We start from the raw sequence: 130298 nt of genomic DNA on the forward strand, positions 1-130298 counted from the left end.
CCCAACAGCACAATGTGAGGCGTGTGCCAGGAAGTGGAGTAATTTCTGGTGTGGCCATTGAGGAACTCGATATGGCTCCTGTGTGTGTGTGTGTGTGTGTGTGTGTGTGTGTGTGTGTGTGTGGCGGGGAATACAATCTTGTGAACCCACCAAAAGGGTCTAGGAAAGGAGTCTGAACTTAGCCAGAGTCCACTCCAGGGGGCAGCAAGAGCAGAGAGCTGTGTGTCACTGTGTGACACTGGACGGGTCACTTCACCTCACTGAGCTTTTTTCCCCACTTGGAAATCAGTTATGTCTCATCTTAATCCCGGGAGCCCAGCCCTGCACTAGGCCCCATGAGCAGGGCGAATGGGCCCCAGGCGTGGGGAGAGGCTGAGGGGAGCTGGGGCTGGAGGAACCAGCATGGAGGCTGTGAAGGCAGGTGGCACTGACGGGCGCAGGGAGAGGGACGGGACCTGGTGCACACATTCTAGTGGATGCAGCGTTACAAGTTTTCTTCTCTTTACTTGCGGTGCCCAGGACGGCGTCAGCCCTGGAGCCTCGCAGTTCTAGGCAGATCTCTGCCACGGAGCTTTAGCCCCAGCCCATTTTCTTTTCTGGTTGCCAGAGTAATGTGTGTTCAGTGTAGAAACAATTTCAGAAAATACTGGCATGGTAATGGAAATGATCTAAATAGATCCCTTGCAGGAGCATTTAATTCTCTCAATGAATTTTTTTTACTTATTTACTTTGCCAGCTTGTTCCTGGCACTTGGAAGCTTCAGAAGAGGAGCAAGTGGTCACCTTGCTGCTGTCCCGTAGGGTGCAGAGCCAGCCTAGCCTGCCTGTCCTTGGAGGGACCCCTGCCTGCTCTGTGCCTCTGCCGACAAAGTCACCTCCCAGAGCCTCACCTCCTGGGCACCCCTCAACCTGTTCCTGGGAGGTGTCCCTGAGACCAGGGTGTCACTCAGGAGACCCCAGCCTCAGCTCCCTTCTCTCTGTCACAGTGAGACTCAGGGTCTGGAGGATGGATGCTCCTTTAGTGGGGATGAGGAGGAGTCCTGAGGCCCACACTGCCTATCTTCTCTTCAATCGTTTAGGAAATATGACAAAGAAACAAATTTAGTGTAGATGTAATTCCGCAGAGATGCATTTTTTACCCACATTTTTGAACCATGGTTGATTGAATCCACAGATGTGGAACCTGGGGATCCAGAAAACCAACTGTATATAAACAAGGCGGAGCTGAAGGGCAATCTGAACCCGGAAGGAAATCAAACAGGGAACTGGGTTGGTCTGAGTGACACGGTGGGGAGCTTACTCTCTGTGGGAAGGGCAGAGACACTGAGAAATGACATTTGAGCTGAGATCCCAAAGAGCCGAAGCCAGGCCCACAGCAATCCAGAGGAAGAACATCCTAGGTAGGAGGTATAGCATGTACAAAGGCCCTGAGGTGGGCAGGAACTGGGTGTGTTTGAAGAACAACGAGGGTGATGGGACTGGAGCAGGGGAATGAGGGGGGCCTCAGGGCTGCAAGAGGATGGGGGCAGATTCCCTTACAGGATGATGGGAGCCACAGGCACATTTTGAACTTAGTTGGAATTCTTCAGTTCTGGAATGCTCCCCGTGGCTGCCACAGGGAGAAGGCACTATGGGATAGTAGTATCAGGGAGGCCAAGAATGACCAGGGACAGCCTCCAGGGAAAGATGGCCTGTCTGGGCTGTGGTTGAGCCCTGAGAAGTTGGTCAAGTGAGAAAATGTTCTGGAGGCTCAGGGAGGAGTCTAGGGAGATTCCTGAATTTTCTGGGTGCATAAAGCCTCTCCCTGATTAGGGAGATTTGAGTTAACTGGGCAAGTTTGTGAGTGGCTGAGGGGCTGACCACACCGTGCAGTCGTCCCTTGGTGGCAGGCAGGGATTGCAGCCTGGACCTCACGTTGGGGCAATCCTGCTTGGAACGACTCCAGTTGTCAAGGCGCTGGCCTTGAGCATGAGCTTGGACTTCCTCTTAGTGGAGATGTTCTGCAAGGGCAATGTTTGCATGGCTTTCTGGGAAGAGGGCAGGAAAAGGAAAAAATATAGCAAGGTGAGGTCAGGGTGGGCAGCAGGCAGAAGGGGCACTTCACTGTCCCTGCAGGAAGGAAGCTGGCCTGTATCTCTCCACCCTGCTTCCCTTGGCAAATGCTTGTGACCTTGAAAAATACTCTGTTTGGCTAACAGGGCAAAGCTTGCTTAACTGACCCTGAGGACAGACCCACTGAAGACCTGGAGAATGTTCCTGATTGGGTCAGATGGACAAGAGTTGGAATCCCTGCTCTGTCTCTGGTTACCTGCACAAGGTTTAGCAAGGATGGGCTCTTTCAGTTCTGAAACAACTGGATGTCTGCATAGGATAAAATGAATTTGATCCTTACCTCACACCATATACAAAAATCCAATCTGGGGGAGAATGTCTGTTCTTACTCTGAGCCTTAATCCTCAGAGCTATGTGGGATTCAGTTCCAGAAGACTTGCCCAATACCTGGAAAACAACTTTCATTGTTGTTGTTGTGATTTTCATTAGTCCATTTTTCATTACTGTAATGAAATACCTGAAGCAGTCTAATGTTATAAAGAAGAAATTTGTTTGACTCCTAGCTCTAGAGATTCAATGGCATGGTTCTGGCATCAGCTTAACTCCAGTGAGGACCACACAGCAGGTGGTAGGAGTGTACAAGAGGGAGGAAGGGATGGAGAGAGAGAAAAAAGAGAGGGGCATGGGAGAGAGAGAGAGAGAGAGAGAGAGAGAGAGAGAGAGAGAGAGAGAGAGAGAGAGAGAGGAATTACATTACCAAGCAAGAAGTCAGAGAGTCATTCAGGGGTTGAGTTTTTTCTTGTAACAACTCTGAAGAGAACTTGGGGTCTCATGAGAACTACCTTAATACCTTACTTCCTTCCAAGGGCAGAGTCCTCAATGACCTAAATACCTCTCATGAGGCTCCACCTCTTAAAGGTCCCACTACCACATGAAAGACCAAGCTTCCAACACATGAATCTTTGGGGGACAAACCACATCTAAACTGTAGTGTTGTTTCTTTAAAATCCTGTAGCATGAACATGAGTGCATGTATAACTGGAGAAATCTGAACAAAGGCTGTAGGTTGTATTGATGCTAATTTCCTGGTGGTGATGATATACTATAACCATGTAAGATGTTCCCATTGGGGAAGACAAGGTGAGGATACTTGGGATATCTCTCTATCATTTCTTACAACTGCATGTGAATCTGTATTTCAAAATAAGCCAGGTTAATACAAGGGCAAGCATGACTTGCTAAGCTGAGGGATTAAATTGCATGTTGAAGCCAGGTACGGTGGTGCACACCTGTAATCCCAGCAACTCAGGAGATGGAGGCAAAACGATTGTTTGAGTCCGGGAGTTTGGGGCCAGCCTGTGCAACACAGCATGACCTTGTTTGACAAGTAAATAAATAATAAGACAAAATAGCAAAAGGAAAAAAGTTTTAACAAGTATTAGCTTCTTTCCTAATAACCTGACACCTTCGTTCATGTTGAGGTTTAAGTCTGGACACTGGAGTGGTCACCTCTCCCTTTCTGTGCCTCAGTGTCTTCTTGTGTGAAACTAGAGAATAGTAGACCCTGTGAGGGTTGACTTGGATATGTGGCTGTCCACTGGCATCTGAAGAGCATTCCAGGACCCCTCAGGGATACCAGAATCCACAGACGCTCAGTCCTTCTACAACACAGTGCAGTGTTTGCATGGAATCTAGGCACATCCTCCCATAGACTTTGGATCATCTCTAAATACTTAAAACTCCTAATGCAACATGAATGCGAGGCACATAGTTGTTATATAGTTTAGGCAATAAGGAAAAGAAAAAAGTCTATGTGTTCTTTTCAAATATTTTCAGAGTTTCATCGAATCCACGGACGTAGACCCGCGGCTATGGAGGGCTGGTCGTACTACCCAGTCCCCACCTGTTCATGCTCCAGGGCTCCAGGCTGAGGTTGGGCTTTGCCTCCTGTCCTAACCTGCCTCAGGAAGGGCTCTGCTGGAGCGACTGGCAGCCCTTCCCTTCCTGCATTCGCAGTTGCTCTGTGTGATGTGTGAGCAGAGGACAGAAGTGTAAACGTTAAGTTGCCGGCTGGGACTGGGGCTGTGGCTCAGTGGTGGAGCCCTTGCCTGGCATGTGTGAGGCACTGGGTTCGATCCTCAGCACCGCATAAAAATAAATAAAATAAAGGTATCATGTCCATCTACAACAAAAAATATATATATATATATATTTTGGGTGCTGGGGATCGAACCCAGGGCTTTGTGCTTACAAGGTAAGCACTCTACCGACTGAGCTATCTCCCCAACCCCCCAAAATATTTAAAAAAAAACCCAAACACTAGGTTTTCTGTTTGTACGTGTTGTTTTAAGACCGGGTCTCACTCCGTTGCCCAGGCTGGTCTTGACCTGCTTGGTCAAAGTGAACCTCTTGCCTCAGCCCCCGGAATAGCTGGAACTCCAGGCGTGCTCCACCACTCCTGCCTCAACATCACATTTCTAAAAAATATTGTAGTTGTAGGTGGACACAATACCTTTATTTTATTTTATTTATTTTTATGTGGTGCTGAGGATCAAATCCAGTGCCTCACACATGCCAGGCAAGCGCTCTGCCACTGAGCCACAACCCCAGCCCTCAACATTACGTTTTTTAAAAAATGTCCTGGGTGCAGTAAGTGCATTACAGTAGTCCTCAGTTACCTGAGGTTTCATTCTCCATAGTCAACTATGGACTGAAAATATTAAATGGTAAATTCCAGGAAAAAAATACAATTTGTAAGTTTCAGATAGTCACTCTGAGTAGTGTGACAAAATCTCAGGCCATCCTACTCTATCCTGAATGGGACAGGAATCATCCCTCTATCCAGTGTATTCATACTGTATATGCTGCTCTCCCGTCAGTCTTTTAGTTGCTGTCTCAGTTATTGGTACACTCAAAGAATTGCAGTGCTTATATTCAAGTAGCCCTTATTTCACTAAATAACAGTTCCAAATGCAAGGGTAGCAATGCTGACACTTTGGTTTTGCCAAAGAGAAGCTGTAAAAAGGCAGAAGTTTATCATACTTTTGTAAACAGAAGAAAGAAATATAAACATTAAATTGTGCGTTCTTTTGTTTTGTTTTGTTTTAGATGAGGTTTCACTGTGTTGTCCAGGTTGACCCAAGACTCCTGTGCTCCAGAAATCCTCCTGTCTCAGCTTTCCAAATAGCTGGGATAACAAGCATGTACCGCCACACTTGGCTCGACATTGTTTTTAAAAACACCTGTCACTGCAAAAAATACCGGAAATAATCAACTGCTAAAAAGAAAAGGTTTATTTTGGCTCATAGTCTTGGAAGCTTCAGTCCATTACGAATTAGCCCCCTTGCTTTGGGCCTGTGTCAACATAGAACATCGTGGCAGGAAGTATGTGATAGACATGGCTGTTTACCTCGTGGTGCCAGGAAGCAAAGAGAAAGAGAACGGGAGTCAGGGTCCCAATGTGCCCTTCAAGGGCAGGCCCCCAGTGACCTAACTTCCTCCCATTAGGCTCCGCCTCTAAAAGAGTCTCCTACCTCCCAACAGTGCCACAGGTTAGGAATCAAACATTTATCATTTGAAACTTTGGGGGACCATAGCTTATATAGGGTTCGGTACTGTCCACAGTTTTGGGTATCCACTGGGTCTTGGAAGATATCTCCCTGGAGAGAATATTACTGTACCTCAGCCCTCATAATATACTTGGAAATCCCCACAATTATCATCCTGTTGTACAGACCAGGAAATAGGCTGAGAGAGGCAAAGCAACTTGTTTAAGGTCATACAGACAGCAAGCGGTGAAGTTGAAATTTGGCCTTGGGTCTCTGGGTCCAGAGTCACTTGCTATTCATCTTGTGAATATTCATAGTCTGGAAATCTATAGGCCTAGAGGTTAATAGACTCAAATCTGGGTGGAGGAACGAGAAGAAAATACAGTCATCTCTTGGTATTCATGGGGGATTGGTTCTGACCTGTTGCAGGATGCTCAAGTCTATATAAAACAGCACAGTATTTGCAGAGAACCTAAGCAAACCTTTAGATGACTTATAGGGAATAATATCAAGGAAAAAAGTCTGTGCATGTTCAGTACAGATGCAATTTTCCCCCAAATAGTTTCAATCTGGTTGAACCCACGATGTGGGATCCATGAATTTGGAGGCCCACAGTACTCTGGCCCTTTATCTTCATTTTCTCAATTGTCTACATGAAGCAGTTGATACCAAGAAAAAGAATTTGTTCTGAAAGATCAGCAGTTCATGTGTTGGGAGTGACAGGTAATTTTTTTCCTGCTTATTTTGTTGACTGTTTTTTTCTCCGATAGAGTCAGATTACTGAGCTAACAAGAAAAATAAAAGAATTTTTTTTAAAGAAATGCAGGCAAAGAAATGGTGGTGGGCTATAGTTGAAGCTGCCTGTGGGATTGAGTGCAGAGTGACGGCGGGAGGGGTTGTGGTTTCCGTGTTTTCTTTTCTGCTTTTTCAATTCTTCATCAGGAAATTGCCCAATAGTTTTATAATTAGGGGAAAATGATAATGTGAAACCTGGGTGGGGCAGTTACCCTGGGTTCACCCACAGGTTGGGGCTCAGGTCTCGGCCTAGTCCGAGCTCCAGGGGACAGTTTCTCAGGCCATCTGCAGAGGCCCTGGGCCCCAGGGGCAGGCGGAGAAGCCACACGCTCTGCTCTCCTCTCCTCCCGAGGATCCCACACTGAACCCTTGAGCCAGGTTCCGCTCTCCCAGAAGCTCAAGTCTGGAGTTCAAGCTCAAGTTCAAGTTCAAACCGCCCTTCCCCTAGGAAGCCATCACAGAGGGGCAGGTCCACCTGCCCAGAAGCAAGAAAGAGCCGTCCCCATCTTCAGGTGAAGGTTCAAATCCCAAATCCTGAACCTGCCTGAGTTGCCGTTTCTCTGCTGCTGGCTTGGGGCTGGTATGCAGTAGGTGCTAAGTTACTGCTCCCAGAAGCACCCAGGCCTTCCCATTGCACCATCAGGATCCCATAAAAGACAGTTTCTCCCGAGTCTTCAGCCCTGGACGTTTCCCTGCAGGGTGTTGAAGTGGAGGCTGGTCTGGGGATGGGGCAGCTGTGACTGGCCTTAAGGAAGGACCTCCATCGCCTTTGCTGCAGCTACTGCCCCCAAAGGTCAGTGACAGCTGAGGTGCCTGGGCAGTGTCCCTGGCTGCCTCTGTGTGCCCACCTTGCTCCACACCCTTCGACGCTTGCCCTCGCCTACCTATTTTGACCGAGGTTCCTTTTGCACAGAGGACTGCAGCGTTGCCGCCTGCAGCACCGAGACCGCGGGAAAGAATCGGAGGCGGACTGGGAATGAACAACTTCTTTATTTTTCTTTAGTGATGCTTCCTTGCTTCTTCCTTGCTTGCCTCTCTTTGCCTTGTAGACGTCTTGGTGCCAACACCAGCTCTGCCTTCCAGGATGGTTAAGGCCTCTCTTTGCCTTGTGGGACAAGATACTGGTGACGCCACCCGGTCCAAGTGCAGGTCTTGCGGGTTAAAGCGCGGGCTGAAGTGCGGGTCTTGTGTAGAGCGGCGCCCCCGGAGCCCGTCATTCCCGCGTGCTCCGAAGTGCTCCGAGGCCTAGCGGGAGGTTGCTGGGGCTGCAACGCAAGCGCAGCCCAGCCAGATCGCTTGCGCTTAAGGGCCGGGGAGGAGGTGTCGCGCGCCAGCAGGTGGGCGTGTCCTCCCCAAACAGCTGCAAGCATGTCTCTACACTGCAGGACTCAGGACTGCCCCACTGAGGTCACCACAGCACCCAGGCTGGGACCCTGCTCTCCGGACTCCTCCTCCTGGCCTCACCCACCTGAGGGGCACCATGAGGTGGCCTGAATGCCCCCAACTCTTTCTGCAGAAGGCAGCTGTGAGGCCATCAGCATGGTGCCTGGGTACTTCTTAGGGCAAGATCCTCTGTCATGGGTGCTCTAGGCTTCCCTGACGCCAGTCTTCCCGCAGAACAACTGAGGTCCAAAAGAGTGTCCCCAGGAGGGGGTGGGTCCCCACGACTCCTCAGCATCCCCATTCACTCAGGCAGGCCTGTTAAGCTTTGTCACATGACCTGGGGGGAGAGTGCCAAATCCCAGCCAACCAGAGAAGCACACGTCCTAGAAGAATTTGGAGACTCCTTCAGAGGGTGTGGTTCGAAAGTCAATTCAAAATGACAGAGACATGCCCAGGACTGCAGTAGTTGTGGTAGACAGACTCTGGGTCCGTGACTCTAGCATGCAGGAGGCCCTGGGTTCCAGTCCCAGCACCACAAAATAACCAAAGCAGTGACAAGAACAATAGCAACAAACTCAGAAAAACATGAACATGGCTAGACATTTCTTTCTTCTCATTATTCCATAAACGATGCAAGATCACAACTATTCACACGGCATTTCCATTGTATCAGGTATTATTTGTCATCTCTAGAAGGTTGAAGTCCCCTGGAGGATCAATTTCTATGCTATTTTCTAAAGGAGACTAGAACTTCTGCAGATGTTGGTATTGGCAACATCTGGAACCAGTGTCCTGCGGATCCCAAGGGATGGTAGACATGCTCAAGTATGGGTAGAAGTGTCACATGGGAAGAGACCACCATACTGCAGGGCAGGGTGGAAGGGGCACCGGCCCCAGCTCCTGTGGCCTAGCCGGCCTGACGCATGTCCACACGGTTGACAATCTGAAACACCCGACATGGAAACATCAGACCGTGCAATCGCCAGCACTGGTGATAAGATATGTACTGGTCTTTTTGTTAAATAAATGATAAGAACATGGTCATCTCTTCTCAGGAAAGGCCAGGAACCCCAGTAACCCCAGCCATAGGTGACAAAACTGGATAAAAACACCGCAGAGGGGCGTGGGAGCTCTCTCTGAGGGAGAGGAAGGACTAGCTGAGGGAAGGGGCCATTGGAGTGGGGTTTTGAAGGACAAATAGGAATTCATCAAAGAGGGGCAAGAGGCCCCTCCAGGCAATGGAGGAACTTACAGCTGACAAAGGGTGAGACGGCCAGGCCCCCGGACCTGGGGGAAGGAAGGCCTGAAATGGTCTCCAAAGGGCAGGTGAGAGCCATAGAGTTTGGGAGCAGGAAGGCCTGTGGCCAGAATCCGGGGCTTAAAAAACACCTCCGAGGCTGTTATGGGGGCTGCAGGGTGATGGTCCAGGTGACCACTTGGAGGACAAAGAAGGCAACAGAACCAGTGTCTCCACAGTGGCATGGACACTCCAGGTGAGGAGGAGGAATCCACACAGCCAGGCTCGTGGCTTCAAGGTGACGGGAGGGGACAGCAAGGCAGTCCCCCATTCACAAACTCAGCACTTCCCCAGAGGCAAGGAGAATCCCACTGTCCAGACCCCACACTTCAGCGGGAGAAGCACAGAAGAAAGAAAGTCATTTCACATCACAGTGGGTGAAGCAGGAACTGCACACAGACCCAGGAAGGTGGAGAGAGCCGGGTGGAGGAAGCCGTGGTCACGCCGAGCAGGGAGTCAGGAGCCAGGAAGCCGGGAAGAGCATTCCAGGCAGAGGGAACCACAGAGCAAGGGCCTTGGGGAGTGGGACTTGGCACGTTTGGCAAATGGAAAGATGGCGCCCTGCAGGGTCCTGCTGGATTGTCCGCCAGGACAGGGTGGCATGTCGCCTCAGCAGCTCCCAGGGGTTGCATGGGGAAGCAGGGACATTGGCCTCAGATGCATAGGGTCAGCTCACAGACCCTGGGCAGCCCACACAGGCAGTTCTGGGCAGTGCCTGGGAGAGATGGGAGTCCTGCGCATGGGCTGGCATCTCCTGGATGCAGGGCTCCATGCCTGGGTAGGAACTGCCACACAGCCCAAGCTGACCCACTCTGCTCCTAGAACCTTCCAAATCTTCCTCACCTTCCTACACTTAGTCCAGGCCTTGCCATCTCCTGCTTGGACTGTGGCCCTGACCCCCTCTACCCTACATCTGCATGAGCAGAAGGACTCGTAACTCCCAGTTAGAAGTCTCACAGTGGTTTGTGAGCTTAACCATTGTCCTCTCCTATCCTGACACCTACTGTCACTCCTCATCGCTCTAGTGCATAGGTGAGCTCTGTTGCTGGTGTTGTGTCTTTCATCCCTGCTGCTATCCTCCCGGGTGCCCCACAGGTACCTCGCCCCCGTCTGTCCTGATGCTCCTCATCTGGCACCAGGGCCTTTGCACATGCCGTTTTCTCTGCCCAGAAGCAGCTAGTCAACACACCTCTGTTCTCTCACTTGGGATAGGGCACATCATGGAAGGCTTCTCAGAGGAGGTGACATTCTAGCAGGTATGATTATAAGGGGAAGGGAACAGGGGATGACACTGATGGTTAAAATTAGTTGGGTGGTGGGCTGGGGAGATAGCTCAGTTGGTAAAGTGCTTGCCTCACAAGCACAAGGCCCTGGGTTCAATCCCCAGCACCGCAAAAAAAAAAAAAAAAAAAAATTGGATGGTAAGAGGAGCTGAGTGGTTGAGTGCTTACCTAGTAGATATGAGGTACTGGGTTCCATCTTCAGCACTGAAAGAAATGTGTCCTCTTAACCAGGCTACATTGTCCAATTATTTGGTCAAATAAACACACACACACACACACACACACTCCTTTCCCTCAGATCAGTTGGCCAAATACTAGCCTAGATGATGTGCAAGTACTTTGTGTCTTGTAGATGTGGTTAACATTTCTAGTCAGTCGACCTGAAGTAAAGGAATTTATCCTGGATACCCCAGGTGGTCCTGATCTAATCAGTTGAAGACTTTTGGGACCAAAACAGAGCTTCTTGGGGAAGAAGGAATGCCCAAGGCTACAACACAGAAATCCTCTTTCAGTGTCCAGCCTGCCAGAGTGCCCTATGGATTTTAGTATTATTAGCCCCACAATTGCATAAGTCAATTGCTTAAAATGAACCCATTATACATATATAATTAACATCCATATATCCTATCTGTTCTGTTTCTCTGGTGAACTGTGAGGCCTGGAGGTAGATGGGAGGCAGGGAGATCTTCGCTTTCCAGAAGGAATTTCTGACATAAAATGAGGGCTTCCAGCTGCCAGGCCTCAGCCACTTACCTTGGCTTTTGACAGCTGGACAGAGGCCAGGTTCCCAGCCCCGGATGTGTCCCAGGACACCTGCAGGCCAAGGACACGAGTTTTAGAGGCCCCTGGTTTCACAGTCCTGGGCAGAGGCAGGTCAGAGGTGCTGACCAAGCCGGCTACTCTCAACCAAAATAAACCCAGGGCAGGGAGCTGCCAGTCCTGCCGCTCCCAGAGCCCTGTGGCCTGATCTCGGTCACACATCTGGGTGTGGCCTGGAAGGCCTGAGAGGTGGACACATGGATTTGAAGAGCAAAAGTTTCAGTTTGGAGTGGGAGCAGTGGCCTGTGATCCTAGCCACTCAGGAGGCTGAGGCAGGAGGATCGCAGGTTCAAGATCCAGGCCTGGGGAGTGATCATAGCAACTCTCAGAAAGACCGCACGTCCCACTTACAGAATGCTCGTGTCCTTCAAGGGAGTCTGGCCATCTCTGAGAGGAGCGAGGGGAGGCTGATTTCGAAGGCTGCAGGAACTGATCTTTAGCCTGCACAAGCCAGGTGACTTGGGCTACAGGGTAGAGGGTCCAAAATCACCACTAAAAATTTACTGGCACTCCTCGGTATGAACCAAAGAGAAAAAGAAAACAAAACCAACTATGTCTCTACCAACACGTGTCCATTAAGTTCACAGTGGCTTGATTCACAACAGCCAAAAGGTGGCAATGACACAACGCCCATCAGCGGATGAGGGGTAAGTGATCTGCCCATCAGGTGACCGTAAGGAATGAGGCATGGACAGGCTACGAGCTGGGGACCCAGAAAACATGATGCCAAGCCAAGGTCAGACACAAGCGGCCACGTGCGCGTGATTGCACCGCAGGGGAATCCACAGGACAAGGAGGTGGACTCGCGGCTGCCAGGCTGGGGGAGGGGTGCAGGGGTGACTGCTGGTGCGGGCAGGGTCTCTTTTCAGGGGGATGGAAATGTTGGAAACCTGGCTGTAGTGACGTCCACACGGCTGTGAAGCTGTGGGGTCAAGACCATCAGGAGTCTGGGGTGGTGGCTCAGTGGCAGGTACCACATAGAAACAAATAAATAAAGGTATGGTGTCCATTAAAAACCAAGCCACTAGGGGCCGGGGTGGAGCTCAGGGGTGGAGGCCGAGGCCCTGGGTTTCATCCGGGCTCCGTACCCCTTTTTGTCCCCTTGGGTCCTGGAAATGGAGCCCAGGGCCTCACAGGTTAGGCAAGCGCCCTACTCCCCAGTCCTTGAAGTAAACTTCGAAAGCATGAATTGAATACCATGCAAATTATATTTTAATGTAATCTGCATACTATTTTATACTTTCTAAAATTTCTTTTAAATTAAAAAGAAAATATATTTACCAAGTGTCCACTGTGGTGCTAATATGGGTGCTAGAACAGAGCCCAGGGCAGGAGAAGCAGTCATAATCAGGTGACCTCAGTGCCAGGGGATTCCTCTTATGGCCCAGAGAGGGGAATGACCTGGCAGTGGCGTGGATAGATGAAGGATGGAGGAGAGCATATGGGTGTTGGGTTTTGAAGGATGAATAGAAGTTTGCTGAGCTGAGGGTGGGGGAGGGGCCGACCATGAACTCAGCTTTCTATGATCTCATCAACTGAATAAAATAAATCTGATTTTGAAACTGAAACTGAAAACAAAAGCAAGGACATCCTCCTTTGGGTGAAATGAAGAAGTGTTCATGCTTGAACACGTCAAGCCAGTCTGAACCATGCCCAGCTCATGCGTTGGCATCCACGGCAAAGCCAGCTCTGCACACAGCCTATCAGTCTCTTCCATTCATTAGAAGACTGAAAAAATTGGAGCATTCAGGCTGTTGGGACTGTTGGTGGCCATTTATAAGGATAAAGAGAGTTAAACCCCAGGCCTAAGTGAGACCCTGCCCCAGGACCCCGCTTCTCAAAACCAGGGTGAATTATTCTAACTTTCCTTCCTTCTCTCCATGTGGCGGGTCCATGGCTCTGGCCGGTGGCCACAGACAGTGAGGAGGACAGACATTCTCATCCGAAAATAAATTGTGGCCCTGAATGGGTAAACAGAAAACTGGGGCAGAGGAGGGGCCGGGAGGGGGTGGAGGGGACAGCAAGAATGATGGCTTTTCTGGGAAGATGAATGGGGCTGTCAGAGGCTGGCTTCCGGGGCTGGTGCCCACGGCCACGTGCTCCACTTCCACTGTGCTCCCGGCTGCTCCCAGGCGCCTGGTACCCTGTGCCCCCATCCTGCTGAGTACTTACTGCAATACGTCCCACCATGAGCCCCAAAGTCAGTCAGAAAAATCTTTCCTTGCTCTTTAAATCTAGATCTCACTTTCTGTAAACCCTGAACCTTATCACCAAGTGGAAGATGCTCCTGATGACCCATTTTACAGATGAAGAAATTGAAGCTTGGACAGAGCAGGGACTGGGACTTAGGGGTGGCGAGTTCCCAGGGGTCATCTCCAGGGCTGACGGATCGTGATTTTTGCAGTGGTAGGTGCCAGAAAGGACAAAAGTACCCAGCCTAAAACATCAGTATAGCTCAGGGATGAAAACCAGGCCCGCCCACCCAGACTCTGCCAATCAATGTATTGTGACCCTTTGGCCTGTGTGATTGGCTCAGAAATGGACATATGCCCCGGGCCAAGTCAATACCACACGACTCTGGTGCATCTGCTGTAGTTATCAGACAACAGAACTCTTTTCATGTTACTTAAGTGGATAAAGGTCAGCTCAGAGTTGCTGGCTGCCATCTCACCTGTCTGAGAACAAAGGACAACATAGCCAAGAAAAGGACAGAAATGGTAGCCTGAAGTGGTAGAACTCTTGCCTAACATCTGTGAGGCTCAGGGTTTGATTTCCACCACTGAAAAAGATAGATAAATAAGATTGCTCCCTTGTGATGTTGCCTGCCCCTGAGTCCAGCTGAGCCTGAAGCCATAATGTTCGATTCCTAAGTAATTAATTCCCTTTTTGGCTTCATGCAGCCTAGAGTTCTCATGGATATAGCCCTTATTAGTGATGTCGTCGGTGTTGTTAACCCCCATCTCTGGGTCTCAGTTTCCTCACCTATAAAATAGGTCGTTGTTGTCTAAGAGGAAGAGAGCCCAGGCACCAAGTGCCCTGTGCCATCCCTATGATACAGAATGTCCAGTGTTGTGTAAGGACACCCTCCCTTCTGGGTGCCTGTATTGGGTCCTGCTTCCTTGGACACAGGACTGTTTTCTGAGGGACACAGTTGAGCCCAGGCACCTCTGCCCATTTCAACAATCTACCAAGAGTGCTAAAGGCCAGAGGGAAGGAGGGAGTGGACATCTCAGGAATAAAGCAGGGAAACTGTCAGAGGCTTCAGGGTGAGCGCTGGAAGAGATGAGCCATTTCTAGGAAGGGCTGACTGGGTCCAGATTCTTTGGAAGTGACCTCACTCACGCTTGGGATCAGCTGGAGCCTGCAACATTGTCTGAGACTGCATTTCAGACAATGGCCCAAGGGCGATGTAAGGGCTGATGTGACAGAGCCTCAGTGAGACAGGAGAATAGATATATGCGTGTTATTGTTGAGGGGAAGACACCCAATAGCTGTCTAGTGCGTGGGGTCTGCTTCCCTGTCTCTTGGCTAGGGTGTTTTCACCCCATCCTGTCAGTCATTGGTCAGGGTTGCCTGGGGAATGGCAATTCCAGGTAATTCTGGCCCTCCAGCAGCCCAGAGCAGCTGACAGTCAACACAGGTGCCTGGTGTAAAAGTGGGAGGAGTCGGGGGCCTGCTACAGTTCCCATCCTGCCAGGGTGCTCTGTTAAAGGTAGAAAGCAGGGGGCTGGGTGTGTCATTCAGTGGTAGGGTGCTCACCTACCAAATGTGAGGCCCTCAGTTCCATCCTAGCATGAAGAAGGAGGAGGAGGAGGAGGAGAAAGAGGGGAGGGGAGGAGGAAAAGAAGTTGTAAATCAGAGAGGCCAGAAGCAAAAGGCCACATATTGATAGGAAATGTTTAGAAGCGGCAAATCCATAGAGACAGAAAGTAGACTGGTGTCTGCCAGGGGCTGGGAATGATGGTGGGCAATGGGGAGTGACTGCTAATGGATGTGAGGTTTCCTTTGGGGGTGATGGGAATGTTCTGGAACTATAAAAAGATGATGGTTGTATAATATTGTGAGTGTACAAAATGCACACTATAAAAGGGACATTTTATGTTATATAAATTTTACCACACACAAAAAGAAGTGTACACAGGTCTATGAGCCTCTAGTATGCTCTGGAGCTTCCCGTGGCTCCCATTGCCTCAGGACAAAATGTACACTCCACCTGCTGCCCAGGAGCCCTTTGGGGCCACACTACTGGAATTCCCCATCCCTGTAGCCCTGTCTCCTCTCCCACATTATCCCAACTGCACTGGCCTCTGGAAGCAGATGCTCCTCAGACAGCCAAGATCATTCTTGCCCCAGGGTCTTTACACATGCCATTTCTGTTACTTGGCATGCTCTGATTCACCTTCAAGTTCCCAGGGAAACATCAGTCACCCCTCTAGACTGGTCCCCAGTGTTGCCCTTCCCTTTCTTTTCCCTCTTTTCAGAACCGGGGATGGAACCCAGGGCTTCACACATGCTAAGCAAGTGCTCTAACATTGGAGTTACCCCCCAAACCCTTTTTTTTTTTTTTTTTTTTTGAGACAAGATCTCGATAAATTATCCAAGCTGGCCTCAAATTTGCAATCCTCCTGCCTCAGTTTCTCGAGTAACTGGAATTAAGGTGTGCATCACCACACCAGGCTCAGGGTTGCCTTCGCTTTGGACTTTGGATGTTTCCTTCTAGTACTGACCGCAGTTTATAATTTAACTGTCATTTTAGATGTTGGGTAGAAAGGTCTTCCAGGAAGAAACTGTTAAGTGCTCCTCAAATGTGTAGTGAATGAAGGAATAAGTGAGTGAGTGAAGAGACAGATGGAGAAACTGCCAGTGAACTGCCAGAGGGAATTTCACGCAGCCTTTGGACAATGGCCCTGGGCGGAAGCAATGCTTACTCATCATTTGACACAGGAAGAGACTGTCTTGGCTCAGATCTGATGCTTATTCTCCTAAGACCACAGCTGCCTCTGAAAACAAAGAGCAACAATTGCTGCCAGCACGTGCTTCGTCATTTTTACTTCCTTTTAAACATTCTTCAATGGATTTTCCTTTCAAACTGCATAGGCGTGCATTCTTTGTTCCGCTGAGGCACACGGCTGGGGAGGAGGGTGGATCAGGAAAAGTCCCCTCCCGGACACCACCCACTTCCCCACAATGTGGACAGTTTGGAGCAGACCCATCTTCTTTGTGCTCAAACACAGCCAAACATGCCTGTATACAGGGGGGTTGCCAGTATTTTAAACATTTTTTACAAAACGACACCATGTTTTCCAACTGGATTTTCTTCTTTTGCAATACCGGGGAGGGAACCCAAGGCTACGTGCATGCTGGCCAAGCATCCTATAATTGAGTCGCACCCACCTCCAGCCCATAACCTCACTGTAAATCGAAGTCCATCTGTGTTCACTGTCTACCCCGTGGCTTTGCGTCTCATCTGACCCACCGGGGAGGAGGAGCCTTACTCGAACACCAACACATTAAGGGGTGAAGTGACCCTGGCACAGTGGCACATGTGTGTGTATGAGGAGCTTCAAAACCAGATGAGGGAGCCAGGAACATGCTCCGTGGCAGGGCACTTGCCCAGCATGCATGGGGCCCTCGCTTCTATCCCCAGCTCTGCAAAACCAAATGAGACCTCCTGGACATCCTGGTGTTTAGAGTGAGATGCTGCTAGGTCTCAGTTTCTGCTTTGGGAAATGGGCTGGCCTCCGCTGGATGTGAGAGTTAGAGAGTCCAGAAAAGCCACCTCCTATCAGAAAATTGGTCATGGTTGGTTGGCCTGGGGACCATGTTTTGTGATCCTTTTTAATTTTCAAAATGAATCCAAGGTTGAGGTTTTCATCCTGGTTTGCAGAGAACTCAATTAACTTTTTGTTACTAAAGTCATGTCAGCAAAGATTTCAAACCATGTGGAAATGTATGAGATAAATTAAAAATTCCATCCTGTAACCTAGTCCACTTTGTAATAGGTAATGGTGGAATTTTCCAGAATTTGTTACGGGTGTTTGTATATTTGACTGACTTAATTTTCTTCCCTCTCTCCCTGCCTCCCTCCTTCCTTCCTTTACCTGACAGTGTCTTACTGTTGCCCAGGCTGAGATCAAACTCCTGAGCTCAAGTGATCTTCCTGCCTTGATCTCCTGATGTACTTCTATATCTACACAGCATAATAAAATACATTAAAACAGCACTGTATGGGCTGGGGCTGGGGCTCAGTGGCAGAGTTCTTGCCCAGCACGTGTGAGGCACTGAGTTCGATCCTCAGCACCACATAAAAATAAACAAGTAAAAATAAAGGCTTTGTGTCCATTTACAACTAAAATAAATATTTAAAAAACAGTAATGTAAACACTATAGGAAAGTGACTTTTTTTAAAGTAACTTTTCAGTTGCAATACTATAAATTATAGGAAGACACTGATTAGGACTGACTACTAGGCTCCAATAAACCAAACCAAAATGGAGTTACTCGTGCCAACATTCTACTTCACCATAAATGGAAACTGAGGTGTTTATCTGACCTTCTAAAAAATCAGGAGAGATAATAGCCAAATTCCCACACAGGCAGTTTTAGTTGTCATGATAAAGAAGTTTCCTTTGGTTTAACCCTCGCAAAGAAAAGTAACCTGAATTAACTCAATATCAACCAAAACAATCTGCTTTCTTTTCCTTTTTTGTGGTATTTGGAATTGAACCCAGGGCCTCACACATAATAGGCAGGTGCTCTACCACTGGGGTACATCCCCAGCCTTTTTCTTGAGACAAGTCTCATTAAGTTGTTGAGGCTGACCTTGAGCTTGCAATCCTCCTGCCTCAGGCTCCCATGTCACTGAGATTACAGGAGTGCATCACCTCATCAAACTGAAGTAATTTAATTCTTGCTGAGAGGGCATTTCAAGTTTGTGTCTTTCATGGTGTCACTGTCTCAACCTGTCCAGATTCTCCACTAGACCAGTGAGCTGTGTTCTTTGTATTGACAAAGCTGTTAGAGGCGGAAGGACTTTGAATCTGGTCATCAGCAGTAAAAAAGGATACATGTGGGGGGAACCTTGGGCTGCATCAAACTGGCCAATGAGGTGGGACAAATGAACAGTTAGGGAACTACAGGGCAGAGGGTCTTACTTCCAAGAACTCCGCCCACCAGGGCTTGAGCATGCCAGGCAAATGCTGTGCAGGAGCCACATCCTCATTTCTTCCCCATATGTATGTATGCACTGGGGGCTGAACCCAGGGGTGCTTTACCATTGAGCTATATCCCCAGACTTTTCTATTATTTTGAGATGGGGTCTTGTGAAAATACTCAGGCTGGCTTTGAACTTGTGATCCTCCTGTTTCTGCCTTATTTTTAAAATACATTTTTTGAGAAGTTGATAGACCTTTATTTTACTCATTCGTTTATATGTGGTGCTGAGGATTGAACTCACTGCCTCACACATGCTAGGCAAGCGCTCTATCACTGAACCACAACCCCATCCTCTGTTCTGCTTTTCAAGTTGCTGAGACTGCAGGTGTGTGCCACCATACCCAGCGCCTTCCTGTTTTTAAATGAGATACTACTTGATCCAGTCACAAATAAAAGCCTGTAAGATCATTTAACTCCATTTGTTGAAATTGTCTTATATATATATAGTTGTAGATGGACACAATACTTTATTTTTATGTGGTGCTGAGGATCGAACTCAGTGTCTCCCATTTGAGAGGCAAGTGCTCTACCGCTGAGCTATGATCCCAGCCTGAAATGTTATCTTTTGACAATAAACTGTGGATTTCTCCTTCTAGGCCCACATTGTCCTTTATCAGCTGATGTTATAGATGAAGGAAACCAAATCCTGGGATGGAGCAGTGACTTGCCAGAGTCCATCTGAGTTTGCTGGTTCCATTAGGATGGGACTTCAGACACTGTGGAGTATATCGGCTCACTATCTTTTCATCAAACATGAACTTAGTACTGGGGAATCTGAAGAGAAGATTCAGGCCCCAGAAGAGGAGCCTCTAGCCTGGGTATGGCAGTGGGATGTTGACAGCCCCAGCTCAGGATGGCCAAGAACAGGACTGGAGAAGCCAGAAGGGCAGTTGGGAATTTCTGGCTTCCTGGAAGAAGGGGTTGTGGAAGAAGAGGCTTAAGATTGGATGAAGGTCCACAAGCACAAAAAAGGGGGTAAGGGGCAGGGTGGGGTGCAGCTCCCTTAATGAGCTGGCAGCACAGGGGCCTCCTCCACCCTTGACTTTCAGGAGTAGAAACTGGTTCTTGACACCTGGACTCAATTTTAAGTCCCACTGTTGAGCTCAAGGTGTTGCTCCCTGCTGTGACAAGGGGCCAACCCATACTTAGATGGGAGACTGAGGCATTGCCTTCAAAAGAGGGCTTTGAAGGATCAAGAGGCCCCGACTGTGCAGCCTGGGACCCAGCTCCTCCTCTTTCTGGGCCTGCTTCCCCATTTGTACCATGGGAATGCACAACTGGCAGAATAGCAGTTGGGCAAGACTGTGGCTCCAGCCCCAGTAGGGGCTTGTCATCCCCAGATCCCCACATTAGCCCTTAATACCCATACTCCTAAACACATGAGGGAGGACAACTTATCCTTCTTTGCCTGGACCCGACCTCTGCTCCTCTCTTGAATGGGAGTTTGAGCTGACTGGGGAGGGTAAAATAGGGCAGGAGTGCCTGGAAGGGGCTTGCTCATACACCATGCCCATCTCACTGCTGGTCTTGCATGTCCTATATGATACAAAGGGAGAAGTGAGGCTCCATGTCCTGCACCAGCTCCCTACAGCCCAATTTGGTCCTCTATCCTGCTGGCAGGGACCTGTCTAAATGCATCAGCACCGGCCTCTTCCCCACAGCCTGGACCCTTACCATCACACTGCGGTCAGGTGGGGGTCCCTGCCACCCAGGCTCGCTCTCCTGCTATGCCTATTGCCTTTGTTCCTGACCTAAAGGGTCAAGGGCTGTTAGTGGAGAAATCACAGAGGTCAGGTGGCACAGGGAACAAGGGGTAGCTTTGATTATGCCCTAGATGTCACTCCTTTGGGAGGCCCAAGTGGACCTCTTGCAGTTGAAACCCCAGGCCAGGATTGGGTGAGGCTGGTGAATCATGGGCTGCCACTTCTTGACCCCCTCAACAGAAGGTCTGTACTCTCTGCAATTAACTCCCCATGCAGACCAGGAGCTCCCTTCCCACAGCCTGGCCATAGCCACTACCAATTCTCTGGCATCTCTCTGCTTCCCTGGTGATGCAAGGACCCCTCACTGGGGCAAGCCTGAGGGAAGAGTCCCGGGGCCAGCAGAGGACAGGTCCTGGGCAGCAGCATGCCTTCGGGTAACCCATTTGCATTACCACCTTCTGACAGGTCTGAGTGAAAACACATCAATGGAGATCACGGGAAACTGGGTTTCCTCTACATTTATTGCAACTGCTAAATGATTGACAACGTTCACAACTTCTTAGGTTCTTAAAAAACAAAACTTTCATTTGGTAACATCACAAACATCTTCTAGGTTTTACCAAGGACCAAAATCACTAACATTGTCTATGGGATTTCCAGTGATGGAAACAAGTCAGAGACGGTAAGCACCCAAAGTGGCAGGTTAGCACTTTCCGGATGCCTGTCGTCCTCGTGGAAGAGACCCTGGAACTAGAATGACAGAAAAAACAGTGACTTTGACAAGGTCACACACTTGCACATCCCACTTGCACGCAATGCTCCCTCCCTGTAGAATGGCCTTGGTCTGAGAGCAAGGGTAGCCTGGGAGGAGAGAGGAAGGGATACAGAGGTCTGGTGGCATTAGCGCTGTACCAGCACTAGGACACACTGCCACATTTCCCAGGTTCCCTGGGATCCTTTCACAGCTTTGATGCTGAAATAGGAAAAGCATCCTCCCAGCATTTATGGGATTTTTTAGGTTCAAGAAGTAGCTGTTCCTTTGACATTAGTCAAAGGCTTACTGAAACCACCTCAGGTCAAACAGATGTGTCCAGGAGTGGGCAGGAGGTTTGGGACCAGGGCCCACACACCAGCAATTCCTCAATATTTTGCTTTTTAATAAATTAAAACAAACAGGAGAAAGTGCACACAATAGTCAGAGCTAAGCTGGAAAGAAAGAGCTAGATCCATGCTGGGGTGGGGGAATGTGCCCTGCTAAGGGACAAAGGGCACTTCTCAAGAGGCCTCCATGGACTGGTGCTTGTTCGGAATTCCATCTGTTCACCTGACCCATGACTAACATGGAAGTTTCTAGAAAGGTGAGGAAAGTAAAGAAGGTGAACCTGGGGTTCCCCAAATTGTTTCACCTCCCACCCCTGCAGGCTGGCTTATTTGAGGGTTGGATTGAGGCCCATCCTCAGTGCTGGCACCTCCACAGCCATAAAGATCTGCCAGTTGCCAAAGTAACAGAAGTGACCAGAAGCAAGCAGGCCCCAGGGACTGCACCTGCTATGAAGAGAAGCAGCATGGAGTGGGGACAGTGGGCCAGATAGAACCCAGAGGTAGGAGCACAGCCTGGGAGGGCTGTAGCTTTCAGAAAGTAAGGATTCCTCACAGTCCTGAGTCTCACTCAGCTCTGTGGCTGACACCCTAATTGTTGCTGTGTACCCCAATCTCTGGGTGTCAACAGGATTCCAAATTTTCCAGATTTTAGCACACACGTAAAAGTTCAACATTGCTGCTTTATGAAGAAGGGTTGAGATGCCCCCAGTCTGAGCATTCCATATGGAGTTACAAGTAGGAGAGTGCTGAGGAATCTGGAAGGTTCTGTAATTACCTTCTTGAAACAGCAAACAACTGCAGAGCCAATCTTCTGAGAGCAGTCTTTCTGTTCTTTACAAAGGCTCTAAGGGAACAATTCTTTACATTGCTGAACATGCAACAGATGAAGTCTTGGAGAATTTACAGCCCCTTGGCCTTTTGTAGGGAAGACTCCATATGTACTCAAAAAAAAAAAAAATCCAGTGGCTAGGTGCAGTGGTGCACATCTGGAACCTCAGCTACTTGGGAGGCTGAGGCAGGAGGATCACAAATTCAAGATCAATGTGGGCAACTCAGTGAGACCCTGTCTCAATATAAAAAAATTAAGACTGGGAGATGTAGCTTGATGGTAGTACACTTGCCTAGCATGTGCAAAGCCCTGGGCTCCATTCTCAGCATGGGGGAGAAAACCAAAATCCAACAATACCAAATACAGCCTGTTTTCTTTGTGGATTTTAGACACACATACACTTAGGAAAAATTTCATATCTGTTTAATGATTACTCCCCACTGAATAGAGTTATATTAGACTGCTGCTAAAAACTGATGATGTCTCAGGATTTTTAAAGAGATGAAATGTCACTGATAATATAATATGTTCAATAAAGCAAGTATCTGAACTGTTCAGAGATCTCCATTCAGCTTTAGTAGCAGAGTGTAGGCCTGGAGATTACCAATCTATATTCCTAGATAAATTCTGGAGGACAGGAAAGTACAATCTGTACTTGTGTCTGCATGGCCTTTGGTGCTCCAGGACAGCAATGACCCCTCTTGCCAGAAACTTAACCATGGAGCTGGGTCCTTCGCACTTAACAGGCCAAGGTACTTGTGGGCAGTGCCACCTTTTGGAGAGGAACCAAGACAGATTTGGAGAGGACATGATGCTGAAAGCATTTGGAAGAGAAAAGGAAAGGCAAAAAGCATATTGAGAATGGTGCATCTGTTTTTCTTTAAGAGAAAGGCAGGCTGGCGTTGGAAACCTCCTCCCCAGAGACTGTAGATGTTGGTTTTCACGTACACACCACACCGCACTTGGCTCCAGGCAGATCCAGGGCAGGATGATGGTTTAAGAGTAATTGCAGCTTCAAGGTTTATCTTTTCTCATCAGTGGTTCTGATCTAGTCAGGAAGAGAACGATTTTGTTCAAAACTGAGAGTTGGGAAGTCATGGGTGAGGATAACTAAAGAAAGAATATGAGATTTAAAGGCCCAAGGCCCTTCGGAAGAGAAAGGATTTGAAGACCCTCAAAAAGGACGTGGCCAACTGCTGCTCCTTGTGGTTTCGGCTTCCATGTTCATCCTTATGCTTCCGGATAGCAAGGCCACTCCTGACTAGGGAACAGTCTGTGTCCTGGCTGCATTATGTGGCAGGTGGCTGTCATCTGTGAGAGAAAAGTGGAGCAAGAGAGGGGCCAGAAGTGGCCTGGTCCCATGTGAATTGGCAAGAACAGCCTGCATGCACGTCCTCAGAGCCCAGCACAGAAGCTACTGCCAGGGTGGTCAGGCCATGAGGCACAGCCCGTCGGGCAGGCTGGCTGTACCTTAGCTAGTGTGAAGCTCGTTGCTCCAGTAAACCTGGAAGGGAAGAAGTGGGACACATCCACATCCAAAGACCCTTTTATTTCCCTTACAGAATTTTGTGATTGTTTGCTTTTGAGGAAGTGGGGAGCATCGGCCTTTCTGGGGGGCACACACCAGGATGTCGGCATGGGCAGAAGTCCTCACACACCAGTTCTCACACATACCTATTTGTTGGCCCGTTTGTGTCTGTACATCTGCATCATTCTCTGACGGAACACGTCAAATGTGTCTTCTTTGTGCTCCTGCCCTTCGGCACCCAAGCCCTCCCCTTCTGAGGCAGTTCCCCTAAGAAATAAAATGGAGGGTTAGTTGTGCACCTGAGCCCACAGCTTGGGACATACAGACTGGGACATGGGCTAGAGTGATCAATAAGACATAGAAATGAAGGACACATACAGAGACATCAAAAGGAAGGGAAAAATCAAGATAAAAAATGGGAAAACCAGGAGCACTCACTTGTCCTCAAGAACACTAGTCACCTCAGGGTGCCCGGAAACCCTGGTCCCAGCAAAACACCTAACCCAGCAGGAGCTATCTCAGCAATAAATGAGATGCCCTCTGGATGTTGTAGGTAGGGTCTCATCAACTCTGGGTCTACATTTTCCCATCCTGGTGAGCCTGCTTCCCGGGGAAGGGAGCATGATCTGAGGCTTATGTACCCCAAAACACCACTCAGCTTTTATGACCATAATAAACAGGGCTGAAATGACTAGGGCCAAGAAGCAGCTGAACAGTCTGCACAGATGCAGGAAGGAGCCATGTGAAGGTGTGTATATAAATAATCGGTTCTCATCTGAAGACTCCTTTTGTTTCAAAAAAACAAAAAACAAAACCAAAAACAACCAACCAAACATAACCCCCCCACCAAACCAAAAAAACCTAACTGCCAACTTTAAGCCATTTTCAACATCAGAGGGACCAAGACTCAGGCTGCAGGTCAAAGGTTTTAGGGCTTGACCCTGTTTACTTGTGGGGGCTGTGAACCTGTGCCACGTACATGCTGACGGGCTCCCGGATGCCCTTCCCACAGGAGCCCAGGCCATGGCCCTCCTTCCAGCCCATCTTTTGTAGCATCTGAAAGCCCAGATTCTTGTCGGTCAGCTTCTGCTGGGCGAAGTCCAAGTCTTTGGGTTTCTGAGGAAAGAGAAAGAGCTGGGCATGTGGGTTGCAGGGAAGTCCCTGGAGCCAGAGTCCATTCTGAGCTGCACCTGACACTCCCAGTGTCCTCCCTATTCCCCAGTCACCTCCTGACTTCCTGCAACATCCACAACACATGGGATTTCTAAAGGGCAGGGGCCTGAGGGGATGTCCCTTCATGGGCCAGAACTGGCCATCTGGCTCTGGGGCCTGGTCACTGCTAAGACTGAGGAAAACCACAGAAGCAGATGGTGGGTCCTGGGGTCAAGAGATCAGAAAGGGTGCTTAACGGAAAAGGAAGGGGGCTCTGTGATGATCAGAGAGCATACTCCAGAGCCGGGGCCCTGACAAAGGAGGGGTCCAGAGAGGCAGTGGGGAAATCAGCTCTTCTGCCCCTCGCCATCTCCCACCCATGGCTTCATTTACTTGCTACTCCGCCTCCCCTGTTTTTGTCTTTCCCAGGGTGGTTCTACTTGGGTGCCAAGGTCCATATCTGGCATCAAACAGAACTTGCCAAGAGCTGGTACTGTGGAGAACAGGGCCTAGGAAGGGCGCAATGGGTGATGGGAAGACTGAGTACCCTCAAGTCATAGGGCAGAGGCCTTGGGAAATTAAAAGTGCCCAGCCCAGCCCCTGCCTCTGGAGGAGGAGCAAGCGAGGCTGAAGAAGGAACTTCCATCCACTCTTAAAAATTCATGAGCAACTCATGAAGTGACCTAGATGGGTAGCCCAGGATTTTACCCTATGTGTACTGTTCCCTCTTCTAAGACATTTACTGAATTACCTGAACAGACTGCTCTGGAGAGGGAGGGAAGGAAGGAAGAGAAGAGAAGGAAGCAGGAAGTGGCAAACTAAATGGAGTAGTCCCCTCAATGGTCCTGAGGAAGACTGAGGCAGCTGGCATTGGGGATACAGGGATCATCTGATTTGTGAACAAGTATGGGAGCAACTGGGAGAGGGCTGGATGTCCTGGGTGACAGGCTGAGTGCTATGAGCTTAGGGCCCTGTGGGTGGATAGCCCTCGGTAGCTTACCCACCTGGAACACAGGCCTCGGAGGCACGATTCAGTCACCACTAGTTATGTGCATTGAAGTGCCCAGGAATATCAGCTTCCCTGGGGTTGGGAGTGTGGGGTTCCGGAGAGGCCCTCTAGGTTATCCCTGGAATACAGCTAGGGGCAAGAGCCGAGGCAGAAAAGACTGGGGCCAGGGGTCCGGACATCCTGCCAAAGGAAGGCAGGCACAGGACCTCAGGTCAGGAAAAGAGGGAGAGGAGAGTCAGGCAAGGTGCATAGTCTTGCATCCTATAGGGGACAAAACAACCTGGAGAGGTGTTGAGTTCACAGACACCGAGGTATATCCCTAAGGTATCGAGCAGCAGTGTTAGTATGTGTGTGTGTGATATGCAAGCTGCACCTCCACACTGCAGGGAAGTCTCTGCAGGGTGTCAAGGAGGGGAGGCAGGAGAGATAAGCTGGGACATGAAGAGAGGGACAGATAGTATTGCAAAGACACCAGGTGGAAGCTGCCAGCACTGGGAGGCCTCTTACCACCAGGATGTGACTGTAGAATGGAGGAGATGCTGGAGGGAATGCTGAGCTGAGAAATGGGGTCTGTCTGTTCCTGCCTACACCCCTTCAGGAAAGCTGCTGAAGGGCAGAGGGTTTGGTGGGAGGAACAGGGTGGGCTTGGTCTGGATGGATCTTTGTGAACATTCAATTTGTGCTGAACAATCACACTGCCCAGTTTTCTGCAGAGCTGGAGGAAAACTGTGCTCCGGGGCTAGGCTAAGGTGCCACGGAGAAGAGCTGCAGGGGTGGCTTTTTGGCCACCTGCCATCACCAGTGGTTGTAGGACACCCAGCAGGCACAGGGTCTGTTTAATGTTCTGGGTACCTCCAACCTACAGGGCAGGTGTGGCTATCCCATTTTACAGATGTAAGCCTGAAGCTCAGGAGTTACATGCTAAGGTTACCAATGGACAGGTGGTGACGCTGAGCTTGAATCCAGCTGTGCCTGCCTCCAAGGCTTGGCTGTGCCTACACTGGGCTGGTACCCTTGATCCAGGCAACACAAACAGGCACCAGGTGTCCACTCAACTCAGTTCAAACCCCTGGATGTTAGTCAGGATGATGAACTCCTTGCCTGCCTCCCTGACTGCTAAAGACCTACAAAGTTGCTCCACTGTGTCCCACATGACCTGCCTGGCCCACATGCAATGTAGTCTGTCTCCTCTCCACCTGGAGGACACATCCCTTTCCCAAGCTCTGCCCCAGGGCATCAGCAAATGGCAGCTTCACCCTCCTAATTGCCCAGGTCAATTTCTCTGGGGACACCTAGTCTATGACTTTTGCTCTTCCATACTTAGTTACCAGTGAGTCCCACCAACTCCACTGTCACCTTTTCATCACTCTCCCATACCCTGGTCCCACTGTCTTAAGTCTGAGCCTCCTTCTGGGGCCTCTGCTCTGCCTGGATCCATTCCACAGGTACTCTACACAGAGTGACATGTCTCTACCCAAACCCCTCTCTCAAGTCCCCAAAGGCCTCCCTCAGAGAAGGGCCACAGTGTTGACATCTGTTTGTGATCCTATTTACGTGACCTGGGTCCCCCCATCCTGTCACTCCCCTCCTGCTACATTAGCCTCTTTCTGGCCTGGGACTGGCCTGGGCCTCTGTCCAGACTATGCTTTCTTTTTTATTTAAATTTTTTTGTAGTTGTAGATAAACAGAATGCCTTTATTTATTTCTATGCGGTGCTAAGGATTGAACCCAGTGCCTCACGTGTGCTAGCAAGCACTCTGCCACTGAGCTACAGCCCTAGCCGCAGACTGTGCCTTCGTAACATCTCTATAGACTCCTCCTCACCTCCTCCAGGTTTGGGCCAGTGACACTTGCCAGGGAGACTTTCCCTGGCTTCTCTGATTCAGTGACATACTCCCAACCCCACTTTATTCCCCATCTTCCCTGTTTCTATTTATAGTACCCCCTCAACTGAGTCACGCCCATGCCTGGCACTTCTGACCTCCCTGCTGCAGCCTCTGATAGACAGAAGGGACCTGGTGCATGGAAGTTGTTACTGAATACACGCCCACACTTTCTTACCAGCAGATCCACAGAAACCCTTAATCACAGCCACATTCTATAAAGCTTTAACTTCTCAGTGGCCAAGACATTACCTTGCTTATCTCTCAAGTCTTACTCTACCCATCACACCTCTTTGTTAAATGGACTAAGAACCACCCTCCTGTATCTCGAGTGGTTTTAAAAAGTCCCTTAAGAGCAGTCTCTGTTGTATTTTGTCTAATAACATCTCAGAGTGAAATATGGCTATCCATTACTTTTTTTTTATTCAGTACTTGGGATTGGACCCAGGGGCGTGTTACCACTGAGCTACATCCCCAGGCCTTTTTTTTTTTCTTTTCAAGGCAGGGTCTTGCCAAGTTGCAGAGGCTGGCCTTGAACTTGGGATCCTCCTGCCTCAGTCTCCTGAGTCACTGGGATTATAGACATGTGCCCCTGTGCCTGGCTTGCTTTTTTTTTTTTTTTTGAGATGGGGTCTCACTATATTGCGCAGGTTGGTATTCCTGGACTCAAGGAATCCTCCTGCCTCGGCTTCCTGAGTATCTGGGCCTGTCAGTTTATCACTGTTCCTGGCTTTGCCTGAGTGAAGACTTGTTAATAAAAAGCTCACCTTCTTTTTGGACATGGGACGACCTCGAGGCCTATCATAGGCAATTCGAACTGGTTCATGGACTGGAAGACAAAAGAAAAATATATGTACACAGACATCACTTTCCCCAATTTCCTTATGAGGAGACAATTTGTTATGAGTTTTGGCTCCCAACCTCTCTGATAATAGAAAGTGCCCTACATTCTGCCCCCATAGTGGCTGCTGGGTCCTGGCTCCTCTCAGTAATGGCCATGACCCATAGAGCAAATGTAGAGGCTGGGCATGTCCAGAGTCAGCACCTTGGCCCATAGCAAAAAGGCTCACCTAAGAGGTGCATTACTTTTAAAAAGTCTACTCAAACCTAAAATCTTCCACATTTCTAACAAAGGACCTGCTGTGTAGATTATTTTCCATGACCACAGAAATTTATTTTTATTTTGGCAGCGCTAGGATGGAACCCAGTGCCTCATGCATGCTAGGCTAGTGCTCTACCACTGAGCCCCACTCCCAAACCTCAGAGGAATGCTTTCCTTTAGCAAATAAATTATGTACAACATTGCCCTCTCAATTTCTCTGCAAGTATTCCACTGGTAACAAATTAAAGTCTACCTGACACTTCTAATAAAAAACAATCATGCAGGGTTGGGGTCATAGCTCAGTGGTAGAACACTTGCCTAGGATGTGTGAGGCAGTGGGTTCGATTCTCAGCACTGCATGTAAATAAAATAATAAAGGTTCAATGACAACTTAAAACTATATGTATTAAAAAAAATCAACAATTATTAAAAAAAATCATGCTTTTCATATGAACTATTAAATCACTCTATTACTATTTTTGATGAAGGGGAGATCAGCAAACCAGTATTATTTCATTGACTGCTCCCCCCAAAGAACAGAGAGCATCCAAATAAAAATAAAGAATATCTGACAAGCATTCTGATGCTGGGTTGCCATCTATAGAAGTTCTGCAGGATGGAGGGTTATGGTGAAGAGGTTAGCAATTCACTGCAATGCCAAAGTTTCCCAATACAAACACAAGAACTGTTTCTAAAGGACACTGCTGCTTATGAATGCAATAGCCTCACACAGAGGTACCCTTGATGGATGCCTATGAACAGTGTTCTCTGTCCTTCCACCGCACCGTCATGTCAGGGAGCAGATATCACTACCCCAAGACTTCTGGGAACTCAGAAGGCAGGCTATTCCCCCCAAGGGAGTTCCTATGGCAGATGACCCAGGCCCACAGTCGGGGTGCCTCCCCTTGGACTCAGGTCATTAACAGATAGCTAGCAGTTCATGGAGTGCTGGAAGCCACAGCCTAACAAAGAAGCAACTTCGGGCCAACTGGAAACATGGGTTTTGCATTGGCATTATGGAATAGTATTCAAAACTGATGAAAATATTTTTAGATTAAAATCACAAGACTAGGGCTGGGGCTGTGGTTCAGTAGCAGAGTGTACACTTAGCATTCATGACACCCTGGGCTCGATTCCCAGCATTGGAAAAAAACAAAATGTAAGAAAAACACAAGATCAGAGAACACCATGCTGTGTTGGCCACTTAGGAGCCTGCATACAGGCCCCTAGGGGTAGATACTTGGGGGGTAGTGTCTTACCGAAGCACTGAGGTCACCATGAAGGTGGGTAACTATGGGTCAATCTTGCAGCTGAGCGACAGCTGAGGGCAGTAGATTCTTCAGAAATGGTCAGGCAATATCTCATGGCCTCCAAAGCAAGAACCGTGCTGTCAAGGGGAGGAGCTCACCTTGTGGCTCCTGGATGAGACACACCCTCTTGGGAGCTGGAATCATGCCAACTTTCAGTGATTTGCTGCTGATCCTCTTCCGGGGGAAGCATGTGCTAGAGGCAGCCTGTGATAAGCCTGGAGTTCCTGCTGGATCATCCTCAGCACCTTCGCCAGGGAGGCCATCAGCAGGAGGGCTGCCCTCAGAGCCTTCAGATTTGTCAGCTCTTGCTCCTGGTCTGGAGGCTCTGTGAGCAAGGGCCTCCTCTCCCCCTTCATCCTCCTCGTCCTCTTCGTCCTCCTCCTCCTCCTCTTCCTCCTCCTCGGGCATCACCTCTGGGCTCTCCAGCTCAGCCTCCTGCTGAGGGTGCTCATCCTCTAACTCTCCCTCCCTTTCCGCATGGTCTAAGGGGCTCTCCTGAGAGTCTGCACTCTCACCGCCCATGCTGGTCTGAAGATTGAGGGATGATGATGTGAAGCAAATAGATGGGCACAGTTCAAACACTTTCTTCCGGTAGAATTTGAAAGCAGAACTATTTTGGTCATGTAGAAACCTGTGACACAGATGAAATATGCTATTAACCAGAGAATACCTCTAAACATTTTTATTTGCCAGAACTGCCTAGGATAAATCTAATGAAGCTGAGGTGGAAAAACAGAATGAACCACTAGGACTCTTCTGTCACAGCTATGGTTTGATGGTGCAGGTTCTCAATGAGATAAAGTGATAAGAACTAGTAATTTAACAAAGGAACCCGAACCTAAGAGGCCTAACTGCTTTTCAGGGGAAGGAGATGAAGGAACAAGGAATTTGTAGACAACCATGGACTGTGTTGAACCAGCTTTGATGCTGCAGCCAGGAGATCTGACATGGGCAACACCTCACCCTTTCTGGTTACTTCACTGGTCTCTCTGGGCCTTCACATATGCATTTTGATTCTCTGGTTCTTCTCACACTGAGCTCTGAGACACATAGACAAGAGACACTGCAGACACCCAAGTACCAAAGAGCTGTGAGGCAGGCCTCAGAGGAGGGCTTATCACCTGCAGAAGCTCCTCTACTGAGTCCTGCAGCACAGCATGTGGACATGGTCAGGAAGCTTCTCAGTGCCACAGAAGTCTAGTGGTCACCTCTGCCCTTAACCACAGTTGTGGGGCTGTGTGGCTGGTATGAAGATGTAACACTCCCAAAGGCATAAAAATGCACGTGGATCAAAGGAAAGACAGCTCCTTTTTCCTGAATAGGACAACTCAACTTTAAAGAAAGATGCCAGTTCTCCCCTAATTAATGTATAAACATCCCAATAAAAACAATTTTCCCTGGATTAGGACAAGATGACTCTAATACTCATTAAAAAGTAAACATACAAGAGTATCTGGGAAAATACAAGACCAATAGGGGTTCCAGTCTCATCAAATACTGCAGATTTCATAATTAACTGCCTTTGTGGGATAAAAGAGTCAAGTGGTCCATATGGCAGACCAATAGAATATACTAGAAAAACCCGAAACATCTGATGACCATGGCCTCTAAAATTGCTGTAATAAAGGTAGTGTTTTCAGTGAATGGTGTGGAACAACCAGACAGTTTTCTAGAAAAATATTTAGGGCTGGGTACATGCCTATAATGCCAGTGACTGAGGAGGCAGGAGGATCACAAATTTGAGGTCAGCCTAGGCAACTTAGTGAGACTCCATCTCAAAATAAAAGGGGGGCAAGAATGGAGGAAGGAAGGACTGTATAGAGGGAAAAGAGGGGTGGGAGGGGTGGGGGGGAAGGGAAAAATAACAGAATGAATCAAACAACATTACCCTATGTAAATTTATGATTACACAAATGGTATACCTTTATGCCATGTACAAACAGAGAAACAACATGTATCCCATTTGTTTACAATAAAAAAAAATAAAAAATAAAAAATAAAAAAATAAAAGGGCTAGGAATGTAGCTCAGTGGTAATACATGCTTAACCTGTGCTAAGCCCTCGGTTCAATCCCCCAGTGCTGTGGGTGTGTGATGAGGTCGGGGGTACATACCACAGGTCAGGGTTATCGGTGCTGTTTTCTATGCTGAATTGCTCAATCTCTGGTCCCACCTGAGCAACAAATCTGGCCAGTTTCTCTGCAGTCTCCATGGTCTTCATGTCAACTACAAAACATAAGGCGCCTGTCATGGCTTCTGGGCTGCTGCTACTTCCTACATAAACATTGTGGGGCAGTGAAAACTGACCGCAAAGATGGCCCCACATGTCCCTTCCAGTATTTGCTCTTTGCCAAGTGACTATGTTCAGCAAGAGATGGACTCTATTTTTCGCCCTTTTAGAAATGGCTGACAAGATATGACAGAAGTGTCACCTACCAGTTACAAATCTGTGCCTTGGAGGCCTCAAGTATCCACTGTCTCTTGTGGAACCCCGCCCTGTTAAACAGGTGAGCACACTTGGTCTGGCTGCTGGGGGCATGTGGCCCAGTTACCTGCTTTCCCTCAGTTCACAGCCCCAGACAACCCTAACACTGAGCACAGACACACACGCAGGCCCAGTTTAGCAGATACTAAGGAATACTAGACGCCTCGTGTGTATAGCTATAGTATAGCTGTCACAGGCAGAGAATGCAAGAGTTGAGAGTATTCCCACCCATGACTGAGCCTGGTTGTACAGAGAAAACGTAAGGCTTAAAGTGACTAACAGAAACAGAAGGGTTGTTGGTCAACTCAGAAGCCAGGGAGGTCAACTAGCCCTCAGCAGAGTACTACAGAGGTCTTGGTGAGGATGAGGCAGAATGAGAGACAAAGGCAGTCCATGGAGTATGGAGGGAGTCAAGGATATATAGATGGTTGCTGCTGGTTCTGCATCTAAGGAATTAACCAAATGCTGATTGAAGATACTCCAGCCAGACATGCTGACATATATCTGTAATCCCGGCTGCTTAGGAGTATGAAGCAGGAGAATTGCAAGTTCAAGACCAGCCCAGGCAAGTGAACAAGACCCTGTCTCAATATAAAAAAATTAAAAGAGCCAGATGTGGTGGTGCATGCCCGTAATCCAAGTGGCTTGGGAGGCTGAGGCAGGAGGATCATAAGTTCAAAGCCTCAGCAACTTAGCAAGGCCAAAAGCAACTTAGTGAGACCCTATCTCAAAATTTTAAAAAAGGGCCAGGGATGTGGCTCAGTGGTTAAGTGCCCTTAGTTCAATCCCTGGCAATAACTAAATAAATAAAGCTTGGGGTGTAGCTCAGTGGTAGAAAGCCCCTGGATTCAATTACCAGTACTATGGTGGAAAAAAATCAACAGAAATACTCAGAAGAAAGCTACTTATGTACTGAACATGTATTGATTTTTTTCTTGTTCATATTCCCTAAATAATGTAACAACTATTTATGTAGCATTTATGTTGCATTAAGTACCACAAGTAATCCAGAGATGATTTCAAGTCTGTGAGAGTATGTGTACAGATTCTATGCAAATACTATACTGTTTTATATAAGAGACTTAAACACCAGTGGATTTTGGTTTCTTTAGGAAGTCCTGGAACCAATTCCCCCAGAGAACTGATGGAAGACTATAGTAAGAAATAGAGGGCTGGGGTTGTGGCTCAGTGGTAGAGTACTTGCCTAGTATGTGTACTGGGTTCGATTTTCACCAAGTGCATATAAGTAAGTAAAATAAAGGTCCATTGACAATTATAAAAAGAAAAAAAAGAAACGAAATCATAGGCAAAGGGCCTAGTATCAGGACCCTGCTGGGGAGCACCAAAGTTCCACTCTCAGGAAAGGAAGAGGGGATGATGACAGGACTTACTCTGGGCCCTCTAGAGAAGCAAGGAAGAAAGTACTCCCACATGTGCATGTCCTTCTCAGGTCTCTGTAGCTACTGCCTCCCACCTTGCCCAGGCCACTGAGCAACTAAACCTACCAGAACTGTTCTCAGTTCTGGTAAGACCTCTGAAGATGAGAATACACTGGGGTTCACAGGAGGGGGTCAGGAGGGGACACCTACCGTCAGTAGATGGGCTGGGAGAGGAGGTGTGAGGGGTTTCAGAGACATCCATTTCTGCTGGCCTAGGGGATGGGCCTGAGGCTTCTGGGCTGGGATCCTGAGGAGAGGGTCTGGTTGGGTCTGGTGGGCAGTCCTTGGCAGCATTGTTTCCATCTGGGAGGGATGACTTTGCCTGTGAGGAACCTGCAGCATGCCGACCATGGTGTTTTAACCTGGTGCCTGATGACAGAAGGGTCTGGGTCCCAGTGGTTGCTCTCCTTGCCTTCCAGCCCCGCAGTCCCTGAGCACGAAGGAGTCGCCGACGCTGCCAGGGAAGCAGTCTCTTTTTGAGGTTCCGGACTGCCTGGGCATACAGCATGGCCCGCACTGCACACTCCGCAGATGTTGGCTTCCGGTCAATTCCTTGCAAGGTCTGGCTCATCCGCTGGGTCTCTGCCAACTTCAGCTTGTAATACTTATATTCCAGACTGTTTTCATCAGACAAAAACCTATGCAACAAGACAGACATAGCAAGACATCTTGTGAAAACACCACACATTTCTGCAAAGCCTTTCTTTTCTTTCTTTTTTTTTTTTTATGGTACTGGGGATCGAACTCAGGGCCTTGTGCTTGCAAGGCAAGCACTCTACCAGCTGAGCTATCTCCCCAGCCCACTCTGCAAAGCCTTTCTAAGTGGCAGCCTACCTGCTGTCCTCTGCTGTTTGAGGATCTCCTTCTGGCTTCACTGAGAACCCAGAGAAGGACCTGGGACCCCAGCCCTGCCCAGAGTGACCAAAGAACAGTCAGGAGTCTTGACTGGTTGAGTTCTTCTCAATTTCTGTCATCTGTCACAGCTTATGGGGTTTTGCAACACAAACCAGTCACCCTGGAGCCATAAAAGCTGTGGGGCTGCCACTACACTATGCTACCAGCACTGTGGCAGCAGAAGTGATGCTCTTCAAATGGTCCAGCCAGGCTGAGTGCTTGGTGGGCTTTCAACTATACCTGTGAGGCAGTAATGACAAGACCTATGAGACAACTAATGGGGAGCATGTGCCCTAGCTAAGGAATCATGGCGGGGTCATAATGCTGAGAATAGTACAGGAAACAGAAGGTTGTGGCCACAGGTGTAGCTCAGGGATAGAGTACTTGCCTAACATGTGTGAGGCCCTGAGTTCCACTCACAGCACTGGAAAAAAAAAAGGTGGGGGGAAGGAGGGAGGGAGGAGAAGGAAGTGGGGAGGGAGAGGGAGGAAGGGAGGGAGGGAGGGAGGGAGGGAGGAAGAGAGTGCGTATGTGACTGTGAGAGCGAAGGCCTAGCTAGGTGAACTGACAGAAAGATACCCATAATATGGTCAATGAGAATGGAAAGCTAAAGAACAGTTTTGTCATCTGAAACTGCTATGTGTACATTCCTGTGCCTATATATATTTGCTTTTGTCATATAGTTTGAAAGAATATAAAGCAAATTTAATAATGAGCTCTGGAGAATAGGACAGAAAACGATATTGAGAGGAATTTTCATATTATTTATATATCCATAGGAGATTGGCTTCTGAACCTCTACAGATCCTAAAACCTATGAATGTTCAAGTCCTTTCTATAAAATGACAGAATTAGCATAGAGCCTACACACAATTTTCCTGTAGACTTTAAATCCTATCTGGATGACCTAGACTACTTAATGCAAAGTAAATGCTGTGCAAATTGTTATTACACTCTATTACTTATGGAACAGTGACAAGAAAACAAAGTCTGTACATGTTCTAGACAGACCCAATGTTTTTTTCTGAATATGGCTGATCAGCAATTAGTTGCATTTGTGAATGTGGAACCCACAGATTCCACATTTGTTTTTTGTTTTTATTTTTAGTGCTGGGGAACCCAGGATCTTGTGCATGCTAGGCAAGTACTCTATCAGTTAACTACCTTCCTGTCACTTCTTTTTATTTTGAGACAGGGTCTTGCTAAATTGCCCAGGTAGGTCTCAAACTTTCAGTCCTCCTGCCTCAGCCTCCTAAATAGCTGGATTACAGATGTGAGCCAGCATTCAGCCTGGAGATAGACAGATGTACATATATATATATTTTACAGCATTATATACTGTTTTTTATTCCCATTAATCCTTCCCCTTTACTATCCCAACTTGTTTCATCATTTTCCTTCTAGCTCCATTAGCTGAATGCTTTTTACCTCCACTCCTTATTTCTTATAAACACCTGAAGTCAGTTTCTGCTAAGTGTTGTGGCCACACGTCGTATAGTGTGCTTTCCCTGCTGCTTCCTCCTAAACTGTCTCTCATTTCAGTTCTGAATATCCCATCACTCAGTTACTTTGAAGCCAGATGGTAGTGCACACCTGTAATCCCAATGACCCAGGAGGCTGAGGCAGGAGGATTGCAAGCAGTTTAGTGAAGCCCTCAGCAACTCAGTGAGACCATTTAAAAAAAAATGAAAAGGGCTGGGGATGTAGTTCAGGGGTAAAGTATCCCTGAGTTCAATCCACAGTACCCCCCAAAAACCCCAGAAGTTACTTAGATGCATGTTTTATTTTGGTTGCTGCTGATCTTTAAGTTTCTGCACTGTATAATGTAGACTGTGTAAGTTCTATTTCTTGGCATGTGGTATGATTTTCTCTGTGATTGTATATATTAACACTTCTGTGCATGTTCAATTTGGTTTGTGTTAAAGGTTGTGGCTCAGTGGTAGAGCACTCGCCTGGCATGTGTGAGGCACTGGGTTCGAGTCTCAGCATCACATATAAATAAATAAAAAATAAAGGTCCATTGACAACTAAAAACATATTAAAACAAACAAACAACCAACATGAATAAAGATGCTCCCAGAGACTTACATGGGAGTTACACTCTGATAAACCCACTGTCAGTTGAGAAAATATCATAAGATGAGAATGCATTTAATACCTTTCCCCACCTACTAAACATCAGAGCTTGGCATTACTGACCTTAAAAGTGCACAGAACACTTCTACTAACATTAAGTTGGGCAAAATCATCTAACACAAAGCCTACTTTTTAATCAAGTGTCTCAGCAGGACACAGTGGCACATGTCTGTAATCCCTAGCTACCCAGGAGGCTGAGGCAGGAAGATCCCAGATTTGAAGGCAGCATGAGAAACTCAGCCAGACCCTGTCTCAAAATAAAAAGGGCTATGGATGTGGCTCAGTGGTACAGTACTTGCCTAACATGCAAGGTCTTGGGATTCCATCCCTACCACCACAAAAGAATAAAAGAAAAAAATAATAAAAGAACGCAATACTTGCAAGCTGGCACTAGGTTCAAACCTCAGCACAATTAGTTATGAGCCTTTCTGTGCTTTAGTTTCTCCATCCATAAGGTGGGGAGGATAAAATTAAGAGATAAGAACTACTTCATTATGTTGCTGATACTTGAATCACACACCTTTTGATATGAGGCAACGCTGTGAATAGTGCCAGCAGTCATTAATTGCTCAACAAATATTAGCAGACTATCTTCTGTTTATGCTTGTTTACTATGTTAGTAAATCCTCTATATCCTTATTTGGATTACATCATCTACCCTTTTCAGAGAAATAGACTTGCATCTCCTGTCAAGGTTTTAAATTATCTATTCCTCTTATCATGGTTTTGGGTTTAAATAATTTCTCAATATTGTTTATTCACATGGTTCAAAGCTATGTAGTTTGTGCATCCAGACTCACAATTAGGGCTGGAGGCTATAACTGTGTGTAGAGTGCCTCGCATGTGTGAGGCCCGGGGTTACAGCCCCAATACTGCAAAAACCAAAACAAAATAAAAGAACAATAACACCAAAACCTAACTCTATTCTTATTCTGAATGAGAAAAAGGACTGGGCACACATTCCCTCTCCTTCCCTGCACTGCCTAATTTGTTGAGATATCTGAGATTCATTCCCACCCCTGGTATCAATTATTTAGATTTTAACTTTGAGGACCTTAGACAATGCTGCAGAAGCTAGCCAAGAGGAGCTCTTAGTCATACGCTTTATCCTGAACATGTAAATATGCAGACCTAGGGCTGGGTTTGTAGCTCAGTGGTAGAGGGTTCGCCTCACACCTGTGAGGCACTGGGTTCGATCCTCATCACCACATAAAAAAATAAAATAAAGGTACTGTGTCTTGTCTATCTACAACTAAAAAAAAATATTAAAAATAAATAAATAAATATGTAGACCTAGTGGGCTGCCTCTTGAGAACACAATGAGGACTGCCCCCCTCTCAGGGGACAATTTAGAAGATGTGAGAAAACCATCTGAGATGTGTGCCTTCATCTCTTCCTCTTGCACTTTGGGATCATTTTCCTGGCTTATGGTTTTGCAGTTTCTCTCATAAGAGAAGGAAGTCTGCTACTTGCTATTCCAAATGAAGAAGCAAAGATGCAGTGAGTATCTGCACTTTAGTGCACCAGATTGGGGTGGGGTACCTCATGGAAATGCAGTGGTCAGGTCTGTCCACAAGGCTCCACCAGGAATAAACCATGCTTTCCCCTTCCCCATTGCAAAGGATGTATCAACTCTCTGTTGGCCCTCAGAGAAAGAGATAATGGCAGGCTATTTCCTGGAGTATGACCCTTTCATTTCCAAATGAATAAAAATAAGCTATTATACCCAGTTCTCCATATCCATGGGTTCTTTATCCTTGGATTTGATCAATGGTAGAGCAAAGTATTAAAAAAAACAAAAACAAAAACAAAACAAAACAAAAAAAAATCCAAAATGTCTTGGGCTGGGGTTGTGGCTCAGTGGTGGAGCACTCGCCTGGCATAGGTGGGGTGCTGGGTTTGATCCTCAGCACCACATATAGATAATAAAATAAAGGTCCATCCACAACTAAAAAAAAAAAAAAAAGAAAAAAAGAAAAAAAGAAAAAAAAGAAACCTTGTCTTTACTGAACATGAACAAATTTTTTTCTTGTCAATGGTAACTATGTACATAGCATTTATACTGCATTAGGCATTATAAGTCATCTAAAAATGATGTAAAGTATATGGGAAGACGTGCATAGATTCCATGCAAATACACCATTGTATATGAGGGACTAAAAACTTCCAGATTTTGGTATGCATGGGGGATTTATGGATACTGAAGGATGACAGTAAATGATTTGGGGGCTAGCACAAAGGGAATCATCTGATCAGAGTCTAAGAATTCCTCAAACAAGCTGGGTGTGGTGGCACACGTATGTGATGCCAGCTAGTTGGGAGGCTGAGGCAGGAGGTTCACAAGTTTGACACTAACCTGAGAAACTTAGCAAGATCCTGTCTCAAAATTAAAAAAAAAAAAAGAAGAAGAAGAAGAAAGAAAGAAGAAAGGAAGGGAAGAAGGAGAAGGAGGGAGGAGGGAGGAGGGAGGAGGGAGGGGGAGAAGAAGACGACAACAACATTATAATCCTTGAACTCCCTCAGGCAGAATTACCTGGAGACTACAGGAGGAAGGGGAGTGATATAAAAATGAAAAACTGGTAAGCTTAGGTTTCTGGTGTGTATGCATGAATTCTTCAAAGTAGTACTCAATTGGTTTACCAGAAAAACAATTGAATTTATAATGAAAAGCAAAATGTTACTCCTATGACCCATTCCCATGCCTGTTCCACATCTTGAAGGCAGTGATTTTTAATTCTTCAAACTATTTCTAAAACGTGCCTCGGTATCTTTTGTCTCTTTTTGTGGTTCTAGAGATCAGACCCAGCGACTCACCTGACCAATAAGCAACACCCCTAAGTCTATCTTTTTTTGGGGGGAAGAGGGTGTTGGGGATTGAACCAGGGACACTCTACCATTCTTATTCTTTTTGAGACTGGGTCTCACTAAATTGCCCAGGCTGGTCTTTAAATTTACAATGGTGCAAAAGTGACATGCATTCAGGAGAAACCAGATTTCAAATTTTGAATCTGAATCTTTTCCCAGGCTAGCAATAAGTGGTACAACACTCACAATGTTGGGCACAGGCAGTGAGCCAGTTCCCAGTAATGAAGGGAATAGTGGGCACTCTATAGCACACTACGTTACTAGGCTGTGATGTTCGGGAGGTTAGGTGTATTAAATACAGGTGTGCACCACTGTACCCAACCATTTGTGATATTTTCAACTTCCAAAGAATTTATTGGGTGTTTACTGGTATGTAACCCCATGGTAAGCTGAGGAATATCATACACATGAAAACATCAGTGGATGTCAGTCATCACACAGATGGGCTCCTACTTTCTATTCTATGGTACTTTCTCTAATAAGTATTATATTTATCATATAATCAATCTGTAATGTTAAAATTTTTCTATGCGTAAGAAATGGCAATAAAGACACTGTCACAAATAGTAATAAATTGCAAATGACTACTATGATATTACTTTTCTCATTATGTGCTCGACACCAATATATCTCACTGTACCCTTAAAACAGAAGAAGTAAGAATTCTAAGTTTTCATTCATAGACAAGAAAAGGCCCCATGGCAAGTCTCAGCAGAGCTGTGGCTTACTGAACCCATGTGAATCTGACCCAGCCTCATGTTCTTGCCATTGGATGACACTGCTGCTCAAAACAGACATCTCAGCCTCTGCTTTCAACACCAGCAGAACACAATGTGTGAGGGGTTTGTAGGGTCAACGTTTAAAGACCTACCAGTAAGCAGGGTCTTCCTTGAGAATAGATCTCTCTTTGGGAGACAGGGTGCCTTCTACAATGCGTGTGACAAGCTGGTCAATGATGTCCACCACCTTGTGATCTGCTCGCTGGGGAACTGCTGAAACACACAGAATGGCTTTTCTGAGAAACATACTAGACCATGTGTGTCCTAGAACCAGGACAGTGAGTCAAAGGGCTCTGCACTGAATGTAAGCAGGCACCAGACACTGAAATCCTCATACACAAGACACTGACTTTGAAACGATGAAAATGGTATTTTATTCTAGAAAACAATATACAGAAAGTCCTTCCCAATGATACAACAGCATAACTACTAGGAGTGAAATGTCACCGACCTATAACTGTACAATTTATGTATACAGTCTAAAAAAGAAAAGGATATGTAGCAATTCCCCACCACTGTTTATGTATCACTTAACTTGAATGTACATAATATAATATAAAGTAGAAATATAAAGATATAAAATACATTTTAAAAAGTACATGCACTGTGAACCTGTAATCTAAGCTGCTCCAGAAGCTGGCTGAGGTAGGAGGATCACAAGTACAAGGCCAATATAGGCAACTTAGCAAGATCCCAATCAAAATAAATTTTTAAAAGTTATGGGGGTCAGGCTGGAGCTGCAGTTCAGTGGCAGAGCACCTGCCTAGCATGTGTAAGGTACTGGGTTCAATCCCTAGCACCACACAAACAAGTAAAATAAAAGGCATTCTGGGGGCTGGGGAGATAGCTCAGTCAGTAGAGTGCTTGCCTTGCAAGCACAAGGCCCTGGGTTCGACCCCCAGCACCGCAAAAAAAAAAAAAAAAAAGGCATTCTGTTCACCTACAACTAACAAAAAAAAATAAAAAATAAAAAGTGATGGGGGTATAGTTCAGTGGCAGACTGCTTGCCTAACATGTTCAAGACCCTAGGTTTAAACCTAGGTGGAGGGAAGTATATATGTAATCAGAAAAAAACAAGTTCACAAAGAAAAATTTCCTGATTAAAAAATGAATAAGTATATTTAAATATGTCAGGACCGAGAGTGTAACTCAATGGTAGAACACTTGTGTAAACTGCACAAGGCTTGGGGTTCTATCTCCAGCACCAACACAACAAAACCCAAAAAAACAAGTCAATGGCTCCAAGTTAGTTCACAAAATCTATGTGTTAAGCTGGGTGTGGTGGTGCACACCTATATTCCCAGCTACTTAAAAGGCTGAGGTGTGAGGACCACAAGTTTGAGGTCAGCCTTGGCAACTTAGTAAACCCTGTTCCAAAATTTAAAAAGAAAGAAAAAAGCACGTAAAGCACCCTTGGGCTAAAAGCCTGTGTGTGTGTGTGTGTGTGTGTGTATATACATACATATATATGTATGCGTGCACATGCGTGCTTGCCAAATGCATGAAAAGCAAGCTTCTTTCTAATATGGCTGTGTAAATTTATAATACTGCCAGCAATGCAGAAGAGCTTGCTTCTTCAGTTAATGATTGTTTAGTTTCCTGATATTTGCTAGTTTTAATAGCACAGAATGATCTATTTGTTCAGTCATTTAATTAAAATTACCCATGAACTAGAGTGGTTTTCCAGTTTGTTCTGTAAATGACTGCACAGTGCTCTCTTTGCATTGGAGCTTTATTTGTGGCACCGGGGATCCTACATGCTAAGCAAGTGTTCCACCACAAAGCAGTACCCCCAGGCTCTTTAGGCTTATGTTTATTTTTTGGGACAGGAACTTACTGTTTCCTAGGTGGCCCTAAACTCCACCGCCCAAGTGATTCTATTGCCTCAGCTTTCTGCAGAGCTAACTAGTCATAAGCACCGTGCCTTCCTGAGCTTTTTTTTTTAACATTTTTTTATTTGTTCTATTTAGATATATTGCTGAGCTTATTTAAAAAAATTTTTTTAGATGTTGATAGACCTTTATTTTATTCATTTATTTATATGTGGTGCTGAGAATCAAACCCAGTGCCTCACACGTGCTAGGCAAGCGCTCTACCACCGAGCCACAACCCCAGCCCTGCTGAGCTTATTTTAAACATCATTCTTGGCACAGGACAAATCAATCTCTTCACTAACAAGTTATTGCAAAGTACTTCCCTAATGAAACTGCATTCTTTTTCGTCTTTGTTGGCTCTCATTTTAAAACTGCTTATTTTTCAAAAGAATATGAAGTGTAAACCAAAAGCTTTCAAAGACAATGAAATTTGTGGATTGCTGCAAATACGGTCATCTCTAGCTAGGCTGACCATGAAATGGCCAGAAGGGGGCCACAGCTTTGGCCTAACAATCCTATCCCTGAAAATATATCTTTTAAAGAATTAAAAAGAAAAATTAAAAATAATCAATACATTCAAAGAAAGATGTCATCTCAGCATTCCTAACAGGAACACATGCAGCAGTGGGCAGTGACATTACCTGATGCTGTTTAGCAGCTCCTGTGAGATATGGGCCCTCTCACTGGCTATCTAGCTGTGCAGGCACACAGCCAAGGCTGGTGGATGCCAATTACATGTGACCCCACCTGTTTGGCTTCAGAAACCTTAGTAAAAGGCACCATGAGTTCAACATCAAGGGAAAGATGAGGTAATTTACATTAGGTACGATGTAGCATATGCTGCAGAGACAATCATGTAAAAAAGCAGATGGTAACTTTTACCTCTAGCATGTGTGCAGCTGCAAAAATACCACAGGTGGGTGGTGAGCCACTTTAGATTATAGGTGACCCTTCTTTTCTGCTATGTTTTTTAATACCCGTTACACTGACTAACGCTTTAGTCCTGAATCCACTTCCTCAGGATCCCTCTCTGGAGTAGCTGTGGCTACCTATACATGGTAGGAATTATCTACTGCCTCAGAGTCAGGGCTCCATGAGGATGGTGAGGAACAGGGGAAAACAATCAGGTATAAATGAAAGTCCCCACTGGGCTGAGGAAAACTGAAGCTGAAAATCATGTCAGGGGAAAAAGTGCTTCTTCACTGGTCACAGTAGCCAGAGAACATGGGTACATAAATGCTTATGACCTCTGGGCTGTTACAGTATCCATTCTGGAAGTAAGAGAAGGGAAGATGGGAAGCAAACAATCATTTTTATTCCTATTTCTTGGCCACCACATTAACTGCTGGTTATCTAGTGTAAGTAAACTTAAGTACTTTTAGCAATCTAGAAAAGGAAGTGGGGTGAAAAGGTGCTATCACCGACTGAAATACCCTAGTTGGTTCTTGTGCATTCCTCAACACAACTCAATCACAGCCTCCTTGATTCCCCAGGCTGGGCAGGGACCCCTCCTGTGACCTCTTCAACCAAGCACAGGTTTTTGAGATCTCCTCCTTTCTGGAGCCGGGGGAACCTCAGAGATGGCATCTATGGTTTTTATTTTCCTTCTTTCTAGTAAGACCTGGGGACAGGTGGGTATGTTGAAATAGGGGATCTTAACTTTGATCTCCTGATGAAAAAGTATAGGTAAAATTTGTGTACAAATACATGTCCATTTGTCCTGGAAGGATCAGCTTTCCATGAGAATGCCAAAGAGATCTATGACCCCAAAATGTCTAAAGGCTTATGTGGCAGACGATTCTTACACATTTACAGATGAATGGCAGACATGCGAACTGGCCAGTGTGAGTTTTCTACTAAAATCCTGATTGGTATTCAGTTAACTAAAGAACTTCTGTGTAAAAATCTCAAAGAGAATAGGAGACATTATCAAAAGATCAGGAAAATAAACCATAACACATAGAAACTTCACTGCTTTCCTCACCATCATTCAGACCACTTTGAGCCCTGGCCTGAATTTCCGGTTTCATGGGAGCAATCATTTTCTCCTCCTCTCGCACTGGCTCTGCTTCAGTCTTCTTGACCTGTAAGGGACACCCACTGGTGACCAGCCAAGCTTTCAGATGATCTATGTACTCTCTCCCAAACAAAGTGGAGTCCTCGAAGTTTGGAAAGGAAGCAGGAGAGGGAGCTATATCTTGGAGACCAACAGCTTCTAAGATTTTCTCTTGCCGGAAAGAAGAAGCCAAGGAGAATGTCTGTCCCAAAAGGGCTAAAGACTTCCGGCAGAGAGAATTGGTGGTCTCCAGGGCAATAGCCAAGTCCAGAGGGTTAGTGAGAGTCTTCATCTTGACACTAAGCTCATAGGCATTGCAGGCCATGAGCAAGGGTGTGACACTCTTCAGAAGTCGATCTTGAAGCCTCATTATGTATTTGTCAAAGGGCTTTATGATTTCAAAAAAGCAATTTTTGGTCTTCACAGCACCTTTGTCTAAAAGCATGTTTAAAAACTCATTATCAACTCTGGGTGTTTTCAAAGCCGAGTGCTTTAAAAATTTGATAGTAAAAAAGCAAAAATCTCTGTGCTCTGGTTTTAAGGAGCATTTGAATGAGGCAAGCATTTTAGCACAGGTTTCAGTTTCAAGTTCAAAAAGAGTCTGGAAAAGTTGGGAAAATTTAACATCATCTTTTATAGTATGGAATCCTGCCCATTTGATTATTTCTATCCCAAATCTTGAGAAAACATCTGACTTATCTATAATGTCAAAGCTCATCTTTCTTCTAGGGAACCGAATGTTCTTTAAATCGAGCCCCAAGGGGATCTTCTGAGTGGGGAACTGGATGTCTTCTGTCCTTGGGTTTGTCCCCAGGGTCACATCAGGACTTGGAGTAGCTTTCTGGATTTGGTTAGTGCCCTGAGTTTTGGAAGTAATACGATTTATAACAGGTACTTTTTTTGTGGTCACACCTCTCAGTGTGACAAGTTTCCCAACACCACCCTTTGACAGCAGGCCCTGAGTGTCCCCCTTTCCTAGAAGGGTGCCTTCCTGGTCAATGATGTTTAGAGCTCGGCCTCTGGCCTGAATTTGACCAGTGCCCCTGGAAACAGAGTCAGCCTCCCCCGGATGGTCCACATCATAATCTTGACTCTCTTTTTCCAAACACTCTTTCTCGATCAGCCTGGATGAGGCCAAGTCCCCCAACACAGCAGAAGGACCAAAACTGTACTCCTGTGACCAGGATGATTCCTGGGAAACTGGGTGGCCAAAGTCTTGCTCCCAAGAGCCACGGAGTGCAAATTTCCAGTCCTGAGAATGGAAATGCCCTAATTTCCGGTGGCCAAAGACCTGGTCCCGGGTGTCAGCATGGGCAAATTCCAGATCCCGACTGCATTCTTTGCGAAAGTAGTTGTCATCACCAATGGAAGGGTTGCTTGATCTGAAGGAGGGTCCTGGAAACACATCACTTCTCAGGCCTTCTCTCCCAGCATCTCGAGAGTGAGCTACAGATCCACTGAGGGAGTATCTGCTGTCACTGTGAACGTCATCATACATATCCGCTCTGGATCTTGGGACTGTCCTTAAGAGATCTAAAATAAATAATCCAAAAACAAACAAAAAAGCACTTTAAACCAGAGATTACAAACAGAAGTCCATGGACGACTAGCCTAGAAAAGTATTTATACCTGAGTATTTTTTTGCAAATTTAGATGTGTTGTCAAAGTTTAAAATGTAGCTCACTGGTAACGTGCTTGCCTAGTACGCACAAGGACCTGAGATTAATCCCCAGTACTCCCCTACTACCTCCACACAAAAGTCTGAGTCGACAACAGTTTGCCCTCTGTACCTGCAGGTTCTGTACCGGTGGATTAAACTAACCTCAGATTAAAAATATCCAGAAAAATTCCATCTGTACTAAATATGTACAGACTTTTTTCCTTGTCATTATTTCCTATAAATACAGTGTAAAAACTATTTTCCATAGCATTTATATTGCATTAGGTATCATAAATCATCAAGAGATGGTTTAAAATTCCCAGTCCTTATTTTTTTGGAGAGAAGAGTGGTCCTGAGGATTGAACCCAGGGGTACTTTGCCCCTGAGCTACATTCCCAGCCCTTTTCATTTTCTGAAGTAGGGTCTTGCTAAGTCACCGAGGCTGGCCTCAAACTTGTGATCCTGCCTCAGCCTCCTGAGTTGCTTGGGATTACAGATGTGTACCACCAACCTAGATGGTACCTGCTTTTTCTAAGGACAGGATCTTGGAGGCAGAGTGGCAAATGCCTGTTAATCTCAGCAATTTGGGAGGCTGAAGCTGAGGCAGGAGAATTGAAAGTTTAAGACCATTCTTGGTGACTTAGTAAGACTGTCTCAAAAATATGAGGGGCTGGGAATGTGTCTCAGCAATAGAGTGATTGTCTAGCATGCATAAGGCTCTGGGTTCAATCCCTAGCATTGCAATCAATCAATCAATCAATCAATCAATCAATAAAATGAAATAAAAGAAAAGAAAAACTGAAAAGGGTTGGCAATGTAGCTCAGGGTGAAGGCCCCTGGGTTCAATCCCATTATGGCAAAAAAAGAAAAAATGAACAGGGTCTCGCTTTATTGCCTAGGCTGGCCTTGAACTCCTGGGCTCATGCAAACCTCCAGCCTCAGCCTGAGTAGCTGTGATTATAGGCACACACCGCCATCTTAACCTGGACTTTTTTTGGGGGGGCAGGGCAGGGAGGTACTAGGGATTGAACCCGGAGGTATTTTACCATTGAACTACATCCCCAGTCCTTTTTAACATTTTTTATTTTAAGGTAGAGTCTCATTAAGTTGGTTAGGGCCTTGGTAAATTGCTGAGGCTGGCCTCAAACTTTCAATCCTCCTGCCTTATCCTCCCAAGCCGCTCGGATTACAAGCATACACCATCGCACCAGGCAACCTGGACTTCTTTAATGCAACCAAACACTTCAATGTTTCTACTTTTATCTCGTAGCAGGCAGATTTTACAGAGGCTGCTGCCTCTTAGGGGGAAATCTAAGCCCATAGTGCCACCATGAGGCAGAAGCCTTAGCTGACATGACACTCTTCACAGTTAACCAGGCCCAAGACAAGCACCTGATCCAAAGCTGCTTGAAATCAAAGATCTGCCAAGGTTAATCCTCTAATCCTCTCTATGGAGCTGAAAAACCAGAAACTGAGGCAGGGAGAAGGGAAGGCAGAAAAGAACACATCAAGAGAGGCCATGATGGAAAGTGAAGAGCATAGAAAAGTGGAAACATATATTCACAGTTGTTCATTCACACTTAAAAGAACTCTGAGAAGCCAGGAACAGAAGTGAACTATGGACAATGGCTATATGGGAATGGTGGGCCTCAGGCACACTGTGTTTGTTTGTTTGTTTTAACGGTACTGGGATTGAACCCAGGCGTGCCAGTCCTTTTTATTTTTTTATTTTGAGACAGGGTCTTGCTAAGTTGCCCAGGCTAACCCTGAACCTGCCTCAGTAGTTGGGATTACAGTTGTGTGTCACTGCACTTGGTTTTAGGCCTTTTCATGGAGTGTCTTTCTCACATTTAAAATTTTCAATCAATCTACAAATAGTTAAAAAAAAAAATCAAATGAAAAGGGAAAAAAGAGAGGGCGAGAGAGAGGTGTGAGCGCACCAGGAGATGGTGATGGGCTGAGAAGCCACAAAAAGTCCAAATCCTAGTTCACGTGTTCAACAAGCACTTATTGAGCATGTCTTGTGTGCAGGCACTGCAGTACGCACTGAAGTTACTGTACAGAAAGGAGACTTCCCCCACCTGTAACAGTTGAGGGAGCCAGACAATAAACAAAAATATATGAGGTATAAGTAAAAGCCAAGAACGAAACTCAAGCAGGCAAAAACACAAAGAGGAAATGTCATTTTTAGAAAGGCTGGTCCAAGAGGGCAGCTTTGACAGCAATGTATCCAGAAGCAGCAGCCTAGTATGAGAAGCCAGATAATACAGTTAGAGGAGGAAGACTTCCAGACAGAGGGGACAGAACAAAGCCTTGCAAAGGGACCAGTGGGGGCCAATGCAGTCAAAAGGGAACAGAGGAAACAAGAAGCAAAGTGGTAGAAAGATGGCTCCCAAACTGTGCCTCATATTGAAGTCTGCAGGGGCCCTTCGTCCCTAGACATCCTTATTTAATTAATGAGAATACAGCTTGACCTGAGCATTAGGATTTTGAAAAGGCCCCCAGACTATTTTAAAGTGCAACGAAGTTAGGGACCTGCTATGATAGGATACAAATAGGGGGTTTTCCAGAAGTCAGGTCCTAGATGGGACTCAATTTTTATTCTGGGTGAAACCAAAAGCCACCAACGGGTTCTGAGCAGAGGAATGACCTCATTGGCTGCTATTCACAGAACACATTATAGGGGACAAGAGGGGACATGGATGTTCCAGAAAGGAATCTACTGTGAAAATCCAAGTATTGATTATGGTATTGATGGCACAATTAGAGGAGGAGGATTAGAGGGACAGTGGTGATTGGACGCCACACATTTTTCCATGTCCTGGTTTATAAGAAACAGGAAGAGTTCAGAATAGAGCAGAGATATAGAACAAGGTTGACCAGCAGGTTTGTGGTACATGCCTATAATCCCAGCAACTCAGGAGGCTAAGGCAGGAGGATCACAAGTGTGAGGCCAGCCTCAGCAACTTAGTGAGAACCTGTCTCAAAATAAAAAATGGAAATGGGCAGGGACATGGTTCAGAGGTAGAGTGCCTCTGGGCTCAATCCCCAGTACTGCCATAAAAAAAAGGAGAGAGAGAGAGAGAGAGAAAGGCTGACCAATGGATTATGTACTTTGTTCTAGAACCATCTACTACTATCTTGCTGTGTTTCTAATCCCCATCCTCCAAACATCCAAACATAATTTTTTTGGGAGGAGGGGCAATACTAGAGATGGAACTTAAGTGTACCCTACACATGCTAGACAAGTGTTCTGTCATGAGCTACACCCAACCCTCTCCAATCTTTGTGGTAACTAAGATGTATTGGTACTTGAATCTCCAGATAAAGAACAAAGATTTAATTCTCCAGAAATAAACACAAAGTATTGAGGATTATAATACCTCACTAAAAGAAGTGAAGGATGTACAGAACACTATAAGTAGTTACCCCTGAGGGATAAGGAAGTAGCTAAGAGGATTTTCCTCCCTTTTTTTTTTTTTTTTAATAACAGCAATGTTTTTGTGCACGTCTCACATAATTGTGTTTTTTGGCAGTGCTGGGATGGAAACCAGGACCTTACACATGTTAAGAACACTGAGACACATCCTCAACCCTGTCCTTGTAAATTTTTTAGAAAATATTTGTTTAGTTGTAGATAGACACAAAACCTTTATTTTTTATTAATTTTTATGTGGTGCTGAGGATCGAAACCAGTGCCTCACATGTGTTAGGCAAGCGCTCTACCACTGAGCTGCTACTTTAGCCTATGTCCCTGTAAATTTTAAAATCTCATATCTAGATAACCTCTGAGCTTCAATTTCTTCAGTCCAAAGCACTGTTGTTATTCATACCCCAAAGACTTAGACTTAAACAACAGGAGGCACCCTCCCTTCCCCCTAAGGCTAGTGCAGCTGTGAGCAGCCCAGGGGAAATAGGTTCAGGGCAGAGGAGTAAAAACATAATATACTTCCTGGGGTAGGGACACTAGCAAAATCAACCTCAAGGACTGCTGAGGAATTCAAAACACAAAGAACAAACAGCCCTGAAACATAATGCCCAAGGCAGAAGATGAGGGGCCCCCATGTTATCTCAACATCTGTGCGGTCACCATTTTTCATTCTCCTGGCATGGTGTGACAAATATTTCCAGAGGAAATGTTTTCAAGCAGAACTGACATTTGGCAGAGACCCCTTCTGCAGATGATAAGTGGCACTTGTCTGAGGATATAACCCTGCAACCGGGGAGCTCCAAGAGCCTAAGTAGGACATTAATAGATCTGAGGGGCAACTATTTAAAGGGCTAATGTGCAGGGAATGAAGTCAGAAGCAGAGAGACTCTGCAGGAGATTGTTGCAATAATCTAGGTAAGAACTGATAAGAGCTTAAACCTGAGCAGGAGTGGTGGTAGGGATGGCACCAGATTGATTCAAGAATCCTTTCTGGACATGGTAGTGGTACAAGTCTGTAATCCCAGCAGCTTGGGAGGCTAAGGCCCTAAGATATTTAGGAAGACCCAGTCTCAAAATGAAAAATAAAAAGGGCTGGGGATGTGGTTCAGTGGTTATGCACCCCTGGGTTCAATTCCCAGTACCAAAAAAAAAAAAAAAAAAGAATCCTTTCTTTGTAACGCCATGGATTCCATTCCCAGAACCAAAATTCTGTTCTTCAAAAGACAGTCTGATGAGAAGCTCCAGTTAATGACAACACTACCTTCTACATAATGATTTGGCTGCCCGGTGGGCATTGTGAAACTATTACTTCCTCTTAAATAAGGAGTGCAAGGACCAGAGCAATTTTGTACTTGTCTAAGACAATCTTACCCCAGTCTCTAGACATTACAGACACACACACCCACCCCCGCAAAACAAAACAAAACAAAACATTTTACCTTGAGCTTTAAACTGAAGAGTTTCTCCTACAGTCTCACTACTGGAGTCCACATGATATCGTTTAGCTTTTTCTTGTAATACGGCATCAAAAGTCTCCTGTGCAATTCGCCTTGCTGCCATATTTCCTTGCCCTATTGAGAGAGAAAAAGACATACTAAGAATAACAACTCACACTCAGAGCCTGCTCTATTTCACCCAATCCTTAGTCACCAAGCAGTGCTGGGCATGGTGATGCATGCCTATAATCCCCATGACTTCAGAGTTTGAGACAGGAGGATCACAAGTTCAAGGTCAGCTCAGCAACTTAAGTGATACCCAGTTTCAAAACAAAAAATGAAAAGGAATGGGGATGTAGATCAGTGATAAAATACCCCTGTACCCCTGGATTCAATTCCCAGTTCTAAAAAAGAAAAAAAAAAAAAAAAAAAAAGGAATCAGGCAGTAATCCTACTCCTGCCATGGTACTTCAAAAGGCAGACTGGATTCTTTTAAGGCAGTCTCTCTCCAGGTGAGGCTCACGTGTGTTAGGAAAAGGAGCAAAAAGAGCCTTCTCGGAGACCATTTCCTTGGAATGTATTAAAAGAGGCACATAAGGCAGTCCTATTTCTTGGGGTTGCAGAGGAGAGCACAACCCAACACACAAAACAGTATAAAATGATCGGAAGAACAGGAACACAATCCTCACAAATGGTAGTCAGGAAAGATGTGCCCACTCTTCCCATTTCATAGTGCAAGAGGCACACAGAGCTTGCTTTGTCTCTGAGAGAAGCCTCCAAAGAAGTGTGTGGAAGACTCTCCACCTAATGACAATGAGCTAGTGACAGAGGTTGCTCTGTGCTAGGTACCAGCAGGATCTCTTTTGCTTCTTGCAACAACCTACTGAAGAGGTGGATCTTGTTATGAATGACATTACATAGAAGAGGAAAAGAGAGACCCAGCCTAAGTGACCCACCCAAGGTCAGGCAGCCCGAACTTGAACCTGGCAAAGGGCACTAGTTTAGTGGAGACAAAGCTCTTTAGAAGGAGAAAAAAAGAAGCAACATTTAGGAGTTCAGCGTCCTTAATCACAGAGGTATCCTGGCCTACGGACACCTCCAATTTCAAGCCGCAAACCTGCCTAATAGTCGTTTTTTAACAACCATCACCCCATTTTTCCATCCTTTGACCCCTTTCCCAGGGCGTCCCTTGTTCTCTGAATAGCGAAGGGCAGGGTCTTCGGGTCAGGTGGCCTGGGTTCAAACCAAGTGTCCTAACCTTTCTATGCCTTCGTTTCCCACCTATGGAATGGGCAGCTGATATTGGGGTTGCTACGGGGACTGAATCGGTTTAAAAGAGGTAAAGGGCCGAACGCAGCACCGGTGGCCGTTATCGCCCCGCGAGTCGGTGCTGCTCCGGGTTCAGGTGGAATGAATGAACAAGTGACCCAATGAACCCCTTCCGGCGCGGCCCGCCTCCGCCCAGCCTCCGAGGACGAAGAAAAGGGGGAGTCGGATCCAGGAGGCCGCCGACTGCCCCTCAGAACCGGGCCGCGGCGGAAGCCCGAGGGCCAAGCCCGCGTCGCCATCACGTAGTCTGGGGCCACCCAGGCCAAGTCCGAGCCCCCCCACCCCGGGGCCCACCCACCAACGACGCCGGGGCCCGGGCCTCACCCCGAGCCCACTGCGCGCGGAGCCGCCCCCGCCGCCGCCTCAGGCTCCTCACCCGCCGCCGCGCGAGGCGGGGACATGCAAATGAGTCAACGGTCTCCGCAGCGCCGCGTCGCGCAGGCGCAGGCTGCTGCTGAGCCTTTGAGCGCAGGCGCAGGCCGCCGCTGCTGAGCCTTTCTGCGCAGGCGCGCTGCTCGCTTCTTCAGGGCCTGGTGGGGGCGGCGACTGCGGTGAGCGTTCCGGACAAGTCGTCAGGCACTGGGCGGTCACGCACCAGGTGGCCCTTTTTACTTTACCTGCAATCGTGGCCATCGTTAGTTACTTCGGGAGCTATCTGCCAAGCTAAAGAAGACCTAGGCGAGGCGACGCCACTGCGCCTGCGCTCGTACGTACGGCGGCTGGAAGGGGCCAGAGTTTGTGCCGCCGGTGACAGCTGCGAACCCCACCCTTGCCCCACGTGGCTTCGAAGACCGGGTGAGGAGCGGCCAAGAACCCTGTTGCGCGCGGACTAGGGAGTGGACGCTGCGGAGTCGGGCTGGTGACTGCGGCAAAACCCTCGGAACTTGATTTTGGGCAAGGAAGGAATCTTACAGAAGTCACTAGGGGACCAAATCTACGTTCCTGGTGTCTGCTTTCTTTGCATTCTTTTTTTTCATTGAACACCTATGTACTGAGTGCCAGCAGCGTGTCAGTCTCCGTCTTAGGCTGTAGGGGCGAGACTAGAAGGTATAAGCAAATAAATAAATGAACCATGTCCCTCCAGATATGGATGATGCTATGCAAATAATAAAAGAGTAATGGGATAGGAGAGGAGGGCTGTTTTAACCTGAGTTGTTTTGAAGTGTGTCCCTAGGTGGCTGGAAGGATGAAAACGAGGCAGGGAAATGCAATTAGGAAAAGTCTGTATAGAGAAAGTGCTCATAAGAAGACCAGGTTTTGTTCTAAGTGGTATAGTAAGCCACTGCAGGGTTTTGAGCAGGTGAATGAGGTAATGTTTGTGTGTTTTCAGGGATTCTGTGTGGAGAATAGAGGTGCAGGGTATGGCAGGAAGGAGATAGGCGAGGCCACTCATGGGGGTTCCATCCCCATGGCTTGGTACACATGTATTGTGTCAGTGTTAGATTTCCCATGTTAAATTTCATTTGTGCTGTGGTTGTATAAGAGGTCTTTTTGCTGGAGAGGTTCATGCTGATGATGTCTTTGGAAGGGAAGAGGTCCTGATGTCTGGAACATATTCAAAGTGTACCTGTGTGCACATGCATGCGCACAGGTGCATGCGCATGTGCACACACACATGTTAACAATTGATGAAGCTAGGTGAAGGGTATAAAGTGTTCCTTTACTGTAGGTTTCAAAAGAGATCTGTTGTAAATGGATACTTGATATCAGTTCCAGAATGGAAAGAGTATTATAATAAACAAGGCAGATATATTAAAACAATTAAAATGAAAAAAGCTGTTAAACTCTCTTAAGGCTCTGGAACTGAGAACTGTCCTCCCTTAATTACAAAGGGATTGTGGCAGCATTGCACCTGTGTAGACGTCTTTGTCAATGCCAGGTGTGCCTGCCACCAAGAATTGCAAAAGGAATTGCTAGTGTAGACCCCAGGCACACTAGAAAAATGCTCTACCACTGAGCTACATCTCCATCCCTCCCGATTTTTATTAAAATGAATTGACATTAAATAGAATTACACATTCAGTTCTTCAGCCATACTGGCTAACTGCTTGATAGCACTACCCACTCCCAAACCAGGGGTTGATGGCCGCCTTACTGGACCACACAGATATAGGATATTCCATCATCACACAAAGTTCCACTGGACAGATGGTTAGATTGAGTTTTTGGACCAATGACTTCACAGGTGAATTTTGTTCTCTGCCAGGAAACAGACGTTGTTGGTTTCTCTTTTGAGGAAGTGAGATCCAGCCCTCGTCAGGGTTCATCCCCACTGGTTTTGTACCTGATCATTTTGCAGCCCATAAGGAATATTCTGTAGACATGCCCTGACTTGGCTGATCAGCTGGGATCGGAAGCAAAACTTTTCCTCATCCTTCCTTTTAACCTATGAACCTCTTATACAAGACAGGCAGGATAAACACTGGATCCTTCTTTTTGTTTATTTATGTGGTGGTGGGATCCAACCCAGGGCTTTGCCAATGCCCATACTATACCACTGAGCTACACTAGCAGCCCTGGATTTTTTTTTTTAATGCTCACTTATCTCATCTTTAGCTAACATGTGCCTCTTAGAATTTGCTTCCTTCCTTGCTTTCTGATCTTACCAGATGCCCTAGCTCCGGATGATCTAGCTCCTAAGATCTATATCCTGCCAAGACATGGGATTAGCCATTCTTCTAGGGGCCCTGGATTCTATTCTATGGGAAATGGCATTTAGAGACCATAGTTGGTGTTAAGGGTGCTCAGTGCTTCTATGATATCATTTCCTTTAGGGATTTTCTGTTGCTGTTATTAGAACACTGGGGGTTTGTTTGCTTAAAAGAAAATACATCATGAGTTCATGTTGATGTTTTAAGTTCAAATTTAGGACCTTTGAGCCAGGCACAGTGGTGCACACCTGTCATCCCAGGTAATTCAGGAAGTTGAAGCAGGAGTATTGCAATTTCCAGGCCAACCTGGCAACAAAGCCAGACTCTGTTTCAAAATAAAATTTAGAACAGGGCTGAGTATGTAGCTCAGTGATAGAGGGCTTTCCTAGCATGTGCCAGTTCCTGGGTTTAATCCCCAATACCACATATAAAAAAGGGGGAGGAGCTCAGAGATCCTCCCCCAACTTTATTGAGGTTCAGTGTATGGATACACATTATATTATGTGTAAGTATATTGTGTATATTTGTTGTACATCATGAGAATTACATATACCTACATTGTGAAATATTCACCACAGTCATGCTAATTAATGTGAAGATCTTTTGTGTGTGGTGGGGTCAGAACACTTAAGGTCCTTTTTCTCTCAGTTTTTAGGGGTTGCTTTTATTTTTATTTTGGTTCATTTCATTTTCTAGTCATGTCAAGGATTTATATGGGCTCCAAACTCATCCGGTACAAGAAGATACACTCAGAGTGAATAATCCAGCTTCTATTGCTTTTCCTTCCCTACCAAGTAACTACTTTTATTAGTTTCTTATTTAGCCTTCTTTTTTATTAGTTATTATTATTAATGTTCTATTTTAAAATTTTATTAGAACAGGTTGAGCATCCCTAATCTGCATTCTGAAATTGTCCAAATTTTAAAACTTTAAACTCTGGCATTGCCACAGTGGAAAATTCTACACCTGACCTTATGAAATGAGTTCCAGTTAAAAGGGACACATTGGGCTAGGGTTGTGACTCAGTGGAAGCAGTGGGTTCATTCCTCAGCACCACATAAAAAAATAAATAAATGAAGGTATTGTGTTTCTCTACAACTAAAAATATTTTTAAAATAAATAAAATGAACACACTAAAAATATTGTGTAAAATTACCTTCAGGCTATGGCTATGTTTGTAAGGTATATGTGATATATAATGAGTTTTGTGTTTAGATTTAGGTCTCATCCCCAAGGTAGCTCATAATGTATACGCAAATATTCCAAAACCCCCAAAATTCTGTACTATTTTGGTCCCAAGTATTTCAGATAAGCAATTGTCAACCCGTAACATAATGGTACAGTGTTATGTAATGTTAGCTTATTACAGTTACTTATAAGATTATGTGTAAGTATAATAAGATGATTATTATGTTATATATTTAATGTAAGGGATACATTTCATACATATATATGTGTGTGTGCGTGTGTGTTTTGTGTGCAGCATTAGGGCTTTAACCCAGGGGCCCTCTACCTCTGAGCTACATCCACAGCCCTTTTATAAATTTTATTTTGAGATAGGGCTTCACTAAGTTGCTGAAGGATGGCCTTGAAGGTGCAGTCCTCCTGCCTCAGCCTCCTGAGTAGCTGGGATGACAGACATGTGCCACTGTGCCCTGCTCTCTTTTGAGTTTTCAGAAGCTGTATGGAAATTGTGATGTTCCCCCTACCCATGATTTAGGTGATAAGAACTTTCCCAGGATTGATCACAAGGCTAGGTGCTTCCCCAAAGTGGTGTTTTGTGGGACTGGGGCTGCAGCTCAGTGGTGGAGTGCTTGCCTAGCATGCGTGAGGCACTGGGTTTGATTCTTAGCACCACATTAAAAATAAATAAAATAAAGGCATTCTGTCCATATACAACTACAAATTTTTTTAAAGTGGTGTTTTGCCTGCTCCCTTGACAAGCTTTCCTCTTGCCTTTGCTCAGCAGGCAGAGATGACCTCCAAGCGCATCACCCAGGAGACCTTTGATGCAGCTGTACGGGAGAACATTGAGGAGTTTGAGATGGGGCCAGAGGAGGCAGTAAAAGAGGCCACGGAGCAATTTGAATCCCAAGGTAGGGCAGTGTGACTTGGTCCACAGCTGTTAGACACTAGAGTGTTGGGATCCCGCCTGGGCTTCCATAGCCCCATCTTGACTGGCAGAGAAGCCAGGTGCCCCCCAGGCTCGGTTCCCTCCCCTCTGTGCCCCAGTCAGGCCAGGCCCTTTGAGCCTGCCTGGATCACGCCTACCCTCTCTTTTCTTCCATCTCACGGAGTTGTTTATGAGGCTGGACTCTTTGTGATTCTCATTTTCACTGTCACTTCCCTGAAGTGGCTTTCCCTAACCTGGCCCTGGTCAGCAGGGCTTCCTGCCCTTCTGCACCCCAGGTTGGGCTCAGTGGAAGAAGATGATGGTAGTCATCAGCCATAGAAATAATAATCAGACTTGGAAGAAAGTGGGTATTAAGGGACCATTTGCAATGGTGTAGGCAGGGTTTAGAGCCCCTGACAGCCAGCAGCAACCTCAATGGTTGCAGCAGGGAGCAGGGGCTTTGGGCAGGAGTCTTCTCCTGACCAGCACCAGGCCCTTGAGTAGAGACAGAGCGGATTACTAGAAATGAACACCCTCCGAACACCCTCTGACCATTCCCCTCCTTCTGCCCCCAGTCTTGACTCTAGCTCCCATTGGATGAGCTCATTCAAGAGCCAGATGGTACTGGGCATGGTGGCAGCTCTGGGCTCAATCCCCACAACCCATTCCCCCCCAAAAAAAGCCAGAGAGCAAGGGAACTGGGGTCCATTCTTGGAGGTTAGCCTCTTGGGCAAAGAATAAGGTATAGACAATGGATAGGGGCTGGCAGGGTGATTGGAAATGTCCAGCACCGCGGGTACTTCCTGTAGGGGCAGCATATGCCAGATAGGATGGGATCTCAGAGAAAAGGCTGAGGATCCCCTGACCTCTCCTGGCATACCAGGAAGTGCCACCTTGCTGCACAGAGATGGCAGAGGTGATGTAGCCTCATTTAGCCATGGCCTGGCTACCACTATGCTCCCTTTGGCTGGCCTGGGGAGGAGAGGGGCGGAATGAAGCACTGGGAAGACCCCTGAAAGACCTCCAGAAGTGGGTATCTCAGCAGAAGGGACATGAGGTGTGACTTCTACTGGTAGGCCAGCAGATGACAGTTGTCACTTGTTTTTTCCTATCTTCTCCTTGGCAGGGGTTGATCTGAGCAACATTGTAAAGATTGTGCCTAAAGCCTCTGCAGATGGATCCCAGGAGCCCATACATGATGTCTTACAGGTAGGAGCAGGCGGCCCATGTGGAAGGTCCCTCATCACCTTGTAACAAACTTGGTAGGCAGCTCTTCCATTCCCACATGGCAGAAAGTTGACTCTGAAGGTCCATGGCCTGCCTGGTGTGCACAGGCCAGCTTGAGTTTATAGCCACATCTCCCTGAGTCCCCACCTGAGGGCAGCACAGCCTCCGGGGGCTACTGAGGTCGCATGAGGCCCATGATCTGAGTTCAGAATCCACAGCATGCTCTTGGTTGTCCCATTCTGGGAACCTGGGATTGAAGGAGCCCTAGAGCGGCATCTCTGTCCTCCCAGAGGGATCAGATAGCAAGAAGAGGATGTAAGGCAATCTTTATTGAACACCAACTATTTATTAGCACTTCACAGCCAATCTCCTTAGCATTTAAACTCACTTGTTGAAGCTGGGCATGGTGACACATACCTGTAATCCCAGTGACTCAGGAGGCTGAGGCAGGAAGATTGCAAATCTAAGGCCAGTCAGGGCAACATGGTGAGACCTTGTATCCAAAAAAAAAAAAAAAAAAAGAGGAAGTTGGAGGAGACACCTGGGATACAAACCAGCTCTGTGTAGGGGCAGTGTGTCCTTACATAAGGATCCTTCTGGCTCCTGCCTTGCAGAGGGCTTGTGAAAATTGCCTCCTTATGTTCCCTACCACCCTCCCCCTTTACTAGTAAGGTCGAATTTTGTTTTTATGTTTTTGCAGCACTGGGAATGGCCCCCAGACCTTGCACTAGACAAAGGTCCGCTGCCGAACTACACCATCAGCTCCTAACTCTTTTTTTTTGGTACGGGGATTGAACTCTGGTGCTTTACACTGAGCTACATCCCCAGTCCTTTTTAATTTTTTGTTTTCAGACAGGGTCTCACTAGGTTGCTGAGAGTCTCACTGAGTTGCTGAGGCTGACCTCAAACTTGCAACCCTCCTGCCTCTGCTTCCCAAGTTGCTGATTGCAGGCATGCACCACTACATCCAGCTTCCCTGACTCATTTTTGAAATATTCTCTTGTGTGATAACATATACTCAGTTAGGTCCACAAATCTGAGTTTGGGGAAGGCTGGCTGATAGGTATCTTTGCCCTTTATGAGTGTTAAGGTCAAATCAAAGCCCTTTGAGCTGATGGTTTCTGTCCAGTTGCTCTTGCCTGAGCTGGTGCCAATGATCACATCAGCCCCAAGCACACAGATTCCTCTTTGACTCATGCTAAGGCATGTCCTGAGATTGTGTTGCTGAATGGCAGCTGGACTGGTCTGCCCTGTTCAAATTGTTCTCCCCCACCATGTTTCCCACATGACTTAGAGCTATATTTGGGTAAATCAACTGTGTATATTTGGCAAGTGCTCAGGAAATGTTTGAGGAGCGAATGAGAGGTACCGAGGAGACATCTGGATGGGCAGGTCTGGCGAAGGTGACTTTCATCTTTTTCCCTCTAAGGGTGGACCAGTGGCAGCTGTGTCAGTTTCGTGTGACTGGTGTCATTTGCACTGTTCATTTCTGGGCTCACTCGAGGCCTCCCAAGTCAACTAGGGATGAAATGTTTGATATGTCCACACTCAAGTGTGCAGTTCCTTAGCAGGGACTCTGAGCCCCTCCCTCTCACTAAAGAGTATAGATATGGCCAGGAGTGGTGGCCCATGCTTATAATCCCCTATGCAGGAAACTAAGGAGAGAGGATGGCAAATTTGAGTCCAGCCTTGGCAACCTAGGGAGACCCTGTCTCCAGTATAGCAAAAAAAATTTTAAAAAATTTTAAAAAGGTACAGTTGTATAAGCTATCCCAGCTAGAAATGGCCCTACTTCATTTCCATCTTCCACCCAGGTCCCAGGGGAGGGTACCCCTGAAGGGATGCAGGCACTGTCACCATGGCCCTGGGTTCCCACCTCTGGGCTGAGCTGACACTGGTTTCTTCTTTATCTCCCAGGCCCTGGGTGACCTGCAGGAATCCGTGACCTGCTCTCGCCCCCAAGAGGTGTTGACCCACCTTACCCGCTTCTGTGACCTGTGCAAACAGCACAAAGCCTGCCGCTTCCTGGCAGCCCAGAAGGGAGCCTACCCCATTATCCTGGCTGCCTGGAAGCTGGCTGCTGCAGGAGACCAGGATCTTCTGCTCCAGGCCCTCAATGCCCTGTCAGTGCTGACTGATGGCCAGCCTGACCTGCTGGATGCCCAAGGCCTACAGCTGCTGGTGGACACACTGGCCCAGAATGCTGACGAAGCCAATCTGACCTGCTCTGGGATCCGCTGTGTGCGACATGCCTGTCTGAAGCATGAGCAGAATCGGCAGGGCCTGGTGAAAGCTGGTGTGCTGCCCCTGCTGACCAGTGCCATTGCCCAGCATGGCCAGCATGCTGACGTGGTGAGGGAGGCATGCTGTGCTCTGCGCATCATGACCTTTGACGATGACATCCGTGTGCCCTACAGCAATGCCCACAACCATGCCAAGATGATCGTGCAGGAAAACAGAGGCTTGAAGGTGCTCATCGAGGCTGCCAAAGGTAGGAGCACCAGCTGATGTGAGCCAGTGAAAGTACAGTAGCAGGCAGGCTGTGGCCAGAGAGCTGCACTTAGTGTGCGCAAGACCTTGGATTCAGTCCCTGCACCAAGCTAACAAAAAGAAACAAAGAAAGAAAAAGAGAAAGAACCAGGGTTTCAGACTGCTTCAGGCATGGCTAGCTCCAGGTTCCACTTCTCTCTTGGCCTAGTCCCACTCACATGGCAACCCTAGTAGTAGAACTGGATTTATGCTTCCTGGTGGCTCCAGGAGAGTTCTAGGCCAGCACTCATTGGCCAGAGTGGGTCCATTGCCCATCCCTAGAAATGTTTAGGGAAGAGGCTCACTGTGTCCAACCATGTGGAAAAAGAACGGGAAAGGGGGAGTCTCGCATTCCCCATGACAGTCCATGGTGAAAGTTTACATTTTTGTTCATATCTGGCCATAGATTGTTGTGCACACACATTCATCAGGCTCCAGGGTGACCAGTGAGCTGGCCACTGGCCCCACCCAACCTTTGGACCCTAAAGCCTCTGTCCCCCACGGTGTTTACCACAGCCACCAGAAAAGACCCAACAGAGCTCCAGCACACAGGAGGTGCTGGAAGAACAAGCTCTTTCCTCCCTGCCCCGTGGCTCTGGCTCTGTAGCCAAGCCTGTCTGCCAGGGAGGCAGGCCTGCCTTGGTCTCTCCTCCACACCTCCAGAGAAGCTGAGAGTGGTCCTGACTACAAAGTTGAGCCGCTTTTCTGAGTAGGTTTCATCTTTCCTATTTGTTTGTGGGAGCTTGAATTAGTCAGCCTGGGACCAGTGAGAAGGACACATAGCATATGTATATATGAAGCCTTTCTATTTTGGGTGCTGAGGTTGGAACTAGAGCCTCACACATGCTGAGCACATGCTGTACCACCGAGCTGCACCCCCAGTCCCTGAAGTCACTTCGTGTAAAAAATGGGATCATGTGTTGTGAGCTGCAATTCTCAGGGCAGGCTGGAGACTCCCAGGCAGCCCCAGGGCCATTGCTTTCTCTTCAGACAATCCTGTTTCCCTCCTAAAGCCTTCTGCTAATTAGATGAGGCCCATCCACAGGGTCCAGAGTCATCTCAGATCCTTACTTAACAGCAATTGGTCGTGGCTGGTGACCATATCCACAGAATACCTCCGGATTGGCCTTGGAAGGATTTCTGGGACCCAGACCAGGTGGACACATGCACTGGCCATCCTAGAGCTCTGTATCTGTTATTGCTATTTTGTGTGTGGTGCTGGGGATTGAACCCAGGGGTGCTTAGCCACTGAGCTGCATCCCTAGCCTATTTTTTATTTTTTATTTTAAGACAGGGTCCTGCTAAGTTGCTGAGGCTGTCTTTGAACTAAGATCCTCCTGCCTCAATCTCCTGAATTGCTGGAGTGACAGGTGTGTACCACACACCTAGCTCCTCTATATCAACTATAAGTATTTGCCAGATGGGAAAGACAGTAGAATGAATGGGACATAACTTTCCTGTGTTCATATATGAATGTACAACCAGTGTGACCCCATGTCTTGTACGAGAATGGGAAGCTGTACTCCATCTGTGTGTGATATGTCAAAACACATTCTACTGCCATGTATAACTAAATAGAACAAATTTTTTTTTAAAAAAAGAAAGAAAATAAATAAATACTTGCTGGACTTGGTGCATCCATCTGTCATCCCAGCAATTTGGGAGTCTGAGCAGGAAGATTGCATTTTTGAGGTCAATTTGGGCAACTTAGGGAGACCCTCTCTCAAAATAAAAAAGAAAAAGGGCTGGGGGTGTAGCTCAGTGGTAGAGTGCCCCTGGGTTGTTTTTTTGTTGTTGTTGTTGTTTTGTTGTTTTTTTTTCTTTTAAATGTTTAGTTGTAGATGGACACAATACCTTTATTTTATTTATTTATTTTTATGTGGTGCTGAGGATCAAACCCAGGGCCTCATGCGTGTGAGTCAAACGCTTTACCATTGAGCTGCAACCCCAGCCCCGCCCCTGGGCTTAATCCCCAGTACTGCAGGAAGCAAATATCATAAACTGCCATCGTGGGTGTCAGCCTTGTCTGGAACTAGGGTGTTGTTTTGCCCCTCTACTCAGTCTGTGTGTCCCTCTATGGTTTTCTGTTGCATTTAGAAAAGTCATTCCCACCCCAGGATCATAAAAATAGTCTTGGATGTTTTATTTTAGTGCTATTATGGTTTTCTTTTTTTAGTTGAGACCATCAGTTGGTCTGGAATTTATTTGGAGCACAGGGGTGGGAGGGTGGAGGAGGGGCGCTTTCCTCCAGCAGCAACCAGCAGGGGGCAGCTCGGGCCTGGGTTGCCCCTCCTACTTACCCCCAAGGGCTTTTCAGGTGCAAGCAGCTGCCCTCTGAGGCGAGGGACCTGGTTCCACTAGGGAACAGAGGCCTCACGGAGCCCCTTTCCCTCTTCCCAGGGTCTCTCCCAATGCTGACAGTGCGTTTCTTGTCTCCCTCCAGCCTTCCCCGACAACCCCAGTATCCTGAGTGAGCTCTGCAGCACCCTGTCTCGCCTGGCTGTCCGCAATGAGTTCTGTCAGGAAGTAGTTGACCTCGGGGGCCTCAGCATCCTGGTGACCCTGCTGGCCAACTGCAATAACCACCAGGTGGGGTCCCAGAACCATGGGGGCGCACAGCCCCTGGCCTTGGTTGGATTTGCTGTTTCCCTCAACCAAGGCTCCTGCCTCTCTGGGTCCCAGCCAGCAGGACAGGCCACTGTCAGAACAAGTTGGTGCTGTCTGCCAACCCTGGAACCATGGTACAATTTTCTTTTTACTGACCCAGGGGCAGGAACTAAAGTTGGGGAGCAAAACAAACCTACCTCCCGCCCTTTTTTTATTGACAGTACTGGGAATGGAACCCAGGGGCTCACATGTGCTAGGCAAACACTCTACCACTGAGCTCACCCCCAGCCTGTCTTTTATTTTTTATTTTAAGACAAGGTTTCACTAAGTTGCCCAGACTGGCCTCGAGCTTGTGATCTTCCTGCCTTAGCCTCCCAAGTTAGTGAGATTACCTCACTGTCCTTTTGTACCTTTTTATATTCTAGAAGGATTGGGAGGAACAGGATGGGGAAAACGTGGACCAGGGCGGGCCCCAGTCATGGCATGTGCTGCTGGAGTGAGGCCCCACCCTCCCTGCTTCAGCTGCCCCATCTGTGCAGCAAGGCGTGCGTCCTCTACCCATCGCTCCTTCGTTTAGCAGCTGCCTGTGTTGATGTTTCTCCACGTGCCTGACCCAGGATGCAGCCAACATGCATCTGTCCAGGTGGAGCTGACAGAAAAGCCCTGTGACAGCCAGCCTTGCTCTGTGCCGAGGTGGAGAGCTCAGTCAGAACTGGCTCCAGCAAAGGAGGGAATGCATTTTCCTTGACAGTCCCCAGACAGAGGCCTCTGTTTTCTTCTCCTCTCAACTGTCCCAGAAGTTGGCAATCCCAGTTATCTTTTTATTTTGTAGTGCTGAGGATGGAACCCAGGGCCCAAACCACATGTTTTACTATCCTTAGAAGAGTGAACTGAACACGTAACCCAAGTGTGCTGTCTGGACACTAGTGGCCTAAACCCTGGTGTCTGCCTCCAGAAGCCTCCCTTCCCTTCTCTGCACAGTGGTTAGCAACCCTGCTAGCAAGGCCCACGTGCCCCAGGACGGTAACACCTGTCCTTAAAAGAGAAAAATGGCCCCAGGCCCTTCCTCAAGAGCCCCTCCCACAATCTAGCAACCAAGGTGTTTGTGCCTGGCACGGTGCTGGTGCTGGAGAAGGACCTGGCTAGGTGCAACCAGGCCTTGTCTTCTGTGCAGGACCTTGTGAAGCAAGTGCTGAGCGCCCTGCGGGCCATCGCAGGCAATGATGATGTGAAGGATGCCATTGTTCGTGCTGGTGGGACAGAGTCTATTGTGACCACCATGGCCCAGCACCTGGCCAACCCCCAGGTATCCACCTTGGTGTGTGCGGTGGGGTTGATGGCTGGAGACCTGCTCAGTTTCCAGTCGCACCGGAGCTCTGCTGTTCCTCGATTCTGTCAGCAGGGCCATGGCCAGGGGAGGTGAGCAAGGGCCCAGGCTCTGGCTCCCAGACACTGGCCTGGGTGGCCTGGCGTGAGCACTGAGCTACATGAAGTACCAGGGCCGGTGCCCCCAGTGGTGCTGGTGACCATGAGGGCTGAGGGGGAGGAGGCAGTCTCTGCCTCGTCTCAGCCGTCCCGCCCCGTGACTGATCCCCGCAGGTATGTGAGCAGAGCTGTGCGGCCCTGAGTGTCCTGGCCCTGCGAAAGCCAGAGAACAGCCGGACCATTGTGGAAGGTGGCGGGGCCCTGGCAGCCTTGCAGGCCATGAAGGCGCACCCTCAGGAGGCCGGCGTGCAGGTGACTGGGTGGATCGGGCGTGGGGCTTTGAGGAAGGCAGGTAGGGGACGTGCGAGGGGCAGACAGCAGCCGACTTACAGGTGTGTGGGGGCAGAGGCAGGAGATCTGTGTGTAGGTGGGCTGGTGTTGAGGGAACAGGAAGCTGGCAGGCAGGCAGCGGTGTGGGGCAGGAGGCCAACATAGAGGTGGTCATTGGAGAGCAAGCCCTCCCTGCCCACGTCTCCACCACAGCAGGAACCCACGAGGCCTCTTCCTTTCCATCTTCTAGACCATGCGAACTCTGCCCAGGGCATCGTCTCTCCTAACCCTTTGTTTTCCTTCTTTTATATTGTACTGTGGACGGAACCCAGGGCCTTACTCATGCTAAGCAAATGCTCTACCACTGAGCTACATTTTATTTTTTTTATTTTGAGACAGGGTCTTTCTAAATTGCCCAGGCTGGCCTTGAACTTATGATCCTCCTGAGTAGCTGGGATCACAGGCATGTGCCACTGTGTCTAGCTTCCCTTTGCACTTTCCACATTTACTCTTCTAGTTTTTGAAAATCTCTTTAGAGGGATCTGGGGAGGAGGAGACGGGGGAAGCACAGGGGTAATCTGTCTGGGATTTTGGAAGGCTCCCTGCCCCTCCTTGGACTGCCAATCATTGCTGCCTATGGGACCCGCCATCTATACCTCACCATCATATTCACCCCTACATGAACTAACTGCTCCTGTGGCCATGGGCCCCTCCCCGCCTCCCCTCTTCCCAGAATAGGGTCCTTAAACACACTAGGCTGGGCAGGGTGCTGCGGTGCACTGTAATCCCAGCAGCTTAGGAGGCTGCAGCAGGAGGAATGCAGGTTTGAGGCCAGCCTCGGCAACTTAGAGAGGCTCTAAGCAACTTAGTGAGACCCCATCTCAAAATTTTAAAAAGTGCTGAGGACGTGGTTCAGTGATAAGGTGCTCCTGGGTTCAATACCCAGTACCAAAACAGAAAACAAACCATACCAGGCTGGCTCCCACAGGGACTTTGTCCTCACTGAGCCCCACTCTGGGACTCCATCCTCTGCCTGCTGGTACCCTCCTGCTCCCTGCTTCCCATCTGCTCTTCTGCTAGTGACAGGAGCCAGGTGGGATGCTTCAGGGCAGTCCCTCACACCTACACACAGATGACACAGGATACAGATGTCCACCAAATGAGTAACAATATACAGTTGGCCCTGTTTCTGTGGTTTTCATACCCAGTGATTCAACTGAGGATTGAAAATATATTTTTTTAAACAGTCACATCTGACTGGGTACAGTGGTGCATGCCTGTAATCTCAGCCACTTGTGGAGGCTGAGGCAAGAGGATTACAAATGTGAGGCCAGCCTTGTCAATTTAGTGAGACCCTTTTTCAAAATAGATAGATCTATAGTTAGTGCTGGGTATATAGCTCAGTGGTGAAGTACCCACCCCCCAAAATAGAATATTTACACAGCTTGTATAATAGGTGTCATGATCCATCTTTCCCAGAAACTCATAGCGTCTCTTCTCCAGAAACAGGCTTGCATGCTGATCCGCAACCTGGTATCTCGAAGCCAAGCCTTCTCCAAGCCCATCCTGGACTTGGGGGCCGAGGCACTCATCTCACAGGCCCGAGCAACCCACAGAGACTGTGAGGACGTGGCCAAGGCTGCCCTGAGGGACCTGGGCTGCCGAGTTGAGCTTCAAGAACTGTGGACAGGCCAGAAGGGTAACCTGGCACCATGAACCTAGGCTCAGTCTAGGCTTGACCTTGGGTGAGTCGAATGACTCAGAAATGAGGGAAGATCTGTGTCCTGCCACTTTGCCCCCCACATTCCATTCCCTCACGGTTGCCAGGTAAAGGCCACAGGGCCGGGGAAATGGATGGGGTCGAAAGCAGCTCCTGGGACCTGGCATCTCCAGGCCAGCCAGCAGCCACAGTCCTGTCCCTCCCCATGCCCTTTCCTATCTGAAGGCCCTCTCAGCATTTTGGGGGACAGAGGGCACATCCTACTGCTCACAGTCCTTTCTGAAGCTGAGCAGTGCTGTGAACTGGCTTGTTGGGTTGAGATCCTGGAACCTACTCCAATAAGTCTGTTCAGTACTCTGCTCCTCTTTTTTCTCGCTTGTAAAGTGGATCCTGGACACCTTGCTGTGCTGGCCAGGGCAACAGATCGAGGCTCGTCTGTCTTGAGGGTCTAGCCAGCTGTGGTGCCTGATAATAAAAGACCATTGGAGGGGTCTCTTCTGTAACCCAGCTGAGTGTAGGGCCTTAGCACTGATCTCAGAGATGGGTGAGGGAAGGACATTTGGAGAGGCCAGGAGGTTTTGGGAATAGCTTGGAATATATGATGTATTGTCACCTATTGCTCTGAATCAGACAGGCTTCTGAGTCCATGATCAAGGTCTCTGTTTATGAGCCTATACTGTTTCACGGGGGTTACAGAGATCAGCTTCCAGCCCTAACTCAGCTCTGTGGCCTTGCAAGTGACATGACTTCTCTGAGCTTCAGGTTTTGTTTTGTTTTTTTAGTGGGGAAGGGCACTGAGGATTGAACCTAGGGGCACTTTATCACTGAGCCACATCCCCAGCCTTTTAATTTTTTATTTTGACACAGGGTCCTGCTAAGTCGCTTAGGTCCTCACTAAGTTGCTGAGGCTGGCTTTGAACTTGTGATCCTCCTGTCTCAGCCTGCCTAAGCTCCAGTTTTGATCCTCTTGAAATGAGGAGTGACATATAGCAGTGCACGCCTATAATCCTAGCACCTTTGGAGGCTGAGGTAGGAAGATCACTGGTTTGATGCCAACCTGGACAACTTAGACCCTGTCTCAAAATAAAATTTATAAAAGGCTGGGGGGTGGGGCTGGGGCTGGGCTCAGTGGTAGAGCACTTGCCTGGCACATGTGAAGCACTGCGTTCGATCCTCAGCACCGCATAAATAAAGTTAAAAAAAAAAAAAAGCTGCGGGTGTGGCTCAGTGTTAGAGCTCTTGTGTAGTATTTGTGAAGCCCTAGGTTCCAACCCTAGTACTGCCAGAAAAAAAAAAAGAAAAAAAAATGGAACTTGGAAGTGGTAGGTCCCCTCTGAGGAGTGTTGGAGCAGGGTCGGGCATGTTTTGGGTTGGCCCCAGGCATTGCAGCTTCACCCCGTCACTCCAGGAGGACCGGCAGTGTCATGGCCCTCGCTGGTCTGGGGTCTCTGGCCACCCTTTTCTCCTCTGATCCTGTTTTCCCATATGTACGATGGACATTCTCATTGTTGTCCCTAGTGCCCAACACTCATCCCAGGTGTTCTGGGGCCCCCAAGACATTGTAGACCCTAGTTTTCCTGCTCTGAAGTCATGCTTAGAGGTCACACTGAGGTTACCCGGTAGTTCAGTGGAGGTCAGATCAACCCTGGCATCTCCAATAGTGTCAACCCCTCCTGCCCATACCACAGAGGCCCTGGGAGGCTTCTCTCCTCCCTCCACCCCCACTTCTTTGCCCCTCACCTCTCACTGCCCCCCCCAGCCCTCCAGCCCACCCCAGCCTTGCCACACACCTACCCCGCCTGGGCAGGCTGAACTCACTCAGTCCTTGACCTTGTACAGGTCCTTTCCCAGAAGAACCTTGGTTTTCATGGAAACCACTCCATACAAATAGCTGCTTCCATCTCATAGTGTCAAAATCCCCACCCCCAGCACAGAGGGGCCCCAGCCAGCTCAGAGAGGCAGACCTGAGCCTCAGACTGGGTCACTCTGCCATGCCCTCCTCCCTCAGGGGACTCACCAGGATATGTGGAAAGATCTTGTGCTGTCTGATCTTGAGGCTACCCTGGCTTGACTTTTGGAACAGCCACGTTTGTGACCTTGGGCAGTCCTCAGGCACTTGTTCATCTGTCATGCCCCAGTCTTTCTCCCAAACTGCCTGGGGCTTCCAGGTGCTCCCCCACATAAAACCAAATAGTCTTTTGTGCCCCACAGGCCAGCCTGACCTGGGCCTTGCCCACTGCCCACCCTGGTCTCCCCCATGGCTCCTCACGCTCTGCTCCGCCACACCGGCCTTCTCAGCCCAAGGCCTTTGCACAGCTGCGCCCTCTGGAGCACCCCTCCTGCTGCTCGCCCATGACTGGCTCCACCTGCTACCAGGTTTCAGTTCCTGTGTCGCCTTTTCAGGGAGACCCCTGTCACATCACACCACGTGCTCCCTCCGAGGCCACCTCGCCTCGTTCGTACACCTCCTGTCTGTCCTGCCTTCGCCCTCTGTGCTTGCTGCGGGCAGGCTCCTCTCCCCTGCCGTGCGCCAGTTTCCTGTAAGTGTTTTTGAACTTCACCTGAATAAACTGAGAACACACTGTGGTTGGAGGAAGGCCTCCGCCTGTGACTCTAACCTCCAACGTCCTCCCTGGGCTCCTGGCCAGCTTCTTTGGGAGGGGTTGGCTCCACCTTATCAGCCCATTCCACCTGGGCCTTAGGAAATGGGTGTCTTCGGCGAGTGGCTCAGAGCATGTTTGGACAGACCCAGGCTGGGGGAGGTCTCACCAGGGGCTGAAAACCCCGTATTTTACTGGAGTCAGCCGGCCAGTGTCCCCATCCCTGCTCAGCAGTCTTGGACATGTCACCTCTACTCTGAGTCTCAGCTCCCTATGTGAACACAGGCTGGATCTGTCACTGCATCGTCATGGCCCCCAGTAAGACCTGGTTCAGGGGATACCCGGCACATGACGTCTTCTCTTTGGAGTGCTTGCTGTCCTTGTTGACAACTTAGCGACATGGGCGGAGGGGGGACTTGCTGCAGGGGGTGTGTGAGCATATCAGACCACCTCTGCTGCTGTGCACTGTGGACAAGTGGCCTGCCTTCTCTGAGCCTTTGGAGACTTGAGTGGGACCACCTTGACCTCAGGCTGGCTTCACAGTCATCAGTGTGGGTTCAGGATGCCTCCCTCCAGTCAGGGAAGGGCCCAGGGTCTTGAGACAGAACATCATTGCCTTTCCCAGCTTCAGAGTCTGGGAGTGTGAATCCCATTTTCCAGATAAGAAATACTATCACCCCCATTCAAGGGGCCATAGAGGATTGAGACCCCAGCTTGGCTTTCACCATGCCCCTCCTTTATCAGCTGTGCTAATCTGAACTTGGGCAAATGACTTTCTGACCTCAGTATATCCTGGGCCTGACCCTGACCCACAACTGTCATGTAAGATGATTCCTGGGATCCTTGAAGGTAGAGGAAACTGGGAAGCAGAGAGGCAGTGTCTTGCCCAGGGCCAGGCAGGCAGAAGATCTGGGATTCTGGGCATCCTAGCTAGACCCAGCCAAAGTGCCTGCGGTGAGGGGGTCATTTGCTGCAGCCAAGGGGCATGGTCTGCCGTTGTTGGAGGGTGGCAGGGAGGTTGGCCGTTCCCAGCCTGCTGACAAAGGAACAGAAGCCAGAGCCCAGCTAGTGCCTCTGGCACCATCAGCAGAGGCAGCACGGTGCTGGCCTGCTGCCTGACCCTTGGCTCCATTGGCACTGTCCCCAGGGGTGCCATGGGTCCTTCCAGGAGCTTTGTTACCTTCCTCGCAAGGCCTGGCAGGCTGGGTGCTGAGAGCTGGGATTCCTCCAATATAGATTTTTTTTTTTTTTTTGGTTGGCAACCTACTCCCATAGCTGGTCTATGTTCATAAAGCACTAGAGAATGACAATGTATCTGTCACTAGCATTCAGCCAGCACTATGGAGGACAAAACCATTGTAAATGTTTTGCTTCCATTTCATTAATGTTGCCCTGGGAGACAGCTGGGAAACTGAGGCAGGGAGCTTGAGTCACTTGCCAAAATTCCTGTGACCAGTAAGTAGGAAAGAGCAGGGCTGGGTATGTAGCTCAGTGGTAGAGCACTTGCCTAATGTGGAAGGCCCTGGGTTCAGTCCCCAGCATGGCAAAAAGATCAGGGATTTGAACCCAGCCCTGGACTCGGGCCACAAGAGGCTTAGTTCAGTCATCTGCAAAGTGGGCGCTGTCACCTCCACCTGGCAGAGAAGGTTGGGAAGACCCTATCCTGACCCAGCCAGGACATAACACCAGGAGGTGTTTTACAAACCCCAGCTTCCTCCTCTTCCCCAGAGGAACAGGGCCTGGAGACTTCAGGAAAGCAAACCACAGGTGGGAGAAATGGGAGAGGAAGTTCAGGTGGTAATATCATGGGACTATCAGGAGTTGAATGATAGCCTTGGGCTAGTGACATTCACAGTGTGAACTTCTGTCACATCCCCCCATTTGAAATGTTGTGGATCAAGCACAAGGGGTTTACACAGCTGTGAAATGTGAACCCTTATTAAGCTCAGCCTTGCTTCCTCCCAAGATTCTCTTGTTCTGAACTTGATCTCCACCAACCCAACCCCAGCCTGCACTTGGATGAAATAAGAGCCGATGTGGTAACCTCTCTACCCTGAAGACTGAGGGAGTACACTGAACAGGGTGATCTTGGAGGCGGGTGTTGCAACACAGCTGAGCACAGGATAGCAGGTGTCTCCCTAAACTGCTGGCAAGTGCAAAATAACCCCCATGAACCCACTTCACAGAGAGGGTGAGGCTCACAGGCCAGATGTGACCTGTTGAGGGTCAAATGCTCTTGCCAGAAGATAAAAGCAGAAGCTGGGATATAAGTACCACAAGGAAAGCAATCCCAAAAAGGTGTAGAAATCTTCCTTTTTTCTTTTCTTTTTCTTTTTCTTTTTCTTGTTTTCCTCCCAGTGCTGGGGATAGAACTCAGGGTCTCAGGTGTGCTACGAAAACTACAGGCCCAGCACATTTTCCTATTTTCCAAATGAGAAGATGGAGGCATGGAGGCTCACAAGTATGTGCCCAAGGTTGTCCAGTGGGCCAGTGACTGGAGGGAATTAAAAAAAAAAAAATTTTTTTTTTTTTTTAGTTGTCAATGGACCTTTATTTTATTTATATATTTATGTGTGGTGCTGAGAATCAAACCCAGTGCCTCATACATACCAGGCAAGTGCTCTACCACTGGCCACAACCCCAGCCCAACTGGAGGTGACTAATCTGTGTAACTCAAGACTCCAGTGGCTGTGCTCTAGCATTGCCTTACTCCGACACCCTGCTTTTTTGGAAATTCATATCCAGATCGGGTAACCAAAATGCTGTGTAATTTTGGACGAGGAACTTGATCTCTCTGTGTTTTGGTTTCTGTCAGTGGTCACTTCACATCGTGGGTTGTGGTTAGGATTCAGTTCACAAAAGGCTTAACGGGAGGAGGTCCAACAGGAATGTCATTGGATCCCTCTGAGGAGAAAACTTCAACTCAGAAGTCAGGCATTTACAGGAATCACACAGAACTTTTGAGTGGGACTCCACTTCTTATTTCCACGTCTGCACACCACCCCGAGCAGCAGAGGGCGGCTCTGGGTGACCTCCAGTTAGGTTCTTCCCTCTGTGTCATTTGTAGCGGAATAGTGGGGAGGAAAGGGTCGAAAGATTAACCAAGAGCCCTTCAGTTTTTATGATCCAAGTTCACGGTCAGAGTAGGAGGCCCCACTTTTGCGCTGGGTGGCCATAGGGCAGACTCTTCTCTGGAGCCTCAGGAGACCCGCGGGGCGTCCAAGGCCACCTCCAGCAGCGCGACGGGTCAAACTGCACCTTACACTCCAGCCCAGTCTTTTGGCGCACCGCCCACAGCTGCTACGATTAGCCGCAGGGCCTGCTCGTCTTCGCCGTAGCAGCCAATCACTGTTGCTCTTTAGGCTACTCCCTCCGTTCCTCTCACCTCAGCCCAGCCAGTCGCGTCAGTTTACTTTGGAGCCCCGCCCTTGGCCCTCAGGGATTGGTAATTAGGACTGCCGGTTTTCTGCCAAGGCTCCAATCTTCGCCTGCCTCCAGGCCCTGCCTCCCAGGACCTCGCACCCTGCGGGAACACTCGGGGGAACCGGAGCCTCTCCCAGTAGCCCTGCCTCTTTTCTTCAGTGATTGGCTTCAGGGGCTGTCTGTCCGCTTCATGCCCGCCAATTCCTACCGTCTCCAGCGGTGATTAGCCATAGAGCAGCCAATCGAAACACAGTGTGGACCCCTCCCGTGGCGCGCACTGGGGGTGCGCGAGGCGGGGCTGTGGCGGCTGGAGGTGGCGGCGGTGGCGGCGGCGGCGGCAGCGGCGACGCGTCCGGGCAGGTGAGCTGGACGCGGGGGGCGCGGGGCGGCGCAGGCGTCAGGGGCCCCGCGCTTGTCAGACCGAGCTGAGGCACTGCACGGGTCCTGTCATGGGGCCTAGGGCGGAGATGGAGCGTGACAGCAGCGTCTCGGGGGCAGAGGTTAAAGACCCCCCCCAACCCCGACCCCACGTCTGGTGCCCTCAGGGCGTCCCTAGAGCCAGATTTGAGCCCCCTCACTCTCAGCCCACGCACACCTGACCACATCCCTTCTTGACACCCCCCCATACACCTGAGACTGCCCTCGTTGACATGACCCACTCCCCTTGGCCCGTGCCCACCTTCTCGATCTCCATCCCCAGTCCTGTACAGTTGGATTTGACATCCCCTTCACACGTCTGACACCGGGACCCCACTCATGGACACCCCCTACAGCACATGAGACTGTCCCTGTGTATGACAACCTCACACCTGATGTTGTGACTCAACCCCACAGGAGCTTCTACAACTGGGGCTGCAACCTCCACACCAACAATTGAGCCTGTGACCCCTTTCTTATGTCTCTCACCCCCTCACCTGGGCCTGAGCCTCTCCTTTCATAGACCTCTCATATTCAGGTCTGTGCAACCCCCACCCCAACACACCTTCAGCAGCAACCTGAGTGGGTGCCCTCATGTACCACCTGCCCTATGCTTCTTGCAGCCCTGCCTGTCCCTCCCTTCTTACCCCCACCCCACCCCACCTCATACTTTTTCACAAGTGCACCTGGGTGTATGTCCTTCTGTGTTAATCCTCCCTGGATCCCCCAGGTCCTCCAACATTCACCCAGGCCTTGGTGTCTTAAGATTACTGCACCCTCCCCAAACAAAAGCCCACCCAATTTTTATCTTTCAATTTATAACAGTGCTTGACAGATATAAGATAATTCCAGGCCTTACAATAATCCCCTCAGCCAGACAAAACCAGAATCATCCCTATTTTGGCAGCAGCAAACCTAAAGCCACTAGAATGCTGGAAGCAGAGCCCACCCCTTCATGAGCATTGCTGACCCTCCTCAGGGACTTCCTTCCCCCATTTTTGCCCATCTGTTGTGTTTACCTCCAGCGGGGTGTGCAGGGGAGGGAAATACCCACCCGCCCCCATGCTCTCCTCAGGAATCGTGACTTTGGATCCGGAAAGGCTTAGCTGAAAGGGGCAGCCCATGGATGGCTGCCAGAGCTTCTGTCTCCAAGCCCTGGGGCCTGGCGCAGAGGTGTGCAGGAGCCTGCAGTTCAACCTTTGGGGAGCTGTTGGCCAGGGTGCAGACCCAGGCCCTCTGACCTGAGTGAGCTGTTGAAGCCACTAAACTGAGAGTAAGGAAATACTTTCCAGAGTCAGGCGAGCTTATGTTTCAGTCGTTTAAAGCTAAACTGCAAAACTGGAGCCTGGTGTGGTGCTGGGAATAATGATTCTTCTGGAACTTTTCAAGTTCCCTTAAGTCTCATTTGCATGTGTGCAGCATAGAAGGAGGTCAGTGGCTTTGTTGTTGAAAAGCAGCAACATGCCATTTCCTGTCAGGCTTGCATAGTGCTTCTTACTCCTGCCTGTCTCCGTGCAACCAGGATGCCAGAATGTTCCTCGGGGCTATGTCACCTTCAGCTTCTCCTGTGGAAACTGAGGCCATTGGAATTTTCCACCCAGTTGCTAAAGGGATCATTTAATCATATGTTGGAAGCAGGCAGCAGCTGGGGGTGTAGCTCAGTGGTACAGCCCTTGCTAGCATGGGTTTGATCCCCAGCACTGCAAAAAAAAATTGATAAAAAATAAAACATGGGTTTGGGCATATGTTTGTAGATATGTATGTATCTGCATATAGGGTGTACCATACACACATACATGTTGTACTTATGCGCATATGCATACATTTTTGTACATATATATGTATAATGTGTGTATATAATCAAACTTTGACAATGTAATTGGTGTGTATACTTTTTAGAAAATCAGTACAAAGGTGCATATAATTAAAAACCAAGCCAATCTCTGTCTGTACCCAGACCCTCTGCTATTAATAACGCACCTAATATTTCTTTCTAGAAGTAGCCTGTGACTGGGGAGCCAGTCCCTTACTGATGGCTGTTTAATCTGTCACCCATCTTTTGCTGTTACAAATTGAGCCGCAGTGAATAGATTGATGTATCAGCAAATCTGGTGTGAATGTGGGCGGGCTTTAGCTGTACTCAGGCACTTCAAAACCTCCGTCTTCACGGCATTTAGGTCCAAATACTTGTACTTCCTAGGAGTGGCTTGGTTAAAGGGCATGTCCTGCTAAATGATCAGTCTTTCTTCTCTGAGCTGTTAGGCTGGAAGGCCTGTTTCCTCCTCCCCAGTCCAACTCAGATATCATCAAGTGTTCCTATCTGTCCTATCTGATTGGGGCAAAGCAGCAAAGGAGGTCCTTTTGATCTGCCCCTTTCTTAGATGCTCTGGCCCCTGGGCTAGGGTTAAACATTAGACTACTGTTTCTCTTCCACAATAAGACTAAAGTTCAGGAAATATTTGAATTCCTCCTTTGCAAGCTTGGAGGAAACCCTGAGTTTGGGGCTCCTTACAAGAGTGGGAGACAAGGCATTTCTGGTGGTCCCTGAGGTCGGGTTGCTGAGAGATTTTGGCATAAGGTGCCTTAAGCAGAAGTTGGCTACTCAGGAGCATGAGGCAGAAGGATCACAACTTTGAGGCCAGCCTGGGCAGCTCAGTGAGACCCTTTCAAAGTGGGGATGTAGCTCAGTAGTAGCCATTTTGAGATTCTATTCAGAGTCTGAGATTTCTCACCATCTGTGCCAGGTCGAAGGCGTCATCATACTGAGGTCAGGCCCCTTCCTGAGTATCCATCAGTTTTTGGCAGTTAGACACTTGGAGAGGATTGAGTGGATCAGAACTGTTTGCTTGTTTGGGTTTTGCAAGTCAGCTCTTGAAAACATGCATTGCATTAAAGGGTAGGTAGGGGTGTAGTTCAGTAGGATGCTTGCCTAGCCCACATGAGGCTGTGAGTTCCAGAACACTGCAAAAAACTAAAAACAAAAAACAAAACAAAAACAAAAAACCTGCATTTTAATTTTAAGTGTGCAATACCTTATAAAAAGTTTATCATGTGCCTGTGAAAAGAAAGAAGGTATAAGAATAACAAAACTAACACCCAGTTCAAGAAGTGGAACACTATCCCCCAGTGACCCCTCCCTGGTCACTGTGCTATTTTTAAAATATGCTTGTCAACATTTGTTTTCCTCACTGGGCACCTTTTGCTCTGACTGTCTTAACCATCTTGTGCTAGTGCTCAGATTCTAGGGGCTAAACAAAGTTCCATGCAAGTGGGTAGGGAGAGAAAGAGAGAGGGGGAGAAAAGGAGAGAGAAACAGACAGAGGAGGAAGGGGAGGGAGGGAAGACCATAACACATAACTTCATTATAATATATTGCTATAATTGTCCTATTTTATAATTAGTTATTATTGTTAATCTCTTACTGTACTTAATTTATAAATCAAACTTTATTATAGGAAACAACAGTATATATAGGATTTGGTACTATCTGTGGTTTCAGACATCCACTGGGAGTCTTGGTAAGTATCCAAGAGTGTCCTACGTTCAATGACTCCTGTCATTATAAGAAGAGGAAGAAGAGACCAAGTGGTAGTGGCCTGTAATCTCAGTGACTCAGGAGGCTGAGGCAGGAGGATTGAAAGTTTGAGGCTGCCCTCAGCAACTTTGGGTGACCCTGTCTCAAAATAAAATAAAGACCTGGGGATGAAGCTCAGTAATAGAATTATTGCCTAGCATGCATAAAACCCTGGATTCAACAATTAGCACCTCAAAAAAAAAAAAATGGAGAAGAAGATGAAGAGGAGGAAAAGGAGACACAGGGATGCACAAGAGGGAGAAGGCCATGGAACAGAGACTGGAGTGATCAGTCACAAACCAAGGGACTGCCAAGGATTGCTGGCAGCTACCAGAAACCAGGAGAGAGGAGAGAAGCATGGAACAGATTTTTCTTCGTAGCCACAAAAGAAACCAGCCTTGCCTCACCTTGATTTTGAACTTCAGGCCTCCACAACTGACAAAATACATTTCTGCTGGGTTTGTTTGCTTGCTTGCTTTGTACTGGAACGCCAGCCCTTTTTATTGGAGTGGGGGTTGTTTATTTTTGGCACCAGGAATTGAACCCAGGGGCACTTTACCACTGGGTCACATCCCTAACTCTTTTTATTTTGAGACAGGGTCTCGCCAAGTTGCTCAGACTCTTGCTAAGTTGCTGAGACTGGCCTTGAACTTGTGATCCTCCTGCCTCAGCTCTCCAAGTTGCTAGGATTACAGGTGTACGCCTCCTCACCAGGCTGATGGATCTACTTTTGAGTATAGGAATCAGGCAGATCACAGCTCCCATGCATCCTGCAAAGTAAAGAGGTCACTTAAAGGGCAGCCTTTACTTGCTTAAAAATTTGTCTCAAATTAGCAGCGAGGATTCAGGCATCACCCCAAATTGTTATTTTCCATACTCATAAGTATAAGGTATCTTCCTATGTACTTTCAATTATCTCTGGATGACTTAGAATATCTAATACAATGTAAATGCTGTGTACTTAGTTGTTATTCTGTATTGTTAAGGGAATCAGGACAAGAAAAACAACATCTGCACATGTTTAGTACAGATGCAATGTTTGCAGACTTGGAACCTGCAGATATGGAGAGTCCATGGTTTTGTTGGTGCAGCAAGTCTTAGCCCTATACTGTCTAAAAGGCAGATTCCTGGGTGCCATATCTGGCAGTTCTGATGTAGTCAGTCTCGGCTGGAGCTCAAGATCCTGTACAAGTGTCCTGGGGGATTCTGGTGTATGTGGTTCTGGAAACACCTGCCACTCGAGCAGTTCATGGCTGTAGAGACAAGGGAGACCCTGCATCTCCTCTGCTGTGGACAAGACTCTTCTCTGCAGCATTGTCCCTTCACCAGGGTCTTGGAGAAGAGAAGAGCATAGATTGAGATGCCCAACTTCTGGCATGATCTGTGGGCATGGCCCTTTGACATCCAGGCCTTAACATGGTAGATGATCTAGCTGAAAAAAATGGGGAGTCAGGCACATGGCTCACATCTGTATTTCCAGCAACTTGGGAGACTGAGGTAAGAGGATCACAAGTTCAAGGCCAGCCTCAGCAACTTAGAGAGGGCCTAAGCAACTTAGTGAGATCCTATCTCAAAATAAAAAATTAAAAGAGCTAAGGATGGAGCTCAGTGACCCTGAGTTAAATCCCTAATACAGGAAAAAATAAAAAGAAAGAAAAGAAAATGAAGAAAGTGGGGAACCTTGGGCTGGGAAGGGGATGTGGTGCTTTTGAATGGAGCTTTGAAGAACAGGCAGGTCTGGGGTATAGAGGCTGCCCAGGCAAGAGGCCAGAGGCTGCAAGGTGGACAGGCACACATGTTTGGGGCTACAAGTAGCTCCAGTTGCCCAGAGCACATTGATCACAACCAAAGGACACTGAACCTCAGATGGCAGGGTCAGAGGTTATAGAGAAAAGCAGTGACAGTTTTGAAGTGCTTGGTGAGTAGTAGGTCTTGTTTTCATTTTTGTTTTGTTTTTGTGGCTCTGGGGCTTGACCCCAGGGCCTTGCACATGCTAAGCAAGTGCTCTACCCCTGAACTGCACCCCCATCCCTTTTTATTTTATTTTGAGGCAGGATCTCACAAACTTGGCGATCCTCCTGCCTCAGTCTCCTGAGTGGCTGGGATTACAGGCGTGTGCCACTGCAGCCAGCTAAGAGGAACATTCTTGCACCATGTAAGGATGACTAAGGCCATAGCACCTGGATGTGGGTGTCAGGAACCTTGCTCCTTGCTAGGCAGGGACACTGAGCATGATTCAGGCCCATGCCTTCCAGGGACCCCAGCCTAGTGGGGAGGCAAATCAAAAGTGGTCTGTCACAGTGCAGCAGAGAACCACTGAGTGCTCTGTCCTAGGCAGAGCAGCTAACTTTGGGGGAGATAAGACAAGAACACTTAGGACAGGCTTTGAAGGACACAGAGGAAGCGCAGCGTGAGGGAGAACAGCCGGAGCAGACTTCAGCACGCAGGGCATTGACTCACTCATCCTCATCTGGCAAATAATTGTCAAAGGTTGACCAGGTGCAGAGCACCCTGCTGGGCCCCACGTGGCAAGAACAGAGGGCTTTGGGGATGATGACCAGGTATTGAAGTGCACCATCTGAGTAGAAGGGTCTGAGTACCTTAGAGTGCCCCGTTTCATTTCAGATAACATCCAAGGGCGTCTCGTGACAGGTACAGTGTCAATCTGCAAGAACAGAGGACAGCGATTGACCACAGAATTGTCTGACTCTTTCAGGACTCAGATGTCTGTGTATATAACCCATAGAGATGGTAGTGAGGGTTTCAGTAACTGAAGTTGGTCTGAGAGGCACACCCAGAAGTGAACCGCAGGGAGAAACTGGCTGTCTGTGAGGCAGCCAATCATCTGGGTTATCAGGGAACAGCCATTATGTAAGATGCACCAGGACCACTTAGGCAGAGAAGTTAATGCCCATTAACTGGAAAAGAAAACAGCCTTTATTGACTGGCAGATAGGATGTTAATTGGCTTCTGTTTACACAGATTACAGGATTCATTGTACGACTGCTTGTAAACTCCATCCACTGAGTAACTGCACCCTCTGGGTTGTGCAAACATTTCCTGCATCCCATAGGGTGGAACCCGCAGTTGTGCAGTTGCCCCCACCACTGCTGGTCTGGGCGCTCCCCACAGAGTAGGATACACATGTTTGGGGTGTGTGTGTGTGAGGATGGCCAAGCACGGGCAGCCCTGCAGCTTGGGGCGTGCAGAAAAACACCCGATTCTGAGCAAGAAGCAACTTTGTCCTGCTTCATCTGAGACAGTGAACTTGCTTCCAGTCCGTGTTCCTAGAACTTAGGAAGTTTTCCTGCCACAGCTGGTCCAGAGATCCCATGTCCGAAGTTCACATTTCCCCAATGTTTCCATCTAGGATCACCCAAACAGAAAATAGCGGCTGGGATCATGGCTCAGTGGTAGAGCGCTTGCCTTGCATGTGTGAGGTACTGGTTTGATTCTCAGCACCGCATAAAAAAAAAATGAATAAAATAAAATAAAGGTATTATGCCCATGTACAACTAAAAAAAAAATTTAAAAAAAAAGAAAATAGCAAGTGAAAAGATCAAAGTTTGTTATTTGGGGTCTTCATCTGAATGCCACTCTTGTGATCTGCCAAGGTGGCCCCTCTGTACCTGCCTAGTTCTCATCTAACTTCCTAGGGAGACATGGCACCTGAATTCTAGTCTAGAAAGCTCCAGTGTTGTAGCAAGGTACCTAGTGGGTTTTTGTTGTTTGGTTGGTTTTGGTACCAGGGATTGAACCCAGGAGTGCTTAACCACTGAGCTACATCCTCAGCCTTTTTTGTATTTTATTTAGAGAAGGGTCTCCCTGAGTTGCTTAGGGCCTTGCTAAGTTGTGAGGCTGGTTTGAATTTGCTGCCTTCCCGCCTCAGCCTCCTGAACCAACTGGGATTACAGGTGTGCGCCACCACGCCTGGCCCCGGGGAGGTCTTGAAGAGGCTGGGCCTCCCAGGATGGAGGAAATGGTCATATATGGTTGGAGGTATGTACAGGATGTGTCAGGAGAATAAGGGAAATAGGCACCCCAGTGCAGCATGTGAGTTAGGACTCTGGAAGGCGCAAGCGACAGAAGCTCATTCCAAGCTCCGTGATGGAAACGTCCAGGTGCTTCTGGCACCCTCCAGGTTCTTCCAGCACCACGGGGTTGTGAGCACCCCAATCTGTTTGTATCCACCTTCTCCCTCTGGCCTTGCTCTGCCTTGAGGCTCTGTGTGGACCCCACTTCAGAACCCTACCCACTGCCTCTCCCCTGAAGAAAGAGGAACTCTGTGGCTTGGTGGTCTGCTCGAAACTCCAGATGTGTCTTTGGGTCCAGCACCCTGAACCCAGAAGAGCGTGTGCTCTGACTACCCAATGAGGGTCATCTGAGCCACCCTCAAATCAAACAGAGGGTCAGCTCCATCTTCTTCATGGTGACAGTAGAGGGAGTGTAGTAGAGATAGCCTGGGATGCTCTCTCCAGAAGGTGCTAGGATGTCCACTGCACACGTGGCCAGATTCCAGGGGCCCAAGCACCTTCTCTGCCAAAACCATGCTGGTGTCCTCCACCAGTAGGAGCAAGTCAGTCACCTGAAGCCCGTTTATCCCAGGCCCCTGGGAATTACCAGAGTTATGGCCTGGCCCACTTCAGGGTCCGCTAGTCTGGGAGCAAGCGGCTGGGCAGGGCTTTTGTTTTTGTTTTGTTTTTGCATTACTGGTATTGGGAGTGCTCTACCACTGAGCTACCTCCCCAGTACTTGTTATTTTTATTTGAGAGAGGGTCTCATTAAATTGCCAATGCTGGCCTTGAACTTAGATTCTCCTGCCTCTGCCTCTCAAGTAGCTGGGATTATGGGCCTGTATCACTCTACCTGGCTGGGCAGGCTTTTTTTTTTTTTTTAAGTACCAGAGATTGAACTCAGGGGCACTCAACCACTGAGCCACATCCCTAGACCTATTTTGTATTTTATTTAGAAACAGTCTCACTGAGTTTCTTAGTGCCTTGCCATTGCTGAGGCTGGCTTTGAACTCATGATCCTCCTGCCTCAGCCTCCCGAGCCGCTGGGATGACAGGCGTGTGCCACTGCACTGGATTTGGGTAGGAATTTTTGTCTATTTGTTTTCACTGTTTAAACATTTTTTATTGAAATATAACTTATACTATAAAGTGAAATAAATCCCTCTTTTTCCAGTGCTGGAGACAGAACCCAGGGCCTTGAACATACACAGCAAACACAGTACCACTGAGTCACATCCCTATGTGTTTGAGGTGTGTTTTTTCTTTTCCCAGAACTGGGGTTCGCACCCAGGCTTTGCACGTGCTGGGCAAGAGCGCCAGCACTACCAGTGAATATCCGGGCCAGGGCCCCCTCTGGCTCTTGTGCATCGTGCTCCTGTGGACACTCATGTACAAGTTTTGTGTGTCCCTCTTGACTTTCTTCCTAGGCGTGGAATTTCTGGGTCACAGGGCAGCTGTTGAACTTGTTGAAGACCCTCCAGAGCAAGTTCCAAGCAGCTTCCTCATTGGACCTGCCCAGTGCCGTAGGCTCCAGTGTCTCCACATGCTGACCCAGCAAGTTCTAGATGACACGTGGCCACGTGGAGTCTGTGTACAGGTTTATTGGTTGTGAGGTGGGCACTGCAGGTTCAGCTCACAGGAAGCTGAGGCTCCTGGAAACTGGGGCACCTGCCTGAGGGCACCCACCTATTGAAGGGCAGAGCCAATCCTGGACCTGTGACTCCGCCTTCAAGTTTATGCAGAGCTGCTCCTGTGGCAGGTGACTGAGGGGTAGGAGTCACTGACGGCACTCCAAGGCTCAGGGTTTGGGGGTGAGAAGGGCCACAGTGACCAGGTGGGGAGGGGAGCAGACCCAGCCCACTGGTATGCCCTTCTTCCTCCCCCCCTCTGTGACCATGCTCCTGGTGAATGGCTCCACTCAGACTTCTGCGCACACTTCTGTAGGAAGGACCAGGTGGTCAGGGTAGGCCTTTCCACCCGCTGGACCTGCAAGGAACCAGAGGGATGACCGGTATGGCCAGCCTGGCAGCAGATGCTGATAGAGTGTGTGGGAAGCAGCACCCCAATAATAGGATCTATGACTGATAGTTTCCCATGTGAATTGACTGGATCTATTTTTCACTAAATTTAAGGTTTTTAGGCTGGACATTGTACACCTGTAATCCTAGCTACATAGGAGTCTGAGGCAGGAGGATCCCAATTTTGAGTCAGCTTTAGCAACTTAGCAAGACCCTGAGTCAAAATAAAATAATAAGAACTAGGGATGCAGCTCAGTGGGAGAGTACTTGCCTAGCATGCACAAGGTCTGTGTGCGATCCCCAGCGCTGTTAAAAAAAAAAAAAGAAGAAGAAAGAAAGAAAGAAAAAGAAAAAAGAAAAAGTCCATATACATTTGGCACAGATGCAAATCGATGTTTTTGGCCTTGTGTTTGCTAGGTAAGCACTTTACCACTGAGCTAGACACCCAGCTCCCAGGTACGATTTTTATTTACTTTATCAAGTCTCACCATGTGTCATTGTTCACTAGACCCAATAGGCTGTTGCTGGGGAATCAGAGCCTCAAAGATCCTGGTGAACATTCCACAGGCCTCATGTCCAGGAAGTGAGGCACAGGTGGTATGGCCAGAGCCCAAGCCAGTCCCTGCTCTTCCCAACCTGATGTCCCGTCAGCATTTTAGCTTCTGCCAACCCAGCCTGTGTCTGGCGACTCTGAGCCCAGGGCTATTTTTCCTCACCTGCGATGCTTCTCCTTGCACATGATCTGGTCTCCTGTGCCTTGGTGTCAGAGATCGAGGCCAGGACATCATCCTTCCCAGGCGTGGCTTCCATTGGCTTCTTCTAGCTTCTTGGGAGCCAGTAGCCTGGGGCTGCCTTCTTCCGAGTTCCTCCCTGGGTGTTCTGGGGCCCGGGCTGCAGTTCCCCTGGAGCTGGCTTCCTCGGCCACCTTTCTTCTGCCAGGCAGCCTTGGTGTCAGCAGGCACTTGTTGACCAGAGTCTCCACCACGGACCAGACCCTGGCTTCTATGCCCACCCCTTGATGCTGCCAAATGTTCGGCTCACCTCTTTCAGGCTTATGTGCTGGGACAGAGCCTCCCGTGTGCCAGACCCAGCACCCAGGGCTCCTGGATCCTCCATCTCAGCCCAGAGGCTGTGCCATCCGTTTTGCTTAGAGATGCTTCTCCAAATGTGTTCGTGTCTGCTCAGCTTTGTGAGCCGCCATCCTGATGCAGCCAGACTTCCGCCTCCCCTGTACTGCCTCTTCCTCTGGGTTACACGCCGCCTCGATTAAGGGACACAAGGTTCTCTAGTGACTCAGGAGATGAATGGCCTATTGAGCCTGACTTTGGGGGCTGTGGGCTGCCTGATGGGGACAGGGCTCTGGAGAAGGACACAGCTATGGCTTTGGAGCCTTGTCCTGGGACTTGAGTTCTCTTGCCCTTGGTCTTGGCCAAACTTCTCTGTGTCCCACCTGCAAAGCAGGGAGACAGTACTTCACCATGAGAAGAAACGAGCGTCCTCAGTCCAGCTTGGCCAGCACTAACTGGGACACTATGACCTCCGGCAAGCCCCCTCATTATCCCCACCTATAAAGCAGCAGTGAGGGGAAGGCCGAGATGTGACGGCCTACTGAGGACTGAACCCAGGGGCTCTCTGCCACTGAGCGACACCCAGCCCTTTTTATTCTTTCTTGGGTTATTTTTTCTTTTGAGATTGGGTTGCCTAGACTAGTCTCAAGTGTGCGATCCCTCTGCCTCAGCCTCTGTGTCACCTCCACACCAGCAGTGTGACTCCTAGATGCAGCATGGGGTCCTGGACCAGGTCCTGGGACAGCAAAGGAGATTAGGGGAATAACTGGCAAAACCCAAAGAAAGCTTGGAGCTCTGTTGACAATAATGATGGAATAATATCATACCATCGTCCCTTGGTACCTGCAGGGATTGGCTCCAGGATCCTCCTCAGTTAAGGCTGAGCAAAAACAAGAGTGCCGGGTAGAGGGACTTAAAACACAATAGACGCTATTGGCCCTGTGTTAGGAGTGCGTCTTTTGGGCTGTGGCTGTGGCTCAGTGGCAGAGCGCCTGCCTAGCACTGGTGAGGCACTGGGTTCGATCCCCAGCACCACATAAAAATAAATAAAATAAAGGTATTGTATTTACCTACAACTAAAACAAATATTTTTTTTTAAAAGTGTGTCTTTACCCTGATCTCAGGGTAAAGCAGAGGCCGAGAGAGACCCTGGGTAAAAGCTTTTGCCCCAGGCCTGGCCTGCTTGGCTCCAGAGACCCCTGTCAAGGAGAGGAGCTGGCCAGGAGGCGTGGGCACCTATCAAGGAAGGTAATGGTCTCAGGATCCAGGCAGTGCTCAGCCCCTGCACCCACCCCCAGCCCTCTGCGCTGAGCCTGGGCATAGCCCTGCTGGCTCAGAGTCACCACCCAGTGGCCCTTGGGACTGCACTCTGGAGAAGCCGACTGGACCAACAGGAGCCAGGTCAGCAGGCCAGTCCCTCCGTGGCCAGAGACATCTGAAATGTGTATCCCCGAGACTCAGGGCATGGCCTGGAAGCTGCCGATTTTCTCCAAGCATTTTTTTTTCTTAACTTTTAATTTGGAAATAATTTTAGCATCAAAAATCCCTGAAAGGTGGCCAGGGTGGTGTGCTCATGTACTCCTGGCTACTCAGGAGCTGAGGGGGGTGGATTGTTTGGGCCCAGGAGTTCAAGACCAACCTGGGCAACAAAGTGAGTCCCTATCTCTCTTTTCCATTTTTTTTTTTTTGGGGGGGGGGAGGGAGGGGGTGCTATGAATTGAACCCAGGGGCACTTTATTATTGGCCAACACCCTTGGACCTTTTTATTTTGAGACAGGGTCTCACTAGGTTGCTCAAGGCTGGTCTCAAACTTGTAATCCTGCCTCAGGTTCATCTTCCGAGTCACTGAGATTACAGGCATGGACCAACATGCCCAGCTGAGACCCATCTCTTTCTTTTTTTGGTACCAGGGATTGAACTCAGGGGTACTCAGCCACTGAGCCACATCCCCAGCCCCATTTTGTATTTCATTTAGAGACAGGGTCTCATTGAGTTGCTTAGCACCTCACTTTTGCTGAGGCTGGCTTTGAATTTGCGAACTTCCTGCCTCAGCCTCCCGAAAAGCTGGGATTATAGGTGTGCGCCACTGCACCCAGGGAGACCCCGTCTCTTGGAAAAAGAAGTAAGAGCAAGGCCGGGTGATACATGCCTGTATTCCCACTGGTTTGGGAGGCCAAAGCAGGAGGATCGCAGGTTCAAGGCCACCCTGGGCAATGTAATGAGACCCTGTCTCAAAATTTTAAAAATAGGACTGGGGATATATCCCTGGGGTACAGTACCCATGGGTTCAATCCCCAGTACCCAAACAAGCAAAGTAAGAAAAACTGCAAAAATAATTGAGAGTTCCTGTGAGCGCTTCACCCAGCTGCTGACAGTGGTGACATCTCACATCACCATGATTTAATGATTGAAGCCAGGAAACTAGCACTGATGTGCTCCTAGGGACAGCCCTCCTGACCTCATCTGGCTTTGCCCATTTCTCCCGTGTTGGCGCTGCTCCAGCATGCCACGATGCGCATCACTCCGGGCTCCTTAGTCCCCACATACCCGGGACGCTGCTCCGCTTTTCTGCCTTGACCTCAGCCTTGACTGTGGGGTTCAGTTGTTCCTCCACCCCCACTGTGGGGTTGCTGGATGTCGCCTCGTGGTTACAGTGAGGTGCTTCTTGGGCAGGAATCCCACAGAAGTGAAGCAGTGCCCTCAGAGCATGGTGTCGGAGTTCATGCCATCTGTCTGTCTGTCCCTGGTGCTGTAGACCTGGATCACTTGCTCAAGGTGGGGTCTGCTAGTTTCTCCGAGAGATTTTTTTTTTTTTTTTTTAACTGCTGGGGTTGGGACCCAGGGCTTAACCACTGAGCTACATCCCCAGTCCTTTCTATTTATTTACTTATTTCATTTTGAGACGGGGCCTCAGTAAGTTGCCCGGGCTGGCCTCACATTTGCAATCCTCCTTCCTGCCTCAGCCTCCCAAGTCACTGGAATTAGTGGCATTGCCATCATGCCTGGCTACAATAAAATACTTTTTTATTGTATTTATGGAGTTCAACTTTTTTTTTGGTCCCAGGGGTTGAACCCCAGGCTTGTGTAAACTGAACACATATTCTGCCACTGGGCTACACCCCCAGCTCCCAACATGTTTGTTTTCATTGCTATTCTTTTGGGTACCAGAGATCGAATTGAACTCAGAAGCACTTAACCACTGTGCCACATCCTAAGCCCTTTTTATATTTTATTTAGGGACAGGGTCTTACTGTGTTGCTTAGGACCTTGCTAAGTTGCTGAGGCTGGTCTCCAACTTTGGATCCTCCTGCCTCAGCCTCCCAAGCCAACTGAGATTACAGGTGTGCCCGGCCCAACATGTTTTTTGTTTGCAGTTTTGGGAGTGAACCCAGGGCCTTCCCCGTTAGGCAAGTACTCTAACCCTGAGCTATTGCCTTTCCCCCCCATTTTTGTTTGTTTGTTTAAATTTTGAGACAGGGCTAAGTTGCCTAGGCTGTCCTTGAACTTGGGATCCTTCTGCCTCAGCCTCCCTAGTGACTGGAATTACAGGACTGTGCCACCAAGTCCAGCTTAACATGATGTTTATTTATATAGTGAAGTGATTACTACAAGACAAGAAAATTAACATATCCTTCCTCCTGTATAGTTACTTTTTGCATGTGTGTGGGAAGAATCCCTAACGTATATCTCTCAGTGAATCATAAGTATGCATTAGGATATTATTAGCTATATTGTTATTGCTGTACATTAGATTTCTAGACTTATTCTACATGTAGCAAATTTGTACCTTTTGATTTGTGTCTTCCAGTTTCCCCCGACTGCCCCACCCTGGTAACCGCCAGTTCGGTCTCTTTCTATGTAGTCGATTTTTTTTTAACACATGCAAGTGAGATCATGTGGCATTTTGTCTTTCTGTGCCTGCCTTATTTCATTTGGTGTGATGTCCTCTAGGTTCATCCACGTGGTCACAGATGGCAGGATCTCCTTTTTAATGCTCAATTGTGTACCCATACCATAATAATTTCTTTATCCATTCACCCATGGATCCACATCCGGTTATTTCCGTTATGACTAATGAGCGCAGCTATCTTTATGGGATAGTGATTTCATCTGCCCTGGATACAGTCAGCTCTCCGTTACCTGATAACAAGTAAGAGTCGACTTATAAGAGCTGAGATAAGATCCGTTACAATGGGCAGACGCACTGCTTCCAGGCGTCTGGCGGGAGTGCATGCTGGAGCACCAGATGACCGAGTGGCCACCTTGCAGAGGAGAGAAAGAGGACGGGGCCTCGTCCCAGTGCAGTTTTAAAGGGCAAGCCCCCCAATATCCTGCAGCCCTCCCACTAGGCCCCACCTTTTAAAGGTTCCACCACCTCCCAAGAGCTCCATGCTGGGGACCAAGCCTTTAACATACGGGCCTTTAGAGAACACTGAAGTTTTTCTTTAGGTATCAGGAATTGAACTCAGAGGTGCTCAACCACGAAGCCACATCCCCAGCCCTTTTTTATATTTTATTTAGAGGCAGGGTCTCACTGAGTTGCTTAGGGCCTTGGTTTTGCCCAGGCTGGCTTTGAACTCGTGATGCTCCTGCCTCAGCCTCCCTGAGCTGCTGGGATTACAGGCATAAGCCACCAGGCCCAGCTAAAGAACACTGAAGAGCCAAACTCTAGCAGGTATATATCCAACAGAGGGCCTGCTGGTCACATCGTCGTCACATTTTTAAACTCTTTAAGGTCTTCCATGCTTTGGTTTCGTTCGTGGTGCTGGGGATGGAACCCAGGGCCTCACACATGCTGGGAAGCGCTCTACCACTGAACTTCACCCGGCCCCTGTTTCCGGATTGCCAAACGATGTGTCATGTTATCTGATTTGAGGGGTGGGCAGGGGAGTACTGAGGATGGAACCCAGAATTTCTTACATTTTAGGCAAGGGATCAGCCACCGAGCTGCACCCAGCCCTTGAGGAACAATGCCAGATCCCACCCTGGCCCCTCACACAAATCCGTCCCCACGCTGATTCTCACGGGCACCTGCTCTTCCTCACTGCCTGAAACAAAGCAGGCAGCTCTCTGGAGAGGCAGCTCCAGTTGCGTGGTGGACTTGAGGAAGGTACGATTCAACTGGAAAGCAGGTTCCATCCTGGATTGAGTCCCAAGGCAGCTTGCTCTCAACTGAGCAGCAGCCAGGACGTCTTTTAGGATAAATATTGACAGAAATAACTTTGTGGGCCCTTGTTCTGGTCCTGGGATAGTCATGAGCTAAGGAAGGAGGCTGGGACACTGAGATTAAGTGCTGCTCTCCCAGGAAATCGAGACCCCAGGATACAGAAACAGAGGAGCCCCCAGGCTGAATGCCAGAGACCTGCCATGGGACATGCTGTGTGTCACTAGGGCTTGTACGACCCTGGTGGGGTTTGTGGGGGACACTGAATGTCACGGGTGGTATAAAAGGAGCTGAGAGACATAAGGCAACTCAGCAGGAATGTCTGTCCCTTTGCAGGGGTGTCCAAAGTCCGTTTCTCCAAAAATGATTCTTAGGAGCCAACTGTGCACCCTCCCTGCCTCGCAGCACCCCATACGTGCCGTGCCAGGGCGCTACCACTAAGCTTATCCACAGCCCTTTTTATTTTGCTTGGTTTGGTGTGGTATGGGGATTGAGTCCCAGGCTTTACGCATGCTAGGCAAGCACTCTACCCCTCGGCTACATCCATAGCCTTTTATTTTAATTTAAGACAGAGTCTCGCTAAGTTGCCCAGGCTGGCCTCAAACCTGTGATCCTCCTGCCTCAGCCTCCTAAGTAGTGGGATTACAAATATGCACTACCGTATCCAGCCTGGATGTGAATTTTATGTGACGTGGGAGCCGTCATTAGGAAATGAAGATTCCCCCAAAATGAATAAACCTGTGCTAGGTTTGAGGAAGAGTGGACAGTCATGAACAAAGGTGATTGAGAAGCAACAGGGCATGACCTGGTGGTAGTGGACTGGGGAGTGGGGAGCTTAGCAAGGCTTGTTAGTTCAGAATCTTCTGGGCACTGCTGTGTCTTTGGCTGCTTCCTTCCAGGTACATGGAGGGCACCTGTCATGTGAGGGTCTTATGATTTACTTTAGGGGAAAGTCAGAGAAATTCCTTCCTAGGTTTTATGTCCTGCTTCAGGGGGCAAGGGTGAGGGGAAGAGGAGACTGAGCTTCTTGATGCTGCCATTTTCTCAAGTGTTAGGGTAAGGGATCCAGAGCCCCATCACCCAGGCCTGAGGCTGTGACTTGGCAGTCACATTTCTTCCCTGCCTTGCATCCCTGTGCCACCAAACACAGCCTGTAGTCTCAGCTACTTGGGAGAAGGTCACAGGAGAATCACTTGAGCCCAGGAGTTTGAGGCCAGGCTGAGCAACAGAGTAAGATCTGGTCTCTTAAAAAAAAAAAAAGGTAGGGTGGCGGGGAGGTAGCTCAGTGGCAGCTCAGTGGCAAGGCATGTAGTGGCCCACCACACTCCAGCCCTCATCCCCAGCCATCCTGTGTCTCTGATGAGGACACTTAGTCATTGGATTTAGGGCCCACCCTGATCCAGATGACTTCATCTGAATGACATGTGCAAAGACCCTTTTTCCAAGTAGCATCCCATTCATGGTCCCCAATGCGCCTACCTTGGGAGCCACTATTCAGCTCCCAATAGGCCCTTTTGGTCAAGTCTCCATTGCTGTGACAAAAAACATGAGGTGATAACTTACAAAGAGAAAGTTTTATTTGGTTCATGGTTTCAGAGTTTGCATGGTGGTTGCTTGGCCCTGTTGCTTTGGGCCTGTGGCGGCGCTGTACATCATGGCAGGAACACTTGGCAGAGAAAGCAGCTCGCCTCACCGCAGCTGGCAACAGCAAGAGGAGGGATCATGGTCCCAATATCCCCTTCAAGGGCATGCCCCTCGTGACCTAACTTCTTCCCAATATAGTGCCTGGCTGGGAGTAAGCCTTCAACACATGGCCTTTGGGGGACATTCCAGAGCCAAACTATAGCAGGCTCCCCCGCCACACCCCCTATTAGCCTCAGCTGTCTGTCACCTGAGGGTCAAGAGCCAGCCTCAGCCTGTTCATGTAGTTCTGCACTGACTGGCATGGTGACTTGGCCTCTGTCACCACACTGAGGCCATGTCTCAGCTGTCCACCCTGAGCTCCACGGCAGGCCCTTGACCTTGACCGGTGGCTTCTCCTGCTCACAGAGCAAGCCCCGCTGGAAAGGTGCCGCTGAGGGAGGGTCTGAGCTGCATGGCCTGCCCAGCACACCCTGCCTGGGGAAACCGCATTTATCACACAACTGGAAACCTCTGAGAACTTGGAGCAAGAGTCCATGGGAGGGACTGGAGGGAGGTGCACTTGGCTGGGATCCAGGTCATGGACACTTGTTCACTGCAAGGGAACAACACCTGGCTGAACCCACTCGGGAGGGCAACTTGATAGATACCACCAGGTTGGCAGACGTGGCCACGTCACCAGCCCAGGCCTCCTGACCCAGCACCTCGAATCTAGGTGCCACACACGCCTGTGCACTCAGACCTGAAGGGACCACTGGGGTTCACAGAGCTGGGGGTGGAGCTGGGTGGCAGCCAGAGGCCACTGATGTCCACTGAAGACATCAGTGGGCTGGGTCGGGTCTGTTCTGGAGCCCTGGACTGGCAGCTGGGGTCCTAACCACAGGTGATTAATTTGTATGGGCTTCCGCTGGGAGGAAAGCGTCACTCCAGGGAGAACTCCTGAAGTATTAGGGCTACAAAGAGCAGGTAGCCAGGTGCCATAGCAAAAAGAGTGATTTCCTAAACATGTTTCAGTGGGAGACCCTCAGATCCAAGTGGACCTAAGCCAGCTGCTTGGCCTGGTGTTGGCGCTGGTGCTGAGTGGCTCTGGGCCTGTGAATCCCCTGGCCTCCACGCCCTAGACACGATGGCAGAGACTCACAGCCAAGTCCTCTACCTCCAGCTGTGTGACCTCAGCCAGCCACCTAACCTCTCTGAGTCTGCCTGCTCTGCTGGTACCAGGTTAAAAAAACAGACTGTTTGTGATGATCACATGTGAGAATTGACAAGAAAAGCCCTTGTCAATGATTAAGCGAGCTCAGCCCAGGGGATGGCAACATCAGAACTCACGTGAGGGCATCCTCTCCCTGGCAGGGAAGCAGAACCAGGCTAGGAGAAGGCCACTGGGACTGACGGTGGGCACTTGGTTTGGCCTCAGTGACTGGTGGCTGCGTCGCAGGCTCACCCTGGCCCTCGGTGGGGGTGGTCGCCTACCTGCCGCCTCTCACCTTATCCCCCTCACTCCTTCTCACCTAGGACCGAGTCCCTACCGTCCCAAGCAGGCCTGGGATGGGTAATGGTGTGAAAGAAGGCTCGGTGCGCCTGCGTGAGGATGCCGAAGCCGTCCTGCCCTCGCCTGTCTCTTCAAAGGCAAGTGACCCGGACTCCTGAGGGGCGTCTTCCCCGGGCCCCTCCCCGCCGCTCTCGCTGGGCCCCCTCCTCCCAGAGCTCAGGCTCCTGCGCCCACCGCCCCGGTACAAACCACCCTGTAGAATGCACCCATTCTCATCTCTCACTGACAGCAAGGGCCACGCAGCAGCTGGTACCTTTCTCTGCTCCTGCTGCTCTGGGACACCACAAGGACATGGGGTGGAAGACACTGGCTGCTTTCTGTTTCACTGAAATCCCCACTGGTGACAAGAACACAGCTGGCAGGAAGCCAGAGCCTCTCCCCAGTGGACGACTGGGAGACCTAGGAATGGGGGTGGCTTTGGGAGCCAGGTTCACCCTCAGCTTTGTGCTAAGGAATGGGAGGGGGCCGTCACAGGCCTGGAATCCCAGCAACTCAGGAGGCTGAGGCAGGAGGATTGCAAGTTCAAGGCCAGCCACAGCAACTCAGCAAGACCCTGTTGAACAAAGGAAGGAAGGAAAGAAAGAAAAGGGCAGCAGATGTAGCTCAGTGGAAAAGCACCCTGGGTTCCACCACCGTACCATTAAGAAGGACGAGGGGAGACGGGCATGGGAGGGATTTGCTCCAAGTTCTGAAGTTCATCTCAGATACCTGCACTTTGATGGAAGATGTCACCTCTCAAAGAAATTGGATCAGCCTGTCCATGTTCGGCACGGCAGCCAGGACACCATGAGAGTTCTCCTGGCTGAACCTGCAATCCAGGCTGGTCCTCATTCCCAGGGCCTGACCAGGCACCTGCACCGGCCGCTCTCAAAGTCCACAGGGTCAAAGGCTGAGCTGGCGTCAACCTGCAGTCCTGACCTTTCCCCGAATTCCAGGCGTCACCTCAGAGTGCCAGACGGGCAGGAAGACTCATTCACCAGCATCGCCTGTGAGGTCACCATCATGGGGTTGAGGCACAGGGCAGGCCTGTCCCTCAGAGGTTAGTGGACTGCCCAACAGAACGTCAAGAACATGCCGACGTGGCTATCTCTGCCCACTGGTGAGGGGGTCTGCTGGACAGATCCTGCCATGTGGCAAAACACCGAGGCCCCATCTCAAAAAACGAAGGAAACCCCAAAAAGAAGCCGAGCATCGTCTCTGTTTATGGTCAGTGTGGACCCCGTGTGTGGGTCGCCTGCCTTCTAGCTGTCGGCTCCACTGCGTCATTCGTCAGTAGCAGGATCTCTCCACGTGAGGAATGTTGACACATCAAGTTTTGAGTGCCCGCGCTGAGCCCTCCAGGGAATAAGCCGCCAGGCAATAGAAAGGAGCTGGGAACTTTGGTCAAAGGCAGCAGCTTCCGCTGAGCATGTGAAGTGACCTCACTGCATCCTCCGGCATGGCTAGCAGTCGCCTCAAGAGTTGCAGTTTGTAGACACCAGGTCCTTTGTACAAAGAGTTGGTGTTGTGCTGGGCAGGGTGGCACACGCCTGTAATCCCAGCTACTTAGGAGGACGGCAAGTTCAGGGCCATGCCTATGCAACTTAGTGAGACCCTGCCTCAAAATAAAATAAAACGGACCGGGGACGAGGCCTGGAGGTGGAGCGCCGGCCTAGCGTCCGTCAGCTCCAGTTCAGTTCCCAGTACCATACAAAAGTCCAGCTGCAGGCCTGAAAATGAGGATCCTCCATAGGTGGCCCAGACAGCAGCATGCCTCCAACATGGACAGTCACTGTCACCCTGGGAGGCTTTCGCTATGTCACATGTAGCCTGGACCCACCACCTTGGCCCAGCCTCACCAAGCCCAGGGCGGAGCAGGGCCTCCACACTCAGGATGCTGTGCATCTGAAGACCTGGACGGGGTGGAAGGAAGGCACGTCCCTGGGGCAAGGTCCCCTGCCAAGCTGACCCTACACCTGCCTGCTCTCTGCTGACCTTGATCGCTGACCTTGATCGTGTGTTCTGTCGCAGAGAGACCACAGGCAAGTGCTCAGCTCCCTGCTCTCCGGCGCCCTGGCTGGTGCTCTCGCCAAGACTGCAGTAGCTCCCCTGGACCGAACCAAAATCATCTTCCAAGGTAATGCTTGTCCATCTGTCCGTGTGAGATGGAGCTGCCAGGTGACCATCTTCCCTTCTTCCTTCACTGCCCCTCAAACGACTTCAAATGGTTTTGAAAAAAGGCCTCTTTAAAATCCATTTAGAAATCACATTTGTTTCTTGGGGCTGCATTACAAAGGACCACTCACGGTGGCTTAAAATAAGAGAAATTGATTCTCTCACAGCCTCGGAGGCCGGAAGTCTGAAATCAAGATATTGACAGGTCTGTGCTCCCTCTAGAAGCTCCGGGGAAGATCCCTCTTGCCTCTTCCAGCCTCTGGGGGTTCCAGGCGTCCCTTAGCTTGTGGCCATGGCCCTCCAGTCTCTGCCTCCGTCTTCACAAGTCCGTCTCTCTGTGTCACTATATCTGCTTTCTCTTCTTATGAGGACATCAGTCATTGGATTTAGGGCCACCCTCATCAGTACAACCTCACCTAACCGCCATCACATTCGTAAAGATTGTGTTTCCCAATAAGGTCACCTTGACAGAGACTGGCTGTAGGAGGTGGAAATAACTTTTGCGGTGATACAGTTCAACCCAGAACAGAAACCATCCCCCTCCCTCATTGGAGCTAAACAGTCACAGGGTCCTCTGAGGATAAGGCCTGTCCCTCCGTGAATGTTTAGTTCCTGCCCAGGGCCAGGCAGCAGCGTGACACACGGGGCTCCTCCGTGGACGGGAGAGCCGGCTGCAGATGGAGCCGGGCCTTCCCCACCGCCTTGAACTGGCCCCCCAGCCTCACTGGGCCTCAGTCTCCTCATCTGAAAATGGGGACATTGACGTCAGCCTCCTCGGCTGGCATGAGGACTGAGGGAATGACATGAGGGAGGGGCAGGCCCACAGTCAAGGTGTAGCCCCGTCAGCTCCCCTGCTGGGACCTTGGGTGACATTCTGAGATCAGGAGGCCTGCACACACCTTGCACAGGTGAGAGGTACCGGGAGCAGGAGACGAGGGAAGGGAAGCTGCCAGGTCATACCAGGGGCCCCTGGTGACCCTTGAGTCCTGTATTTCTTCATCTTTCCCAGAAGTTCTCATGGCTTGCCATAGCTCCAGGATCCCCACAACCCCAGTGGCCACAAGCACCATTGAGTTGGAAGCCAGTCAGGCAGCCATGGGGCCAGGAGAGAGGTGGGTCAGGGGCACTCATATTGGGGCAGTAGGGGGGCACAAGAAGATGGCAAATGCCACACAGGACCCCAGGCCTTGCTCTGCTGGGCTGAGGCCGTCAGGACTGATAGCTGATGCCTTCCACTCAGGGGGCTGGATGAACTGAAGTCCAGGGTCAGGTGCTGAGTCCAGGGTTATCTTCACACACCCCCGCCCAAGACCCTCACTGTACAGGGGTGTTGGGCGCTGGCTCTACTTCCCTGCCTGGGGACAAGCCTTGGAGTGAAGGAGAAAGAAGGGGGACCCTGCTAGGGGAGGCCAGGGAGAAACGCTCTCAGGGGCTGACAGCCCTTCCCTGCTCTGACCAGACCCTGGTCCTGAGGGAAGGTTCCGGACTGGGCTTCCGCCCTTCACGTCTCATAGTCTCTCTTGTGCTTTTGTTTTTTTCCAGTGTCTTCAAAAAGATTCTCTGCCAAGGTGAGCCGCTAGGTCCCGGATGGCTCAGGGGTGGGGACCGGGGCCCTGCTGGGCTGGCGGGGAGTTGGGGGTGGTCTGGGAGGGCTGCTTTTTCAAGGGGCTTTTTTTCCCTTTGGTTCCCTGCCCTGTTCCTCCCCAGGCCAGCTTCTGCTCTGCCCAGGGCAGGCCTCTCCCTGAAGGCTCCGAGAATGAGCCAGCGCCCCTGTCCTCCCACCCTGGGACTTAAGGAGAGGCCCGAGCATGTTCTTGGGTGGCGGGGTCAGGGCTGACATATCCAGCCCTCCCGCTCTTCGTGTGATTCATTGTCGGACGCACATTTACCTTCTAGATAAAGAAGGTTTTTTCTGCCCGGTGAACTCAGACGTGGGAGGCGGAGAGGAAGGAAGGGAGTTGGGAAGTTCTCCCGGGATGGGGAAGCCCCGCCCCAGCCTCCGCACCTAGGGCCTGTCTACCTGCCAAGCAGGTGCGAGAGGAGGCCGAGGGACGCTGCTGACCTCTCTCCCTTTTCTCCTAGGAGGCCTTCCGTCTCCTCTACTTCACCTACCTCAACGAGGGCTTCCTCAGCCTGTGGCGCGGGAACTCGGCCACCATGGTACGCGTGGTGCCCTACGCCGCCATCCAGTTCAGCGCGCACGAGGAGTACAAGCGCATCCTGGGCCGCTACTACGGCTTCCGCGGAGAGTGAGGCCCCCTGCCGGCCCCTGGGGAGTCGCCCTTCCTTTGCTTGGTTCCTAAAGTACCCCTTCCAGTCAGAACCCAGGGGTGAGCCACCGTGTCCCCCCAGAGCCTTAGGGAAGATGCATATGCATTCATTCATAGAAGGGGACAGAGGAATCCGCAGTGCAGATCTCAAAACCCAGCGCACTCAAAAGACCCCATAAACTGGGCCTTGTCTTCCTCCCTCCTCCCCCTCACTTTCTCCCCTCGCCCCCAGGCCTCTATGCATTGACAGCCCCCTCTGGGTGTTACCTCCCTGTCCCCAGGGCTCTGCCCCCTTGGCCTCGCCTCCTGGCTGGTGCTCTGGCTGGAACTACCGCTGCTTCCCTCACCTACCCCCTGGACCTGGTCAGAGCAAGGATGGCCGTGACTCCCAAGGAAATGTGAGTCCTGCAAGGGTAACCCTGTCACCAACCTGGGGGTAGTGCTACTATGTCGAATGGGACTCCCACGTCCGAATCCCTCCTTCAGCCCCTGGACTGTAGGTCTGGGCCTCTGTTCAGCTACGGAGGATGCTGCATTGACAATCCGTCATCCTGGCCAGGCGTGGGGGTGCACACCTATAACTCCAGTGACTTAGAAGGCTGAGGCAGGAGGATTGCAAGTTAGAGACGAGCCTGGACAATTTAGCCAGACCCTGTCTCAAAAAAAAGGGTTGGGGGCTGGAGTTGTGACTCAGTGGCAGAGCACCCCTGGGATCAATCCCCAGTACTGGGGGGAAAATCCACCACCCTGAACCCACCCGGTACCACAGGGCAGGACTGTAGTCCCGGAAAGGCAGCCTGGACATCAGTTTCTGCTTGGGTCAAACCAAAAGTCTTCCTTCTGAGTTGGGCACAGATACTGACAAATGCCTAAGAACAGAAGATAAGGGCAAGCGGGGCCGTGGTCCGCGCCTGTGATCCCAGCCGCTCAGAAGGCCGAGGCAGGAGGATAGAAGTTCAAGGACAGTCTCTGCAACTTAGTGAGACACTGTCTCAAAATAAAAAATAAAGAGTGTGGGGGATGTGGCTCAGTGGTAAAGGCCCCTAGGTTCAATCTCCAGTACCAAAAAGAAGAAGAAAGAAGGAAAACATGAACATCTTGACCCAGGCCCAGATACTCATGGGAAGAGCCAGGAATTAGTATGTTGAGGCCAGCAGCTGCCCCTTGCCCCTGAGGTGCTCCGCCACATTGTCCTCGCAGGTACAGCAACATCTTTCACGTCTTCATCCGCATCTCCCGAGAAGAGGGGCTGAAGACCCTATACCACGGATTCACACCTACTGTGCTGGGGGTCATTCCCTACGCCGGGCTGAGTTTCTTCACCTATGAGACTCTCAAGAGCCTGCACAGAGGTAAGGAGAGCCGGAGGGAGTCAGGCGGCATTCAGGAAGTGATCTAGGGACAGCACCTTAGCCAGGGCCAGAGGATGGAGAAGCCAAGGGCCCTCTGCCTGGGGCAGCCAGGGAGTCCAGAGCCCAAATCAGGAGGAGACACACTACATCATCCAGGTTGAGGAACCAGGTCAGCAACCCTTAATGCCTCATGTGAAGAGCCAGCAACTTTCCAAGGCCAGGCTGTCATCCACAGTGCTGGCAGCCACTTCTCAGGCACAAAGTGAATGAGCACAACCAAGATGGAGGGGAAGTGTCCTCTCTCGTTTTGGTAATTGTAGGAAAATCTAAAATACAGAAAAGTATAGAGACTAATATAACAGCACTCATACCCGCTGCCCAGGGCAAGCCATGGGCACGTTTTGCCTTATTTGTCCCAGATATTTTTTGTTAAAGGAACTAAACATTTCAGGCAAAATGGAGACAGTTCTCCCACCTCTGCTCTTCTTCCTCCCTGGCCTCCCATTAAGAGTATGGCCCACCTGTAATCCCAGTGGCTAGGGAGGCTGAGGCAGGAGGATCACAAGTTCAAAGCCAGCAGCAGCAACTTTGTAACACCCTGTCTCAAAATAAAATATAAAAAATAAGCTGGGGATGTGGCTCAGTGGTTAAGCACTCCTGGGCTCAATCCCTGGTGCCAAAAATAAAAGCATGGCCTATATCCCTCAAGATTGAGAAAATACAGTGCTTTGGGAATACAGTGGTCCCTTGGAATCTGTGGGACATGATTGCAGGATTTTCCATAGACACCAACATCCCAGTCCTTTATAGAAGATGGTGTAGTGTTTATATAGACTCTACATATCCTCCTGTAGCATTTAAATCATCTCTAGGTGACTTAAAAAACAATACAGCATAAATGCTATGTACATAGTTATACTGGATGGTTTAGGGAATAAGGACAAAGTCTGTACATGTTCAGTTTCACATGTTTTCAATCTAAAGTTAGTTGAATTTGTGGTTTTACTTTCCACAGTTTTAATTGCCCATGACCAACCCTGGTCTGGAAATACAGATCAAGTTTTGTTTTGTTTTGTTTTGTTTTGGGGTACTAGGGATTAAATTCAGAGGTGCTTAACCACTGAGCCACATCCCCAGCCCTTTTTGTTTTATTTTTTAAATTTTGAGACAGGATCTCACTAAGTTGTGTAGGGCCTTGCTAAGTTACTGAGGCTGGCCTCAAACTTTCAATCCTCCTGCCTCAGACTCCAGTGGCTGGGATTACAGGCTTGTGCCACCACACTGGACAGGACTTCTGATATTTTAAAAACCTTATCAATTGGTTGCTGTTCCTTCCTCCCCTCCATCTTGTTTAGACCCACAGGACGCTGCTGGGTGTAGTCACAATCTCTTCCATGCTCTGCAGTGTAGATTTCTGCATTGTGGGCAGGGTTGGATGGCCAAGAGAGACTCATCTGGTGACATTTTCTTTCTTTGCTAGTAGGCACTGAGCAGAGACTCCTTCTGGGTGTTAGGACTTGCTTATATGATTCTTTGTGCTCTTCTGTCTTTTAAGAAACTATTTTTTCTATTCTTTACAACCTTTTCTGTTTTAATTTCAAAAAGGAGTAGGGGCCGCGGGTGCAGCTCAGTGGCAGAGCACTTGCCTCGCACGTGCAAGGCCCTGGGTTCCATCCCCAGCGACACAAAAATAGAAGAGAGGTGAACGGGTGGTCAGGGAGCGAGAGAGTGGGGCCTGCGGTGCTCGGATGTGCGCAGGCGCCTCCCCCTCGCGGTGCCCTGGCTCCCTGACGTCCCCTCCCACCCTTGCCCCGCAGAGTACAGCGGCCGCCGGCAGCCCTACCCCTTCGAGCGCATGGTCTTCGGGGCCTGCGCGGGTCTCATCGGGCAGTCGGCCTCGTACCCGCTGGACGTGGTGCGACGCCGCATGCAGACTGCAGGTGTCACCGGACACCAGCACGGCTCTATCATGAGCACGCTGCGCACCATCGTGCGGGAGGAGGGCGCCGTGCGTGGCCTCTACAAGGGCCTGAGCATGAACTGGCTCAAGGGCCCCATCGCGGTGGGCATCAGCTTCACCACCTTCGACCTCATGCAGATCCTGCTGCGGCGCCTGCAGAGCTAGGGGACCCTATGGGGCAGCTGTTCTTCGGATGGTGGACCAGTGGCCCCCTCTGGTGTTCTGAGCCCACGGAAGAAAGGTGCGCTTGGTTCTACCTGACGAGCCACGATGTGGCGCTTTGTGGAACAGGCAGCAGGCCTGGGGGACCTGGGCTGGGCGCCCACAGGTCCAAGAGCAAAGCGGGCAGGCCCTTGAAGTGCAATGTTGGGGCGATGGACAGGGGCTCCCGCTGTCCCCTCCCCTCTTCCCCAGAGGCTGGCGCTGTCTCTGAAGGTGTTGCCCAAAATGCCCCAAGTGGAGGGTGGCCGACTCCGCCTCCTGGCGCTGTGTGTCGTCTGACATGCTGCTTATTCTAGTGACACCTGTCCACACTAGCTCAGAGCCTGCCCTTTGTTGCTCTAGCTCTGTGTGCGTGCCTGGCCTCCGGAATGAGCAGGGGCCTTTCCTGGCAGCCAGACCCTGTTCAGGAAGGGACAAGCCTCGTGCTCAACTGTGGCTACAAATGCAGCCCCTTACCCCGACCTCCACCCCACACTGCCGCCTTCATTGTTTCCCAGGTGACAATTCTCTGTCTCCACAGCCTTGCCTCAGAGCATCATGTCCCTCTTAGACTCCAAGGTCATTGTGGGGCTGACGAGCAGGTCTTTCTTACTGTTGTTGCCTACTTAGTGTGTCACCTTCCCAAGAGGGCTCCCACACTGCAGGAGTTGGCACAGGCCATCTCAGGTTTGGGTCTGACCCCCAGCCTGGCAGTATCTGATGAAAACAGCACTCTGGCCATCTCCTCTAGGCCCGGAAGCTCCTGCCACACCAGCCACCCCTTTGGAGGCCAGGTTAGGCCCCCACCCTCTGCCCAGCTGTGACATCAGCAATCCCTAGCTCTACTTGAACAGGCGCTTGGCCAGAAATGGCAGCAATTATGGCGCATGAAGGGTGGTTTGATTTCCATGAAGAGCACAGAGGTGTCTGGTGGCCCGGGTGCTCCTGGGGTGGGAGCCCCTGTGACTGTGGGGGTGGGAAGCATGGAAGTGCGCACACCCCGGGGAGCCCATGCCAGCTGGTCTCATGGAACAGTGCCCTGGGGCCCTCAAGGATCACAGAGCCTCAGAAACAGCCCTTTCCTAATAATGTACGGGGTTTTTTGATTTTTGGGGGGGTTGGTTTGGGTGTCTGATCTGTTCATCCCTGAGTATTCACATCAAATCCCCATCTGGTGTGATCGGGTCCCCTTGAGGGTGACTGTGAAGTTGGCTCTCACAGCCGGCTCAGCGGCGCCTCCTGCGCAGGATCTGAGCAGGGCTGTTTGTCCCACATGCTTTTGCAGCTGGGACTTCTGTTCCTTCCCTCCCTCCTGTCCTCTCTGTTATTTCTGCCTGTGTCCCTGACTGTGAAGACCCCTCCCTGGCCTTCCCTGCACGTGTCACCAGCCGCCTGCACCACATCTCTAGGCTCATCTTCAGAGGCCCAGGTAGCTCTCGATGGCCTTGAGGGACTGTCCTCTTAAACAACCGTCTCACCCACTTCCCAACCTTGTCCAGCCCCCAGACTGGGCAGGAGAGGCCCAGCCGCCTCACGGGGAGATGGGGGGCAAGGTCCTGGGCAAAGGACAGTGCAGAGGCTGGGGTCCCACCCCAAGCAGGTGACACTAAGTGGATAATTGGGCAGTGCATGCCTTTGGGCCACAGACCGGAAAGGAGATACCAGGGCCAGAAGAGTCCCCCAGGTTCTGCTGGCCCTGGTGTGCCACGTCCTGGTGGCTCCTACCCCTGTATGCAGCCAGCCAGGTGATGGAACCTCTGAGGTCAGCCCCCTGCCGCTTGCTGGTCCTGGTCTGGAGTTATATTTTGATGCCATGAAGACACTTTGTTTATATATAATGTTTATATATTTTAAAGATTTGTGCCAAGAGAGTATATTTAATAAAAATGTACATGACTTCTTCTCCTGCTCCTGTCTCCTCTTCTTCCTCTTTGGCCCTGGCTTCCCTGTCCCTGCAATGAGCCCCAGATGAGGCCGAAGCTATTTTGACAAGTTTTTTGTTTCGGGGGTTTTCTGTTTTGTTTTTGCAGTGCTGGGGGGATGGAGCCCTGGGCCTTGCGCATCCTGCACAAGGGCTCTGTCGCCGAGCCACATCCCCAGCCCTTGACAAGTTTTCGAATAAGAGTCCTGAATAAACTCTCGCTACTTACTGGTTGTTGTTTGAATTGTGAGTACCTCACTATGATTTTCCAGAAAACACCAACAATACAAGAGGGTTTGCGGTGAAAAGCAGGTCAGCCCGTGGCTCTCTCTGAGGACGTTCTCTGTGACCAGTTTCTCAGGTCTCCTCCCAGATCTGTGCATACACACTGTCCCTCTCAGGATGCACATGGCCACCCAGCATGTCAGGACGGCCTCACAGTCCACAGGCCTGACTAAAATCCCCTGTCCCTGACCTGTGGCCCAGGGTCAGCAGAGGCCTCAGGTCTGAGGGTAGCAGTGTGCAGGGGTGGAGCCACCAGGCCACCAGGGGGTCTCGCTGCAACAAGTGCTCCCTTTGCCTCCAGCCCCTCAGCCACAGCCACTCACAGGGCACATGCATCTGAGGCCAGAAACTGGGTCTCCACCTGCCCAAGAGAAGACGGGGGAGCAGGTGGGGCGGGTGGGAGCGAGTGCCCCAGGCTGCGCCCCCTGCTCCTCCCCCCATGCCCATCAGCTCTTCAGCTGTCGTGCAGTGCTCCCCTGAGGGCTGTGTCAGGCAGCTCTCTGTCACTGTAACAAATACGTGAGATAAATCAGCTAATTAAGAGAGAAGGTCTGTTTTGGCTCATGATTTTAGAGATTCTGGCTCATGAGCAGTCAGCCAGGTGGACTTGGGCCGGTGGTGGCACATCTGAGTTAGAACCACGTGGCAGAGCAATGCCACTCACCGTGGGGCCTAGAAGAAGGAGAAGGGACGTTCCCACAATCCCTTTCAAGGGCAAGACCACCCACTCGCTCAGCCCCCTAAAGACTCCACACCTGCCAATACTGCCCAACGGGAGACCAAGCCTGAACTTGTGAGCAGGCTGATTAATCAAGAGAACTAAACACAGCAGAAGAACAGCTCACGTTCCTCAATGTATGTTCAAACCGAACCCGGACTCCATCGGGACCCACGGCGTTGCTACCCCGCGCTACTTAAAACCCCAACCAACCCAGGAGCCACAGTCCATCTCCACAGGGACCACCGCTGTGGTTTGGAGAGATGTGCCCCAAAGGCCCGTGTGTTAAAGGCTCAGTCCCAGCCCATGATCCCAGCTGGGGGGTGGTGGAATCTTTAGGAGGCGGGGCCTAGAGGGGAATCTTTGAGTTATTGGAGATGGAGACAAGGCATGAAGAGGGAGTTGGGACCCCAGCCCCTTCCTCGTCCTCTCTTTGCTTCCTGGTTGCCTGGAGGTGAGAAATTTGCTCCACCATACACTCCTTGCCATGGCATGCTATCTCACCACAGCCCCAATAGCAACAGGACCAAAGAACTGTGACCAGAAATCTCTGAAATTGTGAACCAAAATACACCCTTCCCTTTTTATTTTTTTCTTTTGTGATGCTGGAGATGGAACCCAGGGTTTTGCTTATGCTAGGCAAGCACTTTACCACTGAGCTACACCTCATCCAAACCTTTCTTCTTTTTAAGTTGAATGCCTCAAGTATTTTGTTACAGTAACAGGATTACTAATTACCTCCTGCCCAAATCTTTGCACACTTATTATTCCTCCTCTCTCATCTAAGCCAATGTAGGATCTATGTAAACAACCTGTGCTCTCCTTCCCTGAGTGTTTTTTTCTAAAAACACTTTTACAATAGGGAGTATAATATTTTTTCACCAATTGCTATCTGACTTTGCTACTGGAAATCTGGGGAACTTGTCCCAGGACCTGGTCCTTTTTTCTAACATCTAACTGCTCAATAAACCCTTTTACTTTGGAGACCCCTCAGTCTCCAGAGTTTAGGTTTAAGGATGGACAGTATGTTGATGGTGAGCTGTGCCACCACAAGGCAGTAGTGACTGGGTGGAGGCTACTGAGCTCACTACCCCCTCACTCTATTTATCTTTTAATTTTGGTACTGGGGCTTGAACCCATGGTTACTTTGCCACTGAGCTACATACCCAGGGTCTCACTAAGTTGTTAGGGCCTCACTAATTTGCCTAGGCTGGCCTCAAACTTGCAATCCTCCGGCTTCAGCCTCCCCAGTCACTGGGATACAGGTATGTGACACCAGCCAGGCACTGCCCCATACTTATGGACCCCCAACTGCTGGCCAGAGTTCAACCTCATACACCAGCCTTAGGGTATCAGTCCCTTGCCACTCTGGCATAGAGGTGGGCTCATACCCTGTCAAGGGTACTGATGCTGGAGAGGATGTTTGCTGACCACTACCATGAAGAGCTTCAGGAAGCACCCTTTCTCTTTCTCTTTCTCTTTTCCTCCCTCCTGCCTCCTCTCTCCACCTCCCTCTCTCTTGATGGACCTGCAGGAAGAAACCCCAGGGTGGTTGTTGAAACTGCTTTGCAACAATGAGTCAGGAATTATCCCCAGGGTGAAGTGGACACTGCAGAAAATGGAGCAGAAAGCTGAGGAGAAAAGTGGTATTTTGGTGACATTGTCTGAGCCGCTGGACCCAGCTCTACCTGAAGTTCAGCTGCCTCTCAGCTTCCAGCAACACGAATCACTTGATCTCTTTATGTAGGGCAGAGTTCAGTTTTCTATTACTGGTTGCCTGGCCGCTTTCTGAAACACCTGTCCTGGTATTTGCCTCTTTGTGTTCATGGCCAACTGTCTGTGGCATGTTTTGAGGAATGAAATGGTTGAGTCAGAGATGAAGAATTATGTCAACAACGGAGCTGACACTGCTGTGTCCCACCCCAAGCTCAACACGCATGGTTCCCACTAAATGCTCTGGGCTGCACACAATGCCCACCCAGCCTAGGGGCCTCCACGCAGGAACACAACTCAGTGCCCTGGAGCAACCCTCTGGGGTGGGACCACTGAGATGTGTGCCCTACACTGTCCTGCTGAGGTCCAGGAGGACCGAGCCCTAGTTGCCCAGTGTCACCTGCTCATTGGCACCCCCTGCAGAGAAACTTCCCTCCCAGTCTCACATTCCCATGGCCCAGGGGGCTTCCTGGAATCACCTCCTGAGTAAACTACAAGCCCTGAGTCCTCCTGTCAGGGTCATCTTTTGGGGGATTTATCCAAAGAGGAACAGGAACGCCATGTATTCCTGCAGAGAGGCCAAATGCATTTATAACACACACCCTCACCAACCCTTTTGATCGTCAATAATCCATAAGCAGAAAAAAAAAAGTTCTCTCAATTTAACACTGGGCATGGTGGTGCACGCTTGTAATCGCAGCAGCTTGGGAGGCTGAGGCAGGAGGATCACAAGTTTAGAGCCAGCCTCAGCAATTTAGCAAGGCGCTAAGCAACTCAGTGAGACCCTGTCCCAAAATAAAATACAAAAAAGGGTTGGGGAGGTGGTTAAGAGCCCCTGGGTTCAATCCCTAGTACTAGAAAAACCAGTACTACCTGGTTGGTTGGTTTCACCCAGTTTATCTTAGAACTCTTTCCTTCTACCTTGTTACTAGTTGTTCTTGTTACTAGCTATATAAATTTCCAGTTTATTTACTCACTTCCTAAAGCTGGGTGTTTGGTGACACTAACTTTTTGCCATCAGAATAACCCCCCTTGGCTCCACTGCTGGGGGCACCAGGTGGTGGGGCGTGCTGAGCATGTGCTAGACCCTGGGCTGCACCCCAGCCCTGCAAAGAGAGGAGAAAACAGAAGGGAGGGAGGAAAACAATGCGCTCTTGGTCCTACCTCCTGTACGCATAGGTGTGATTCTCCCTGGGATGTGTCCCTCCACAGACCTGCTGCCATGGCGTCACCTCTCCAGGGTGGTGGGATTCACACAGGCACCCACGGGAAGTGATCAGGGCTTATGTGACCCACTGGCTTACACATCTTGGCATCCGGATTCTCATTTTTGCTGATGGGGAGATGTGATCTGGAACTCTGCTGTTTAAATCTCCATCTTGGGTGATCTGCAGCCAGGTGGCACATCCGCTCCTGGTTCTTCCTCCCTCCCTGTCTCGGTCATTCTGTACCCACAGCCTGAACACCAGGCCTGGGAGGAGAGGAAGATGCACTCAAGTTCCACACGGTCCCTGCTCCTCCTCGGCCCAACCCCACACGCAGCTTCCCTTCTCCAAAATGCTCCATACAGAAATGTTTCCCATCTCAGAATCTTTGGGATTTGGGGGCATCTGCATAGATGTGTAGTGGGCGGGCCTGCCTAATCACAAAATCTGAAACTTTTCCAGTATCATATCATCAGATTTTGGACGACAAGGACAGTGTTCCCTGCTCCTCTCAAGTCCTGTTCAGCACCGCTCAGCACCTCCCAGGGATCCCTGGTGATGATGTCACTTTCCCAAGTGGCATGATGGTGCTTCCTTTTGATGGCAAGTCAGTGGAACAAGCTGAGGAGGGAGTGGTTTCTCCCTTCAAGTGACAGTCCTGGAGCAAGTCCTGAAGCCTGGAGGCTGTGAACAAGCAGGTGGCCCCAACGCAGGAATGTTCCGCAGGGCCCTGAGGAAGGTGCGCTTGGCACGTTGGCAGAGCCCCTAGGGCCCCACAGGAAGAGCCGATCACTAGGCCCTGGGGATCACTAGCCGATCGCTAGGTCACTCTGGAGAAGGAAATGGTGGACTTGTCTGTTTTATTCCTAAAATACTTTTTACATATACAGAAAGGCTTTGTAACACACGTGTTATAATACACAGGTACACACACCCCAAGTTCCTGCCTCAAAGCCACAGGATGGCCCCATGTCCTTCCCCTGGGTCACCATGACCGTACAACATCCCTGCCTGCCTGCCTATGGGCAACCTTCATATGACAGCAGCCACTGGGTACGGGTGGAAGGCAGCAGCAGCACCTCCTCCCTCCCCTTCCTTCCCCCTCCTTTCTCTCCTGCCCCTTCCTCCTCCTCCCCTTCCAGGCCAGCTTCCTTGTGGCTGTGACTTTCTCCAGCTCTCTCCTTGCAGTGCTGGGATGGAACCCAGGGCCTGGCACTGAGCTGTGGCCCAGCTCTCTGGTCCTTCCCTGACCTTCCTCGGCCTGCCTTGGGAGCTTCTCTGGACACAGCACCACTTGCCCTCCCCTCCGGCTTTCGCTGCTCAGCCCCCCCTGCTCTTCCTCCTGCCTGACCCCACCCACCTACCCAGATGGGTGCCATGCGGCCTCACAGGAAGCCATCACCCTGCACAGCCAGCCCACCAGCCATGTGTCCTGTTGGTACAGAGTGGTTTGCTCCTTTATTTATTCAGAAGAGCAACCCACCATTCAAACCTGTATGTGCGTGTACACACACACACACACACACACACACACACACTTGGGGACAATGGGTTCCGACACTCCTGCTCCAGGACCCTGGAGAGCCAGTTTTCAAGGGTTCACAGGGGGCCACAGCCCAGGCACTGCAGAGATTGTGGGGAGTCCCAGTTGCACCTTGCAGCTGGGGACACTGAGGCACACACGGAGGGGCAGGCCATGTCTGGTTGGCCCCGGACCAAACTTCAGAGGTCCAGGGAAGTCTGTGGGAGGCTAGGAGCCCGCCAGCTGCTGGTGAAAGTAGAGGCCGAAGAGACTGGAGAGCAGCTGGCAGGCGGCGGTCCACCAGATTAGGTAGGTCAGGATGCCGCGGAGGAAGAGCGGCGTGAGCAGCCCGCCCAGGGCGCCCGCGATCCGGGCCGCAGTCTGCTGGGCCTCGTCTTCCCCGGGGTTGACAGGGTCAGTGCCGGCTGAGGTCCGGGCGAGGGACAGTGTGGGGACTGGACTCAGGCCCCAAGAATAGCCACCTGTGAAAGAAGGTGGCGGAGAGGACGGAGGAGTGACTGGTGGAGAAAGGGGTGGTGAGGCTCCGCCCTCACCAATCAGCAGGCCTGCCCTGCCCAGGCCCCGCCCCTGCCCCACCCAGTGACTCTCACCCAGGGACTTGAGCAGCAGCGTGCAGTTGAGGGTGAGGATGAGCGGCGTCAGGTACTGCAAGCTCACCACGGTCACATAGCAGTAGACCCGGACCACCTGGAGGGCGGGTAGAGGAAGTGACTGCAGTAGGGGGGCCTTTCCTGTTCAGGGTGACCCCACCCCCAAGGAACCCAGAACCTCAGGTTTCCTCCCTGCCTGGGGCCTCCGTACCCGCCGCTGGATCTCACGGGCCTCAATCCGGCCGGCCTCTCTCCGCAGCTGCTCCACGCGGGCCTTGGCCAGGCACAGGTAGGCCTGCAGGTGGGGCCGGGTCACGGCCAGCCTCAGCAGGCACAGCGCCACCAGCACCCAGAGACGCAGCGAGTCAAAGGCCGAGTCTGACAGCCTGCAGAGAGCGTGGTAAAGGCTAGAGAGGGGCCTAATGAGGCAACTCCCCACGCCCCCACACCTCCCCCTGCTCCTCCCTGGGCCTCAGAGGGGTCCTCCAGCTGCCTCTCTCCCAGTCCCACCCCATACGCACAGGGAGAAGGGTTTTCCCCCAATGGGTGCCTGGTGCAGGAAGTCACGAGCAATGGGCTTCGTCCAGAGCCACAGGATGAAGAGGGGAGACAGGAAGCTAGTATGAAGAAGTAACCTGGGGGGCAGGTGCAGAGGGTAGAGGGGAGTGAGGCCTGGGCATCCCTTCATGCACCCCGCAACCTCTTCCCTAAGTCCCCTAGTCCCCCCCCCACCCTGCCCACCAGGTGCCTCACATAACTGCAACATGGGCCGATCCTCGGACATGGTCAGTGCATCGCGGTGGGTCTGGGCCAGGCGCAGTCCCGGGAAGGTAAGGAAGGCACCCAGCACGGAGCCCGCCACAGCCAGCCCCACGCGGATGGCCAGCTTGACCACAGGGAACCTGGGGAGAACAGCAGGTCAGAGGGGCTCCACAGCCAGTCAAAACCAGCCTATGGGTTCCCAGCTTGCCCCTGGCCCCAATCCCCCATCTCAAGGACTCACGCCCAGTCCCAGCCCTGCTTCTTCAGAAGTGGTTCCAGGTTCTGGGTCATGCTGGCCAGGCCTGGGGAAGAAAAGAAGAAGATGGGATAGAGTGGATTCCCAGAGTCTGTAACCCACTCTGCCTCCCCTCTTCCAGACTGTATTTTATTCCCTGAGTAAGAATGCACCCTTGGTGGCAGGCCTTGGGCCAGGCATGAGAGTAACTTTCTTTTCCTGTAGTGTTGGGGACTGAACCCTGGGCCAATCCCAGGCAAGCACTATACCACGGAGCTATGTCCCCAGCCCTGCAAAGACAGTTCTGCAGGGCTCCTTTGAAGAAATAAAAGAATACCTATGATTGGGTTGGGGACAGGAGGTAGGGCTGTTAAGTCCAGGCTTCCTGGATCACACCAGGAATCTAAAGGAGGACGAAGGACTCCCATGGGAGAAAACCAAAATCTCCTGGACCAAAAAATTTTCAATTCAGAAACCAAAATTTTCCGCAGATTGGGCAAATATATAAATATGAGTTCGCAATGAGAATTGCCAAACACACAAGAAAACAAATCACTGTAAAAAAGAGTCAGAGTCAGCAGGAAAAAAAAAAAAAAAAGATAAGCTTAGACCCCCAGGACTTCAGAAATTAGAGCCATTAATTGTGTGGGAAATGAATGAGGAAATAAAAGCTGGATTTACCAAATGGGCACCATGAGGCTACCTTCAGATGACTGGAGAGATTTGCAAAAGAACTAAATTAAGCTCTTCTAAAGGATATAAATATCGAAATCATAGGTAGTTAAATGGTATACTAGAAATAGCCAAAGAAGGAATTAATGCATTGGAAGATAAATCTGAAGAAATCAGATTGTAATTCAGAAGATTGAACATATGAAGAGAGACTAAAAGGCAAAAAGGACAGAATAGAAAGTCCAGCATTAGCTAAATTAGAGTCACATAGGGAGAGAAGAGAGTGAATGAAGGAATAGAGGAGTTACAGGAAGATGATGGTTAAGAAATATGCAGGATGAATAACACACACAAATATTTCAAACCAGATCAATAAAAAGAAATCCATACCTAGACATATTGTAGTGAAACTGTGGAACACCAAAAACAAAGAGATCATAAAGCAGCCAGGGAGTTAAGACAGATCACCTATAAAGGAACAACAATTAGGCTGACAGCCAATGTCAACTACAACAGAAAAAGAATAAATAGAAAGCAAAAAAGTAAGAAAGTAAAAACCAAGTCAAACATGTCAGTGAGTACAATAAATGTAAGCAGACTAAAGTTTTAAGTTAAATGATAAGGACTGTCAGACTCCACTGACAATATCCAGCTACAGAGGTTGGGGATGTAGACCGTTTGTCTAGCATGTGTGAGGATCTAGGTTCTATTCCCAGCACAAGACAGACTAAAAGGAAAGGAAGAAAGCAAAGGGAAAATGAAGGGAGGAGGGAAACACGGAAGGAAGCAAGGAAAAATAATATCTAGCTACATGTTTTTTAAAGGACAACACATCTTTACATAAGGTCAATGGAAGGTTGGAAGAAAAGGAATATTTAAAAGATACAGCAAATATTAATCAAAAGAAAGTTGGAGATTCTATATTAATACAAGACAAACTGGGCCAAAAAGTTTTATAGAGAGAGAAGAGATAAATAAATCATTATAAAATGACTGACTTATCAGAAAGACCTAGCAATTCCAAACTTGTAAACACCTCATAATTAGTCTCAAAATAAAGAACACACTGACAGAACTCCTCCATAAAGAAATAGGGAGCTCCATCCCAGAGGGATCTTGACCCTCTTTTGACCAACAGGTCAAACAGATAAGAAGGAATATTTTAATTTATTAGACACGGTGAACAAGGGCATATATGTCCTTGGAGAACATGTGGAATAAGCACAAAAAGTGATGACACTGAGGTCATCGGCGAAATCTTACCAAATTTAAAAGAACCTACTTCAAGTCGTTCATTTTCTGTAACCACAATACAATTAAGGTGGGAATAAATAAGAAAAATTTAAAGGTCTATGTTTGAAAGTTTAAAAACATTTATGTAACAATCCATAGGTTAAATAAAAAATCATAATGAAAATGCTAAAATGCCCAGAACTAAATGATGAAAAATATAAGTCAAAACTTGAGGGGTGGGAGTCTCAACAACTTAGAAAGACCCTTGACAACATAGGGAGACTCTGTCTCAAAATAAAAATAAAAAGCACTGGGAATGTACCTTAATAGTAGTGGCTCTGGGTTCAATCCCCAGTACCAAAAAATCAACCAAGCAAACAAAACCAAAAACCTGAAGGGGTGGGCAGGGGTGTAACTTGGTAGTTAAGCACTTGCATAGCATGCATGATACTGTGGGTTCCATCCCTAGTGTCACAAAAAAGACAAAGACAAAGGGGGGGGGATGCAGAATGGGACTCAGGAAAATATTTATAGCCTTAAATGCTATAAAATTTGAAATATTGCAGATTAAGAGCTAGGAGACAGCTGCTGTAGTTTGGATCTTAGATGTCTACCAAAGGTCCATGTGTTATAGGCTTGGTCCCTGCTCCATGATGCTATGGGGAGGTGGTGATCCTTTAGGAGGGAGGGCCTGGTGGAAGTAAGTTAGGTCAATGGGGTCATGTGTGCTTTGAGGGGAGAATGGGGCCCAGGTTCCATTTGATCTCTCTCTCTTTGCTTCCCAACTGCCATGAGGTACGCGCTTCTTCTACCACATGGTTCCACTCTGATGTTCTACTTCACCCAAAAGGAATAGGCTGACCAACTATGAACTAAAAACTCCAAAACCATGAGTCAAAATAAACCCTTCCTCCTTTTAGGTTGATTCTCTCAGGTATGCTTTCATAGTGATACAAAGCAACCTAAACAGTAGTCAACTAAGAAATCAGAAAAAAGAAGAGAAGCATACCATGACTGCTCTAAAATACAGAGATCCTAGCTACACAGAATGAGAAGAATCAGAAAGAACAAAAGAAAAGCAAATGGGATCCACAATTCAGTACAAATACAATTCTCCCCCCTCCCACAGCGCTAGGGATTGAAACCAGGGCGCTCCACCGTTCAGTCACATTCCCAGGCTTTTGAATGTTTATTTGAGACAGGGTCTTGCTAGTTGCCTAAGACTGGCCTCAAACTTGAGATCCTCCTACCTCAGCTTCCTGAGTTCCTCAGATTACAGGTGTGTACCACCATGTCTGGTTTCTCTGTATTAGTGAAGTTTTTTAAAATAAAATGTTTTAGGGAAAAAATATTTTTAAGAGAAAAAGAAGCACTATAGAGAAAGTAGACACACCATAAATTGGGAATTTAATCAATTCCAAGATATGATTTTTTTTCACATTTTATCTTTTCTGAAATTGGCATATGTATGACAGCTGATGGCAGGCAATAGTTTAAGTAACTCCCTTTGATCTTTTATCAGTAGCTCATTCTTATGATTTGGATCTGGAAGTTTCCCCAAAGGCCTATATGTTAAAGGCTTGGTCCCCAGCCTGCGGTGCTACTGGGAGATGGTGGATCCTTTAGAAGGTGGGCCTACTGTGAGGAAGTTAGGTCTTTGGAGGCATGACCTTGAAGGGGATGTTGGGACCTGGCCCAATTCTCTGTCTGCTTCTGGACCACCACCAGATGAGCAGCTTTCACCCACCATGTGCTTCTTCCATGATGTCCTGACTCACCATGGGACCAAAACAACAATGGCTAAATGACTACTGGACTGAAACCTCTGAAACCATGAACCAAAATAAAATAACCTTCTCCTCTCCTTAAGGTGACTATCTCAGGTATTTTGTCCCAGTAACAAATATCTAACCTACCCTTGAAACAGGCGTGTGTCACATTGATACAATGAAGCATGTGCAACATAGGTTAAAAAGGATCGGTATCCAGTATATATGAAGAACCCCTACAAATCAACAAGAGAGAAAAAAACACACACAGCCTGATGAAAGCTTCACAAAATTGGGTTTTGCAAGGATTTCTTAGATAAAACATAACAAGCATGGCAAAAGAAAAAAGAAAACATAGACAGATTTGACTTCTTGAAAATGGAAAAGTTTTGTGTGCCCAAAGACACCATCACAGAGTAAAAAGACTCCTACAACCAAAAAAAGGACTAATACCTAGTAAATAAAACTGGGCAAGGGCTGGGGGTTCAGCACCAGGCCCTGGGTTCCATCCTCAGCATCTCCAAGACAAAAACAAAAACCACAACAAAAAAATCCAGGCAAAAAGAAATTGAACAGACCTTCTCAGGATGTCTGGATGTCACATATTTCAGGAGATCTTTTCAAAACCGGGCATGGGTAGCTTATCAGCAGGGAATACATTCTGAGAAATGCATTATTAGATGATTCTATCCTGGGGTTTACATCAGGAATATGCTTACCAAACTGAGAAGGCTACTATGTTACCACGTGATAAAATCTTCTGGAACCAATGTTATATATGTGGTCCATTAGCCAAAAGGTTACATGCAGCTCATTACTGTATCTCTTCAACATAGGAAAAGATGTTCAACCTCACATATATTTTCACTGGTCAGATCACCCAGGATGAAAAAAACTTAAGGAATCAGGGTGGAGAGGATGTGGGGTACCAGGCATGTTCCTACATCTTCTCCTGAAGTGTGATGTGCATTTGCAACATTATCAAAACCCCAAATGCACTTCTGTGTGTGTATGTGTGTTTGCTGAGGATGGAACCCAGGGCCTCATGCGGGCCGGACAGGTGCCTCACCACTAAGTCACACCCCCAATCCCAAGTGCACTTTCTTGGGACACAAAAACACTATGGCACAAAACCATGTGTAAGAGCAAAACACTTAGATCTATCATAAATTCCTGATTAAGCAATCACAGAATATCAATAAAACAAAATACTTTGTAGCTGATATTGAAAACTACACTGCAGGCCAGGTGCAGTGGCGCAGGCCTCTAAACCCAGCTATTCCAGAGGCTGAGGCAGAAGGATCAGAAGTTCAAGGTCAAAGAAACCCTTGTCCCAAAATAAAATAAAAAGAGCTGGAGATATAGCTTAGTGGTGGAAAAGTTGCCTAACGTACACAAGGTTTTAGGTTCCACCCCTAGTACTACAAAAAAAAAAAAAAAAAAAAAAAAAATCCTATATTACATGTGGCACCAAAGATCAATCATCAGCCAGGCATGGTGCATGCATGTAATCCTAGCAGCTCAGGAGGCTGAGGTAGGAGGATCATGAGTTCAAAGCCAGCCTCAGCAACTTAGTAAGGCCCTAAGCAACTTAGTGAGATCCTATCTCAAAAAAATGAAATATAAAAAAAAGGGCTGAGGATGTGGCTCAGTGGTTAAGTGCCTCTGAGTTCAATCCCTGGTACCACTTAAAAAAAAAAAAAAAAGAACAGTCTCCAATATTTATCCTTTTTAAAAAGATAAGGTGTAGAGGCATTATTTTGTGTGAGTACAAAATTGGGATCCTAGGTTCTCTCTGGTGGGAGGAGAAACATAAAGAATGGTAACTTTCATTCTGTGTCTTATGAATTTTATATCTTTTATCTATTTCTCCCAAATTCAATTAGAATAGGTAAATATTAAACACAGGTTGCCAGAGGACAGACTGGAATACCTGACATAGTACTCATGTTGAAGGGCTATAGCCTGGTGCTTCCATCAGACAGTGAAAGGGGACCTCCTCTGGTCCCCAAAGTCCAATGGGGACTCAGGAGCAAGCCTGTGAGGCTCATGAACCTCTGCAGTTGCTGGCAGAGACTGCTCCAGCCCTAGAAGTCCTCTAAGTGCTGGATGGGCAAGCCAGCTAAACACCGGCTCTGAGCAGCTTCCGCCAGTGACAGAGACGTGGCCCCACACTGAGGACTATACCCACCTGGCTCCAGGCCCAGCTCAAGGGTCTCCTCCCGGACCACCTGCACCAACATAGACAGGATCAGGAAGAGGAAGGCGAAGGTGAAGCAGACAGAGCGCTCGCCACCGCCCTCAGCACTGAAGTACAATCGGGTAACGGTCAGGAACACCTTGCTGGGGGGTGGAGCTAAGGCAGCTTTGAATAGGGCTGGTACCCCTGCTCCACCACTGCAGCCAGGGTCCCCAACTCCAGAACACAGACAGCTCTGCACAAATCCACCTTGAGAGTGGCATGGAATCTGGGGTCCCAGTTCAGGGTGTGAGCCAGGGCACTTATTAGAGTTACCTGTAGCCAATTAGAAATGACCAGCACATGCTTTGGGGTACAGCTCAGTAGAGCACTTGCCTAGCATGCAGGAAGCCCTGGGTTCCATCCCCAGTACCACGAAAAACAAAACTTTAAAAAGGCTGTGCACTTTCCCCTCCAGGTGACCCTGCCTCTTTCACCCATCCCTCTTGGTGACATCCAGGTCCCTTGGAAAGGCTCAGAGGGCTGGGTCTCCAACCTGTCCTCATAGTGACCCAGGGGGATTTTCAGAACCAGTGTGGGTTTCAAGACTAGTTTCTGTCTCCACAGCCCCTCCACTGAGTGATATTCCCTCTGTACTTTCTCAGATTTGGGTCCCCAAAGTTTGCTCTGCTCTCTGTGCAGCTTCATACAAAATTTGCAGAATGGGGTTGGCCTGATGATTTGCTTTAACACAGAGTATGGTAGAAAGTTCTGGGATGAGGATGAGCCAACTTTAAGCAAGCTGCCCCCTCTGGTTTCCTGATATCTCTAGTACCACTTTGGGTACAGGTAGAGCCCATGGAATAAGATGGGTTAACCCACAGTGCAAGGTGGCTGCTTTATGTCACTGAATCTGGGCGATGTTTATGGCACAGCTGGCAATCATGGGCATACCAATTTAAGAGGACAGGGAAGCTCAGGTCCTGCTCCCACGTGCCCCCTTCCTGCCCCACCCTGGAAACTGGGAGGAAGGATACATGGAGAAGGCCACAGTGAGCAGGCACCAGAACACGGCGATGTTGGTCTCCTTGGCTGGGCCCAGCAGGTAGTAGTAGGTCTCGGTGAAGAGGTACACACCGCCCGAGTACACGGCGAAGTCCACGAACCACTGGTACTCCAGGAAGAAGCGCAGCACTGTGGAGAGCACGGGCTCAGCCCACCCAGGTAGTCCCCTCCCCATGCCCCTTTGGGTGACCCATGAGGCCAGAGGTTTGGGGACCAGCACTGGGCTCTTACCTAGGGCATCCACAGTGGTAAGCGGGCAGGTCTCCAGCTGGAATGGGGCATCTCGGGGCACCAACAAGGGCTTATCCTCACTAAGGCCATTGGCCCACCTGGGGACATGGAGACAAGGAATGGGGCAAGGGACAGGTGAGAGTGGCATCCCACACCACCCCTCAGAGGCTCTACTGTGCCACCCTCAGAACTCGGAAGAAGCCTCTGACTCGGGTCTCCTCTGCACACCAGGGTGTGGGAACCTCCCACCCACAGGACTGGCCAAGAGCAAGAAAGGTCAATAAATATTCAGTGATAACTTGACCATGGCTCTGTCCCCACAATGTGGCCCACCGATTTACCTGTGCCCAAAGTGGTACTGAAAGTGTGGGAGAGAGGTCCTATGTCCCCACAGGCTGAAGCCATGGGCAGGAGCCACTCACCAGGGCTGGGGCACCATGGGGAGGGCTCACTCACCGCTCCTTTCTGCCTCTAGGCTTCTGCTTCCCAGCCAGGGCCCGGAGCTCCTCCTCTGACGGGTGCTTGTATCGGAACAGACTGAGGGCAGACAGGCAGTCAGGAAATCTCCAGCAAGGACAGATGAGCAGAGTCCCAAATCCAGGTGCAGGAGTTGGAGGGCCAGGTGGGGGTGGTCTAGGGGAAGGCCCTCCCAGCAAATTGTTTGGGGTGGACTGAGGCAGCTACAACAGATCCAGGCCCAGTGAACTTGGGGGTCCTGGACATCCCTGAATGTGCAGGTTAACTCCAGGGAGATAATTTAGTTTCCACCATATTGTCAGAAAGATTCAAAGACCCAAGCAGGGACAAAAAGAGGAGGGTGGATTATAGGAAGGCGGAAGGACTGGGAGACTGGGGTGTGGCGATGGCTTCTCAGTGACTCCATCTGTCAGAATGCATCCAGCAAAGCCGTTCATTGTACCTCAATAAAGTTGTTACCTTTCACTTCAAAAAACGCAGTGGAATGTAAAGTCTGGGCTTGGGGACTCAGAGGGGGCGCGGCCCTACGAGCTCCTCCCACATCTGGGAGCTGGGCGGGGCTCACCTGCCATTGCAGAGCAACCAGCGTGCAAAGGAGCAGTGTGGAGCCAGTCTGTGCATGAGGGTGGCAGTGAGCAGGGTCACCACCAGCTGCACTCCAAGGACCGCCTGCGGGGAGGGGACACAATGGACAGCGCTTGCCAGAAGGTCACAAGCTCCCTCCCAGGGAACGCAGGCTATTTATAGAAAAGCCAGGCAAGAGGCCTGGCTCGCGTGGCATCTTGGGGAAAGGACTGGAATGAGCCCAGATTCAACCTTGGGGAGCTTCTGCTGAGAGCAGACCACCCCCGGCCCCACCCCGCACCTTCGCCTGGCCTGGCCCTACCCAGCCCTGTGAGCAAGTTAGCGTCCTGGTTGCATGGGGAAGGTGGAGAAGGTGAACTGGCTCAGGGCTCACCTCCGCCTCTACTGTGAATTTCAGATATTAATCTGCCTGGGTCTCCGCTTCCTCATCTGGAAATGGAGTGCTTCCTATTGTGCTTCACATATTCCTCACGACCTCGCGCAGCAACTCTCCCCCACCTTCTGCGTTCCCGGCTGTGCACCAACGGCGTCTCTATACCTCTGCCACCTTAAACCATCCCCGGTGGACCCAGCACCCTGGCCCCCTCTCCCTCACTTTGTAATCGGCCTTCTTGGAAAGCCATCTACACTCTGGTTACTGCTTGTTTAAGTTACCAGTTTAAGTGCCATAAATATGCGTGGGGGGGGGGGGGGGTCCATATATATATTTTATAGTATACTGCCAGGGACGATGGCCCATGCCTATAATCCCAGCGACTCTGGAGGCTGAGGTGGGAAGACAGCTAGCCTCAGCAACTTTGCGAGACCCTCTCTCCAAATAAATTAAAAATAAAAAGGGCTGGGGATGTAGCTCAGTAGTACAGTACCCTTGGGTTCATCCTCAGTACTGGGAGGGGGAAATATATATATATATATATATATATATATATATATATATATATATATATATATCTTATATATATAAAGAGGGAGGGGGTGGAGGAACCTAAGGCCTCACACACAGGGTCTCGTACATGCTTTTCTTTTTTTAAAAAAAAATGCTTTTATTAATTTTTGAAATTAGGAATTTTCTTCCCACGTTCCAAATGACAACCTTTTAAGCAATAATTCAAAACATCTACCTATTAGTCTAAAGCTGCATTTTCCTTCTTGAATACAGTAAATACTAATTTGCTATCGGTAATTATGTAATTATATAAAATTGTGTGCTCCAAAGAGCTGACTACTAGCACTCTGGTATAGCCAAAATCTAAAATGAAATAAAGATGCCTTAATATTAAAATTAATTGAGTATTAAAAATAATCATTGGATTAGGTAAAAATAAGCTAAATTTAGTTTCCATTCTCTACCCACCATGGTCTCAGAAAAAATAAGCTAAATTTAACAGGAAAAGCTCTAGTGTGGAGAATACTGGGCCTAGCAATCATTCAGAAAGACTGCTGAGAATCCATCATAATAACGGACTTAGCCTAGCATGTTCGATGTCCTGAGTTTGATCACTAGCACTGCAAACAAACGCATTAATTAAAATAAATAAATAACTGACGTGGGTTAGGGGTGTAGCTCAGTGTTAGAGCATGGGCTTAGCATGCGTAAAACCCTGACTTCAACCCCAGCACCAAAAGTTAAAATAAAATAAAACAATTCGAAGGATGTTTTCACTATGTCTGTGACAGATAAACTGAGACCAGAAATCTTTTTTGGTAATGAAGAGTTTGGAAGTGCCATCTTCCTAGTCTCCAAATCTTCATGGCTCGCCCTCCCACCTACCCCAGTGCCATGTGGCAGGCCAGCACAAAGAACCATGTGGGCAGTTCCATGGGAAGTTCTAAAGGAGGTGAGCCAGGCCTCTACACTGCCCAACCCTTCCTAGAACCCCTTCCCAGCTCCTTCCTGCACCCCCAGTACCTCCCACCAGGTGCTGTCCAAACATCAGGGTTTGGGGGAGCCCAGCCATCTTTTCTCTCTGTGTGGCACTCCTCTGTGACCCCCAAACCAGGGTTTTATCCATAGACCCAGCCCAGCATGACCCATATTCAGGGGCACCTCCAGACCAAACCTCTCTGCTGAGCTCAAAGACCAATGTCTCCTCCAGATCCTCTCCCAGAGACCCTGTCACCTTCCCATCACTCCTGCAGACCCTGCTTTAGGTGGTCTGCAATCAGCTCCCCAATTCGGCTATGTAGCCTGCAAAGCAGGGTCGACCCATCTGGAGACCATCCCTTCTCAAAGTTGGCTCGCTCCCCAGTTCTCCCTGTGCCCAACCACAGGCCCTTCCTGACCCCAGGGCTCTTCATCGCTGACCCACCACCCTCCTATAGGGGACCCTGGTTTATGTTGCATCCTAATGCACCTAGGATAGAAAGAAAGGGAGAAGAGGGCAAGGAGGTGCGCATCCCTTCACCTAAGTTCAGAGGTCTGGCCAGGGATGTTTCTCACGGCCCCGCCCCGCAGCAGTCCCTTCTCTGCGGAAGTCTCCAAGGACCTTCTGGAGCCTTCCATTAGTCCATGTCCCTCCCCTACTCAAAGCCCTTCCATGAATCTACTATCCTCGAACACAAGACTACCAAACTCAGTGTGACCTCCCTCCATCTCGTTCCCTTACCTTCACCTCCTACAGCGTCCTGCTCCCCGGCCTGGAGCCACGCCCCACTTCCACCGCCCCCCCATCGAGGCTCTGCCTCAGGCTCACCACAGCGCCCCTCTGCAGGGATACCCCACGCGGGGCCAGGACGCCCTCCGGGTCCCTCCAGTCCCATATCCCTCCCTCTGCCTAGGTTGCTCCGCTCAGCGTTGCAGGGGTCTCGCCCTCCTCCTGGCACCGACCTGGACTGCAGGGGCTGGGCCGAGTTTAAAGACACTCAATGGGATGGACCCAGAGGCTCCCGAGGCTAAGGGTTCCAACTGTGCTGCCTTCGATTTTTGAGACCCTGGCCAGTCTTGAGGCCACTCAGACCCACCTCTCGGGGGCTCCCCATGCCCTTGACATACCCACTGGGGGCCCCGATGCAGCCCGTCTGCACAGCTCCCACGCTCTCGAAGGATCCGGGTTCCCAGAGTGGATTCCAGTGGGACCCCAGACCACCTTGGCGGGACTCGGAACGTGCTTGGGTCCTTGGGACCACGACACCTCGGCAGGACTCCAAGCCTCTGAAACGTCCCCCAGTGGCTTGCAAGAACGCTCAGAGAGCTCACGGCTTGGGGTGTGCTCAGCACCCCCGACCCCGACGTCCAGGACCCGCAGCGAGACCCGAGCCCTCAGAGAGGATAAGACGACCCCAGAGCGACATCGAACCCCTCAGAGCCTCCAGTCCCCACAAAGGATCCTGTCCCCTCGGTGTCTCCCTGCATCTCTTTTGCGGGACCTAGCAGCTCAGGGCCCACCACGCCAAGGGGCACTCACCATGTTGCCTCTGGGAGCACAGCAAGCTTGAGGCTCTGGCTCTCCACAGGAACCAGACCAATCAGAGCCTGACTATTGTCTAACGAGCAGCTCCTACAACCAATCAGCAGGTCCAAAACCGGCAAATCACGAAGGACCGAGAGGATCGCTCGCGTTGCAGGCCGGAAGTTGTAGTTCTAGCACACTGAATGATTTGGGATCGCTGTCCTAGTCCAGACTGTAGGGGGCACCAGTATGGCCGACCTCAGTCTCTTCACCTGCCCCTGTATCGCAGGTCTGCAGTGAAAACATTCATTCATCCATGCACTGTTGGGACAGTGAGGGGCTATTCAAAATGTGGAATTCCCCTGATCTAGAATATGCTGTAGTTCCCACTAAACAGATTTTTAAGTGCTCAGATTAAATTCAGATTCCTGAGAATCCTCTAACTTAGCAAATGCCTTATTCATTTCTTTCATCCAGGTCTCTAGCTGTGCGCCACAAAACATCCATCTCAAATGGGCTGAAACATAAGAGGGAAGTTTGGGACTCATATAATAGAAAATGCAAGAGGTAACTCAGATTCATAATAGCTGGATTAAGGACCAAATATCAGCCTCAGGAGTCTAATGGTCCCTCTTTCATGGCATGGAGGAAAGGGCTTCCAGTGCACATACCTGAGTTTTGCTGTTTCTTTCTTCCTCCTCCTCCTTCTCCTCCTTCTCCTCCTCCTTCTTCTTTTTCTTCTTCAGTTGTCAATGGATATTTATTTGTTTGTTTATTTATTTATTTATGTGTGGCTGAGAATCGAACCCAGTGCCTCACACATGGTAGGCAAGCACTCTAACACTGAGCCGCAACCCCAGTCCTGCCATCTGTGTTTCCATGATGGAGAACGTCTGCCTGAGAGAACATATCTGTGGATATGACTGGGTGTCTGATGGTTTCTGTGGGAGTGGATACCTGTGTGAGGAAGACCCATATAGTTGACTACCTTGTCTCTGGGGGGGGGGGTTGTCTTCATTTATATCTTTTTGCAGAGGATCACTGTGTGATCAGCCCTAGAGAGAAGATGGATGACAGTAGCAGTGGAAGTCACGAGGATTTCCCAAGTTGCAAATAAGGGCCACACCATGCCCCTCAGGCCAGTGTATTAGTCTCTTTTGTGCTGCTATAACAGATAACCTGAGACTGGGTAACTTATAAAGAACAGATTTTCTGTTCTGGAGGCTGGAATGTCCAAGATTCAAGGGCTGCATCTGGTGAGGGCCTCTTGCTGCAGCATCCCATGGTGGAAGGTAGAAGGGCAAGAGAGGGCAAAGGTGAGAGCAGGAGCAAGAAATTGAACTCAAAGCCTCAAGCTCTTTTATTTATTTCCATATTTTTTCATTTTGAGACAGGGTTTCCCTCCATTGCCCAGATTGGCCACAAACTTGCAATCCTCCTACCTCAGCCTCCCAAGTAGCTGAATGACAGGTGTGCTCCACCATTCCCGGTTCTCAAGCCCTTTTATAACCAGCATTAATACGTTCATGAGAGTGAAGTGCTTGCCACCTAAACACCTCCCATGAGGCCCCACCTCATAATACTGCACTGGGGATTAAGTTTCCAACACATGCCAGGTGCAGTGGTGCACACCTGTAATCCCAGTGACTCGGGAGGCTGAGGCCGGAGGATCGTAAGTTCAAGGCCAGCCTCAACAACTTAGCAAGACTCCATCTCAAAAATAAAATCAGGCTGGGGATGTAGCTCTGTGGTAAAGTATCCCTGGTACCAAAAAAAAAAAAAAAAAAAAAAAAAATCCAACATGTGCTTTTTTCTTTTTCTTTTGTTGGCTGGGAACACATTCAAACTACAGCAGAGCTGCATGTGCAGGTAGGATGTAGGGACACTAGAAATTGGGGACAGAGAAGAGGAAAAGGGTGCCGGGCAAGGGGGACAAAGGGGAGGAAGAGGGGCATTTGCTGCAGGTTTGGAGATGAGGACATTGGTTTGTGCACTACCTCCAGCATGATGGGTGGCAGAACAATTCCCTCCACTTCATTGATGAAGATACTGAGGTTCTGAAAGGTCCAAATCTCTACCTCCCTGCCTGACCCCCTCCCCTGAGCATTGGCTCATGAGGCCAAATGTCACTTGGCACTGCTGTGTGGTATCCCCAGGAACCTCACAGGCATCCCAGACCCCACAAACTTCAATGTCTTCCCTTGGGCTCACCCCTTCACTGCCTCCCCACTGCAGAAGGGGCAGCTCCATCCTTCATGTGTTCAGCCACAAATCCTGGAGGCGGCCTTGACTCTTCTCTCACCCCACACCTGAATGGAGCTGAGTGTAACCACAGTCTCCCTTGACCTCAGCCCCTAGCAAACCCTGGACAGTAGCACACCCTGGATAATACATGACCACAGCCTCCATCTCATTCATCTTCCACTTCTTCCTGGGTCTCTGGCCTCCGTTCCCGACCTACACCCACGCGGCTGTCTCCTTTGGAGCTGCTTGAAGGCCCCTATCAATATGTAAGCCAGACCACATGCTCTGCTCACACCCTCCATGTTCCTACCTTAGAGCAGAAACCAACATCTTCTCTCTCTCCCTCTCAGTACCAGGAATTGAACCCAGGGACACTTAACCACTGAGCCATATCCCCTGTCTTTTTAAAAATATTTTCTTTAGAAACAGGGTCTTGATAACTTGCTTAGGGCCTCGCTAAGTTGCTGAGGCTGGCTTTGAACGTGTGGTCCTCCTGCCTCAGCCTCCCAAGTCGCTGGGATGACAGGTGTGTGCCACCGTGCCCAGCAACATCTTCTCTTATACACTGGATTTTCTATATACTCAGTCATCATTTTTTCCTTATCTTTATTCTACACTGGAATTTCCACATAATCTGTTCTTCAGTGTCTATTCAGCATCTCTTTTCTACATTTGACATTCCTCATTCTCTATTCTACATCAGATGTGCTATGTTTTCAGTTCTACATTGGAAGTTACATAAAATCTATTCTTCCTTGTTCAGCATCTCTGTCCTATGTTGGAAGTTTCATGTATACAACCACTGCCTCCTCATTTGTGGTTTTGCTTCTTTGGTTTCACTTACCCAAGGTCAACCATGGTCTTAAAATATTAAATGAAAAATTCCAGAAATAGACAATTCTTAAGTTTTAAATTGCACATGGTTCTGGGTCAGATAATGAAAGCTAGAGCTATCCCACCCCATCTCACCCTGGACTATTTTCTCCTTGACCATTCTGATGCTGTTCTTTTGTTTACATTTTTTTTTGGGGGGTGCTGGGGATGGAACTCAGGGCCTCATGAAGGCTAAGCACAGACTTTACCACTGAGAGATAACCCGAGCCCTCTCTGCTGAACTAATTTTCTCTAACTTATAAATGCTAAATAGATGAAAACCTTAATTGGACTCTAAGCTTAGTCCTATAGTAATCTTCACCTTCTATCTGCAGTTTTTCTTTTCGATTATCTGCAATACACTGAAGTCTGAAAATACTAAATAGAAATCGACAAAAATAAAGATTCTGAAGTTTTAAATTATTCATCATTCTGCTCCTTTCCACCAGAATGTGAATCATCTCTTTGTCCAGCGTATCCATGCTGTATATGCTACCCACCCATTAATCACTTAGGAGCTTTATTATCAGATCAACTGTTGGGGTTCCACAGTGCTTCTGTTGAAGTAAATTTTTTTTTTTTTGGTACCAAGGATTGAACTCAGGGGCACTAAATCACTAAGCCACATCCCCTTTTTTGTATTTTACTTAGAGACAGGGTCTCGCTGAGTTGCCTAGGGCCTTGCTAAATTGCCTAGGTTGATTTTGAGCTAACGATCCTCCTGACTCAGCTGCTGGGATTACAGGTGTGCATCACCACATCTGGCTCAAGTAAGCTTTTTGTAGTAGGGTAACCCCAGGTAACAATTCTCATGTCATTCATCTTACATCACCTCATGACATAGACATCATATCATCCCACATCATCACAAGAAGGAGTCATACAGTATAATGTATTTTGAGAGACAGAAGAGACCATGTTTACATAATTTATTATAGCACATTGCTAAATTGTTCTATTTTATTGTTGCTGTTTTTCATCTCTTACAGTGCCTAATTTATAAATTAAACTTGATCATAGGTTTGTATGTATTATCCAGGGTGTGGTACTATCCAGGGTTTCAGGCACTGAGGGTCTTGGAATGTTTCTCTCTTTAATAAGTGGAAACTCTTGTACTCTGGTCACTGTTTTATCAGCATCTGTATTCTACATTGGATGTGACTGTTACTTATTCTACACTGGATAGTCCTTGACATCTAGACAAATTCACATTTTCTGTTCTACCCTGGGTATCCTCTCTCTTATTCACTGTCAAAGTCAGCTTTCCATCACTGTAACAAAATACCAGAGACAATCAATTTATAAGGAGAAAGGGTTTCTTTTGTCTCATGATTTTAGATAATTTAGTCTATGTTTGCTTGGCCCTGTTGCTTTGGCCAGGTGGTGGCACAGAATATTGTGACCCAAGCATGTGATGAAGGAGGACTACCCACAGAGATAAGAAGTTTGGTGAAATTAGAGTATTAGATGAAACTAGATCCTCCACTTCCACTGGCAGGTGAGGTCCGAGTAAGCTACAGGCCTCTGCAGTCAAGAAAGCCTGTTTTAGTGTTAGCAACTTATCAAAGCAGGGGATGGGCTGGATGCCATGGCACACAGCTATAATCCCAGCAGCTTGGGAGGCTGAGGCAGGAGGAGCTCCAGTTCAAAGCCAGCCTCAGCAACTTAGTGAGGCCCTACGCAACTCAGCGAGACCCTAACTCTAAACAAAATACAAAATAGGTTTGGGGATGTGGCTCAGTGTTCAAGTGCCTCTGTGTTCAATTCCCGGTAGCCACCCCCCACCCAAAAAAAAAAAAAGCAGGGGATGTCCGCCATTGTCAGCTATGAAGGTCACAGGGGCAAAGCTGGAGTGGCACACTGTAGCTCTTCTTGGCAGGCTGTGCCCCCCAGTGTTGTAACAGAGTCCAACAGCTCACTGCCTATTTCTTTCTGGGTTCTTGTCTCACAAATTCAAAGAATGAAATCCACAGACAAGGGGGAGTGCGTGGAAGAGTAGGGTTTATTCAAGTGTGAAGGAAAGAAACAGAACTCTAGTGGGTGAGCGGGGACCTGATGGGGTGGCTGCTTGAATGTGCCCGTCTGAGGTTTCTATGGCTCCCAGGTCAAGCCTTTGTTGATCAGGTTTGGGGAAAGTATGAATCCTATTGGTCGAAATTCATGCTGCTCAGGTTTGGGGAGTACCCTCGACTAAATCAGCTCTGCGGTCTCCATTCCAATCTGTTCCCACTTCCATTTTCTCCCTGCTCAACAGGCCAGGCCAGACCGCCACCAGGTGGCAGGTGGCCATGCCCTGGCTCCCAGCTCTCAGGCTCGCACAGGCCTGGTTGGCTCTGTACTGCCAGGGCCTGTGCTTGCCAAGCACGTTCCCGCCCGGCCAGTCAGCTGCTCTACCATTCAGTCTCCACGTCTCGGTGACGATTAAGGGGCTGGCAGTGTGGCTCACTATATTCCCTTCAAGGGTGTGGCCCCCAAAGATTTAATTTGCTCCCCCTAGGAGCTCCCCTCCTAAGTGTTCCACTGCCACCCAATAATGCCCCAGGCTGGGCATTCAACACGCGGGCTCCGGGGGGCACTCTGGATCCAAAACACAGCTCCGACCACCCTGGACACTGAATTCCTGCAATACAATCCTACGTCCTCCAACCCTCATCAGGGTCCACCTTCTCGGCCCCACTGAGCATCCTGTCATCTGTTGGTGGGGATCTTGCAAATGCATCTCTAGATTTCTTGGTGTGATGATTCTCCCACAGCATTTGTGCCTGAGCCTTTTCCTGCAAGACTTGGGGCCCCTCTCACAGTGATGTTGGAATGGAGGGATGTCACATGTCACTTTGGTGATTTTATCTGGGGGTGTCTTGAGAATGGCTCCTTGATACGAGGCTGCCACACAACTCTCCCCCCACCCACCACCCCCACTCCTCCCTTCACAAGGGGACATTCACAGAGCCAGCAAGGGCAGAGCAGTAGCCTAGACCCAGAGGTGTTTCTAGAACCTGGTTTTCTGCCCGCTGTCCTCTCACGGTCTAGGACTCCTCGAGCTGTACACATATAATTACACACATATATAACGTGTGTCACTGCCCTCCCTGTGTCCCCAGGCAGAAACCTGAAAACATAGAGCAGGCCCCCAAAAGGATTTATTTATTCCTGTTTACAGTTTTGTCCATGTCAAACAGGTCACGTACCTCCATGGTAACAAAGTTTGAGGGAGGCACATCTCGCATAATGCGTGAAATAAATATTACTTTTTACTTTGGGCAGGAGGTGGCTGAATTCAAAGCACGCCCTCTGACGCCACCTCCTGGCAGATGGGGAAAGTGCATCCTCCCGTCGTTAAGGACACAGAGCCACAACCACCCAATCTGGGGCCCCCAGCTTTATAACAGACATTCTAATAGGGGTGAGATGAAATCTTAGGGTAGTTTTGATTTGCATTTCTCTTATTACTAGAAATGTTGAACACTTTCATATTGTAGGTTCGAGGACAAGGGCTGGTGGCCAAACAAAAGTCGGACAAAAAAGGCTGAAGCAAGCTTTATTGGAATTTGTCTCTCAGGCGAAATTCCCAGCCCTCCAGGATACAGGTCAGGGTGGAGAGCCGGAGAAAATCGCAGGTAGCCCAGGCTGCCCAGGGTCTTTATAGGCCGGAACAGGCGGGGGTCCTGCTGAGTGATAGGTGGAGGTAAGGGTCAGTGGGGTTTATCTGTCCGCGTTTGATTGGTCCCTCTTTGGCGTGCTGCCTGCTGCCTTAGTTGCTCTGCTCACTCCCATGCAGCCGCTTAAATCCCCACCTAACACATATATCTGTTGATTGCTTGTAGATCCTCTTCTGTGAAGTGTCTGCTCATTTCCTGAGCCCTTTATTGACCGGGTTATTTGTATTCTTGGTGTAAAGTTTTTGAGTTCTTTATAGATCCTGGAGATTAGTGCTGTATTTGAAGTGCATGTGGCGAAGATTTTCTCCCACTGTAGGCTCTCTCTTCACATTGTTGATTGTTTCCTTTGCTGAGAAAGAGGAAATCAGCACATTTTGATAAGCCTCGTGTGGGATGCCTGTCCTTCCAGCTACTTGGGAGACTGAGGCAGGAGGATCACAGCCTCCTGCCTGGGTAAAATGCAAAGAACCTGTCCCTAAATAAAGTAAAAAACAGGACTGAGGATCTAGCTGGGCGCTAGATCCCTAGTTCCACATGGAGGGAGGGAGGAAGGAACCCACTTTGAGGTACGGTCTTGCTCTGTTGCCCAGGCTGGTCTCCAACTCCTGGGCTTGAGCAACCCTCTTGCCTCAAACTCCCAAGTAGCTGGGCCTATAGGTGCGACCACCATGCCCAGCTAAGCCCACATCTTAACCTCACGCTGGGCTTAGCCAGGGGGCACTGACTCCAGGGACTGGTCCAGCTTCTTGCTCCACCGTGGGGTGAGATCCAGAGACAGGAAGGAGCCTCCTCCACTGTACCTCAGTTTCCCCCAGGACGCCTGCTGCATTGGCCCCTCTTCTTGCCATTCTCCAATCCTGTGTCAGGTTCTTTGAGATGCTCTGACTATAACACTGTGGGGGCCATTGAGTGGGCAGTTCTTCACCTGATGTGGATGACCAGTGTCCTTGTTGGGGGGAGGGAGATCTCCCCAGAAGGGTAGGTAACCCAGGAGCACAGTTTGCACCCTGCCGTGACATGATGAGGTTGGTGGCGGGACTGCTGGGGAACGGGGTGCCGTGTGCTCTGCCAGAACTCAGGAATCCACTGACCAGTAGGACAGGGACATCAGCCCTCCTCTGGGGGTGGGGAGACAGAAGGGCCAGGTGGGAGGGTTTAAGACCTGAATCTGAACTGGTGGGACACTACAGAGGCCTCGAGGCAGCCTCATCCCTCCCCGAGAACCCCTCCATCCAGATCACCTTCCGGTTGCCCTTCACCCACACCCCCAAGTCCTGGGGCATCCCTCTCCAAACACCCAGAGAGTGCAGATGGACCCTGTTTCCACCTCCTGCCACTCCTGCCCCTGACCCTCCACAGTCTTCTTCTCCCTGGGGGAGGGGACTTTCACACATTTTGACTATGCCATGTCCCTTCCCTGGAATGAGCCTCAAAGCCCCTTGATGGAGCTGCAGACAGCTAGGCCTGGGATGATCCCACAGGACAGGACCTAGCGGGGTCCACCAGGTGGATGGCCTCTACACACATCCCCTTAAAGTACTGCCCCGCCTCACAAAAAAAAGGTCTTGTCACATTATTTTGCCCTGTTCCCCCATCCCCCAAATGAGCCAGGATCAAAATCTTGGCTGGGGACTGAGGAAGTCCAGTGCCGACTTCCAGGGCACTCTGACCAATTTTGAGGCCTATGATGCAAATTCTTTCCCTTTGTATCCCCACGGAGGTCTCTGTGGACGAGTGATGGCAGGCAAGGCCCTCGGATCCACTGGGTGCTGTTGAGAGGGTCGAGCTGCCGGCCCGTCCTGGGTGAGCTGGTCAATCAGCTCTGGATCTTGGCAGCATGATAGGAAATGGGCAGATCCTATCAGCAACCAGGCCAACACTGTTTTTCATCTTGTCCAAATCTGTGATCACCACTCCACAAACGCTTTTCTCCCTTGGGACGGAAGGCTTCCTGGAGGAGGCGCCATGAAGCTGGGTCTTGAAGGGTGGGATGCATTGTGATTAGAGTTGGCATTGGGGAGAGGGAAGTGATCCAGGAGGAAGGACTGGACTGGCATGGTCCCCAAGTTGGAAATGAAAGTACCATTTAAAAGTTGTGGTATTTGTTTGTTTTGTTTATTTGTTTGTACAGGGATTGAACCCGGGGGTGCTTAACCACTGAGCCACATCCCCAGCACTTTTTTTTTTTTTTTTTTTTAATTTTAGAGACAGGAACTTGCTGAGTTCCTTAGGGCCTTGATAAGTTGCTGAGGCTGGGTTTGAACTCTCGATCCTCCTGCCTCAGCCTCCTGAGCGGCTGGGATTATAGGCGTGGGCCACGGCAAAGGGTGCATTTAAGTTAATGGGGCAGCAGGACACTCTCAGTGCACCCTAGTCAGATATTCACGGTTCTCAATTGCTTCTTGCCAGTAAGTTATTGCGACCCAGCCAGGGGCTTCCCTCTGGGGAACATCCCCAGAAGCAGCCGTTGGCCTGTGACTGGAGAAGCTGCGGGTAAATAGCCTTGCTTGGGATCTGAGCACCTGCTACCCATGGCGCCACCTCCTGGTGGT

At 49.1% G+C, this 130298-nt stretch overlaps 5 protein-coding genes, 1 long non-coding RNA gene and 1 other non-coding gene across 27 annotated transcripts; 2 read left to right on the top strand and 5 right to left on the bottom strand.

Moving 5' to 3' along the window:
* Positions 1-20591: 20591 nt before the first annotated feature.
* On the bottom strand, positions 20592-52820 carry Sugp2 (SURP and G-patch domain containing 2). 9 transcript variants are annotated; one of them, XR_007105916.1, is made up of 12 exons: positions 52715-52820; positions 51065-51196; positions 44464-46068; positions 40698-40818; positions 34082-34569; positions 32122-32233; positions 30107-30639; positions 28364-28425; positions 24532-24686; positions 23699-23819; positions 22973-23072; positions 20592-20844 (listed from the first exon to the last, which is right to left on the bottom strand). XR_007105916.1 is itself a non-coding variant. In XM_047531863.1 (11 exons), exons 2-10 carry the CDS (start codon positions 51183-51185, stop codon positions 23699-23701), a joined length of 3315 nt encoding a protein of 1104 aa, XP_047387819.1. In that variant the 5' UTR covers positions 51186-51196; positions 52715-52820; the 3' UTR covers positions 20592-23072. The 9 variants fall into 9 exon arrangements, 6 of the variants coding, with proteins under 6 accessions (XP_047387819.1, XP_047387820.1, XP_047387817.1 ...); XR_007105915.1 differs by having other exon boundaries at positions 21971-23072; XR_007105917.1 differs by having other exon boundaries at positions 22973-23335.
* A 70-nt stretch (positions 52821-52890) lies between these two features.
* Armc6 (armadillo repeat containing 6) lies at positions 52891-69578 on the top strand. 9 transcript variants are annotated; one of them, XM_047532628.1, is made up of 9 exons: positions 52892-53437; positions 57008-57137; positions 58281-58363; positions 60299-60872; positions 63354-63499; positions 64692-64823; positions 65117-65254; positions 66776-67017; positions 69204-69342. In XM_047532628.1, the coding sequence occupies exons 2-8, from the start codon at positions 57017-57019 to the stop codon at positions 66986-66988; spliced, it is 1407 nt and encodes a 468-aa protein (XP_047388584.1). In that variant the 5' UTR covers positions 52892-53437; positions 57008-57016; the 3' UTR covers positions 66989-67017; positions 69204-69342. The 9 variants fall into 9 exon arrangements, with proteins under 9 accessions (XP_047388577.1, XP_047388578.1, XP_047388579.1 ...); XM_047532621.1 differs by lacking the exon at positions 66776-67017 and having other exon boundaries at positions 52891-53437; positions 69204-69578; XM_047532622.1 differs by lacking the exon at positions 66776-67017 and having other exon boundaries at positions 52891-53437; positions 57011-57137; positions 69204-69578.
* Positions 69579-72147: 2569 nt separating this feature from the next.
* On the bottom strand, positions 72148-83777 carry LOC124968948 (acrosin-like). 3 transcript variants are annotated; one of them, XR_007105894.1, is made up of 2 exons: positions 74487-74793; positions 72148-73471 (listed from the first exon to the last, which is right to left on the bottom strand). XR_007105894.1 is itself a non-coding variant. In XM_047531773.1 (2 exons), the coding sequence occupies exons 1-2, from the start codon at positions 83774-83776 to the stop codon at positions 73204-73206; spliced, it is 291 nt and encodes a 96-aa protein (XP_047387729.1). In that variant the 5' UTR covers position 83777; the 3' UTR covers positions 72148-73203. The 3 variants fall into 3 exon arrangements, 1 of the variants encoding a protein (XP_047387729.1); XR_007105893.1 differs by having other exon boundaries at positions 74452-74793; XM_047531773.1 differs by lacking the exon at positions 74487-74793 and adding an exon at positions 83754-83777.
* Positions 73160-102306, top strand: Slc25a42 (solute carrier family 25 member 42). 3 transcript variants are annotated; one of them, XM_047531771.1, is made up of 8 exons: positions 73160-73375; positions 92425-92538; positions 94472-94577; positions 96158-96183; positions 96698-96864; positions 97167-97283; positions 98086-98237; positions 100055-102306. In XM_047531771.1, exons 2-8 carry the CDS (start codon positions 92458-92460, stop codon positions 100360-100362), a joined length of 957 nt encoding a protein of 318 aa, XP_047387727.1. In that variant the 5' UTR covers positions 73160-73375; positions 92425-92457; the 3' UTR covers positions 100363-102306. The 3 variants fall into 3 exon arrangements, with proteins under 3 accessions (XP_047387727.1, XP_047387728.1, XP_047387726.1); XM_047531772.1 differs by lacking the exon at positions 73160-73375 and adding an exon at positions 82517-82778; XM_047531770.1 differs by lacking the exon at positions 73160-73375 and adding an exon at positions 92285-92303.
* LOC124969617 (U12 minor spliceosomal RNA) lies at positions 77751-77900 on the bottom strand. Its single transcript, XR_007105994.1, has one exon. It is a non-coding gene; the product is annotated as a U12 minor spliceosomal RNA (small nuclear RNA).
* Positions 90854-93288, bottom strand: LOC124968950 (uncharacterized). The gene is made up of 3 exons (XR_007105895.1): positions 93170-93288; positions 92715-93014; positions 90854-90966 (listed from the first exon to the last, which is right to left on the bottom strand). It is a non-coding gene; the product is annotated as an uncharacterized LOC124968950 (long non-coding RNA).
* A 4785-nt stretch (positions 102307-107091) lies between the features above and the next one.
* Tmem161a (transmembrane protein 161A) lies at positions 107092-121026 on the bottom strand. The gene is made up of 12 exons (XM_047530206.1): positions 120986-121026; positions 117562-117665; positions 116976-117056; positions 116520-116617; positions 116261-116417; positions 115236-115387; positions 109377-109437; positions 109132-109275; positions 108895-109008; positions 108585-108759; positions 108374-108470; positions 107092-108244 (listed from the first exon to the last, which is right to left on the bottom strand). Exons 1-12 carry the CDS (start codon positions 120986-120988, stop codon positions 107991-107993), a joined length of 1440 nt encoding a protein of 479 aa, XP_047386162.1. The 5' UTR covers positions 120989-121026; the 3' UTR covers positions 107092-107990.
* Positions 121027-130298: the final 9272 nt, after the last annotated feature.

This window comes from Sciurus carolinensis, chromosome 17, assembly GCF_902686445.1.
Source record: "Sciurus carolinensis chromosome 17, mSciCar1.2, whole genome shotgun sequence".
NCBI classification, from domain to species: domain Eukaryota; kingdom Metazoa; phylum Chordata; class Mammalia; order Rodentia; family Sciuridae; genus Sciurus; species Sciurus carolinensis.

What these genes read in the sequence shown, in the direction of transcription:
- Sugp2 (XM_047531861.1), bottom strand. Translation starts at nt 51,185, where the DNA reads ATGGCAGCAAGGCGAATTGCACAGGAGACTTTTGATGCCGTATTACAA. An exon ending in TCTTCAGTTTAAAGCTCAAG is followed by an intron (nt 46,069 to 51,064) that starts GTAAAATGTTTT and finishes TATTTATTTTAG; the next exon opens with ATCTCTTAAGGACAGTCCCA. An exon ending in TCAAAGTGGTCTGAATGATG is followed by an intron (nt 40,819 to 44,463) that starts GTGAGGAAAGCA and finishes TGTGTGTTTCAG; the next exon opens with CAGTTCCCCAGCGAGCAGAT.
- Armc6 (XM_047532621.1), top strand. Translation starts at nt 57,017, where the DNA reads ATGACCTCCAAGCGCATCACCCAGGAGACCTTTGATGCAGCTGTACGG. An exon ending in CCATACATGATGTCTTACAG is followed by an intron (nt 58,364 to 60,298) that starts GTAGGAGCAGGC and finishes TTTATCTCCCAG; the next exon opens with GCCCTGGGTGACCTGCAGGA. An exon ending in AGCACCTGGCCAACCCCCAG is followed by an intron (nt 64,824 to 65,116) that starts GTATCCACCTTG and finishes TGATCCCCGCAG; the next exon opens with GTATGTGAGCAGAGCTGTGC.
- LOC124968948 (XM_047531773.1), bottom strand. Translation starts at nt 83,776, where the DNA reads ATGTGCAAGGAGAAGCATCGCAG. An exon ending in TGCAAGGAGAAGCATCGCAG is followed by an intron (nt 73,472 to 83,753) that starts GTGAGGAAAAAT and finishes TCTCCGCCCTAG; the next exon opens with GCCCCATGACAGGACCCGTG.
- Slc25a42 (XM_047531771.1), top strand. Translation starts at nt 92,458, where the DNA reads ATGGGTAATGGTGTGAAAGAAGGCTCGGTGCGCCTGCGTGAGGATGCC. An exon ending in CAAAAAGATTCTCTGCCAAG is followed by an intron (nt 96,184 to 96,697) that starts GTGAGCCGCTAG and finishes CTTTTCTCCTAG; the next exon opens with GAGGCCTTCCGTCTCCTCTA. An exon ending in TACTACGGCTTCCGCGGAGA is followed by an intron (nt 96,865 to 97,166) that starts GTGAGGCCCCCT and finishes CCCTGTCCCCAG; the next exon opens with GGCTCTGCCCCCTTGGCCTC.
- Tmem161a (XM_047530206.1), bottom strand. An exon ending in TACCACTGTGGATGCCCTAG is followed by an intron (nt 116,418 to 116,519) that starts GTAAGAGCCCAG and finishes TGCTCTCCACAG; the next exon opens with TGCTGCGCTTCTTCCTGGAG. An exon ending in CTCACTGTGGCCTTCTCCAT is followed by an intron (nt 115,388 to 116,260) that starts GTATCCTTCCTC and finishes TCCACCCCCCAG; the next exon opens with CAAGGTGTTCCTGACCGTTA.